Genomic DNA, 144,179 nt, shown 5'->3' with positions numbered 1-144,179 from the left:
ATGCTTTGGTTTTTGAGTTATAAGCCAAAAACTGCATTTTACCCCTATGTTCTATTTTTAGCTGTGGCGGCCATCTTGATTTGATAGTCGGGTCACCGGACACATTTTTAAAACAAGATACCCCAAAGATGATGATTGCCAAGTCTGGATTAATTTGGCCCAGTAGTTTCAGAGGAGAAGATTTTTGTAAAAGATAACTAAGATTTACGAAAAATGGTTAAAAATTGACTATAAAGGGCAATAACTCCTAAACGGGTCAACTGACCATTTCGGTCATGTTGACTTATTTGTAAATCCTACTTTACTAAACATTATTGCTGTTTACAGTTTATCTCTATCTATAATAATATTCAAGATAATAACCAAAAACTGCAAAATTTCCTTAAAATTACCAATTCAGGGGCAGCAACCCAACAATGGGTTGACCGATTCATCTGAAAATTTCAGGGCAGATAGATCTTGACCTGATAAACATTTTTACCCCATGTCAGATTTCCTCTAAATGCTTTGGTTTTTGAGTTATAAGCCAAAAACTGCATTTTACCCCTATGTTCTATTTTTTGCCGTGGCGGCCATCTTGGTTGGATGACCGGGTCACGCTACACATTTTTAAACTAGATACCCCAATGATGATTGTGGCCAAGTTTGGTTCAATTTGGCCCAGTAGTTTCAGAGGAGAAGATTTTTGTAAAAGATAACTAAGATTTACGAAAAATGGTTAAAAATTGACTATAAAGGGCAATAACTCCTAAACGGGTCAACTGACCATTTCGGTCATGTTGACTTATTTGTAAATCCTACTTTACTAAACATTATTGCTGTTTACAGTTTATCTCTATCTATAATAATATTCAAGATAATAACCAAAAACTGCAAAATTTCCACAAAATTACCAATTCAGGGGCAGCAACCCAACAACGGGTTGACCGATTCATCTGAAAATTTCAGGGCAGATAGATCTTGACCTGATAAACATTTTTACCCCCATGTCAGATTTCCTCTAAATGCTTTGGTTTTTGAGTTATAAGCCAAAAACTGCATTTTACCCCTATGTTCTATTTTTAGCCGTGGCGGCCATCTTGGTTGGTTGACCGGGTCACGCCACACATTTTTTAAACTAGATACCCCAATGATGATTGTGGCCAAGTTTGGTTCAATTTGGCCCAGTAGTTTCAGAGGAGAAGATTTTTGTAAAAGTTAACAACGACGACGGACGCCGGACGACGGACGACGACGGACGCCGGACGCAAAGTGATGGGAAAAGCTCACTTGGCCCTTCGGGCCAGGTGAGCTAAAAATGGATGATTTGGAATATCAGGCAGTGTATCAAAATGTCACCAAAAAAATGTCTTTGGTTAGTGTAGTAATTGTGGTCGTTTGTACATAAAAGTACCTTGCATCTCCTTTATTTTAAAACTTTATCGATGAATTAAACTTAGATTACATCAATCTTATTTACATATGTTTAGACATGATTTTTGTCTTCCGTTCCACGAAACCTTGTGCTCTTCACTCATACCACAACATAGTGACAATCATATATTGTGCTAGACATGTATTATGTCCAGTATGTCCAGTATCAAAGTACTACGCAACTGAACAACCTCGCATTTGACTCCCTTCATAGAGCTTGTTCGGCTCTTCGTCACACCTTCGAAATCGATAAAATGATTTCACAGTATAAATGTTTGTGTCATGTATGATCCAAAACACACCGACTCTAAAACGAGTGAGTTTACTTTTTAAATCGTTTTTTTCTCAATTTCGTTGTGTATTTTATATTTATGTTTGTCTTTGTCTTTGTATGTTTTTGTTTATGTTTTTGCCTTGGAATTGTCAGTTTATTTTCGACTTTATAAGTTTGAATGTACTTTTGGTATCTATTGCGTCTTTTATCTTTATTGTTATCATCATATTTTTCTGACGTTAAGCGTACACCGCCTGCAGACATTTAAGTTCAGGTGATTGCACTGTCTCCGTGCAAAGGTATTATCATATCAGACAGACAAAAATTACTGTTTAATTTGTCGTATATCACCTGGGTACACTTTAAGGCAAATGATATTTGAAAGCACACACAAAGTTTGTTGTTAACAATTGACTCATTTCTCCAGGTACCAACATTTCCGAACAAAATTATGTCATCTAGACGAAGAATGAACGATAAAATGCGACTTAAAATTTATCATGATCTTACCTTTAATGCTAACTGTATACAAATGAGTTTTGATAATGTATCATCAGCAATAAAATGAATGTGTTATCATTATCAAAAGATAAAGTGTACCGTTATTAGTACACCCGACATGTTACAGGGACGGTCACCATAGTATGTCAAAGTAATTAAATATATAGTTATGATGTCATTATTTGTTAATCTACGGTCAAATAATAAGTTCTACAATTTTATAAAATACTAAAATTGAGAATGGAAATGGGGAATGTGTCAAAGAGACAACAACCCGACCAAATAAAAAAAAAACAGCAGAAGGTCACCAACAGGTCTTCAATGTAGCGAGAAATTCCCGCAACTGGAGGCGTCCTTCACCTGGCCCCTAAACAAATATATAGAACACACCCGTGATTTCGCGGGTCCATGACTGATAAAGTCATACCAATTATAAGATGCACAGTTTTCTATGTCTCTTTCAAAATCTTTCTGTTTGAATCCGTCGACTTGAAACTTATTCCATTTTTTCCATTCTGTCCAAAAAAAATATTTCAATGGCAATGCTTATAAAGACGTTTCTTGGCATAATACATATCTAAAAATATGCTGTTAATGTGGAGATATCAGCTTGCAGTTACGATCATCGCGTTGACACGGGATATCTTAGAAATTCATAATGATTTAAAAAACTACAATAGGGATCAATGTGACAATGATTGAAATTTAGTAGTGTCAACCCTGTGGTTATGACCAGTATAAATAGAAAAAAACGAAATACACCGTAGTGGTGGTGCACCTGTCAAATGCGGAACGTACAGATAAGGTAATAGGTAACAGGTGAATATACTATTGGTATCGGTATCGAATTCGACCCGGAACTTGTTAATTATTTGCAATATTAATTATGTGGACAACAAAAGGGTCTGGAATGGTGTAATTTTTAATCAACATCATTGTTTTATATTAGCTATATATAAAGTTGAATTCGTTGATTTGTCGTTGTTACCCCATGCCGGATGACAAATTGGATCTCGTTATGTTAGTATTATAAACAATTTTTTTTTAAATTATTTGAAGCTTGTTATTGGTTTTTATTATTATTTTGATTTGTTTAATATTTTAGTGAGTGAGACGAGGTGATTAGCTTGATCGAATTCAACATGTAAATATGTAACTGACGTGTAAACTCATCTTTATATGTTTTTTGGTATGCTTTCACTCAGCATATGCAGTGAACTAAACATCTCGTGTTACACTGGTACTCTGATTTTACATTAGAAAATACATCACAAGATATGAGCAAGCATCCTGATTGCACAGCGGGATATCATAACATTGTGATTGGTTTAACGCCGTCATATGGTGAACCATATGGATCCAAAAGGTATGAAATTTCATGTGGGGTTCATGACATCACATCAACACCGTAGAAGCTAGCATAATGGTGACGTCATTTATTGCTGGTTTTGTATTTTATTGTTTATTTTTTTTAAATAACACGCAACAGTAAAGTCATACGTGCGATTAATTCGTTAAAAGGCCAAAGGATTCATAGGGTCAGTAGCAAACAATGTATCTTTTTGCTGACATATGTCACATCAAAGATTAAAGATTACTGACATGAACATTTATCTGACCAGTGATATCTCTGTAATGGATATAATCACTTGATGTTAAATTATATACAGGTTATTCACCGCATCTGTCGATTCGGAGGAAAACATTCGAATTCATTCACATCACGTAATACATTATTAGTCAAAATATTAACTCTATTATTCTGTGAGATATAAAACTCCTGAGAAAAAGTCAAAAAGGAAAGTCCCTAATCAAATGTCATTATCAAAAGCTCAAACACATCAAACGAATTGTTCACAACTGTCATATTTCTGACTTGGTATAATAATAATATATGTGTTATGTGGTATGTGTAAGCACTAGAATTTGCACATTACCGCAGAATAACCCAAGTCAGTTGTTATCCGCCCGATCCAAACACCCGGTTACATTTTCTGAGCATTTCCACTTCTAATGGCGGACGAGGAAGAAGCTAGCAAAATGAAATGGAAACAGCAAAAGAAAAAAAAACACACTTACACTCTGATATCGACATTGTGACATTCAAGGCCTGTTCTTTGAAACTGTTATGAGGCTTTGTTATGAAATTATTTCAGTGGGAAAACAATTCTTGCCAGAAATAGTTACAAGTTCTCCATTTTCTTGAGAATTCGCATAGGTTATAATGTGCCCATTTCCATAGCAATCCTGATATCAACTATCCACCCATTACAGTTCATGCTTGTGTCTCGTGCTCATAAGGGATTATCAGGTTGGTAACAATGCCAATACAGAAAAGGGTAACGTCAAATCGATTATAGTCTACTACCCATTACTTTATGTCGCTTCATGGTACTTTTAAACATAGAATACCATTATGTCATTCCTGAAATTTATCTCAACATTATTATATTCGTGTTCTATTGAATCTAGTTAAAGATGTACATTTGACAGATGATCACTGCTATCCAATATACTGATTTAGTATATGTTGTATTCACCTTTAAAAATTTTATCATTTGACCAATGGTCTATTGGTCAGCTAAATGAGCTACATTTTGGTTGAACGTTCCTTTACACTAATGGCTATGACCACTGCATTTGAATGGACTTTCCGTTTTGAATTTTCCTCGGAATTCAGTATTTTTGTGATTTAACTTTTTATACAATGAATACTGCATGAAAAAATGCAGATGTGCCCTTCTATGAACCCCCAATGTTACTCAATGTTCTGATTGAAGTTCGTACTACACCTAAATATGAAGTTTTGTATTCGCTGTTGGCATACTGATTTTGTTGGTGTATAGACTTGCCTAATTGCGCTTTCGTAATTTTTTTAACTGTTATATTCAAAATATAGATACGATATGATGTTCACAATATGAGAATAACAAGAAGTATATATATTACCCCTGCAGCCTAAAACAAAATTTATGATATATGAAAACATTGGTAAGAAAAGAAATATTTTTATAACAATTTGACTGTGATATTCCTTGTTTTAGTTCTTATATTCTGGTACTGCCTCTTTACTTGCAATTATGTAATGACATAATGTACTAGGTAATCAGTATTTAACATCATCATATATCTGTTCCATGGTTGTTTCGTTTGTTCCTTTGTTCATTGTATTGTATGCCTGTCCTTCGATATGGTTCCGTTTGACGTCTTCGTACGACCTACAAATATAAAAATAGTTAATTCTACGTAATAAATTGTTTTAAAATACATTCAACGATTTGTATAAGTCATGATATTTTCTTTATGCAATGTGTTCCCTGTGTGTGTAATTTGGAAATATTGAGCTCTGCTTGTTAAATCCCAAAACTATCTAACTGATACACGTAGAGTGTAAAGAGGTCTTTTTAGGTGCAACTGACTTTATTGTGACATAATAGGTAGAAAAACTACTTGATTTCAAGATTTGCATTACAATTATAAATTGAAATCTGAAATTGAAGATTGAATATGAATGCAAATGTAGAAAGAAAAGAAAAGTCATGTGCACTATTATTTGTCTGTCTTTTTATTTTTTAGCCATGGCGTTGTCAGTTTATTTTCGATTTATGAGTTTGACTGTCCCTCTGGTATCTTTCGTCCCTTTTTTTATTTTTTTATGACTTGTATAATACCCTGTCCTTAACGTAAATGCAAAGACCCTTAGGTTGCAGATGTAATTTATTTAACCTACAGTTCAGTGTGTTTTGATATTTATTCTATTTATTTTTTATATGTAACACTATTCTTTAAACGTTTTGTAATTACCGCTGCTTATAACATTTAAATAAATCATCTCAGTATACCCTTAACTAATGCTATGAAGCTACGTGCAATGATACTATCATTATCATTAATAATATTTCCTTTTAGATGTAAAGTGTCAAGAGACCAAGTAGGCGATAAATAATATGATGTAAAAGACGAACAAAGAGAGACAATATAAAAACATACAGACGAAAATAAAATCAGAACTTTATAAAACATCACACAAAAAACAATACCTAGCAAAACGAATAAACACACACTGTACTTGTAGATATATGTGCCTTATTTGCGAAGTTAGCCAGTTAATGCTTTTATCAACCATTTTCAGAAGATTCGAGTTAAATTTCAATTTTCAGTGAATACATTATTGTGTTAGTCCAAAAAAATTATGACGTCTTCATATCGTTTATTTAAAAAAGCCTTTGAAGACCGTCATGGTCATGATCATTGTTTGGATCTGTATTGTAAACATAATTGTAAATCTTTGAACTAGTTCCATATAATTGTATGAATTTCAAGATTATATATAAGTCACAAAAATTACGTCCCTATTTGTGGTGTACTGCTCTATTGGTAAAGTAAGATGTCCGTTGTTCTTTTACGGTTTACTTGTTTATCAAATACCTATAGTCCGTTTCTATTTATAATGGTATTTATTTATGATGCATTCTGTGTTTCTATTGTTCCGTTTTTTTTCTCTTAGAGTTTACATTTTAAGTTTGTAAATCAGATTTGTTTTTCCTCGTTCGATTTATGACTTTTGAACAGTGGTATACTACTGACTGTTTTCTTTTTCTTTTCTTTTATTGCTTTACGTACCTTTGTTTTGTAAACACAAGTCTACCTACAAACAATGAAGACAATTATTATCAATATACGACGCTACTGCTTACGGAGTTTTTGTTATCCGAGGGTATCACCAGCCCGATAGTTAGCACTTCTGTGTTGACATAAATTATCATTGATATGGTCAAAATTATAAATTAACTGTTTGCAAAACTTTACATGTTTGAAATACTACACCTTTTCTACCTCCGGAATAGATTACCTAAGCTGCATATAGCAAAACGTTTAGGAATTTTTGGTCCTCAATTTTCTTTAATTTCTTATCTTATTTTTATTTTTTTCTATTTGAGCGTCACTGCTGAGTCTTTTGTAGACAAAACACGTCTAATTCAAATACAAAACCAGACAATCTGGACAGAACGTTGTTTATTCTTATTTTTCTTACTTTGTACTTTTATTCGTATAATGACTGGTATTGTCTCGTCTGTTGTACTGTCCAATATTTCTATTCCTGGCATCTTGGTTTGTTTTTTTCTAATGGGCCAATACTGTCTAGTTGTATATTTTCAAGCTCAAAAGTTGATGTACATATATGATGATTATATCTTATAATCATATTGATTTATATTCAGACTGATTGTAAAATGTTTGTCCTTTACGTTTAAATTCACTATTTTAATGCTTCATTCCTTGAGGAGATATCTTTGGTCTTTTCGTTAATTATTCGAAGTGTAGTGTCGAAACCATTTGTTATAGACCTCTTTGTTTGTCATGGGTTATTTCGAGTAGTCTTCGGTCAGGTTTTTTTAACATACAACAATGATTGGTTTGTTTAAACAAATCAATTGAACAGATACTTTAATTTCGATTATATTCATAGCATCTTGTTGCGTCTGTTATTCTTGTGTCGCTTTATAAGGGGATCATTTTAAATCTTACCTTTTCGAAAAAGGACAAAACCTATTACACATTCCATAACTTGTGCCACTATTAGAACAACAAAAAATCCTATGAAAATATTTCTACCCGTTACTGAACACTCTGAAATGAAATAAAATCATATTACGAAAGATTTTTTTAGGAGACTGGACGCACTTGCGAGGATATGACGATCCTATCAGTAAAAAGTAAAATCACAAAAATACTGAAATCAATTCGGAAAGTCCATAATCAAATGGCAAAATCAAAAAACAAAACGCATAAAAAACGAATGGACAAGAACTGTCATATTCCTGACCTGGTACATGCATCTTCAAATGTTGAAAATGGTGGATTAAACCTGGTTTTATAGAGCTAAACCTCTCACTTTAATGACAGTGAAAATTTATTTATTTCTAGAAGTTTTGTAGTTAGATTTTACTAAATGCCAAAAATGGTGCAGTTTTGACACAGACAGTTCATAGTAAATAAATCAATGTATATCATCACTTCTTAATAATGCAGAATCATTTCAACGACAAGAATGAATCGAGTCCATACGTTTTATTTAATTTTTTGCATGTTAAAAATTGTTTCTGTTCTTCATAAACTTTACAAATATTAAAGTTTCAACAATATGCAATATGGACACGTATTAACCATTTTCTTCCAATGATACTTCTAAGCGGCGGCTTCCTTTATTTTCAATTTGACATACCCTGTAGCATGTCGCAATTTCTGGTTTCAAAATATATATAGATCCATATCGATAATATCAAGTGTCTTCCATATGAAACGACATATTATCCATCCGAGATCTTTTCCTTTTTGTTTGTGATTTAATGTAATGTGTTCACCGATTTTGGCAAGACTTTAGTGCTATCAACCTTTGAAGATGTTAGACTCGTACCAATTGCCATTAAAATTCTAAGATCGTACTGTTGATTTAGTTATGTAATAGCAAGTTTAATGTTAATTTCTATCTTAAGATATTATATGCGTCATTCAGAAATTTACAATTAGATTAACTTACCATCGTTAGAGAGTGGACCTTCAATGGGTGTTTCTTCTGTTTCCAAAAAAGAAAAGAAAAATCATATACACATAATTTAATGAATATGTATATAATGTCTTGCCTAAACATATAAAGAAATTAAGAATTGTATTGGTAAACAGAGTGTATGAGTTTGAATTGTGCAACGCATTTTGTTTTACTTTAATCGTCTTCATATATAGATTAACAATCAGCAACAATTTGGCAAAGGAAAACTTCACCTATTTACATCATAACATATGACGCGGCACTCTTTGTCCATTGAAATTTAAGGACAAAATGGAGGCATTTAATGAGATGAGAATCTTTTTTTCTGAAACAATTGGACATTTTTACATCTCTCATTTAGTTTTCAAAACATAATTAGCTTAGTAAAGAAATCAGATTTTAATGACCTAGCTCTGTTTGAACTTCTTATGTGCATGTAACAAAACACACACAAAGTAATTGATTTGGCATAACCTTTGATAGAAGCATCTGATGATAAAAATGTTATGGTTTCATGTTAAAGAGCTCGATTTTGTCTCTAAATCCTTCTTTTCCAGTATGGGTTTTTGTGCTTTAAAGAACCCTGTTTCATAAATTTATACACTATACACTCTCTTTTTTTAGTAGATGGGTTGATGGATTAGATTTAAACGTCCAGTTGAAAGTATTACGTATATACTAGAACGAAATTACATCCATGCAATTGAATGATGACCCTGTTTAGTACTCGACCGACACGCTGACCCGGAATCGAGCATACTAATTTCCAAATTAACACCCAAAAGGAAGATATGACACTCTTCTCGAAAATATTATTCTGAGTATCGATACAATGCGGAGAAACAAAGAAATAATACAAATTTTGAGACTTTGGTTAGATCCAATCGAGAATGGCAAGATGCTGTCGACACAGATATTGTTTGTTTTTTTAACTAGAAATAGCATCATCTAAAAAGGTTATCCATAATGCAGAGATATATAGAGAATAATACATGGCAAAATCCGTATCATATGTCGTATCATCCCGAGACATCAATATCAGCCCAAGGGCCTTTAGGCCCGAGGGATGATATTGGTCGAGGGTGATACGGCATGTGATACGGATTTTGCCATGTATTATACGCTTTATCATATGTTTCAACAGAAGAGTATTATATGAACTGTTTTCTGATTCATAACACTGGGTAACCTTCAGATCTACTTTTGTCTTGTTTCAATGGCCTTAAAAAAGAAGTGCTCAATTACTAATCCGAAGCACCTTTTACCTTACAATTTACGTGCTTTTGTTTTAAAAATATTTTGTTTATTTTTGTATTTTTTATAGTTGCATTTATTTTTTTTGACGTTCTTGACGTCACATACAATATGAAAACGACGTTCGTGACGTCACATACCAAACAATGACGTCATAAAAAAAATTTCATAAGCAAAAAAAAACCAAAACTGACTCTAAATTATGTAAAAAAAAAAAAAAAAAAAGGAGGGGTGTGATAAAGGGTAGGGGTGCGATAAAGGGTATGCGATAAAGGGTTCGCATCAAAGTTGCGCGATATGGATTAAACAGCAGGCTATTTATCACATATGCCAAACTACTGTATTTACTACTAAACATATGATAAATGTATAAATTTCACTATCGTATTATAAGTTATGTAAATTGATTGATGTAATCACTGATGTCCTAGGTTTTATATTAATTTTCCAATAAGTGATGTCTTTCAGTGACATATCTATGTGTAGAATCTTAAGTCGTTTGTCTAATATAAATTGAAATGAATGCTTGCTAGAAATGAATTATTCATTGGTTTACATCGGCTTTTAACTGTTTTTTTCTGTAACTGCAAGTGCTCTTAGGTCGGTAGTTTGTTTTTATTTTATACTCTAAACCAATCCGATGAGGCATGCACTTTCTCATTTATTTTCAAAATGTGTTCTTTTAATATAATGTGCTTTGTAAAGTTAAGCGTACATTAATATACTCAACAGATGACCCTTTAACCCGAACTCCTATGTCGTTCGGGTTAATTGGGGTCACCAGAGCCGTGCATATTAAATTGTATATACCGACTTGCTTGCACGGTCAATTACTATAACTTAATCCCGTAAAATTCTGCATGTGCCTGTCAGAATCATTTTATTCAAGTTTTTCGTTTTGCGTTTATGAGACCTGGCTTACATACATGAAGGATTTGCTTATTGTTGAATGCCGTACAGTGGCGTATACTGGTAATTGATACTTCCAAACAGCATTGTCTTTTGAATAAGTCGCCAATGGATGGTTGTCTGGACTGAAATAATACCTCATCTTCCCATTGTCATATAAATGATTGTAAAACTTTATGATCGAATTGTGACTGTAACTTTAAAAAAAATAAGAAATAAGAAGGAACTAAAAAGAATCTATATACGAATAGAAAATATTAGAAATTGTATTTATTGTAACAGACTTTGCTCATTGTTGAAGGCCGTACGTAGACCTATAGTTGTTAATGTATGTGCCATTTTGTTCTTTTGTGGATAGTTGTACCATTGGCAATCATACCACATCTTCTTTTTTATATATGTATAGTTGGAACGACCCGTTCTAATTTCGATCATTTAATTTGGTTACCGCTAGACTTCAAAATTAATGCAAATAGCATTTTAAGAGCAAGTTTCTCTCGGGTATTATCGGGTATTATCCATCGAACCATATATGGAAAAGGATATGTATAAATCTTACTATGAAATACGCCACTAGGCTCAAGGCCGATAATCCCATTTCAGCGCGACCAATAGGGCTGATATGGGTTATTCGCCTGAATGTGAATTTATGGCTAGTTTACTTCCACTTGTTACACATGCAACAGATAACATGCTAAGGATGTTTTGGATTATACCATGTTTTAACTATACCAGCTATGGTATTACTCAAATACATATGTCTTTACCGATTGAATGTCATTAGAATTTGAAATATTAAAAACGTAGACGAGATATACAATAGTTAATGTATACGACGAATAGTGATCTAAGCTGGAAGTGCGTCAATCAGTTCTCTGTGTAGGAAGCAAGGACCAAATTTAGAATAGAAAAGTCATTATTCATGCAGTTCCTACGTTCACGCGTGTATCTGATGTTGATTAACAGGTGTTATATAAAACCGATCTTTTGTTTGTTAAAGAAAGTAATAAAAATCTCTTCAATCTTCTTGGTTATTTTTAAAGTAGGAATGGCTGCATATAATAGATTTCTAAATCATCATTTTTTCTATTTATTTTGCTGACTTGCAAATAAGCGGCAATATTTTATGACTTGTTTTCAAGTAATGAACCTTACGAAATATCTGTGTTTCGTTTCTGTTTCAGAGTAGATTTTGTGATGTCTTTCTTTTCATATTAATTATCAATTTCGTGCAAGGAAAATACCATAAATAGACAAGTAATAATATTAGACATTGAAGCATGAAGATTGATCGTGCATGAGATATTATTGTACAATTAACCTTTAATACATAGACAATAGCATACGGACTTTCCAGTACTAGTTTTAACCCGAGAGTCCAATATCATACCGAGATTACCGCACGAGGGGATATTGGTTGAGGAGTGATACATGTACGCTGCACTAGTACTATTAAAAAGCCATCTCATTATTAACCCCAACTAAATGATTTTTCACTAAAATCGTGATATGACGAATATACAGATGATGGGTTGATAACAGTCATAACACCTATACAAAAGTCATTTCTGTCGATTACGTTACGTGACACCATACAGTATAGGGTTTGGTAAGGTACCAATTATTTAATTTCAAAAGGGGAGTTATTGTTGGGTTTCTTCTTAGTTAGAAACTTATATAGTTATTCGACGCTGTCAATCAAATTATTTTTTCACAATTAATGAGGTTTGTCGGAAAATTTTTTGTCCTGAGCCTGACCAGAATATTTTTTCGTCAAATTTGGGATAAAAATATTTTTTTATGAAAGAACCATACTCCCTTTCCCTTAAAGTTTAATGGTCGTTCCCTAATATATTTGCAATCGTGACTAATATCAATGTTGTCACGGACGGCTGATATGACACGATTCCCATTGAGTGTATTACTCATAAAATTTATTTGTATAAACTTTCAGGTACACATGTATATGATGGGTGATCATTAGTGTTTACGTGCTATAGTAAATCTTTAAGGTTTGTACTTACTTTTTGGCTTTACTTCTAATGTTATAGTCTGTAAAACACTTTGTGTTTCTCCTGTAGTTAAATCATACTGAGCTTCACATGTGATATTGTTTTGATTGAACGTCATGGGCACATTTCGAATTTCGAGATAAAATCTAGAATAATATTTGTCACATGTGGCGTTATATAAAGTTTTGTTGTAGAGTATCTGGTCACACCGTCCACCAATAGTTATCCAGTATACTATGGGTCCAGTATCCTGTGTTTTGATATACTGGACCACCTTCGGATAGCCTGTTAAAGAACATGTAAACTCTAACCTCTCTCCTTCATCTACTGGTAACGTCTTGTCAACTGTTAGTGTGACTATCTGTGCTTTATAACCTTTAAAAACAACGAAGGTAATGTTTCAAATTACATCAAAAAGTTAATTATTTTGTTTCCCTATTTTCTAAAAAAATAAAAAAATAAATTCTTTCTTCTCTTAATTATAATGATGGAACATGAACGTAATATTGCATGTGTCATTAATATTTGTATGCCTTATTTATTTCATGTCATCGTATAACCGGTCTGGGTTTGTAATTGCAGATTATCATTTTCAGCTTGTTTTCAAATAGTTTGGCCTTTAGCATCACTGCATCAATACAGATACATTAAATGTTGAAATAGGCATCTTGTGCAGTAACATTGATATTAGTTTGTGTGTTACCACTGTTCCTATACTCTGCGTAACAATATTGCACTCTACAAAATCAAGAACACATTTCACAAGGTAGGCTACATTATGAATTAAAAAGTTTGAGAAGACAAACAAACATGGATTGAGTGTTTAGTCTTAGAGGCATGATTTTTTTATAAGTTGTTTTAATGGCTTTGATCTAGCTGTCAGATAACTGCGAGTACTCTCAGTTCTGTTCATTGTGTCTTTTTGTATCGGGAGGTATAAGTACCCGGCCACGTCCACTTGTATTTTTTGTCTATCTGATGAGTTAAGCCTTTTTCAACTGATTTTTATAGTTCGTTCTTATGCTGTACTGTTATACCGCTGTTCCAGGTTAGGGGAGGGTTGGGATCCCGCTAACATGTTTAACCCCGCCACATTATTTCTGTATGTGCCTGTCCCAAGTCAGGAGCCTGTAATTCAGTGGTTGTCGTTTGTTTATGTGTTACATATCTGTTTTTCGTTCATTTTTTTACCTAAATAAGGCCGTTAGTTTTCTCGTTTGAACTGTTTTACATTGTACATGTTTTATCGGGGCCTTTTATAGCTGACTATGCGGTATGGGCTTTGGTCATTGTTGAAGGCCGTACGGTGACCTATAGTTGTTAATGTTTGTGTCATTTTGGTCTTTTGTGGATAGTTGTCTCATTTGCAATCATGCCACATCTTCTTTTTTATATAACACACACCATGAAACAATTTCAAATAAATGTAGATGTTATAAGTCTTATTTATGTCTTTGGATTGCTGTCTCAATTCACGTATACTGAACTTTAAGGGGAAACACGTCAGAAAGGCAATGCTTTAAAAATCAGCTGAACATTCAAATACAATTAGAAAAGAAGAATTAAGCATCTCAATGATCTAAATTATAACTATAATGACAAATGCTATATAGCCAACGAAATAATTCTTATAAATTGTGGATTCTTTTATATGTGTGTCAAAAGTTCAATGTAAATATTATGTCAAAATTTAATGCAAATAAAACGAGCAAAAAATTATTTCATGGTAAGTGCTGGGTACCCCCTAAGTTTCATTCGAATTCGATTAATTAATTGCATGCAAATAGCGCAGTCGTATTTATAATATTATCACTTTATATAATACACTTCTAAAAATCAAATACCATTGAATTATAAGGTCAAAATTAAAAGTAAATGCTTTCCCGATAGTAAAAGTTAAATATTGAATCCGTCAATGTACCGTTAACGTTACGTACAAAAGGATGAAGGAACCCATAAGGATTTTAAAATACTCCACTAGAACTAACTTATTTAATTAAGACTAATAGTTTCTGTGAAATTCGTTATTTAAAGGTACACATGATCGTATATACCGAAACCATGTGATTTCAGACTGAATTATCATGGAACAAAGAAATCGAGTTCGATCTTTTAGCAGTAAAAATCTTTATATATTTAAATCCTGGTTTTAGTCACAAAGTATGTTGTTAACAAACTCACCTGTTATAAAAAGGATCACAGCAATGCCGCTTAACACCGCATCAAATTCCATATTCGTCTTAACAAGTATTTGTTAAATTTTCAATAACCTAACTTTCATCGGTAAATAATTTTATCTTTGTCAATAACTTAAGTCATAAATTGTTATAAATTGTTGACATTGGGCAGTGTCCATTTAAATTATGGTCTTATTTGTTAAATTTAAATGAGACTGATTGGGGAAATAGTTTAAACAGGCATGATTCGTTGTCTTTTTCATCTTAACCCTTTTTAAACAAAACTTCATTGTTGAAGGCCGAATACTGACCTGTAATTATCAATTTCTGTGTCATTTGGTCTCTTGTGAAGAGTTGTCTCATTAGCAATCACATACTTCATCTTCTCTTTGTCCCGGGCCGGCGTGACGCATTCCGGGTGACATGGAAATACTGGGTGTCGGTCCGTTCGTCCGGTCTTGTTAGCGCTTTATTGAGTACAATTCTTGCCAGATTTTAAAAAAGGTATTACCCTTAGGAATTCTAATTTTATGGAAAATGACCTTGTAAGCGCTCTTACGGATACAATTCTTGTCAGGTTTTTTTGGTTAAAACCTATCCTATAGGCAATATCAACAATATCCCGGACAAGTTCTAAAATTGTGAACGATCGAATTTGTTTAAAAGGTTATGTTCCTGGGAAATTTAACTTATGGAAAATGGCCTCGTTAGCGCTCTCACGGATACATGTCAGATTTTTGTGAAAACGTATACTATTGTTATAGGTTAATATAAGCCATATCTCGGACAATTTCTAAAATTGTGGACGATCGACTTTTTTTAAATGAGTCATGCCCTTTGGAAATATTTATTAAGTGCAACGCGGGGGACATTGGAACTCTGTTCTTTTATTATATTCAGCTTTAATCCTTAAATACGACAAGTCTGATGATTGGATTAATCTGTTGGAGAGTATAGTTTAGTTTCTTTAACTTTATTTACATAACTAGATATTGGAACATGTGGTTTGAGTGCCAATGAGATAACTCACCACTCAATTAACAATTTAAAAAAAGTAAACTACTATAAGTCAAGGTACGGCCTTCAACACGGATCATTCAATCTGGCTCACACCGAACAACAAGCTATTATTGGCCCCAAAAATTATTAGTGTAAAACCATTCTAACGGGAAATCCAACAGTCTAATCTATATAAAAACGAGAAACGATTATCATTTATAAAAACAGACGACGACCACTGAACATCAGATTCCTGTACGTTTGGTGTATGTTTTATTAACACATATATTCTGTATTATCAATTGTATCAAATGAAAGAAATTGAATAAGAATGTCAATTTTCTTTGCAAAGCTATAGTAAGTAACGTCTAACAAATATGATATTTCTTAATTACATATTTTTATGAAAAATTTCGGAGATACAACTTTGTGTTGAAATGCACATTTGGTTTTTTTCAAATATTTTTTTGATTAAATGCTCTATTCTCATTATTACTTTTTTTAATTATTTAGTTTAATCATATTTTATTTGCAAATGTAACCAAAGGGATTGGACACAAGTTATAACAACATCAGAGACGTCCTCTCCCAATATAAATATAAACACAAAGTACATTAGATAATGACGAAAAAACATAGTAGGAATGCATGTAATACATACTACAAACGAAAATTAGAAATAAATAGAAAAAAAATACAATTTAATAAGGAAAAATAATAATAATAATAAAAACTGGCTGGAGTAAAGGGTTATAAAGTAGAAATTTAGAATGTTAATTGATTGTAAATCTTTATGTTATTCTGATATAAGATTGTACGGACTCAAAAATGTCTTTGTTTTGCTGAAAAGAAAGGTCATCGTCACCAACTTATAGACGCCCAATGGTTATCCCATATCTTTCTAATTTTGAAAACAGTATTTCTCTTGCTTCGTTGTGAAACGCGCACTCTAAAAAAAATAGTGTATATTATCCTCAACAGGGTTGCCACAGCTGCATGCGGGACTGGGTTTTAATAATATTAACACGATGTAAATCTGGATTTAAAGAACTGCACATATTTCTCAAACATGTATGAATGATATTAAGTTTTCTATCCCCATAACTAAAACAGGAAGGTGGCTGTATCAATTTGGACTTCATCTTTCGTTTAAAAATATTTATATTTTTGGACATACGTTTCGCGGGGTTAAGGCTATTCCATTCAATAGTAGTGGACGGGAAAAATTATTTTCTAGTTATGTCTAGTCTATAACCGGGTACTACATAATTATTACTGTTTCGCAAATCGTAGTTAGATACTTGATTATTAATTATTATAATACTAACGACAAATAAACAGCCATGAGCGCATGATACGCCCTTTGTCATGTGTGAGAAGTTTTATGCAATAACCATAAATAGTTTCTGAGATAAGGCGCGACATGTTAAAAAAATATTTTTTTGCGAAAAACTCAATAACTCATTACTAAAACTTTGAATCAACACCAAAAAATATACAGATCTTTAGATTAATATAACTAAGAAGTGTGTAAAGTTTTAAGAAATAGTCATTAATGGTTTTTAAGATACGACGCAACATGTGAAAAAAAAAACTTTTATTTTTTACAAAAAACTCAATAACTCAAAAAGTATACAGATCTTTAGTATATTATAAGTGTGTAAAGTTTTAAGCAATAATCATAATTCGTTGTGACTCGACATGTGAAACCCCTCCCCCTTTTTTTTTACAAAACTCAATTACTCTAAAATTTTGCATCCTCACCAAAAAGTATACAAATCTTTGGATTAATACAATTAAGAAATGTGTGAAGTTTAAAGCAAAATTCATATATCGTTTTTGAGATACAGCGAGATATGTGAAACATAGAAATAGCCAAGGAATTTGTTTTTGCCCCGGCCGATAAAGCTGCTAATAATATTATTATTATTTGACGTAAATGTTACATTGAGGTTCTGAAACAAAAACCATTTCTATTCTCAATTTTACATGTACCTGTTTTAGTTATATAAAGTCCCGTAACTCAAACGAGTTAAATCATATTTTCAAGTAAACAGATCGTTTGACCATCATAAGAAACACCTATGTTAAGTTTCATGAAATTTGGATAAGCGGTTCTCAGTTATGGTGCGGCATGTGGACACCGGATAGACGAACAAACCGACGGACGGACAGACGGACGGACAGACTGATGCCAGACATTTGTATACCATAATACGTCCCGTCAAAATTTTGACGAGCGTATAAAACTCTAAGATGAATGTTGGACATTATTTTATGTACATTGTGTGTTCAGTTGCCATGTTTAAACTTATTCGTGGATTGTCTATTGTACTGTATTGTTCTTGTGGGGATTACTGTTGATAATCTATTGTACTGTATTCTTGTTGTGGGTTTTACTGGTTGCTTATTGTACTGTTTTCTTGTTTTAAGGTTTACTGGTTGCTTATTGTACTGTATTCCTCTTCTGGTGCCTCCTGGTTGTTTATTGTATCGTATACTTCTTGTGGTGCTTCCTGGTTGTGAACAACTGTGTCTTCGTATATTCTAAATTCAAAATAAAAATGATTGAATACAAAAAATTCTTGTACTTAGTATTCGAAAACAATTTCCAAAATATCGAAATCTGAAATTGATACAATTCGTCTATTGCCCCATATTTAACTTCTTTTTACTGCACAATTCGAAGTCAACTTTTAAAAACACACATTTGAAGCTTTGATGGGTGTCAGATGAGGATGATCAGAATATGTTTATAGGATCCTTATTTCAGGTGGGGTTCATGTTGCTCGGTCTTTTTTTTTCTATCTTGTATTTTGTATACTGTCTTTAATAATTTTTTTACATGGCGTTGTCAGTTTATTTTCTTCTTTAATGTCCTTTTGGTATCGTTTGTCTCTCATTCAATGTACTTATTTGATTTTTAGGCAGATATGGATGTACTTTAATTATTTAGATTCAGTTTTAAGTGTGTATATTGCTGTGAGATTGTTTATAGGTCCGTTGTTGGGAACAGATGATCAAAACTTTAAATTAAACTACTGTCTATTATCTTTGCGCATGAACATTTGTATACGTTTCATTATGTTGTTAGTGAGCTTGATCAATGAATAACTCTTAATTTAAATTAAGAATAAAAATGCGTTTTATTCCATATTATGCGTTACAAATCGAATGTATAAGATACTAGTAGTCAGTACAAAGCTGCATCTGTACACAAAGCACTTCAATAAGTATTTAATTTATACCTAACATATTCATATAGTCGGTTCTTTATCTGATAAGGTTAGCGGCTTTTCAAATTTTCCGTTTGTGCTTTTGATGTTCTGTTTCACCGATATCATAGTTATAGGTCATAGGGGATTTTACTTTTTAAGGGCTCACACACGTCTGTTACTCCCACGCTATTCGTTATTTGAATTTCCCAAATTGTGAGCCTGTAATCCAGTTATTGTTGTTGCTGCTTGTTGTCTTGTATAAATGTGTTTACTATTGCTTTAGGCATAAATGAGAGTATTGGTTGTCTATTTTTGAAAAATGTCTTGAGCATTGTGTTGATACATGCAATTTTTAAAGCCTACTTTACGATATTGGTTGCGCAAATGTTTGCAAAACATCGTACAATTATTGCTTGATTGTTGGTTGCATATTGTCCAGTGGCAAATAGTCCATGCATGTTCAGGACGAGTTCAAACATCGTACAATGATTCACACGAGTTTAAAAATGATTCGCTTTTGTTTCAAACATTTATAAAATCGACAAAATATTTTGATACAATCTCGATGTTAACAGTCTTTTTAGTTAAACTAACGGCGTCTACTTGAATTTCACACGAAATATGGTTAACTTGACTTTGACACCTTATGCCCCTTAAATCAATGAACTATGTACTTACTTTTTTGACGTTGTAAAAGAAATTATTCCTACAATTGTTATAAATTCAAATATTAAAATAAGCTGTGTTGCAATAATTTTTTTGTGTCATTACTTGCAACATAAAATGAATTATCATCAAATGTTTTATAATTAAACGCACATGCACCTTGAGTTAACATCCCTTTTTAATAATTCCACTAGAAAAAGTTGTCTTTGTCAAGAATTTAGAAAACGTTTTTATGCTAAACCTTCAACGTATGTTATGTTCGATCATCAATTTACCACATTTCAAACTTTAACAGAACATTTTGCACATATTGTAAAGATATTCAAAGTTGTGTAAATACTTCAATATTCGAGAAGATAAATGACGAAAAATGACACGAGCAGCATACCCATCTTTAACGTCAACTTTGCATAACTTTTGGCTACTAGTATTTCAAAGCAAAGAGAAAGTCTGAAACGAATATTTTCCTTTGTTTCAAAGAATTAACTTATGGCAATATATAATAATTTGTTACGGTAATCATGCATAGACTATGTTCAATAATATATTGTTCTACACTGCTCATGGCGTATCGTATTGTCATCTATAATTGTAATTTAAAAAACTTGGTTCTACACTTATGACCGTGTTATGTTCTCTAAATGTGAATTAAAGAGGTTTTTTAATTTTAGCTTCTTGTGTACAAATTGGAAATTAGTATGGCGTTCATTATCACTGGACTAGTATATATTTGTTTAGGGGCCAGCTGAAGGACGTCTCCGGGTGCGGGAATTTCTCGCTACATTGAAGACCTGTTGGTGACCTTCTGCTGTTATTATTGTTTTTTATATGGTCGGGTTGTTGTCTCTTTGAAACATTCCCCATTTCCATTCTCAATTTTATACTTTCTTTTTTTTTTTGACAGTCCCATTAAAATTTATGCAACATACATTTGTATCAGTTAATTTAATTTTAATATCCGACAGCACGAAACACTAATTAAAATTTACCTTTTCTGTACATTATAGCAAATGCAACACATTGACAGACCTCTACTAGCAGTATTGACACCACTGCAATAATCAAAATCTGTTTAGATACATCATCTGAAAATTGTAAAAATTCTGAAACTTTTTTTTTGATTCACAACACTTGAACAAAAATTGAACACCGGAGTGAAAAGTAACTTTTGCTTTGTAAAACTGCCAACATAACTATACAACTACAAAGTTAACATGTTCCCGATTAGTGAATAGCAACTACCTTTAACCTCAATCATACCTGTATATGTGTTATAACTTACTAGACATGTTAACAACTGCAGATGTGGATACATCTGATTGGTCAGGAGTTGTTGTGGTGGTAGTTTGACCAGGATTAGTTGTCTGTAATGGAGTTGTTTGCGTTGTTAACCACGCAGCGCAATGTTTGTCTGAAATAACAAGCAAAGTGGAAGTTACATGCAATATTAAACATTTTGGCAGCTATCTCTTTATAATCACAAAATCCGTTATTTCACTTTAAGTCAACAATACGCGCCGATTCATAGGAAATAAGCGGATTCTTCTTTACACTATTAGGTGTTTATAGATATAAGAATTTGTGGTATGAGTCCCAATGAGACAACCCTCTATCACTGGAAACCATTTATCATTCATGTTTTACATCTAGTTTGTCAGATATAACTTCAACCGAATGAAAAATTCAGAAAGATTGTCTTTTAAATAGCAATAGATTTTATTAAAAGATAATCAGGATATAATTATATACCCTCCACACCCGACCCTTTGGTGAGTTACGTTAATGTTATTCAATAGAATATAAGATTATCTTATTAGTTGATCATTTGATAGAGTAAAAGGTATACATAAATTTTTTTAAAGTTATAAAGTCTTTTTAGAACTGACACGAAGACGAATATAAATACATGTAGGTCACAGAATGATTTCTTATTCAGTGTGTATCGTTCTGAACATGCATGGAATATTTGCCACTGGACGTTAAGCAAGCAGCCTTTTCAGTTTGACTCAATAATATTTTCAAAATCTTACACAGGAATATGTAAATCTTGATTTATTTTGGATTGTTCTAACCAATCAATGAACTTTCATGTCTCGTAATATCTTCCAATCAGGTAGCAAGAAAAATTCACGCACTTACTGTGCATCGTTCAATTCTTAATATCGACTCCTAGGAGTCGATAATTAGGCGAATAAAGTTTTGAAGTAAATCATAGATTGCCTGTTTATCAAGGAAAATAATGACCTCACCCATCGATCGTATGGCCAAATACCTTTCAAATGGAACCCAGTCTGACATCATACTCCAGGATTTTGAAAAGGCATTTGACAAGGTTTCTCATTCAAGACTGCTGTACAAACTCCAATTTTATGGAGTAAGGGGCCGGACAAACTCCTGGATCAGTTCATTCCTATCAAACAGGAAACAACAGGTAGTATTGGAAGGGGCTAGATCTCAACAAGACGATGTTCTGTCAGGAGTGCCACAGGGCACAGTACTAGGTTCTTTATTGTTCCTAACATACATCAATGACATGCCCGGATATACTCAATCAGATGTCCGCCTCTTTGCTGATGACAGTCTACTGTACATGGAAATTAGTAACGCCAAAGATACAGAACAACTTCAGAAAGACCTTGAAGCATTAGAAAATTGGGAAAAACATGGATGATGAGATTCAATTCAACAAAATGCAATATTATCCGCATACCACCAAAGAACAAAGAACCTATACAATACCCATACACTCTACATGGACACATACTCGAACCAGTAGATAGTGCCAAGTACTTGGGAGTTTCAATATCAAACAATCTCTCAAGGAACAAACATATCCAGAGTGTTACAGCAAAGGGTAACAGAACACTTGGGTTTGTCAAACGAAACCTTAAAGAATGTACAAGGAAAGTAAAGGCTGCTGGCTATACAACACTCGTGCGACCTGTCATATAGTATGCTTCTACTATATGGGACCCATCCAACCAAGCAAGCATCAAGAGCTGCTAGATTTGTCTATAATGATTACACATCACGCACACCAGGGTGCGTCACTACAATGCTAGAAGATCTTAAATGGGACACATTACAGACAAGACGCCGTGATAACAGGCTATGCATGCTCTATCGTATCCAGAATGAGCTGATAGACATCAACAAGAGTACTTACCTCAAAGATGGCGACAGTAGAACTCATGGAGGACACAAGTTTTACCAACAGAGGGTCACCAGTGATGTCTATACAGGAACTCCTTCTTTCCAAGAACAATCATGGAGTTAAATACATACATTACCTGCCAGGGTTGCTGAAGCGGGATCAGTTGAAGAAGAAGAAGAAGAAGAAGAAGAAGAAGAAGAAGAAGAAGAAGAAGAAGAAGAAGAAGAAGAAGAAGAAGAAGAAGAAGAATAGATTAGACCGTTGGTTTTCCCGTTTGAATGGTTTTACACTAGTAATTTTGGGGCCCTTTATAGCTTGTTGTTCGGTGTGAGCCTAGGCTCCGTGTTGAAGGCCGTACTTTAACCTATAATGGTTTAATTTTTAAATTGTTATTTGGATGGAGAGTTGTCTCATTGGCACTCACACCACATCTTCCTATATCTATATTGGATTTTTGTGATATATCGTGTCGAACATTATGTCCTTGATCAACAATGGGATCAAAAAAGGGAAAAGGAAAAGTACAGAAGAAAGTACCGAATGAGAAAAAAAGAAAACGAAGTTCAAGTAAGACACCGCCACAATCAAAAACAAAAAAGAAAGGACCGCGAAATGGTGATGGCGGCTGCAAGAGAAAAATTTTAAAAAAGGGACACTCAGTTCATGTCCATGAACAATTCCTAGAGGAAGTTATTCAGAGAAGACGTGAATTGGTGCCGATCATGAAGGATGCAAGACAAAAAGGACACGTTGCACATTTACGTGATGATAAACTGTTTATCGACAACAAGAGATTCTTCCCGCATCCACCACCAAAAATGCCACCTAGACCACTGTTCCAAAACCAGCGACCAATGGAGCAAAGACCACCTCCACCTTTTCATAGAGGTGTTGTGCAAGAGGAACAGCACAAGTGAAAATCGAACTAACAATGCGGATCCTATTTTTTCTGAATGTATGTAGTATAAAACAAAAACTGTTGTGTCCTGAATTTATAGAGATGATAAAAAATTATGAAATTTGTTTGTTTACAGAAACAAAACTGTCTGACATTGATATATTAAATATACCTGATGACTGTATGTATTATTCTAAAATTAGAAAAAAATGTAAAAGAAAGTCAGGGGGGATTGTAGTTATGTATAGAAATAAGTTAAAAGGTTATTTAAACTTTATAAATACAGATTGTGAATTTGTACAGTCATGACAGTGGGTAAAGATTTCAAAACTTATTATAAACCAGAAAACTGATTGTCTACTAGGTTGTGTTTATATTCCACCATCGAATTCGAAATATTCAACAAGTGAATCATTCGATGAGGTAAAAAATGAGATGCTCAATATAAAAAAAAACATATAGAGTCTAAATTGTATTATTTTTGGTGATTTTAATGCCAAAACTGGTAGTATACCAGACTATATTATACCGGACGAGAATCTGGTTGATATTTTTGAATTTAACTCAGAGGATATACTTTCGTATAATATTATGTTTGACTACGAAAATTTACCTAGAAACAGTATTCCATTACACAGAGTTACAAGTTACAAAATGTATGTAAAAGAAATAACATGTATATAGCAAACTCAAGAGTAGGTAATGATAAAGGTATTGGTAAAAAAACTTGTAATGATACAAGTGTTATTGACTATTTATTATTGTCATCTGATTTATTTCCAGTTGTTAAAGAGTTCGATATTATGGAATTTGATCCATTGGTCTCAGATGTTCATTGTCAATTACATGTAGTTATTCAAGCTCCAGTTGACGAACTCTCACAATTTTGTAGTGAAAAATATGTCAAGTGGAGAAAAGAATTTTTTTCAGAATTTTTCAGAATTTTTAGATAATGTTAAAAGTGATCATGATTGTCAGTTAGAACAACTACTGTTAGAATTAGATAATTTAGAGGTACAACAAGGGATTCATCAAAATGAGATGAACAAAGTTGTAGAGAGAGTTAATAACTTTTTTCAATCAGTTGCTACACAAACTTTTGGTAAATACAAGCCGTTTAAAAATCCCAAACCAAAAAGCGACAATAAACCTGGGTTTAACAAGCAATTTTTTGATAGTTGAAAAATTTCACAAAGCGCGGAAAAGGTACAGTTTTATAAAAAATGCTGATTATCGAAAACATATGAAATGTAAGCAAAAGCTATAAAATTGAAATTTCTAAAGCAAATGAACTGTACCAAAGAAATATTGGAAATACATCACGCCAGACCAAAAAATCAGATAGTATAAAGTTTTGGAATATTTTGAATAATATTGGGTCAAATAAAAAAAAAAAGGCGTAGACCCTGAAATTTCGATTGAGTCTCTCTATGACTATTTCAAATATATGAATAGATGTGACTCAAATACTGAGGAACCAGAAGTTAATTTTGATGTACATAATTTATCAGATGAATTGTATAACTTATTGAATGGTACTGTAACCGAAGATGAGATTTTAAAAAGTGTAAAAAACTTCAAAAATGATAAAGCTAGTGGATGTGACAAAATAATTAATGAATATATAAAATGTACTGTATATGATCTTATGCCAAGTTAAACTTTTTAATTTAGTATTAGATACAGGAATAGTTCCAGAGTTATGGTCTCTTGGTATTATGATTCCTATTTTTAAGAATAAAGGTTCAAAAGCAGACCCTGTAAATTATAGAGGTGTAACATTAAATTCTTGTTTAGGAAAGACTTTTTCATCAATAATAAATGAGAGATTATTAAAACATAGTTTCTCAGATGAAGTTGAACTTATATCAGAATCTCAGGCTGGATTTAGAAAAGGATTTTCAACTACCGATAATATTTTTGTGCTGCATTCAAAATTATTTTGCACATTTGTGGATTTTAAGAGAGCATTTGACACTATTTGGAGAACAGGGTTATGGCAAAAGTTACAAAAATCTCACATTACTGGGAATTTTTTTACAGTTATTTATAATATGTATCAAAATATAAAGACATGTGTTCGAAATGGTAACCAAAGTTCAACTTTCTTCAACTGTGGTGTTGGTGTTAGGCAGGGTGAAAATTTATCACCGTTCTTGTTTTCAGTGTTTTTGAATGATTTAGAAAACTTTTTTGTGGAAAATGATGTAAAAGATTTAGAATATATTTCTAAAAACTGCGAAGAGTTGTTACAAGTATTAGTTAAAATCTTTGTAATTTTGACACTGTTATTATGTCTGATAGTAAGGAAGAACTACAACATGCACTCGATGTTTTTGAACAATATTGTAACATATGGAAACTCCAAGTAAATATAGATAAAACAAAAATTATTGTGTTAGTAAAAATAAGGTACGAGACAACTTTGATTTTCATATATAGAAGCTGTAGATTCTTACAATTATTTAGGAATAACTTTCAATTATAACGGTAATTTTTGTACTGCTAGAAAAAGGATTTTTGATCAAGCACAAAAAGCAATGTTTGCTCTCTACAGGAAGATAAAACATATATCATTGCCTATTGCTATTCAGTTATAACTCTTTGATGCTGTAATCGCACTTATATTATTATATTCAGCAGAGGTTTGGGGGGTTTGAAAATAATCAGAATATTGAGAAAATGCATTTGTAATTTTGTAAAAATATTCTTGGTGTTCGGAAAAGTACACCAGATTTTATGGTTTACGGGAAATTAGGGCGGGTTCCGTTAGATATCACTATAAAACTTAGGATGGCATCATTTTGGTGCAGAACTATTAAAACAGAGAGCAAACTGTCAAATATCCTTCTAAGACTTATGATTAAGCTACATGAAAATAATCCTACCAAATTTGAATGGATCAAATATGTAGAATCTATATTTTATGATACAGGTCTTAGTTTTATATGGAACGATCAATTAGTTGTAAATATTGATTGGTTAAAAAGTATGGTTAAACAGCGATTAACAGATCAGTACTATCAGCATTGGTTCTCGCAGATACATAATGCATCTAGGGGTGAATTCTATTCTTTATTCAAAATCGAGTTTGGTTTGGAACCGTATCTATTGCGATTATTACCCAAAGACAGATATTACATATCTAAACTTCGATGCTCGAATTTGAAGTTAGTACCTCTTGAGACGGGTAGATGGGCGGGGATCGCGAGGGAAAATAGAATATGTACATTATGTAATGAGGGAATAGGGGATGAGTTTCATATATTGTTTACCTGTAAAAATGCTGATGTTTCTGCTCTTAGATCAAAGTTTATACCAAATTACTATGTAATGAATCCAAGCAAGAACAAGTTCACTGGCTTGTTGCCTATTTGTAACGTACAAGTTCAAAGGAATTTATCAATTTTTGTAAAGAAAATCATAAAATACTTTATCTAATTATACCAATTGTCTTTTAAAATATACTATGTATTTGTGTTTCGTTTGTCCTGTCTCGCTATGTATTATCTTTATATGTTTGTATATATTGTCCTCTTGTACACAAGTATGTGTCTGAGGTTAGGAATAAAATCTTGAATCTTGATAATTAATTTAGACGAATAAAGTTTTGAAGTAAATCAAAGATTGCCTGTTTATCAAGGAAAATAATGACCTCACACAGGTCATTATTTTATGCCTTGGAACATATATCATTGAAACATGGTATCGTCCGAGTTGATTCTAAAAAGGAATGACCTGCCGTTCTGAAAAAAAAAACTCCATATACAAGGCTTTATAACACAATAAAATAACCTACGAATTTTCTTACCAATTATTTCTAAAGTAATAACACTTTCCGCATAATCTGAACTATCTGAACTATACGTAGCTGTACATTTGACGGCATGTTGATGACATGAATACGAAGCACTTAAAATGCTCATAAAAAATGTTAGTGATGACACGTCACAAGATGCATCGAACAAGGTCCTGTTTGGGGATTGAAAAGGTATACATTCATTTTTATTTTGTATTATCCAGCTGGCGATATCTCCATCCAAGAATGATGGATAAAAATTAACGAATCTTGGTGTTCCCGTTACTACACATGTAAAATCTATTCTGTCTCCTTCTGTAATTGGAGGTGTATTATTGATCCACATGGAGACAGTCGTTACCACAGGTCCTGAAATATACAATATCTCCTGTTATGATATACAATATCTCCTGTTATGATATACAATATCTCCTGTTATGAAACATCGCAACATTTAAGTTAGTTTTATTTTTCTGCATCTATCGAAATGTTTTAATTTTTTTCTTACATATAATTGGTCATATTTATTTCCTGAGAAGTGTTAATAAAACTAATAAAAACTTATTTATTTTCTTCAATTTTGTGTGTTTGTCTTGTTTTTATTTCTTTACATTGAACACATGGCATCAAGACAAAACTCTGGCCTTTTATTATTGTTAGTTGCTCTGAACTATAATTTCAAGTAACTGCGAGTACTTAAAGTGGTTGGGTTTTTTTTGTGGTTGAGGTCAGTGGCGTTGCTAGATCATTTTCAAGTGTACGCCCGAACCTCGGTCAGGGACTAAAGGCCCTATTGGATCCAGGCCAATGAACCAGCTGGTAGTAGATGAGCGGGTGCTAAGCCTCCGGAAGTTTTTAAAGTACATACCATTCCTGTCATTGAAAACTCATATCAATAACAACATTCTTTAGATTCAAAATGGTTATTTTTTTTATGTTTAATCTATTCATTGTTTATTTAGAATCGTAAATGAACATGAAATGATAAATTTTCTGAGCTGTTTAGGTGCAGTATTAAAATGTGTAAATAAAACCCTGTTTTTTCGCCTGAAATTTCTCCCTGCGAAAAATTTATTCATTTATCAGTGCATTACAGGATTTAAACAAATCAATTTTTTTCATTTAATTTCTGCACAAGTTTCATGACAAAATATGGAGGTTTATAAATTTATCATGTAAATTAACTCGACATCATAGATACCAGGATGGAAATTTATTCTTGAGCTATACGCGTTTTCCTCCATGAAAGTTTCATTAACTTTGACCACGGTTTTACAAATAGTTTATATGTACCAAACTTTAACCTCAGAATGTAAATACTTCATATTTTTATAAAGATTAGACCGTTGGTTTTCCCGTTTGAATGGTTTTACTAACAAACAAACTAGCAAACTAACAAAACCTTTAAATAGACTTGTTAAAAGGGGATATAGTTACGATACTGTTGTCAGGTCATTAAAGATTGCATATTTTGGCTTTAACATTGATTCACTGATAGGGTCTTTGCATCGGAACTAAACACATTTATTTCTAAAAAAAAACAGTTGTTGGCATGACACGGGTTATGATCTTCTCATATATTTTATGATAGTATGATACTAAACCCCTAACGGGAGGGATTGTACCTGATATTCATATGATGAAGACATAATCTTTCAATCAGTTTAATTGAGGTCTGGAGCTGGCATGTCAGTTAACTGCTAGTAGTCTGTTGTTATTTATGTATTATTGTCATTTTATTTATTTTCTTTTGTTACATCTTTTGACATCGGACTCGGACTTCTCTTGAACTGAATTTTAATGTGCGTATTGTTATTCTTTTACTTTTCTACATTGGCTAGAGGTATAGGGGGAGGGTTGAGATTTCATAAACATGTTTAACCCCGCCGCAATTTTGCGCCTGTCCCAAGTCAGGAGCCTCTGGCCTTTGTTAGTCTTGTATGATTTTAAATTTTAGTTTCTTGTGTATAATTCGGAGTTTAGTATGACGTCCATTATCACTGTACTATTATGCATATTTTTAGGGGCCAGCTGAAGGACATCTACGGGTGCGGGAATTCTCGCTACATTGAAGACCCATTGGTTGCCTTCGGCTGTTGTCTGCTCTATGGTCGGGTGGTTGTCGCTTTGACATATTCACCATTTCCTTTCTCAATTTTATTACACTAGTAATTTTGGGGCCCTTTATAGCTTGTTGTTCGGTGTGAGCCAAGGCTCCGTGTTGAAGGCCGTACATTGACTTATAATGATTTTCTTTTTTAAATTGTTATTTGGATGGAGAGTTATCTCATTGGCACTCACACCACATCTTCCTATATCTACGGAATCCATAAATTACCGGAAAATTCATCATATATAATTTCGTCATGATGCGCTGGATACTGTTTTGACCATAACCAGTTTTTGTCCAATTATCGTAAAATGATACGATGGTTTGACAAAGTTATTGATATATTAAAACTTTAACCACAAACTGAACCTACATCTACACAGTTATAATTAATAAATAAAAAAAAGCAAACCACATTTCGAATCTAAGTCCATAAGGAATTGCTTTAAAAAATGGAAAGCGAGTATAGAAATCACGGTAGATTTAGACTTTGACAGAAAATGAACAAATGTATAAATATGGCACCAATTTTGTCATTTTTATTCGAAATTACAAGCAATTGAAGAAAGACTAAGAAGGTTGATGTACTGTTAACCAATTCTTCTAATAATATCTAAATGAAAATATTTTGTTTTACCTAATTCAAGTGTACGCCCGGGCGTTTTGACGTTAACGAAGCTATGCGCATGGAGTTATACAAGTATCCGGCAACGTTCCCTCTATACCTTTGAGGGAGAGATCCGTTTGCGCCAAAAATGCGTCCTTTTGCGCCACAACTTTTTTTCGCCAATGCTACGTTTGCGTCACCTGTTTTAAAATTACATGGTATCATTTGCGCCAAAAATAAAACATACGATTGCTCCAATTAGAAGAAAAATTACTTCTCTCCTCCTTTATATGGATTGGAACCGGTGTTATATAGCAATTCTTCCCCCATTCCAGTTTTCCCCCGGGGGAAAGACTGACATGAGCCAATGTTTCCCCCGGGGAAGTTTTGGATCATTGTCATTCTTCCCCTGCGGAAAGTTGACAATACGTATACATACAGTAACTTTTCCCCCATGATATAGATTTCAATATATTTATATGCATGTCTGGAAATTAAACCGAACAGTGTTAGAATTATATTTATTTGTATACACATGAGTTGTTCATTCAAATTTACACAAGTCTGTCTACAGGTTTATCAGTCTGGCTATGTGTCAACTAGTCTGTCTTTCTGTTCAACAGTTTATTTTAGTATACTTCATGTCAAAATGCCTGGAGCCAATTTCACAAAACATCGTAAGTTTAAGATTTTGATTGGCTAATACGAGGGTATCAATTTACTCCATTACCCTTCATGGAGACGGTTGATCAAGTGTGCGCTTTATTAAATACGACTCTATCCTATGACAAATACTCTACCACCCTTCACAGAGACGCTTGGTCAAGTGTGCGTTTTATTCAATACGACACTATCCTTTGACAAATACTCTATTACCCTTCACGGAGACGTTTGATCAAGTGTGCGCTTTATTGAATACGAATGTTTATGTACAAGATGTCAGTTTATTACTTTGAATTTTAAAAAAATCGACAGTAATAACAGAACATTCAGTATAATAAATTAAATAACACATAGCTGACAGGGTGATAGAGCAGATTGGAACCCCTCGAAAAGACATTGTCAACCTTGGCTTCGCCGCGGTTGACAATGTTTTCTCGGGGTACCAATCTGCTCTATCACCCTCTCAGCTATATGTTATTTATATTATGTGTCCCCTAGTCTTCTTACGTTTTCAACTGTCTGTCTATATGTCCACAAGTCTGTCTACATATTCGTCAGTCTGTTTACATGTTTACCATTCTGTCTATGTCCCTAGTCCGACTAGAGACCATTTTCACTGGCTTTGAAATAACTTTCAGTGTAAACATCGCATACATTTTACTATCATTTCGGTGCTTTGTGTCTATTGGTTTTTTTTTATGTAAGTGATTATTGTGCACCGTACTAACAATTTAGTGAAGTCAATTGCAGATGATATTTTACATTATGTTCTTGAGGTGTGCTGTCCCGTATTGAGTTGGAGGAGGGTTGGGTTTAATGCCGCCACGTTCTTTATGTGCCATTCCAAAGCCAGGAACATGTAGTACAGTGGTTGTTGACGTTTCATATCGGTCATATGTTTTTCGTAAATTATTTTGTTATAAATAAGTCCGTTAGTTTTGTTTGAATTTTTTTCACATTTTTATGGTAGGGGCATTTTAAAGCCGACGATATGAGAGTTTCTCGTTGTGAAATGCCGTACGGTCCCAGTGGCCTTTTATCACTTAATACCACATCGAATTTGTAGCATTCGTGCTGGAAAGTGTTCGACCCTATACTTAGTATATGCACCTGAAGGGCAGTTGGTTTTTTTTTTTGTAGATCTTGTACAGCTCAAACTATAATGTGGTTAGTTCCCGTGCTTCCACGTCTTCCATGCTGGCAAAAGCGGGTGTTCATATCTCCTCTCAGATTAATGAAGTGTCGTCCGTATCGGATTTCCTCTCCTGAATGAAAGCTTTAGGTCGACGAATATTCCTCTCTATCCGTGCCTTTTTTTAGTTCTTTTATTTATTAATACTTTATACTTTGCATGATATATCATGTGAAGTCATTTCACCATAATACTTGATATCATAGACGTCTGTCCTGGGAAAAATCTACTAATTGACCAGCAATCGGATTCATTTAGTCAATGATACCAAGGGTTCACGAAAGAGAATGGATGTGATCATCACATCAGGATGTGTTTCGTGTGTATAAATATAACATATATATCTCTATTAATACCTATCAAATGTATAAGCATACGATGAAGTTTAGGTATTAACTCTAAACTGAAGAAAAGTTACTATTCTTTTGCTTCATAATTTTTTTTTACCGTGACATCGCCGACGTTATATCACAAGGAGGAAAACTTAGCTTCTCACGCTTCTGCGGGGGGGGGGGGGAAATTGGCCTGATCCTGGTTTTCCCCACATAACGCTGAGGGGGGAAAGTGGGATCATGACATTTTTTCCGGGGGGAGATATTGGATCGATCCAGTCTTTCCCACCGGAAAATTTGGCTTGGGGGAAGAATGACTATAGGACACCGGCAGTTTACACTGCATGCAAAATTAAGGTTTTTTTTTTCTGAAACATACTTTCTTCTTACTGCTGCTGCTTGGGTACTACCCAATTTAATGTATGTAGTAGCTTGTTTATTCACTTTATTGTCCAAAAAGACAAAACACTGAAGGATGAAATGCATAAAACAGTTCATGAAAATTCCTGTGGAATGCTTCTGCTCCATGACTGGTACGTCTTGCGGTGGATAGAGTTTCAGTCCATACGGATGGTTGGAACAAAGCACTGTGTTATCAATATATGTAGCTAAAATATGATCAGCAAAAGCTTCTATTTTCTTCTCTTTTTGGCATATCTTGTATTAAATATTCAACAAAGCAATAAGTTTTCTTCTCTCTGAACATTGATTTCTGAATGCATTCAAATTCATTTCTCTCTAGATACTCATCTTCATGGTGAAATATTTACGAACATTGATACTTTTTGAAGCCCAAAAACAATAAATATAAATATTAATCATTATTATTAATGATAGATATGTGTACAGGTAAATTGGCGCAAATGAGTTCCGAACATTTGGAAAACAAAATTTGGCGCAAATGATACCCCTGAAAAATAGTAATTGGCGCAAAAGGACTGCTGCCGTTTTTGATAGATGTATTTCTATGTGTCTCTATCTGACGAGTTAAGCCTTTTTCAACTGATCGTTTATAGTTCGTTCTTATGTTGTACTGTTACATTGACTAATGTTAGGAGAGGAATCCCGCTAACATGTTTAACTCTCCCACTATCTGTATTTAAGTGCCTGTCACAGGTCAGAGGCCTGTAATTCAGTGGTTGTCGTTTGTTGATGTGTTACATATTTATTTTTCGTTCATTCTTTTGTACGTAAATTAGGCCGTTAGTTTTCTCGTTTGAACTGTTTTTCATTTATCATTTCGGGGCCTATTATAGCTGGGTATGTGGTATGGACTTTGTTGAAGGCGGTACAGTGACCTATATTTGTTATTTTTTGTGTAATTTGGTCTCTTGTGGAGGGCAATCATACAAAATCTTCTCTTTGTAGATCTTGTTACCAATGTGTATGCAAAGCAATTAAATATTTGGAACATTTCGTACAAACCTGTTATCCAAGAACAAATTAATATTACGAAAATCGATGTATAATCGTATTGCGCCATGTTGATAATAAATAATTTAACACGAGTGTATAAACACATAAATGCAGGTACATACAATATATGTATATCAAAATATAAAGTGATACACTATTCAATATTTGCATATGGATTATAAAGCAATAAATATATAAATCATCTTTTATAGTATAATATCAAATAAATGAAAACGGAAGAATATAAGCCAATAGGAAAACGTGTAAAAACTATGGAAACAATATATTTCAAATTTCATGCACGCTTTTCTGGATGTATCTTCATCGGAAACGCTGAAAGCCAATTGTTGGAAAAGCCAGGAATCATATAAGAAACGAAATAGTAGAATTTCGACATTGTAAACGCTATATATGTTATTTATATCTTTAATGTTATCGGCAAAACGTTTGCACATAGGTTACGATACACGTGGATTAACGTCGTAAAATTATATGTTGTTGTTGTTATAAATAGATTGTCTGTCACAATAAACACTCGGATTAAACCAAGGAGATAACTGTATTGTATTTTAAGCTTAGCCTGCGTAAAACGTAGATTTTTATCGTCGCAATTTGAGTTTACCTATCGACGTGAAGCGGGGCTAACCGGGTAAACGGATATTTGCGACATTAAAATCAAGCTTTACGAAGGCCAAGCTTTTTGACCAAAATAAAACAACATTTGGAGGCTCAAAATGTGACTTTCATGTTTATTTTTTGAGAAATTACATTTAAAAAAAATCGAAATTCAAAATGTTTTTTTTTTTTTAAGTTACGGAATGGTAGACCGTAAAATTTACTCCTTCAAAATATTTATCAACGTGCAATGAAAATCATCTCTGCAAACGAATTGGATTAATAGAATTATTGTTTAACCGGAAGCTCAACACATAACACATAACACAGTACAAAGGGAGATAAACAGTGTGTAGAAATTGTTCTAGCATATTACAGAATTATTGTTCTTTGTATATAATACTGATACCTAAATTATATTTAGCAAATAGAATTTAGAATGGAAACAACCGGACCAAATAGCAGAAACCAGCCCAAGGTCACCGATGGATCTTCAACACAGCATGAAAATCCGGCACATGGAGGCGAGCTTCAGCTGGCCCATAAACACAAATGTGTTCTAGTTTAGTAAAAATGGACGTCACAGTAAACTCCGAAACATATAAATGAACTAAAAAATAAAAAAACAAACGTGCAAGACTAATATAACAAAGGCCAGAGGCTCCTGACCTGGGACAGGCGCAAACATACGTTGGGGATAATTATATATAGGAATATGTAGTATGAGTGGGCGCGTAGCTAAAACGCCTGGACAAAAACTGTTTATGGTCAAAACAGTATCCAGCGCATCATGACGAAATTATATATGATGAATTTCCCCGTAATGTATGGATTCTTGTTATTATGTATATATATGCCGACTCTAAATAAAATTTACTTACTTACCTACTTACTTATTCCGTAGATATAGGAATATGTGGTGTGAGTGCCAAAGAGACAGCTCTCCATCCAAATAAAAATTTAAAAAAGAAAATCATTATAGGTCAATGTACGGCCTTCAACACGGAGCCTTTGTTCACACTTAACAACAAGCTATAAAGTGCCCCAAAATTACTGGTGTAAAACCATTCAAACGGGGAAACCAACAGGTCGAATCTATATAGAAAAACTGAGTATTTACATTCTGAGGTTAAAATTTGGTACATATAAATTATTTGTAAAACCGTGGTCAAAGTTAATGAAACTTTCATGGAGGAAATCGCGTATAGCGCAAGAATAAATTTCCACCCTGGTATCTATGATGTCGAGTTAATTTACATGATAAATTTATCAACCTCCATATTTTGTCATGAAACTTGTGCAGAAATTAAATGAAAAAAAAATGATTTGTTTAAATCCTGTTATGGACTGATAAATGAATAAATTTTTCGCGGGGAGAAATTTCAGAAGAGAACCAGGGTTCTTTTTACACATTTTAATACTGAACCTGAACAACTCAGAATATTAATCATTTCATGTTCATTTAAGATTCTAAATAAACAATGAATAGATTAAACATAAAAAATAACCATTTTGAATCTAAACAATGTTGTTATTGATATGAATTTTTAATGACAGGAAATGTATATATATTTTAAAAACTTCCGGAGGCTTAGCACCCGCTCATCTACTACCAGCTGGTTCATTGGCCTGGATCCAATAGGACCTTTAGTCCCTGACCGAGCTTCGGACTTGAAAATGACGTAGCTACGCCACTGAGTGCCAATGACCAGACTCAAGCTGGCAGCCACTTTTATCGGCCAATCAAGATAGCAGCCACTTTTTTCCAGCAGCCAATTTTGACAATATGTCTAAAAATTAAAAAACTGCATAAGACTCAAACGTTCCAAAAATTGCTAAATCTTAGTTAAATAGAATTTAACAGCGGAATTCGACAATTTCGCGGCTTGTACTTAATTCAAAAGCATTTCATTACATTTAAAATATTTATGTGAAGTTAGCTGCCGGTTTGGTATTCGATATTCGATATTCAACATCCGACGATTGCTAGCAGTCGGTTCAATATTAAAATTTAGTTGAAAATCATCAAAAAGAATAATTTTCATAGTTAACAGGAGTGAAAAATTACGCCGCAAATAGTTTTATGACCCCTTCAAGCTGTCGTAAATTCTCGTTGTCCTCGAATATAAACCCTTATATAAATTACATATCTGTCTTTATGCAATATCGATTTTTATCAATAAACTACATCAAAGATTTGATTTAACATATAATATATAAAACTAAAACTAAAGCCGGCCACTCTAAGCACATTCAGAAATATAAATAGAAATATCTATGGAAAGCCAAAAAAGAATAAATATATAGTGAAAACCTACGGGAGACCACTCAGATGACAGTGAGAACCCTGGTGTTTCAATATTCCAAAATGAAACTATATTATAGACTCTATAGAATATAAAATTTGGTGTACATATAAACGTGACTAAAAAGATCTTTGGTTATAGGTATTGAAAAAAACGTGAATGGGCAACTTTGAACCTCTGTGGTGGCCAGACGGGCCCGGATCCCAGAAAAATATTTAAGTGGGGAATAGCTTGGGTCAATACCTTTACAATGAGCTAGGTCCGGTTCGGAACTTTGCCGTAGGGATGTACCGAAGAGTACCGAATGTGTGATTGAAACGAAAAATACGTAAATGGGCAACTTTGAACCTCTGTGGTGGCCAGACGGGCCCGGATCCCAGAAAAATATTTAAATGGGGAATAGCTTGGGTCAATACCTTTACAAAGAGCTAGGTCCGGTTCGGAACTTTGCCGTAGAGATATACCGAAGAGTACCGAATGTGTGATTGAAACGAAAAATACGTAAATGGGCAACTTTGAACCTCTGTGGTGGCCAGACGGGCCCGGATCCCAGAAAAATATTTAAGTGGGGAATAGCTTGGGTCAATACCTTTACAATGAGTTAGGTCCGGTTCGGAACTTTGCCGTAGGGATATACCGAAGAGTACCGAATGTGTCATTGAAACGAAAAATACGTAAATGGGCAACTTTGAACCTCTGTGGTGGCCAGACGGGCCCGGATCCCAGAAAAATATTTAAGTGGGGAATAGCTTGGGTCAATACCTTTACATAGAGCTAGGTCCGGTTCGGAACTTTGCCGTAGGGATATACCGAAGAGTACCGAATGTGTGATTGAAACGAAAAATACATAAATGGGCAACTTTGAACCTCTGTGGTGGCCAGACGGGCCCGGATCCCAGAAAAATATTTAAGTGGGGAATAGCTTGGGTCAATACCTTTACAATGAGCTAGGTCCGGTTCGGAACTTTGCCGTAGGGATATACCGAAGAGTACCGAATGTGTGATTGAAACGAAAAATACATAAATGGGCAACTTTGAACCTCTGTGGTGGCCAGACGGGCCCGGATCCCAGAAAAATATTTAAGTGGGGAATAGCTTGGGTCAATACCTTTACAATGAGCTAGGTCCGGTTCGGAACTTTGCCGTAGGGATGTACCGAAGAGTACCGAATGTGTGATTGAAACGAAAAATACGTAAATGGGCAACTTTGAACCTCTGTGGTGGCCAGACGGGCCCGGATCCCAGAAAAATATTTAAATGGGGAATAGCTTGGGTCAATACCTTTACAATAAGCTAGGTCCGGTTCGGAACTTTGCCGTAGAGATGTACCGAAGAGTACCGAATGTGTGATTGAAACGAAAAATACGTAAATGGGCAACTTTGAACCTCTGTGGTGGCCAGACGGCCCCGGATCCCAGAAAAATATTTAAGTGGGGAATAGCTTGGGTCAATACCTTTACAATGAGCTAGGTCCGGTTCGGAACTTTGCCGTAGGGATATACCGAAGAGTACCGAATGTGTGATTGAAACGAAAAATACGTAAATGGGCAACTTTGAACCTCTGTGGTGGCCAGACGGGCCCGGATCCCAGAAAAATATTTAAGTGGGGAATAGCTTGGGTCAATACCTTTACAAAGAGCTAGGTCCGGTTCGGAACTTTGCCGTAGGGATATACCGAAGAGTACCGAATGTGTGATTGAAACGAAAAATACGTAAATGGGCAACTTTGAACCTCTGTGGTGGCCAGACGGGCCGGGATCCCAGAAAAATATTTAAGTGGGGAATAGGTGGGGTCAATACCTTTATAATGAGCTAGGTCCAGTTCGGAACTTTGCCGTAGGGATATACCGAAGAGTACCGAATGTGTGATTGAAACGAAAAATACGTAAATGGGCAACTTTGAACATCTGTGGTGGCCAGACGGGCCCGGATCCCAGAAAAATATTTAAGTGGGGAATAGCTTGGATCAATACCTTTACAATGAGCTAGGTCCGGTTCGGAACTTTGCCGTAGGGATATACCGAAGAGTACCGAATGTGTGATTGATACGAAAAATACGTAAATGGGCAACTTTGAACCTCTGTGGTGGCCAGACGGGCCCGGATCCCAGAAAAATATTTAAGTGGGGGAACGCTTGGGTCAACACCTTTGAAATGAGCTTGGTCCGGTTCGGAACTTTGCCTGAAAGATATTCTTTGGAGTTCCGAATTTATAATTGTTGAAGAATCTCAATAAATGCGTTGTGTTTTCTATTTACTTTGATATTCCTTAACTTAAAAAGACGGTTCAGGATTTGAACTGCATCGAAAAGGTTTTACGAAAATGAAGGTGTGGGGTGAAAGAGGTCTTTGTTCGATTGAAAGGGTAGCCTAAGTCCTTAAACTCTTGATTCAAACAATCAGATATGCAGTACCAACCTTTTACTTTTAGCAAGTATAATCTTTAACAATATTTGCCCACGATTATAAAGGATACTTTCGTTATACGAGTATTGTGGTGAAGGCTTAAATATCTGGGCTACTTCTTTACCAAATATTAAACCAATTACGGTTTTTAATCTCCCACCAGCATGTTTCAATAGATTACACATGCTCAGATCCTCTAGATCTTCCTTATTGTGCTCTTAAATTTCAATTGACAAGGAAAGTTTCAAGAGGTCATCGATGTTTTATGTGGCGAATTTTTAATCTGATTTACCCTGAGTTCATTTTGTAGAGTGGTCTTAAACTCTTCTACATTTTTCTCGAGTTCTTTAATGGTTGTATCTTATCCTTTCTCTATTCGTTCTATATGCGTCAAGCCTGGGGTCCTGGCTAATCTTGTCAGTACCTTACGACGCGCAGCTAGATTGGGCCGGATCCCAGGCTAATATCCGTCTTCATCTTACACGCGGATTGTAATTGTAATTCTAATTGTTTCGTATAGTATTTCAATTGACGCATGAATCATCGTTTTGTTTCAGCACCCGTATTATTATTCGGTGATTTAATGTTAGTGATACGATTATCGTACATGTTTAATTCTTCAAGCAATTGACTCGTATTTATTTCTCCATTTCCATAAAATCCAAATTTGTCTGCCATGGAAACGCAACTTCATCAAGGTTTACCAGTTACTTCAGACAACAATTTTGACACATACAAACAAAAGTGTCCACAGACCATTGGTGCTCTTATCTTAAGTTCATCGGTGATGTAGTAGATCTTAAAATTCAAGTAATTTCCATTACGTAAAGGGTGGTGGATATCCGTAAGAATCAAAATACACTTTGCTGGTTGTCGTATTTAACTAACACGTCCAATGGGTTCCAGATCCTATAATGGAAGGATTAAAAGGTTTTGAAAAAGGGTAACCACACCTCGAAAACAGAATAACTGTATAGTTTTAACTGTTTTTCTAACTTTCCGTTTGATAGGGGCTTGTTGGAAAGTATAATTTTGTGTACATGTATCATTTATTTTACTCACCGTTTGATAGGAGCTTGTTGGGAAGTAGAATGTTGTGTACACGTATCACGTATTTAAATATTTAAAGTTTTCGGGCCTCAAAACGGGCGCGAAGTTGAAATCGTCTTTTAATAATATCCATATTCTGTTTACATATGACAAATATTGTCGTTCTTCATATAATGATTTTAAGAGGTTTAATGAATCCAGGCATTGGTACTTTCATTTCCACACGTCCTAATAATGTTGTATGTTCAATTTTGTAATGTCTAAGTGCCAAGGCAATGATTCCATCTATTAAAATGTATCATATGTCATATTGTGGTTATTTTCTCCAGACACCTCGTTCTGAAGGTTATTGCGACTGACGTTTATTTTTCTATGATATCTTCACTGGGTCATCAAATACGTCTTGTAATCGTTAAATGTAATGTGCTGTCAATTGACTTGTTTCTTCGTCCCTTTAGCTTTCCTTGTGTGTTGACTATCACCCATTCGAAATTATTACATCTTTTAAAAAGCCCTACAAACTTAGTCATTATTTGACGACGACATGCATACCAATAATGTTTTTCTTGACGTTTGTCGGAATTCCAAAACGGGTTTTCCATACAATAGGTTGATGTGTCAAACTTGCTTTGAATGTGAGACATGTCTTTGTAAAAGTCGTCGGTTTGAGTTTAATAGGCTTAACTATCAGTGTCGGTAAACATACGCCGAATTTTGTTCCCTTTGGTTTTACGCACATAGTCCAAATGAATATCGATCATTTAAAATCTTGAAATTTTTACGATGCATGCTCCTAAGTACTCTGGCTTATCAAGCTTGAGTGTGGTTTTCTTTATGTTTACTACTACCATGGACTCGTTATACACCACGGATTGGTCACAGATGGTTTTCGCTATTAGTTTCAACAGTAGTCATTAATATCTTATTCACCCGTTAACGTATGTTTCCTTATATTTTCAAACATTGAGTTGTTCATCAGTACTTTTCATACCTTTTAAACACTTCGCTGGATGTGATTCTAAGATTAGTGTTCAGGTTAATGAAAATTTTAAGCCAGATAGATTGTTAAAATTTTGACACACGATGCTCTTCAGTTAATACCAACCCGTGTGAATAACACTGTTTCAAATTTCTATGATGAAGAACATACTTTACACATTTGTTTTAATCTAAATGCGGTACCAACTTATGAACCTTGTTCATTTCTATGTTTTCATGTAAAAATGATAAGTCGTTATGACAATTGTATTGGTTGCTGAGTAATCCAAATCACATTCAATTTTGTTCCAAACTTTATCCTCATAGTTCCACATGTCAATGTCTTCAAGGTGGTCCACACATTCAAAACCCCTGTTGGTTACGGACATGACTAACACATACAAATTTTTAGTACCTAAGTATTCCTAGAAAGTCGTTGGTTGTGAAGGGTGTATTCACTCATGTATTTGTCGTTGGCCACCCATGGCGATGGCTTATTTGAGCATCCCTTTTCGTGTTGCTTATTCAAACAGAATTAATATGACTGGGTCGTGTAACAATTCTAATCTAACTTTGCTTATTTTTAACGCCACATCGTAACCTAGCCCTGTTAATGTGTAATAATGAAATGCGTCAAGCCTGTAGTATTTTAAACAATAGGCACTAAAGTTTTTAAAGATATCTTCCAATTGCACAACGTGTCCTTTCAAGTACAAGTCGTGGTAGTCTTGACAATTTGTAATGTTTGACAGTTAAATTTAGTAAACACATGTTGTAAATCAGCATAGTCAACCACACTAATGTGTTTATTGTTAAGTCGGTCAGCAGATAGTAGTTTTCGTCATGTTGTAATGACCCTTCATGAAATCATAAGATAAACATTTTTTATCATTAATTCATAATGCTACCCAAATCACGACTTTCATACCTTAAATTGGTTCAACTTTAAATTCTTAGCTAAATATATAAGGTGTCGAACGATTTTAACATAGACCTACACAAATCAATGAAAAGCATTACTCACCCATCCACGTTCTTAGAAAAAAAATATGCTCTTTTCATCAGTGTTGGGAATGCAATTCACTTCACCATCGTTAAACCCCAACGCATTTACGAACAAGTGGGAGTCACACCCTGTGAAGGTTTGAAACACAATGGGAACAAACGTAGATAGTTGACAGTTTAAGTTGCATTGTTTTATGTGCTGCACCATGAAACCCACCTGTCAAATGGCCCTGTTCACGAACTTTTTCCCCCTAATTTATCATCGCACGTGTGAGAATGTTAACTCGCTGTAAAACATTGGGGATCTATTTCAGTCATCACCAGGTCTTTTTATCCATGTATATGTCTGTCATGTCTGTTATCTCCTACACTATCTCTTCCATTCAAGCCACAAATCTCTTAATAATGTCTTCCCCTGAGTACACGTTTGTGTCTTTGTATTCCCCATGAGTATACTTGAAACGGTAGTTAAACACGAAGGTGTATTTTTGTTGGGTTAACATCCATGTAAGCTTTTAATTTTCCAGGTTGGCAAGTGTCTATCTGTTCTAAGTTACATTGAATGTCACCATAAATAACATAAGGAAATCGCATTTTACTTAAGTTGTAAAATATTGTAAAGGTATCTTCTTCTGGAATCTCTATTTTTACTTCATTACTCTTGTTCGTCTCAAAAGTCCTCACTTCAACAGTGGTGCATACATCTTCGACAATAACACTTTATTTTGTTGGATGACACTTGGGGACTTAACAAATGTGATAATCGTTTTATTCAATAGTAATGATGTTTAGTAGCATTGATTAAATACAACATGTTTTTGTGAGTTCTATCCATTCTGATGTTCTTTAAATTCTTTACGGGTTTCACCTCAAATTTTCTAAAAAGTTGTTGTTTATTTCAACACCATACCCAAACACATAAAGTATACACGGTAGTATTTAGCCTTTCAAATTGGATCAATATGTTTCAACGACAATAACCAGCCCCTCCCACCCCCTTTTTGTTCAACTCGTTTTACTATGCTTTGTATTTACTCACACGGTGTTTACTTTTCTGATTCACCTCTTATGTGATTTTTGAGAACACAGCTCACGTAAAAAATAGTCTTCTTTTGTGCTAGTTTTTTCTGAAAGGCGTAAGTTAGACTTACTATTCAGGGATACAATTCATCCATATGAAGGTGGACTTCTACAATATAACTAACGTTTACTCACTTCCATCACGCATGTGAGTTGATATGCTTTCTTTTGCCATTTTTATCATTACTGTTAGTTCAGTGTCTTAGTTGGTTGATTCATGAGTAATACTCTGTAACTTGAGTTGACCTAAAAAGTGAAATCACTGTCACCTATTTCAGGATTTGTTTTTACCAACTGTACTAAAAGCACTTATTGTACCTTCGATGCCTTGTTTAATTGCTGTGCGTCTGAAATTTTACTAATCAATTGTAGGTTAAGCACTCCATCTTTTACCTTAATAACAGGTTTCTTAGCTATGTCTTGTCGTTTTTCTTTTACATATATTAGGTATACACCGTTTCTTTACTCTTAGTATTAACTCATTTTTAGTGAACACTTCTGTACGGGGTAACACTTGATGCGTTTTGTCTTCAATAAGCTTTACCAACACGTCTTTTGGATTTATACTATATCCTTTTAACACAAAATCCTTTGCCATTCGATTTAATTGGTTTACCGTCACATGTAAAGGTCCCGTTGGTATTGTCTTTATAAACCTAGCACCACCACTGTATTAAGTATAGTACGTATATTAAGCGACAATCTAGACGGACCCGGTATATGTTTTTGTTTGTAAATGCCATTGTTTATTTAATACTTTACACAAACATGTCTTTGATGATGATTTTTTTTAATTTTACACCCCTAACCACCACTTGTAGTTTTTTAATCTAATGATTACTAGATATGAAAAGGAAAACAAGGACACGTACTACCACGCGGTTTTCTGTCTAATTAGGGTGTAGGCAATCGTACTTCTGATGAACGGCCCTTCCAACGTTCTCGTTTCGTAATACAACCCACTACAAGCCAACACCTTTCTTGTTATCGACTTCCTTGACTTCAAGATTAGTAGGTAACTATCACAAAATATTCCATTCACACTTGTAGTCTATATAATTTGGTTCACTTCACTTGTTGGCAGGTTCCTCCATTTATTTTTGTTCTTTTGTATCAAAGGTATTCAGATCAATGAAATGATATTGATTATAAGATGCCATCGTAATCTCAATAAAAAATATTTCGATATTTTGGTGTTTTTTTTTCGATTTAAAAAACACCAACCCGTACTCCTATTCAAATTCTAACTCTAACACTCCTTACCCTTACACACCTTACCCTAAAACGTAAAACACCTTACCCCTATTCAACGGTTTTATATCAGACTACTTTAACTTTTACACCATGACACTACTTTACCTGTATAATGTTACGTCATTACTTTTACTTACTAATATCACGTCACTTTCTTTTTCACTGTCACCTTCCTTCTTTCACGTTCGCTGTTAGTTAACAAATTTGAAAGTGTGGCAACACTCTCTTTTCTACAACACTGTTTTTGACCTAAGCTATGCACTACTTTTTTTTATAATCCTGAGCCACCTGGCCATTACAGTGGTTCCGAAATTCATGTAACGTATTTTACTTACACACCACATATTCGGTACTTCTTATAATATCCTTAAGGCAAAGTTCCGAGCTGTAATATTTTTCTTGGATCATGGCAATTCTGACTACTATTGTGCCTTAACAGACTTTTCATAGTAATCATGTCAGAAAATACGCGAAATACAAACATTACGCTATGGTAACGTTGTAACCATAACGCTATAGTGAGAGGCACTATTCATTAGCTATCACGACGATTGAACGTATATAGAAAACACAACGCATTTATTGAGATTCTTTTACATTTATGGTGGCGTGACTGACGGGAAATTTGTTCAACGATGGAAACGAATTTAAGGCAATACGTGTTGGCAACAGAGCATCAGCGACAAAGCTTTGGACCAAACTTGAGGAGCTAAAGGAGAATCCTGAAAACGTCAAATGGAGGAATTCAAGACCATAGAGTATGCCGTAACCCAGAAAAAGAAGATTATTCAAGATTTAAACGAGAAGATGAAAGAAGTCCTACATTTTGTACACAAGGATCACATTGAACAAGAAATTACAGAATCGGATGAGTACTAGTATTTGTTTAATTTAGACAGTAAACAAAGGCAAATACGAAAACTTAAGCAAACAATCAAATCCTCCAACAATACTTCTAATTTAAAAGAAAATTCAACTATTAAAGCTAATGCTGAATGCTATATACCTACATCAAACGCTATTAATACAAACTTATTAGCTGTTTACACACTAAATACTAGAGAACGAATTCCATCAGAAGAAAATCCTACCGGAAATCAATCACGCAACTTTACTGGTCCGCCCCCGCCTAACCATAGCAAGATTTGCGCATACGCACGCAAATTATGAGACAGCCGCTTTGAGAAAGATTTTGAAATCCACACAGAACTTTTTATGCTTACATGAAATCACTCAGGAGCTTACCCGCACCGACAAATGATGCATTTAGCTTGAGGTCTTACGGAGATAAACTTGAAACATATGTGCGTGGATAAGAGTAACTTTGTCTGGGATGTATGGTTCGCTTTTGGTACCTGTAGTTTTGGACTAGTTACCAATGGACATAAGAAAATCTATTGCAAGAGAACACAGGAGGTATAATTTGAGATTGAAAAAAAAAACGAAAATCAATAACTAAAGAGATTGAAATACCTGCAGCTGAAGAAGGAGTAATGGATTCAGTCACTGCATTTATTGGTACGCAATCACATTCAAAACACCAACTACATCAGTTGTAAATAACGACCAAGAAGTAGAATGTACTTTAGTAACCTCATATTTGACCAGGGAGCACAGTTTTCTTTTATAACTCAGAAAATAACTGAAAAGTAAACATTCATCCGTCTGTGTAATGAGATTTATCCCAGAAGGTTTGCAACTAAGACACCGCAACAATACAGTTACAGACCGACCTAGGAGAAAAAGTCCAAATCGATACACTCAAAACAAGATTTCACAGACTACAAGGAATTTGCCAGCCACATTTGAGAGGACTTAAATTTAAGTACAGAATGTTTGAAATTGACTTACTCATAGGATCCGACTACTACTGGTCAATTATTGAGGACAGAGTTATAAGAGGAAAAGAATCGCCCGCTGTACAGTCAAAGATTGGATATTTGTTATCAGGACCAATCAATAGAAACACCAACCATCCGTCAACACCTACAGCTCTGGTAAACGTCATTGAAAACCAGACAAAGCTATTGACAAAAAAGAAAAGTCCACGGCAAAGTTGCTATGAAAACATGACCCTCCAGATGACATACCTTCAGGTACGACCGTTGCCAAAAGAAGACCAGAAGACACATCACAATGGCTCGTAAAAAGTAGATCGGACATGAACCATTTTTAGGAAAATGTCCAAGGAATAAACTTGCTACCTAGAACGTCCGAACCAACACACTTACAACTGGTAAAGTCAAGAAGCCAAGTAGATACAGGAAAGGAACTTGCAACGCAAAAACCAAATTTCTGCTTAGTGAAGCTAGTACCGTATGTGGCAGAAGAAATATCTATGAATGGACTATGAAATAAACTTTAGTTGTGATCATTTAAGGTCAAGGAACTAGATTGTTTAATTTCAGATGGACATTAATTTAATATTTCTTTTCTGTACATTGCGAACTAACATTTTCTTATAATTGTTCGTAACATATTTCAAATTTCTCGCGACAGTCAAACGTAATTATAATGCAATTATTTTGTAACAATTGTTCTGATTGGATAACAGCAAGCGTAAAATTCTCTATCTCCTTGTCTGTAACTAAGAAAGCCGACATTTTGAATTTCGGAATGTATTGACATGTTATTTCTGCAAAAATAAACAAAAAACTCACTTGTTGCGCCTAAAAATCTTCTTTTTTATCAAATTTTATTACATTTTCAATCGGCACAGAAGCCAGAAAACGCCGGCAGCATACATATGACGTCACCTAGTGTAAGGACCAGAGTACATAACATTTTTTCGCGGAATTTTTTTTAATTAACATTTTACACTGAAATAATGATTGAAATTTAATTATGAACTTGTTTTGCATTAGAATAGAGATAACTGTATTGTATTTGAAGCTTTATGGACGTCCATCGGTAGTTTTACTGTCGCAAATACCCGTTTACCTGTCTCCGCTCCGCGTCGCTAAGTAAACTAAATTTGCGACAGTAAATCTACCGATGGACGTCCTTAAAGCTTCAAATACAATACAGTTATCTCTTAAATAGAAAACACAACGCATTTATTGAGATTCTTCAACAATCATAATATATAAAATTCGGAACTCCTAAGAATATCTTTACGGCAAAGTTCAGAACCGGACCTAGGTATTAACCAAAGCTATTCCCCACTTAAATATTTTTTCTGGGATCCGGGCCCGTCTGGCCACCACAGAGGTTCAAAGTTGCCCATTTACGATTTTTCATATCAACTACACATTCGGTACTCTTCTGCATATCCCTACGGCAAAGTTCCGAACCGGACCTAGCTCATTTTAAAGGTATTAACCCAAGCTATTCCCCACTTTAATATTTTTTTCTGGGATCTGGGCCCGTCTGGCCACCACAGAGGTTCAAAGTGGCCCATTTACGTTTTTTTCATATCAACTACACATTTGGTACTCTTCGGCATATCCCTACGGCAAAGTTCCGAACCGGACCTAGCTCATTTTAAAGGTATTAACCTAAGCTATTCCTCACTTAAATATTTTTCTGGGATCCGGGCCCGTCTGGCCACCACAGAGGTTCAAAGTTGCCCATTTATGTATTTTTCGTTTCAATCACACATTCGGTACTCTTCGGTATATCCCTACGGCAAAGTTCCGAACCGGACCTAGCTCATTTTGAAGGTATAGACCCAAGCTATTCCCCACTTCAATATTTTTCTGGGATCCGGGCCCGTCTGGCCACCACAGAGGTTCAAAGTGGCCCATTTACGTATTTTTCATATCAACCACACATTCGGTACTCTTCGGTATATCCCTACGGCAAAGTTCCGAACCGGACCTAGCTCATTTTGAAGGTATGGACCCAAGCTATTCCCCACTTCAATATTTTTCTGGGATCCGGGCCCGTCTGGCCACCACAGAGGTTCAAAGTGGCCCATTTACGTATTTTTCATATCAACCACACATTCGGTACTCTTCGGTATATCCCTACGGCAAAGTTCCGAACCGGACCTAGCTCATTTTGAAGGTATGGACCCAAGCTATTCCCCACTTCAATATTTTTCTGGGATCCGGGCCCGTCTGGCCACCACAGAGGTTCAAAGTGGCCCATTTACGTATTTTTCATATCAACCACACATTCGGTACTCTTCGGTATATCCCTACGGCAAAGTTCCGAACCGGACCTAGCTCATTTTGAAGGTATGGACCCAAGCTATTCCCCACTTCAATATTTTTCTGGGATCCGGGCCCGTCTGGCCACCACAGAGGTTCAAAGTGGCCCATTTACGTATTTTTCATATCAACCACACATTCGATACTCTTCGGTATATCCCTACGGCAAAGTTCCGAACCGGACCTAGCTCATTTTGAAGGTATGGACCCAAGCTATTCCCCACTTCAATATTTTTCTGGGATCCGGGCCCGTCTGGCCACCACAGAGGTTCAAAGTGGCCCATTTACGTATTTTTCATATCAACCACACATTCGGTACTCTTCGGTATATCCCTACGGCAAAGTTCCGAACCGGACCTAGCTCATTTTGAAGGTATGGACCCAAGCTATTCCCCACTTCAATATTTTTCTGGGATCCGGGCCCGTCTGGCCACCACAGAGGTTCAAAGTGGCCCATTTACGTATTTTTCATATCAACCACACATTCGGTACTCTTCGGTATATCCCTACGGCAAAGTTCCGAACCGGACCTAGCTCATTTTGAAGGTATGGACCCAAGCTATTCCCCACTTCAATATTTTTCTGGGATCCGGGCCCGTCTGGCCACCACAGAGGTTCAAAGTGGCCCATTTACGTATTTTTCATATCAACCACACATTCGGTACTCTTCGGTATATCCCTACGGCAAAGTTCCGAACCGGACCTAGCTCATTTTGAAGGTATGGACCCAAGCTATTCCCCACTTCAATATTTTTCTGGGATCCGGGCCCGTCTGGCCACCACAGAGGTTCAAAGTGGCCCATTTACGTATTTTTCATATCAACCACACATTCGGTACTCTTCGGTATATCCCTACGGCAAAGTTCCGAACCGGACCTAGCTCATTTTGAAGGTATGGACCCAAGCTATTCCCCACTTCAATATTTTTCTGGGATCCGGGCCCGTCTGGCCACCACAGAGGTTCAAAGTGGCCCATTTACGTATTTTTCATATCAACCACACATTCGGTACTCTTCGGTATATCCCTACGGCAAAGTTCCGAACCGGACCTAGCTCATTTTGAAGGTATGGACCCAAGCTATTCCCCACTTCAATATTTTTCTGGGATCCGGGCCCGTCTGGCCACCACAGAGGTTCAAAGTGGCCCATTTACGTATTTTTCATATCAACCACACATTCGGTACTCTTCGGTATATCCCTACGGCAAAGTTCCGAACCGGACCTAGCTCATTTTGAAGGTATGGACCCAAGCTATTCCCCACTTCAATATTTTTCTGGGATCCGGGCCCGTCTGGCCACCACAGAGGTTCAAAGTGGCCCATTTACGTATTTTTCATATCAACCACACATTCGGTACTCTTCGGTATATCCCTACGGCAAAGTTCCGAACCGGACCTAGCTCATTTTGAAGGTATGGACCCAAGCTATTCCCCACTTCAATATTTTTCTGGGATCCGGGCCCGTCTGGCCACCACAGAGGTTCAAAGTGGCCCATTTACGTATTTTTCATATCAACCACACATTCGGTACTCTTCGGTATATCCCTACGGCAAAGTTCCGAACCGGACCTAGCTCATTTTGAAGGTATGGACCCAAGCTATTCCCCACTTCAATATTTTTCTGGGATCCGGGCCCGTCTGGCCACCACAGAGGTTCAAAGTGGCCCATTTACGTATTTTTCATATCAACCACACATTCGGTACTCTTCGGTATATCCCTACGGCAAAGTTCCGAACCGGACCTAGCTCATTTTGAAGGTATGGACCCAAGCTATTCCCCACTTCAATATTTTTCTGGGATCCGGGCCCGTCTGGCCACCACAGAGGTTCAAAGTGGCCCATTTACGTATTTTTCATATCAACCACACATTCGGTACTCTTCGGTATATCCCTACGGCAAAGTTCCGAACCGGACCTAGCTCATTTTGAAGGTATGGACCCAAGCTATTCCCCACTTCAATATTTTTCTGGGATCCGGGCCCGTCTGGCCACCACAGAGGTTCAAAGTGGCCCATTTACGTATTTTTCATATCAACCACACATTCGGTACTCTTCGGTATATCCCTACGGCAAAGTTCCGAACCGGACCTAGCTCATTTTGAAGGTATGGACCCAAGCTATTCCCCACTTCAATATTTTTCTGGGATCCGGGCCCGTCTGGCCACCACAGAGGTTCAAAGTGGCCCATTTACGTATTTTTCATATCAACCACACATTCGGTACTCTTCGGTATATCCCTACGGCAAAGTTCCGAACCGGACCTAGCTCATTTTGAAGGTATGGACCCAAGCTATTCCCCACTTCAATATTTTTCTGGGATCCGGGCCCGTCTGGCCACCACAGAGGTTCAAAGTGGCCCATTTACGTATTTTTCATATCAACCACACATTCGGTACTCTTCGGTATATCCCTACGGCAAAGTTCCGAACCGGACCTAGCTCATTTTGAAGGTATGGACCCAAGCTATTCCCCACTTCAATATTTTTCTGGGATCCGGGCCCGTCTGGCCACCACAGAGGTTCAAAGTGGCCCATTTACGTATTTTTCATATCAACCACACATTCGGTACTCTTCGGTATATCCCTACGGCAAAGTTCCGAACCGGACCTAGCTCATTTTGAAGGTATGGACCCAAGCTATTCCCCACTTCAATATTTTTCTGGGATCCGGGCCCGTCTGGCCACCACAGAGGTTCAAAGTGGCCCATTTACGTATTTTTCATATCAACCACACATTCGGTACTCTTCGGTATATCCCTACGGCAAAGTTCCGAACCGGACCTAGCTCATTTTGAAGGTATGGACCCAAGCTATTCCCCACTTCAATATTTTTCTGGGATCCGGGCCCGTCTGGCCACCACAGAGGTTCAAAGTGGCCCATTTACGTATTTTTCATATCAACCACACATTCGGTACTCTTCGGTATATCCCTACGGCAAAGTTCCGAACCGGACCTAGCTCATTTTGAAGGTATGGACCCAAGCTATTCCCCACTTCAATATTTTTCTGGGATCCGGGCCCGTCTGGCCACCACAGAGGTTCAAAGTGGCCCATTTACGTATTTTTCATATCAACCACACATTCGGTACTCTTCGGTATATCCCTACGGCAAAGTTCCGAACCGGACCTAGCTCATTTTGAAGGTATGGACCCAAGCTATTCCCCACTTCAATATTTTTCTGGGATCCGGGCCCGTCTGGCCACCACAGAGGTTCAAAGTGGCCCATTTACGTATTTTTCATATCAACCACACATTCGGTACTCTTCGGTATATCCCTACGGCAAAGTTCCGAACCGGACCTAGCTCATTTTGAAGGTATGGACCCAAGCTATTCCCCACTTCAATATTTTTCTGGGATCCGGGCCCGTCTGGCCACCACAGAGGTTCAAAGTGGCCCATTTACGTATTTTTCATATCAACCACACATTCGGTACTCTTCGGTATATCCCTACGGCAAAGTTCCGAACCGGACCTAGCTCATTTTGAAGGTATGGACCCAAGCTATTCCCCACTTCAATATTTTTCTGGGATCCGGGCCCGTCTGGCCACCACAGAGGTTCAAAGTGGCCCATTTACGTATTTTTCATATCAACCACACATTCGGTACTCTTCGGTATATCCCTACGGCAAAGTTCCGAACCGGACCTAGCTCATTTTGAAGGTATGGACCCAAGCTATTCCCCACTTCAATATTTTTCTGGGATCCGGGCCCGTCTGGCCACCACAGAGGTTCAAAGTGGCCCATTTACGTATTTTTCATATCAACCACACATTCGGTACTCTTCGGTATATCCCTACGGCAAAGTTCCGAACCGGACCTAGCTCATTTTGAAGGTATGGACCCAAGCTATTCCCCACTTCAATATTTTTCTGGGATCCGGGCCCGTCTGGCCACCACAGAGGTTCAAAGTGGCCCATTTACGTATTTTTCATATCAACCACACATTCGGTACTCTTCGGTATATCCCTACGGCAAAGTTCCGAACCGGACCTAGCTCATTTTGAAGGTATGGACCCAAGCTATTCCCCACTTCAATATTTTTCTGGGATCCGGGCCCGTCTGGCCACCACAGAGGTTCAAAGTGGCCCATTTACGTATTTTTCATATCAACCACACATTCGGTACTCTTCGGTATATCCCTACGGCAAAGTTCCGAACCGGACCTAGCTCATTTTGAAGGTATGGACCCAAGCTATTCCCCACTTCAATATTTTTCTGGGATCCGGGCCCGTCTGGCCACCACAGAGGTTCAAAGTGGCCCATTTACGTATTTTTCATATCAACCACACATTCGGTACTCTTCGGTATATCCCTACGGCAAAGTTCCGAACCGGACCTAGCTCATTTTGAAGGTATGGACCCAAGCTATTCCCCACTTCAATATTTTTCTGGGATCCGGGCCCGTCTGGCCACCACAGAGGTTCAAAGTGGCCCATTTACGTATTTTTCATATCAACCACACATTCGGTACTCTTCGGTATATCCCTACGGCAAAGTTCCGAACCGGACCTAGCTCATTTTGAAGGTATGGACCCAAGCTATTCCCCACTTCAATATTTTTCTGGGATCCGGGCCCGTCTGGCCACCACAGAGGTTCAAAGTGGCCCATTTACGTATTTTTCATATCAACCACACATTCGGTACTCTTCGGTATATCCCTACGGCAAAGTTCCGAACCGGACCTAGCTCATTTTGAAGGTATGGACCCAAGCTATTCCCCACTTCAATATTTTTCTGGGATCCGGGCCCGTCTGGCCACCACAGAGGTTCAAAGTGGCCCATTTACGTATTTTTCATATCAACCACACATTCGGTACTCTTCGGTATATCCCTACGGCAAAGTTCCGAACCGGACCTAGCTCATTTTGAAGGTATGGACCCAAGCTATTCCCCACTTCAATATTTTTCTGGGATCCGGGCCCGTCTGGCCACCACAGAGGTTCAAAGTGGCCCATTTACGTATTTTTCATATCAACCACACATTCGGTACTCTTCGGTATATCCCTACGGCAAAGTTCCGAACCGGACCTAGCTCATTTTGAAGGTATGGACCCAAGCTATTCCCCACTTCAATATTTTTCTGGGATCCGGGCCCGTCTGGCCACCACAGAGGTTCAAAGTGGCCCATTTACGTATTTTTCATATCAACCACACATTCGGTACTCTTCGGTATATCCCTACGGCAAAGTTCCGAACCGGACCTAGCTCATTTTGAAGGTATGGACCCAAGCTATTCCCCACTTCAATATTTTTCTGGGATCCGGGCCCGTCTGGCCACCACAGAGGTTCAAAGTGGCCCATTTACGTATTTTTCATATCAACCACACATTCGGTACTCTTCGGTATATCCCTACGGCAAAGTTCCGAACCGGACCTAGCTCATTTTGAAGGTATGGACCCAAGCTATTCCCCACTTCAATATTTTTCTGGGATCCGGGCCCGTCTGGCCACCACAGAGGTTCAAAGTGGCCCATTTACGTATTTTTCATATCAACCACACATTCGGTACTCTTCGGTATATCCCTACGGCAAAGTTCCGAACCGGACCTAGCTCATTTTGAAGGTATGGACCCAAGCTATTCCCCACTTCAATATTTTTCTGGGATCCGGGCCCGTCTGGCCACCACAGAGGTTCAAAGTGGCCCATTTACGTATTTTTCATATCAACCACACATTCGGTACTCTTCGGTATATCCCTACGGCAAAGTTCCGAACCGGACCTAGCTCATTTTGAAGGTATGGACCCAAGCTATTCCCCACTTCAATATTTTTCTGGGATCCGGGCCCGTCTGGCCACCACAGAGGTTCAAAGTGGCCCATTTACGTATTTTTCATATCAACCACACATTCGGTACTCTTCGGTATATCCCTACGGCAAAGTTCCGAACCGGACCTAGCTCATTTTGAAGGTATGGACCCAAGCTATTCCCCACTTCAATATTTTTCTGGGATCCGGGCCCGTCTGGCCACCACAGAGGTTCAAAGTGGCCCATTTACGTATTTTCAATACCTATAACCCAAGAACCTTTTAGTCACGATTATATCCACACCCATTTTTATATACAAAGAGTCTATAATATCGTTGCATTTTGGAATATGGAAACACCAGGAGTCTCACTGTCATCTGAGCGGTATCCCGTAGGTTTTCACTATATATTTATTCCTTTTTTGGCTTTCCATAGATATTTCTATTTATATTTCTGAATGTTTTTACAGTGGCCGGCTTTAGTTTTAGTTTTATATATTATATATTAAATTAAATCTTTGATGCATCTTTGATGTCGTTTTATTGATAAAAATCTATATTACATAAAGACAAATATGCAATTTATATAAGGGTTTATATTCGAGGACAACGAGAATTTACGACAGCTTGAAGGGGTCATAAAACTATTTGCGGCGTATTTTTTCACTCCTGTTAACTTATGAAAATCGTACTTTTTATTTATTTTCAACTAAATTTTAATATTGAACCCGTCGGATATTGAACATCGAATAACGAATAACAAACCTGCAGCTAACTTCACATACATATTTAAAAGGTAATGAAATGCTTTTAAAATCAGTACAAGCTGCCAAATTGTCGAATTCCGCTCTTAAGTTATATATATCTAAGATTTAGCAATTTTTGGAACGTTTCAGTCTTATGCAGTTTTTGGGTTTTTAGACATATCGTCAAAATTGGCTGCTGGAAAAAAAGTGGCTGCTATCTTGATTGGCCGGTAAAAGTGGCTGCCAGCTTGAGTCTGGTGTGCCAATGAGACAACTCTCCTTCCAAGTCACAATTTATAAAAGTAAATCTGTATAGGTCAAGGTACGGTCTTCAACACGGTGACTAGGCTCACACCAAATAGCAATCTATAAATGGTCCTAAACAATTGCAAGTGTAAAACCATTCAAATGGAAAAATCAAACATGTTAAGTGAGGTCTCAACCATTCCACTAAACCTCTAGTCATTGAAGAACAAACAAACACAAATCAATATGCACAGTGGAATTCAGTTTAAAAGCAGTCAGAGTCGGATGTCGGAAAACGCAACTGAAGGAACCAAGCAAAATGCCAATGATACATTGTAGAGTTGCTGCTTACATGGAACCTTAATCACTCCACTGTATGGCTTCAAATTTTAAAACATTTTTAAGAAATCACTTGGACAATTACGCACACCATTATGAATTTGTTGACCATTATAGATAGCAGTTGACAAGACAAGTCGTTGAATAGGGTCTTTAATAAATGAACAAATTTTAAATTTACAAAACTTATGGTTTCAATTTATATTTGTGATAAAATAAAAATAAGTAATGAACTAGAAATATATAGAAGTGCTTATCAGAGGTCTTTCGGTTTATTTCACATCATTTTACATGATAATTGTAAAAGTTTTTAATGAAAACATCTCTTTTAGGGAATGTGTCAAAGAGACAACAACCCGACCAAAGAGCAGTTAACAGCCAAGGACAACTAATGGGACTTCAATGTAGCGTGAAAATCTCGCACCCGGGGGCGTGCTCCAGCTGGATAATAATATGTTTTTGTAAAAAAAAACTTCGTCGACTTTTACATCGAAATTAAGCAAAACACGTTTGAAATTTAAATGAAAAAACAAACACTTTGAAATTCAATTAAAAATTAAATAAAAACACAAAGCCTTTCTGTCGTCTTTTAGGGTATGTTTCTAAGAGCATAGTATTATTTTTACAAGGAACGAGACCATATACGTGTATTAATAATTTGGTTATTTGTGTTGTTATATCTGCTTTTGGTTGCTGGGACCCAGTTAACCAAAACTGTAAAAAATATTTGAAATGATTTGGTCTTTAAAGACGCCTTAATTATCATGGATTTAATATGAAATATCAAATAAGACTACACACAAGTGCGGCTACTTCTATTTTAGACAAAAACCGTCTACAAATTGGCACAAGTTCGAAATTGTGAAGATTTCTGTACTTTTGCTTGAATTAATGATGTTATAATTACCTGATTGTGCAGTGTAATGTAAAAAAAAAAACATGTTTATGAAATAAAAGTTGTTTTTTTAAATCAGCTTAACGTTTAGATTTTGAACAAATTTTTATAATGCAATATGTTGGGGCCAAAAGGGTTCTTACCGGTCCTACACCCTTTGACTTTTTGATTTGAGCCACTTGAAATCGTCAAAGAATGAACTTATTAATAAGCCTTGGGACTTTGATATATGTATGGATTATTTATATAAAAAAAACCACATAAACTACATAAAAAAAAGAGGATTCGACGACCCATAAAATTTTAAAACCTTCAATAAAGTTCAACACCCTCTTAAACAGTCACGTATACCTGTAATGGCGATTTATCAACTGATGCATAACTGTGGAAAAGATAACCTACAATGTGGATGACATAATGGTGTAATTAATTGAGTACACACACCGGTAGTACACACTCATATATTGGTCATTGATATGTACAGGAGTCTAAGATTTTTCGGTAAAAGGAAAACACTGTAGGTATGTATTATTCATGATATATATTATATATCAATCATTTGTTTTTTCAATAGTAAAATTATAGGAACCAGGTGTTTTTCTACAACGAATGCGCATTTCGACGATAAATGTATCTTCAGTGATACTCAGGCCAAAAATGTTTGAAAATTCAAGTTAAAAAAAGAAGACCTTATCAACCAAAAAGTAAAAACGTATAGCTAAAGATGGGCTAGGAATTAGAGCTTTGCATGATAATTATGTTCCTATTTATTCTGCAAGACAGTATATAGTTATAATACGAAAAGAATGAAAACAACACTTTATTAAGCAGGTGTCCAAGGATTTTACCTGAATTTACCTTCATCAGGGACTCTCAAAGCCGAATTTTATATGTTATATTCAGGTCTCAGATAAGGTATATACCGTGATATTCCCGTCTTAAGGTTTATATTCCCTGAGGCGAAGGCGAAGGGGACTAGGGCCTAAGCCGGGAATATTACATGGTATATACTGTACCCTGAATTGCACATTTATTACGGATAACCCCAGTCTTCATGGGTTTTTTTCAGTGCATATATTTGTGAAACATTTACAATGCAGCATGTATATTGTGTACATGTTTAGTGTTTCTCAAAATTTGAGTTATCCATTTAAATGCACTTTTTTATCCCAACAATTTTTTTTCGGAAAAAAATGTTTTCAATAAAGTTTTTTGATTTCATGGTATGTGTGTGTAGCTTCGCTTATTACAATACATGCATTGAAAAACCAAATCTAATATGTTCCGCATACGTGAGGGATTTTGTTATCTGCGATGAAAATAATTTTATTGTGTATATGTAATAATTTATAGTAAAACTTTTAAACATTACATTTTAGTAATTGCACTGTAATTTGCGTGATTATGTATTAGAAATGTAATTTGAACGATTGCACGTCATTATATTCCCTCTGTGAGCCTCTGACATTAGAGGATTAAAAACATTTCTAGAGGTTATAAATGTGTTAACCAGGGCGAATAACTCACAAACTTAACATATAATAATTATAATAATATGCACACTATGATTGGAGAAAAAAAACACCAAACAAGAACCTTATATAATACTATCATGATATCGACAAGATGGGAGCCTTGCGCATCGTGTGACATATATAAATATCACAACATATGGCATATCTCATAATTACCGAAATTTATTTTTATTTATTTTGTTTCCACCTGGATCTTAATTCTAAACACTGAAAATATAATTTCGTAGGCGCATGAGAGTTGGTAAATGTTTATTTGTGAACAGCCAGAAATATTTGTTATCCTTGGGTGAACATAAAAATCATTATGTTCTAATTCATAACTTCAAGCGAACATAAATTATTTACAAAATAAACTCAACACCTTTGTATGGGATCAGCTCGCCTGACAGTGTGCAGCAAAGCTTTAATTTTATTAAAGACAAATGCAGCGTGAAAAATGTTCATCAGTGTTACTGTCTGCCTAGGCCGCTGCAGGTAACAAACACAAAAACCAATCTACAAAAATAAAAACAATTTTCATTATGTACGAAAATACATTATATGAATCAAATAAAGATTCTGTTCTTACACCCATTATTATTCACATTAATAAAAAATAACACAAATAAAATACACTAAGTCAGGTGGGAGGGTGGGAAAACTTTACTGCACCAAAAGCGAACCTCGAATGACAATATCTTTAATATACAAAACCGCCAAAAGTATAGCACGAAATATTTGAAATGACCTTATTCAAATATTATGGTCGGTTCTAACTCGACCAATGAAAAACATTTAACCTATTATATACTTTCAAACACGTGTAATTTTATAAACAAATACACGTGGTAATGTTTACATAACTTTAATAAATATATTTACAAAAGCTGTTGACTTTATCCAATGTCTATTAGCACTATAATGACATTTTGTGGCAGTCAGTTTTTATTGTTGGAGGAAGCTGGATTTACCGAAGAGAACCACGTGTACAGAACTTCGGTAGAAAACTGACGATCCTAGTCAATTAAGATAAGAGTCGGGCGCAATTGTCACGTGCGGCAGTCAAACTCACAACATTGGTGTTGCCAGGCTTGTGATACAGACAATTGTCTACTTTTGTTTTCCTTTATATACTTGTTCTTCTGCGTACATCACTCGGACACATTTGTCCCTTGAAAATCGATGTACAATAATCCATTAGATAACCGCTGTATATTGAACAGATGATCACAGATGCGTCCTGTATCTTTTCAAAATCAAGGAACAAAACATTGTCTGATCATACTTTATCATTTTTTTCTTTTTCATTTTAAATCATTTATATTTTAGGACAAGATCTGCAGAAAATCTTATGCTTTGTGATCCCATATAGAGACTGTACTCATCGTGGTTTTATTTTTTACTACTACTAACTTGAATTCCCGGGAGACACCGATAATTTTAGCTAAACTAAAAATTGTAGAGGGGGAATTCATTTTTATTTTCACATCCCATCAATGAATCAACGAATGACTTGCTAAAGTAATTATTTAAAGAAATGTATTGGTTTATGTAAGAAAAAGTTACGATGCATATTAAAAGCATATACGTTGCGCACGATATTGGTGTCATTTTGGAAATATGGGTAAGAAGGCGGGTTATTCAAAGCCAAGCTCTTATCCTATACAATTAATATGCATGTTATGCATATCATTTGAAAGGGAATAAACCAAAGAAATCAAGAACATAGATGATTTTGTGCTTTGTATATTTTTTAATGAAAAACTTTGCTCATTTCGATGCCTATAACGTCATTTCAAGGGTGTCCCGCTGTTACAATTTTGTTTTATGTGCGTCTTTGAAATTTGGATTCATTATTAAGTAGAATGGTATTAATTTTACAACTGTATTGTATACATTAAATGATAAATGAAGTAATAGACGTTTTTAACGTTAAGAGAAGGAGTATATTTCTTTTATAAAAGTCATGGGTAATAAAACTTGGTGTACAGTAGGTGGATCGGGTCGTGCACTATGTTTACTTTTATTTATAGTCAAATTCTTACAAAAAAAGATCATTAACTTTAATCTTTAAACGACGTTCTAAAGGGTGAAGTAGGAAAATTTATGTAAATTAAAACTGTATTGCACTAAAATTGACTCAAGTGACACGAAGCAGACGGATGTGAACTGGCCCGAATCTAATACAAACGCATGAGTAACTATATGATCATGTATTTTTTTGGTTATCTTCTTAAGAAAAAATTCAAAACATGTTATTTAAATGAATTTCCGCCAACGTTATATCGAAAAAACCCAGTTTATCAATGTGATATAAGGATGAAGTTAAAAGAGTATAAATAAACTTGATAAGTAATTAAAAGAAATCTGCAGGGATAAAAGAAGAAGCTGACATAATGACACCCTCAGGGGCGGATCCAGCCATTTTAAAAAGGGGGGGGGTCCTAACCCAGAACAAAGGTGGGGGCTCCAACTATATGTCCCCATTCAAATGCATTATTTGGCCAACAAAGGGGGGTTCCAACCCCCGGAACCTCCCCCCCCCCTGGATCCGCGCTTGCATCCTCCTGATTATTGTTACATATTTTAAACTGGTTAAACTTGGAAAAACGAACTCAATACCAAAAGGCAATACTTTTTTTAAATCATAACAAGTAAAATTGAGAATGGAGAATGTATCAAAGAGACAACAACCCGACCATAGAAAAAAAACAATAGCAGAAGGTCATCAACAGGATATGGTTCTACCTATTTACAAATAAAACTTTCATTTTACTGATAATCAAAATTATCATTTACGTTCGTTAATGAAAAATTATTAAATTTTCAAAATTATTAATTTTTTCATAAATTGTGCAAATTAATATTCTTTTTTAATTGATATCTCGACTATGTAAAATTGCATATTGTGTATACATCACTATTATATTGTACTTTATTCATATATTTTTGTTATATTGAGGTCTCTCAGGAAGCTTAATGTTAACCAATAGGATATTATACTTATTTATTTCAATCATTGTCCCAAAACCATACACTACAACCAGTTATAATGATGAATGGCTGTTTAATGTCCTGTAGTAAATAAATGAATATTTGGGACGAAATTATTTTAATGTAATATAAACAGTGAATTGCAGTAGACCGGCACGCTGAGCCGGATATCTAACGTACTTGTCTACAGGGCAGCAGTCCACAGGAAGTCATGTTACTCTATCCAGACATAATTAAAGTAGACCGACACGCTGAGTCGGATATTTAACGTACTTGTCTACAGGGCAGCAGTCCACAGGAAGTCATGTTACTCTATCCAGACATAATTAAAGTAGACCGACACGCTGAGTCGGATATTTAACGTACTTGTCTACAGGGCAGCAGTCCGCAGGAAGTCATGTTACTCAATTCAGACATAATTAAAGTAAACCGACACGCTGAGCCGGATATTTAACGTACTTGTCTTCAGGGCAGCAGTCCACAGGAAGTCATGTTACTCTATCCAGACATAATTAAAGTAGACCGACACGCTGAGCCGGATATCTAACGTACTTGTCTTCAGGGCAGCAGTCCGCAGGAAGTCATGTTACTCTATTCAGACATAATTAAAGTAAACCGACACGCTGAGTCGGATATCTAACGTACTTGTCTACAAGGCAGCAGTCCGCAGAAAGTCATGTTACTCTATCCAGACATAATTAAAGTAGACCGACACGCTGAGTCGGATATTTAACGTACTTGTCTACATGGCAGCAGTCCGCAGGAAGTCATGTTACTCTATTCAGACATAATTAAAGTAGACCGACACGCTGAGTCTGATATTTAACGTACTTGTCTACATGGCAGCAGTCCGCAGGAAGTCATGTTACTCTATTCAGACATAATTAAAGTAAACCGACACGCTGAGTCTGATATTTAACGTACTTGTCTACAGGGCAGCAGTCCGCAGGAAGTCATGTTACTCTATTCAGACATAATTAAAGTAAACCGACACGCTGAGTCGGATATTTAACGTACTTGTCTACAGGGCAGCAGTCCGCAGAAAGTCATGTTACTCTATCCAGACATAATTAAAGTAGACACGCTGAGCCGGATCTAACGTACTTGTCTACAGGGCACCAGTCCGCAGGAAGTCATTTTAATCTATCCAGACATATTATGCTGTCTCTGATCCGACCAGTGTTTGTTCGTACTCTTTAATGCCGCATAATAAGCGGAAAAGCATCAAATACCAATTTCAAAGTCTTTAGTCCGTTTTTAACCGGTGACATCCCGCATACTAGGCTAACACGATACTACGAGATTACTAACTAAGACGGATTCCAAAAACAAGCAACCAATAGCTAGATTTTGTCAATACACATATCCTCCATGTATAATATCTTCTTTCTCTCATTCATGACAAATTGTGGGTACACTAGAAACTCTACAAGATTGAACTGAAGGGAAGGGAAAGACATTCCTGCTTCTGGTTTTGACAGTTGAGAACTATTCTACTTAAAGGGTAAAACACAAAAAAGAAAGTGTAACAAACCACTTTATCTAATTGTTCAATACTGTTCGGTCATTCACCCTAAAGTGAATTTAAAAACTACGTTTTACCAAGAGTACACGGGTTTCTAATCCTTTCTAGGACTTAAGGGCAGAATGCCAACTGAGTTAGGAAATTAGAGAGCCTTAAGCTAAATTAATATTTATCTTAATAATTGTAGCTATGGGTTGTATGATTCTCAATACGTTGGAAGACTCTTGCGCTACGGTACGAAAGAAAATCTTTCCACATGGATACAGAACTGAGCTGATAGAACTTCTACGGATAGCCTGGCCGATTGTAAGTTAAAATATATACCCAATCTAATTCAATTACATCCCAGCTCCTTTGTTCTAACAGGGGTGGTCTGAGCAGTTTGAGTTTCTTTGTTATGCATGCTTTCCTTTGTTTTGTATCATTTTGACGGTAACGTCTTGTCCACTATAAAACTTTCAATTAATTTTACGGAAAAGATGATCTATCGAAATTCAAGTAGAAAAAATCCAGTGTATAAGCCGGGATTCGAACTCAAAACATTTAACATAGCAAGCCACGAAACATACCACTACACCATGACGACTGGATACGTACTAACTGTAATTTAGCATGCTTAAAGGAAGCAAGATCTTTTTATAAGTGGAGCGAGTTGGCAGACCCTTAATTAGTAAGGTTTTAAACGTTTTCGTTAATAAGTAAGTTGTCAGACTGATTGTTCAATTTGATTTTACACTTTTTCAAAAGTGGAGCGAGTCAGTTAACAAGATTTGGGCGATTTTCTTTCTCTATAAAGTGGCGATATAGTATGGGCCGATTGACAAGTGGGTCGAGTTAACATTGTTTGATATCTACTCATCGTGTTCGGGGGTCATAAAGGGTATACATAATATAGAAATATATAAAGTATATTAAAATGGTTGTGTGGCGTTCTAAACTAGATTTTATGAATTGTAAATGGTTTTTCGTCTAATTTAGAATAGCTGGGATGTAAAATAGTTATCCCATTCGGACTTGGTGTGTCTGTATTAGATCACTCTCTGGCCTCCGGCCATCAGTATGATCTTACACTGACACACCGCATCCTTGTTGGATAACCACAGATAGTAAGGTCGTAATATCGAGGAGCGTTAAGTACAGTGATTTTGTCATAGTTTGGTTAAGTTGGTCATGGATAAGTTATGTTACTTCCCAAAACGATTGCCTCAATTCTTTTCAAATGAGCAAATAAAAGGCAAATTAAATGTTTGAATCTATATTGTAAGTCAAATTATCTAAATTGAAATTGTTGTTTTTAAGAAAATAAGGCAGGATAACCAAAATATCCAAATTGGTATGGATTGGTTAAGCGATTGACATGGTTCAGTTAAGAGTCTAGAAATTTGTCAAGGATAAAGAAAGAAGAATCATATTCAAAACAGTGTGGTCCTGGCCATATCATTGATTGACGACCTAAATTATCCCATTGACTGGGACAGATTAGGTGAACGTTTGTCGGTAACAATCACTGCTCACTATGTACTTTTTAAAGACACTGAATCTGTGGGGTCACCAAAGGTTCTCAACACCTTAATAAAGCAATTCGAAAAACGAATCCGGAATAATACGATGTGTTGATTTGTATCAATAATATAAATCAAAACATAAAGGTTATTCCTGAATAATTTTTCGAATTATTTTATTATTAAAGGCGTTAAGAACCTTTGGTGACCCCACAGTTTAAATTCTATAATAAGTAAGAAGTGAGCAATGGTCGTTACAGACAAACGTTCACCTAATTTGTCACAATCAATGGGATAATTTAGGTCGTCAATCAATGGCCAGGACCACACTGTTTTGAATATGATTCTTCTTTCTTTATTTAATACGAAAATCTACAGTGCCGTTATACACATGCATGTTGTTTTGTTCTATGAATTATAACCCTGAGTTTTCTATCTTATATGCCAAAAAATCCTCGCTAAAAATTCCGGTCGACCTCCTACGGCACCCATTAGTAGTTAAAGATTTGATTTCATTTCAACAAATAAATTAATGACCTTCATATACGTGTCGCTTAGAACACAGCCATATACCAAATGGTCAATATTAATCATCCATGTAATTTGCTCTATGGGGTGTTTGCAGAATTTCAAGGAAGCAATTTATGGCATGTTAGTCAGAGGTCTCAGTTATTTAAATTAAATAAATCTTTACCGTTATAATAGGGGAAAATGTACCATGATTTGTCAAAAGCAGTTGATTTCAAAATCGTCATGGAAAAATTAACTCTTATGTTTCCTTGTAAAGTTTTTGTAGTCGTCTGTTTGCATTTTCGTCCCTTTTTAACACAGTGGAGTCAGACTTATGGATTTTAAACACCCCTTTGCATCGTTTCCTCGTTTTGAAAAATAAAAGTAACCTTAGTTGCATTCTACATTTACATGCCTTTCATCTTAAAATAAATTAAACAACTTTATTAAAATATCCTTAAAGCACTCAGGGTGTCTTTTTAAAAGTACATTTAGATGTTTGTGAACCTAATTTTAGATTCAATAAACGAGGATATTATTTTTTATATTTCTTTTAAAAGAAGTAAAGTTGTTATATGTTATCAAATAAAACTATATTACCACTTTTCAAATTAAAATGCACTTTGCTTGTATAGATACTTTTAAAATAAACACGAATATTATCAATAAGATCTTAATCAAACGCATATATAACACGTCATGTATATCGGAATATATGAACTGATAAAAAAATCACCACATGCGAAATTTACTACATGTTTCGTTAATAACGTCATAACCAGTAAAAAAAATACCGTATACAATCAAAGTCATCATTAACACGGGTGTCATTCGGTTTATCGAGAGAAATGGGCGTGAAAGAATATCTAACGGCGGTCAAGTATTGAGAGACGATCGTGAACGTTCTGGTAACGGATCGTGAAAGACATTTAATCGAGAGGACATATGAAAGGTCAGTAAATATTCTAATTTAATTTATTACACAGACACATTTACGACAAAATAAAACTGTCTGTCAAAATGGTTCAACATTATGATCAGTATGTCAGAATATCCAGTTTCAAAAGTACACAGTTATTACAAAACGACAAAAGGCAGATTGCATCTCGACATTTCAATGACATAAAAAATGTAAACAAACACGATTTTCTTCACAAATTCGACTAGATAATCTACCTTTATCAAAATAAGGACATTGTATTTCAATTAATTAAACGATTCTCATAGTTATTTAGTATAAATATAATCTGAAATTTGGTAAATAAAGAACTATTCACACAAGATTGATTTTTTGGATCGTGAAAGATCATGTACCGCATTTTTGAAGATCGTGAAAAGGATCGTGAAAGATCTGATGCTACGAAGACGTTCAAATTATTCTTCCTTTAAATGATAATTGATATTTGTCATTGGTATTGAGACAGGTTAGATAGGTCAATATCCTCCATAGGTTAAAGCATTTCAAAGAATTAATATTTTCAGAAAATGAAAAGAAAAAGAAATGACAACTACGGCAATAAGAAAAGACAGTGGGTGACAAAACGCCGAAAAAAAACCAATCCAGTGAAGGTGGGCCAATGGAAGAGGTTGAAGATACAGATATTATTACAGAAGCAGCTCAAGAATATTGTGAAGATGATGTGGAAATGAATGAGATAGTAAAGTTATTACCAATTGTTATCAAAGAAATAGCAAGGTTTGGATTCCTGCAGTATCCTTTAATGTTCTTCAATCTAATAGCAAATGAGAAATTCGACTTTTCAAATATTTGCTTTTTATTGTTTTGTGACATTTTAAGGTTTCGGAGTACACCTACAACAATATTAATGCGGTATCCGTTTAAAGAAACCCAGCAGTTCTGGTACATTGGTAAAATTCTATTTCATTGACGTTTTCAAAGGTTTATGACTGGATATAAGAACACTGGCCAATCATGTCATACAAGCAAAGGATTTTTTGATCCCGACAACGCTCTCATCAATTTTGCCGTTCCCAGCCATATTCATATTGAGACTTTTAACACAGATCTGAATCTACCCGATATTAAAGGACCCGGTAAATTTGATTTCATCGTTAAGAAAGTTGTTACAACGAATCCATCCAATTCTTTTGCACTAACATTTGATGGTAAGAAATTGGCACCCGGTTTGACAACTGATTCTGGTGACGTCGATTTACTTGGATACGAAGAAATACCACTGAAAATTAAACAGGACCAATTTCAAACCATGTATAAACAGATAATGGATTTATATGATCGTCTGAAACATTTCGAAGGCTCAGTTCTGATCCAACTAGACAAGAATGAATTTGTAACAAGCCTAAGATATGTATCTTTCAATCTCAGTCTTGCGACTAAAGACATGCGCCAACTAATTAGCAAACAAACTTACGCACTCTATAAATTTATACTGAAAGATGATTGGAAATTGGCAAAAACTACTCCTACGTTATTGATGTGATTAAAACAAATATATACAGGGCAAAGTCTGTATGATTTTTTGTTTGATGGATAACATTTTGGTTTAAACGTTGCATATCCATATTATTGGCTAACTAGTGTCGGTGTGCCTGAAGTGCACTAGACCGATTCACAGAGCTGAATCTTTTACACTTATTTAGACACGTTATTAGTTGGTTTTTGTTTTTAACTTTCGAGGTAAAGTGTTGAATAGAAAAAAAGATAATAGCTTTAATATTCTCCCTTATCAAAATAGTTACAACCAATTGCAGATTTATTAAATGGTAAAAGAAATACTGATTTCTGAGTGATTACTAGTATTAAGTCTGGTCACGCATTTTCTTTCACGATCGAAAAAATACGTTGCCTGATCTTTCACGATCAAGTTTGATGGAAATTCAACAAATTCAAGGTTTTCATAAACAAATTGACGCTTTTAATGGAAGAACATACTTTAATTTTACTGTACTGTCAAATGCACCAAAGATTAAATTTCAAATATATCATAATATTCTGAAATATGACCATTATAGGTACACAAAGCGTGTTATTTGTAATTAATTTCATAGACACGCATTGCGCCTTTTGTGTTTTTTCAAAAAGTACTTCATATTTTCTTTGTCTTTTTTCACAATTATGTTGAGGAAGTTAAACCATTTTGACAGACATATTTTTTTGTTCGGATTTTTTCCGCGTTTTGAAAATTTAGCGATTTTTTAAAAAGATTCTGAACTAGAATGTACATTAAATGCCTTTCACGATCCGTTACCAGAACTTTCACGATCGTCTCTCAATACTTGACCGCCGTTAGATATTCTTTCACGCCCATTTCTCTCGATAAACCGAATGACACCCGTGATTAAGCAAGATTTAAACGTTATTGGAATAAAATCATACCATATTTATGTTGGTTAAGGAGCAGTTGTGGATACAAATGTATAATCGAATAAAAAATATTCGACTCCTATAATATAAGAGAGGGACGAAAGATACTAGAGGGACAGTCAAACTCATAAATCGAAAATAAACTAACAACGCTATGGCTAAAAATGACAAACAGACAAACAATAGTTCACATGACACAACATAGAAAACTAAAGAATAAGCAAAACGAACCCCACCAAAAACTAGTGGTGGTCTCCGGAAGGGTAAGCAGACCCTGCTCCACATGTGGCAACCGTCGTGTTGCTTATGTTATTATAACAGATCCGGTAAATAGTCTAATTCGGTGGGTCACATTCATGAAAGAGAAGGGGGTTGTAGTTAGGAACATATCCGATATCATTTGTGAAACGGTTATTCCATAACGGTCAACCAACTCATGAAAGCGTCCATAAAATTAACAATGTTATGATTTCAATTTCACCATTTGGAACCCTTGGTTAAATAGATTCCTTGTGAGCAGCAACTCTCTATCAAGAAAATCATGATAGGAAAACTTTTGTAAAGTGAGTGGATCCATCAGTACGAAAAAATAAATGTTAAGTGTATTTTATGCATTTATTTCATTTCCCACCGTTATGGACGAAGAACACAGATTAACCATGGCACCATTACATGCCCTGATGCAAACTTCACCAGTTTTTTGGTACATATTTCGTTAGTTATCCGATATTAAGCCTGACAGTCCTAGCTTGACCACCGACGAACCAATCATTTATATAGACAATAACTGTTTAGTGTCTTTTAATATCAGCTGTATTTGTACGAGGCTAGAAAACAAGATGTAGCCGAGCTTTTAGCGAGCTATTACACCCGTTACGAGCCGAGTTATTGTCTTTATCCTGCAATTAATTCTGTATAATTTTTGTGTTTTTAAAGACATAAAACACATGTTTTACATTAATTTTCGATTTGAAATCCCTTACGCCCGTGTAGTAATACAATACAGTAATCACATATTCAGCTGAAGTTCGCAAAAAAAAGAATATCGAATGATCAACAATAATGCATCGCTCAAGGTGAATAATTATATATTTTAACATAATTTCAACATTAAAAATAAATAACAAAACATTGTCCAATTTGAAACAGGAGTGTACGAGTTGCTCTACGCTTCAGACTCGAAATTCACTAAACATAAAATTGAGAATGGAAATGGGGAATGTGTCAAAGAGACAACAACCCGATCATAGAAAAAAATGCATGCTGAAATTGACATGGTTGTTACACAATCATACAGATTCAATTTCTGAAATCGATAGTTGTCATCGTAGAAAAGACTGCTGTTCATGTGTCAGAAAATTGGTGTGATTCTTATTGCTCTAAAGAAATGTTTGAAAACAAACAGAACGTATAAAAGTAATCGTTAACTCGCAATTGATACGTCATTGGAATGTAACTGTAATACACATTCTGAGATCACGCAGGTTCATACAATACTCAGTCTGGCAGTGGGCGGAGCTTTTAAACGATATCTGTATAGTTTACAGATACAGCATAGCGATATCTGTGGGGCTGTATCTGTATATCAGGAAAATTTCCTAGTCATATTTCAACAACTAAAGATGAACATAAACATATTTACCTACTCCAAGAAATATATATCAATCTTATTAATTTGCCTCCTTTGAATGATTGGCAGACATGCCAAAATTCCCGTTTGCAGTACTGACATCTTACTTAAAACAAAACTATGCAGAGGAAGTGTAGAAATTCAAAAAGACATATTTTACTCTATTGAGTAGGGGTTGAACACTCCACCATAAAAAAAAAATCTGTACGTGGGTGCCGTGTGAGTTACTAATTACGAGATAAAAAAACTTTTAATTTTACTTAGTATCTCCAAAAAAAAATTTTTTGAGAAGACCACTTGTTTTTCATCAACTGTAATCGTCTAAGACTCAGTGTAATTTTAGATATAAACATAGTTTCTGGAAATGTTTACTAGTAGTCGTAAAGTCAGAATCACAATTATGACTTATCTTAAGATAAAATCTTTTTGATAACACGACTAAGAGCAAAAAATGTCCTCAGATGATCTATGAACATATCTTAGTCCTAAGACACCTTCGACGAAACAGCCTCTATCTATGAACATATCTTAGTCCTAACACACCTTCGATGAAACGGCCTCTATCTATGAACATATCTTAGTCCTAACACACCTTCGATGAAACGGCCTCTATCTATGAACATATCTTAGTCCTAAAACACCTTCGATGACACGGTCTCTATCTATGAACATATCTTAGTCCTAAAACACCTTCGATGACACGGTCTCTATCTATGAACATATCTTAGTCCTAAAACACCTTCGATGAAACGGTCTCTATCTATGAACATATCTTAGTCCTAAAACACCTTCGATGAAACAGCCTCTATCTATGAACATATCTTAGTCCTAACACACCTTCGACGAAACAGCCTCTATCTATGAACATATCTTAGTCCTAACACACCTTCGTTGAAACGGACTCTATCTATGAACATATCTTAGTCCTAAAACACCTTCGATGAAACGGTCTCTATCTATGAACATATCTTAGTCCTAAAACACCTTCGATGAAACGGCCTCTATCTACGAACATATCTTAGTCCTAACACACCTTCGATGAAACGGCCTCTATCTATGAACATATCTTAGTCCTAAAACACCTCCGATGACACGGTCTCTATCTATGAACATATCTTAGTCCTAAAACACCTTCGATGAAACAGCCTCTATCTATGAACATATCTTAGTCCTAACACACCTTCGATGAAACGGCCTCTATCTATGAACATATCTTAGTCCTAAGACACCTTCGATGAAACGGCCTCTATCTATGAACATATCTTAGTCCTAACACACCTTCAATGATACGGCATCTATCTATGAACATATCTTAGTCCTAACACACCTTCGATGACACGGTCTCTATCTATGAACATATCTTAGTCCTAACACACCTTCGATGAAACGGCCTCTATCTATGAACATATCTTAGTCCTAACACACCTTCAATGATACGGCATCTATCTTAGTCCTAAGACACCTCCGATGACAGGTCCTCTACCTTAGTCCTAAGACACCTTCGATGATACGGCAGCTACCTTAGTCCTTAGACACCTTCGATGACATGTCATTTAACTAATTGCAACCAACATATTAATATGCATTAGCAAGCTTCTTGTATAAGCTAGCAAATTTCAATAATATTTTCCAAAACATGTCTTTTATTTGATTTCATGATTTAGCTGGCCACTAAAGGTTTTTGTATTATCTATTGTGCTTGACCATGCCAAAATTTCCAACTGACCAAAAGAGGGACAAAAGATACCAGAGGGATAGTCAAACTCATAGATTGAAAATAAACTGACAACGCCATGGCTAAAATAAAAGGACAAATAGTCAAATAATAGTACAGAAGACACAACATAGGAAACTAAAGACTAAACAAAACGAACCCCATCTAACACTGGTGGTGATCTCATGTGCTCCGGAAGGGTAAGCAGATCCTGCTCCATATTTGGAGCAAGTCATGCGATCTGGACCTTTAGTTGTTTGGTAGTTGGTTGTCTTTGGTCATATGTTGATTTTTTATGACACTGGTGATTTTCGTCTGGTGTTGTTTGTAAATTATAATCTGTATTCACTCAGTGAATACGTAAAATGTAGTAAATGTGCTCAAATTTGAATAAACATAATAATTGATGATTAAATACAATATAGTGGTGTATCAGGTTTTTTTACTTGGTAATAATTTTGTTTTCATTATAGACAATAGAAGGCTTTTTACAGTATGCTATATTGTCCGTGAGTTTTTTATTTTGTGGACATCTTGGGAAAGAATCTTTAGATGGAGTTCAGTTAGCTAGCTCAGTAAGTCAAGACTTATACCAATCAAATAAATATCACACAAACAGTATTTAGGAGGGGGCGGGGTTAGGATAGCGCTTAGCGATTACATATTACATTATCGAATTAGATTTGAAAAATTCCTGAAAACAATCCATCTACCGTGCCATGAGCCACTTTCACTTTAATTTAAATGTGACGCGAATATGAAAATATAGCGGATCAAAGTGAGGAAGCTATAACTGTTAACATAAAAAACTTTTATGATTTTCTCATTCGTGCAATACCTTCTGCCTCAACATCAATCTAATACTACAATTATCAGACCGCTTGCAACTAGTTCAAATCTTTCATTTTTTTCGGAATATATTTTGAAATTAGATTTACTATTTCAATACCACAGATAATAAATTTGGTACGAGGATATTGAAATGTTAAATATTAACAGTCCTTTAATGAGTTAATAGATGTGGTATGAGTGCCAATGAGACTACTTTCCACCCAAGTCACAATTAATAAAAGTAACCAATTTTTGGTCAAGGTATGGTCTTCAACACGGAGTCGTGGATCACACCAAACAGCAAGATATAAATGGCCCCCAAAAACTACTAGTTGAAAAACATTCAAACTGGAAAACCAACGGTCCTATCTAAACGAGAATCAAGAAACACTTATAAACCACATCAACAAACGACAGCTACTAAACATCATAATATTATATTGACGAAAGCAAATTGTATATTTGCGATATCATTTTGTTTTTGTGCTTAGAGCCGATCTTTAAATTTGTGGATCAAAGATTCAAAGAAAACCCTTTTAGATGTACATTGTTTTTCTTTTTTCTGTAATACCACTATTCCATGTTCCGAAAATTGCAAATCATTCCTCACCTACATGTCTAATTCCCCGCATGAAAATGTCCGGTCAAGAGCATGTAATTTATTGTGGTTTTTTTTATAGTTGTTATCTGACATTTATACTTCGTTGATGGTTATTGTCATTTATATTTTAGACAATAAATGTTGTTGGTTTTTCTGTTATGATAGGCCTTACTACTGCATTCGATACTTTATTGTCGCAGGTAAGTTTAAATAAATTATTGATCTTTGATTGTTTTAGTAAGAAAATTATTTTAGTAGTAACAAATTGGTGATGTTTGAAAACTCGACTTAAGAGCAGATACAACCGACGTCCCCCACAGGGTTTTCAACACAGAGTAAAAATCTCGCACCCGGAGGCGGGCTTTAGCTGGCCCCTAAATAAAGTTCAGTAAAAAGGACGCCACAATGAACTCCAAAACATATAAATGAATCAAAATTCAAATTATACAAGATTAACGAAAATCATAGGCCCGGGCTAGGGACAGGCGCAACTTGTGGCATTGTTACACATGATTCGTAAGATCTCAACCCTCCACTTTACCTTAAGCCAATGTAGAATAAATAAACAGACTGCAATACGCTAAGTAGTGTCTAGAAAGTTTGATTTCTAATCTTTCAACAATAGATACTCACTAGAATATATTTATCGGATAACCCGTAAGGTTTAAGTTCAACTATATTAAGAAAGAGCAGATGGGGTAGAACTAAGAATTGTGTCGCCGTGATGGAAATTATTAAACGTTATAACTCAACATAATATTCTATAAGATGGGTTTTTTTTCTGAAACTGATCATCCCAGTTATTTTCTTTCACCTTAAAGTCGTGTACATGTACCAGGAAACAAATTAACAAATTCACAAATCAAGAATTCACTCAGACGTCTTTTTGAGAAGCCCATGTAAATTATCAATAGACCAAGTATGTATGAAAATAAGTTTAACTGATACAAACTTCAATAATACACACGAATTAAGTTATGCGATATGAACACAAAAGCAGAAAATAAGCTCATCATAGATACCAGGATTGAATATTTTTATTTACGCCAGTCGCGCGTTTTGTCTACAAAAGACTCATCAGTGACTCTCGAATAAAAAAAATGTTAAAAGGCCAAATAAAGTACGGGGGGACCAAACAATTTCCTAAAAGTTTCGCCAAATACAGCGAAAGTAATTTATTCCTGAGGTAGAAAAACCTTTGTATTTCAAAACTTCAAAATGTTGTTAACAGTTAATTTATAATTATGAACATATCCATGATAAATCAAGTCAACACAGAAGTGCTGACTACTGGAAAACATACTTAAAAGAATATGAACTAAAAGTGTCAGAAAAATACACAGAAAATATAGATATTGCTTAATCATGAACAAAAGGCATCTTTATTTGCTGTTATCTGTCTATTCCCATTACTTTTTTTATAAAAGTTAGCATTTTTTTTTATCTTCTAGACATTTGGGAGCCATAACAAGCAAGATCTTTGTTTAATTTTACAAAAAGGTAAGTTTACCGCTATCAATTTGACAAATTATTGTTAGTCTTATGTAATCACTAACAGGGTTTTTTCAATCATATTTTAAAAACTATATAGTCTAATTTTAACTTACTAGCCTAAGTATGATTTGGTCAGGATGCCAGGCTAAATTTTACTATTATTATATGTAAACATCTCCTTAAAACAAAAAGAGAAAATTATTACAATGGTTCAACAACTATCGTCAAATTATTCACGTGAAAAGTAAAAAAAGCAAAAATAATCTACTCGAAAGAGTTATGGTCAAACCAGAAAAACAATGCCAAATATGAGCAATGCTATTACCATGATTACGACTGCTGCAGTTGATATCTTTGTTTTATTTTCATATATTTCTAACTCATTATTGCAAACAATCAAGTTAATTTCTGCAAAACTACAGTCGAATTGATGACACTTTTTTTTTTTTAGGAATTTTGATAATGCTATTGGCTTGCATACCTATATTCGCCATCTTTGTTAACACGGAATATTTACTGATCCTCGTCGGCCAAAATCGTGAGGTAGCAAAGTAAGTATGAACCGCAGGTGGCAGTTAGGTCCGCTGCTGTATGCCCTGAGGTAATCGGTGCCCTCAGGTAATCGTGGTAATGCGTCATTGATTAAATACGCACGAAAATATAGTTCTTATTTAGATAGAACTTAATACCAAATTTTAATGTGACCAAATACCAAAGATGTCAACAAACTTCCCAAATGATTTTATAATTAGTATTCACCGATCATTCATTTCGTATGTACGTGTAGGGTGGGGATGACTGGTAAAATTATAAACCTTTTTTTTTTATAAAAGTTCAATTAATGATCTGAAGTATTCATTCATGACAGGGTTACCTGAGGTAACCCCAATTATAACAACAAATACAACCATTAAACTCAAGTCAACTGAGGTAACCTATATAAACATCACATAAACAATACAAATCTATGAAGTCCTACATTCTAAATTAAGAAATTGTGTAATTAAAATATAAATGTATACACTTGCAAAGTATGTAGTAATATTTATAAAAGTTCAATTAATGATCTGAAGTATTCATTCATGACAGGGTTACCTGAGGTAACCCCAATTATAACATCAAATACAACCATTAAACTCAAGTCAACTGAGGTAACTTTATATATACATCACATAAACAATACAAATCTATGAAGTCCTACATTCTAAATTAAGAAATTGTGTAATTAAGATATAAATGTATACACTTGCAAAGTATGTACTAAAAATTCTTTCATAACAGGGTAACCTGCGGTAACCCAAACAATAACAGCAAATACAACCTATTTAACTCAAGTTAATTCAGATCACCTTTACATATACATCCCATAAACAATATAATTTCAATGAATTCCTACATAACAAAAAAAGAAAGTGGTTTATTACAGCATTTTAATGCATTTACTAGCAAAGTATCTACTAAGTATTTTGTTATGACAGGGTTACCTCAGGTAACCCATAAAATAGCAACGAGTATTATCCATTGATATCAAGTTAACTAAAGTCGCTTTTCCGATATATCACATAAACAATACACATCTATGAGGCCTACATGTATAATAAAGAAATTTTCCGATTACAACATAAATGTTTTCACTAGCAAACCATCTAATAAGCATTCTTTATAACATGGGTACCTGAGGTAATCCCAGACATAATTACAAATATAACCCACTTAACTTAACTGAAGTAAACTGAGATCACCTTTACATGTACATCAAATAAACAATACAACTTTCATGAAGTTCTACATTTAAAATAAAGAAGTTTGTTTATTACAATAAATGTAAACACTACCAAAGTATCTACGGAGTATTCATTCATGACAGGGTTACATTAGGTAACCCCAATAATTACAATAAATACAACCCATTCAACTCAAGTTAACTCAGGTTACATTTATATATACCTCGCATACAAAATACAAATCTATGAAGTCCTACATTTTAGATTAAGAAATTGTGTCATTACAGCATAAATGCATATACCAACAAATTATCTACGAAGTATTCTTTCATAACAGAGTTACCTCATGTTATTTCAAAAATAACAACAAATATAATCCATTCAAATTAAGTTCACTAAAGTCGCCTTTCCTGAATATCATATAAACAATACTTATCTATGAAGTCCAAAATGAAAAAGTAAATGGTTTATTAGAAGTTAAATGTATACTCTGGAAAACTATCTACGACGTATTCTTACATGACAGGGTTACCTCAGATAACCAAAACAATCACAACAAAGATAACCCATCTAACTCAAGTTCACTCAGGCTACCTTTAAATATATATACATCACATAAACAATACAAATCTATGAAGTCCTACATTTCAAATTTAAAAAAATTGTGGAATTACAATATGAATGTATACACTAGCAAAGTATCAACTAAGAATTCTTTCATAGCAGGGTTACCTGAGGTAACCAAAACAATAACAGCAAATACAACCTATTTAACTCAAGTTAATTCAGATCACCTTTACATATTCATCGCATAAAAAATATAACTTCAAAGAATTCCTACATTAAAAATTAGGAGGTTGGTTTATTACACCATAAATGCATATACTAGCAAAGTATCTACTAAATATTCTGGCATGCACGGTTACCTCAGGTTACTCATAAAATAGAAACAAGTATTATCCACTCATATCAAGTTAACTTAAGTCGCCTTTCCAATATATCACATAAACAATACACATCTATGAAGTCCTACATTTAAAATAAAGAAATTGTTTGATTACAGCATAAATGTTAACACTAGCAATAAAATTAACGGTACCAATTTTCTTGCACCAGATGCGCATTTCGACAATACATGTCTCGTCAGTGATGCTCGTGACCAAAATATTGAAAACTATCTATAAAGCATTCTTCATAACTTGGGTATCTGAGGTAACCCCAGACATAATTACAAATATAACCCACATAACTGAAGTTAACTGAGGTCACCTTTACATATGCATCACATAAACGATACAACTTTCATGAAGTCCTACATTTAAAATAAAAAGTTTGTTTATTACAATTAATGTAAACACAAGCAAAGTGTCTACGAAGGATTCATTCATTACAGGGTTACCTCAGGTTACCATAACAATAATAACAAAGATAACCCATCTAACTCAAGTTAACTGAGGTCACCTTTATATATATATACATCTCATAAACAATACAACTTTCATGAAGTCCTACATTTGAAATAAAGAAGTTTGTGTATTACAATTAATGTAAACAATAGCAAAGTATCTACAAAGAATTCATTCATTACAGGGTTACCTCAGGTAACCATAACAATAACAACAAATACAACCCATATAACTCAAGTAAACTCAGGTATCACCTTTTAATATATATGCATCACATAAACCATACAAATCTATGAAGTCCAACATTTTTAAATTAAGAAATTGTGTATTAAAATATAAATGTATACACTTCTTAGTATATACTAAGAATTCTTTCATACCCGGGTTACCTGAGGTAACCAATAAAAAAACAACCTATTTAACTCAAGTTAATTCAGATCACCTTTACATATACATCACATAAACAATATAACTGTAATGACATTAAAAATGAAGAAGCTGATTTATTACACCATAAATGGATATACTAGCAACGTATCTACTAAATATTCTGTCATGACAGGTTACCTCAGGTAACCCATGAAATAGAAACAAGTATTATCCATTCGTATCAAGTAAACTTAAGTCGCCTTTCAGAAATATCACATAAACAATACACATCTATGAAGTCCTACATTTAAAATAAAGAAATTGTCCGATTACAACATAAATGTTTACACTAGCAAACTATCTCAAAAGCATTTTTCATAACATAGATACGTGAGGTAACCCCAGATATAATTACAAATATAACCCACCTAACTGAAGTTAACTGCGGTCACCTTACCATGTGCATCACATAACAATACAAGTTTCATGAAGTCCTGCATTTGAAAAAAAAAGTTTGTTTATTACAATTAATGTAAACAATAGCAAAGTATTTACAAAGAATTCATTCATTACAGGGTTACCTCAGGTAACCCAATAATAACAACAAATACAACCCATATAACTCAAGTTAACTCAGGTATCACCTTTAAACATATATGCATCACATAAACAATAAAAATCTATGAAGTCATACATTTTTAAATTAAGAAATTATGGAATGAGAATATAAATGTATTCACTTACAGAGTATATACTAAGAATTCTTTCATAGCAGGGTTACCTGAGGTAACCAATAAAAAACAACAAAAACAAACTATTTCACTCAAGTTAATTTAGATCACCTTTACAAATACATCACATAAACAATATAACTTTAATGAATTCCTAAATTCAAAATAAAGAAGATGATTTATACACCATAAATGGATAAACTAGCAAAGTATCTACTAAATATTCTGTCATGACAGGGTTACCTCAGGTAACCCCTGAAATAGAAACAAGTATTATTAATTCACATCAAGAAACTTAAGTCGCCTTTCAGAAATATCACATAAACAATACACATCTATGAAGTCCTACATTTAAAATAAAGAAATTGTCCGATTACAACATAAATGTTTACACTAGCAAACTATCTCAAAAGCATTCTTCATAAAATGGGTACCTGAGGTAACCCCAGACATAATTACAAATATAACCCACTTAACTGAAGTTAACTGAGTTCACCTTTACATGTGCATCACATAAACAATACAACTTTCATGAAGTCCTACATTTAAAATAAAGAAGTTTGTTTATTACAATTAATGTAAACACTAGCAAAGTGTCTACGAAGGATTCATTCATTACAGGGTTACCTTAGGTAACCATAACAATAACAACAAAGATAACCCATCTAATTCAAGTTAACTGGGGTCACCTTTAAATATATATGCATCACATAAACAATAAAAATCTATGAAGTCCTACATTTCAAATTAAAAAATTGTGGAATTACAATATAAATGTATATACTAGCAACGTATCTACTAAGAATTATTTCATAGCAGGGTTACCTGAGGTAACCAATACAATAACAACAAATACAACCTATTTAACTCAAGTAAAATCATATCACCCTTACATATACACCACATAAACAATATAACTTAAATCAATTCCTACATTTAAAATGAAGAAGTTGGTTTATAACACCATAAATGCATATACTAGCAAAGTATCTACTAAATATTCTGTCATGACAGGGTTACCTCAGGTAACCCATGAAATAGCAACAAGTATTATCCATTCTTATCAAGTTAACTTAAGTCGCCTTTCAGATATATCAAATAAACAATACACATCTATGAAGTCCTAGATTTAAGATAAAGAAATTGTCTGATTACAACATGTTTACACTAGCAAACTATCTAAAAAGCATTCTTCATAACGAGGGTACCTGAAGAAACCCCAGATATAATTACAAATATAACCCACTGAACTGATGTTAACTGAGGTCACCTTAACATCTGCATCACTTAAACAATACAACTTTCATGAAGTCCTACATTTGAAATAAAGAAGTTTGTTTATTACAATTAATGTAAACAATAGCAAAGTATCTACGAAGAATTCATTCATTACAGGGTTACCATAGGTAACCCAACAATAACAACAATTACAACCCATTTAACTCAAGTAAACTCAGGTATCACCTCTAAATATATATGCATCACATAAACAATACAAATATATGAAGTCCTACATGTTTAAATTAAGAAATTGTGTAATTAAAAAATAAATTTGTACACTTACAAAGTATATACTAATATTTTTTTCATAACAGGGTTACCTGAGGTAACCCAAGCAATAACAGCAAAAACAAACTATTTAACTCAAGGTAATTTAGATCACCTTTACATATACATCACATAAACAATATAACTTTAATGAATTCCTAAATTAAAAATAAAGAAGATAATTTATTTCACCATAAATGGATATACTAGCAAAGTATCTACTAAGTATACTGTCATGACAGGGTTACCTCAGGTAACCCATAAAATAGCAACAAGTATTATCCATCCATATCAAGTTAACTTAAGTCGCCTTTCCGGTATATCACATAAACAATACACATATATTAAGTCCTACATTTAAAACAAAGAAATATAAATGTTTACAATAGCAAACTTTCTAAAAAGCATTCTTCATGTCATGGGTACCTTGGGTAACCCCAGACATAATAACAAATATAACCCACTTAACTGAAGTTAACTGAGTTCACCTTTACATGTACATCGCATAAGCAATACAACTTTCATGAAGTCCTACATTTGAAATAAAGAAGTTTGTTCATTACAATTAATGTAAACACTACCAAAGTATCTACGGAGTATTCATTCATGACAGGGTTACATTAGGTAACCCCAATAATTACAATAAATACAACCCATTCAACTCAAGTTAACTCAGGTTACATTTATATATACCTCGCATACAAAATACAAATCTATGAAGTCCTACATTTTAGATTAAGAAATTGTGTCATTACAGCATAAATGCATATACCAACAAATTATCTAAGAAGTATTCTTTCATTACAAGGTTACCTGAGAGACAGGGTTACCTCAGGTAACCTAATAATAACAACAAATACAACCCTTTTAACTCAAGTTTACTCAGGTAACATATATCTATACATCGTATAAACAATACAAATCTATGAAGTCCTATATTTTAAATTAAGAAATTGTGTAATTACAACATCGATGCATATACCAGCAAAGTATCTACGAAGTATTCTTTCATAACAGGGTTACCTCAGGTAACCCCAAAAATAACAGTAAATATAATCAATTCAAATAAAGTTAACTTAAGTTGCCTTTCCTAAATATCATATAAACTATACACATCTATGAAGTTCAAATTTATAAAAAAATAAATCGTTTATTACAACTTAAATGTATATTCTGGAAAACTATCCACAAAATATTCTTACATGACAGGATAACCTCGGGTAACCATAACATTAACATCAAATAAAAAATACAAATCTATGAAGTCCTACATTTTTAAATTAAGAAATTGTGTGATTAAAATACAAATGTATACACTAGCAAAGTATCTACTAATATTTTTTTCATAACAGGGTTACCTGAGGTAACCCAAGCAATAACAGCAATTACAACCAATTTAACTCAAGTTAATTCAGATCACCTTTACATTTACATCACATAAGCAATATAACTTCAATGAATTCCTACATTGAAAATGAAGAAGTTGGTTTATTACACCATAAATACATATACTAACAAAGTATCTACTAAGTATTCTGTCATGACAGGGTTACCTCAGGTAACCCATAAAATAGCTACAAGTATAATCCATTTAAATCGAGTTAAGACAGATCGCATTTTCTAAATATCGCTTAAGCAATTTACATCTGTGAAGTCCTAATTGTAAAATAAAGAAATTGATTGATTACAACATAAATGTTTACACTAGCAAACTATCTAATAACATTCTTTCATAACAGGGGTACCTGAGGTAACCCCAAATATAATTGCTAATATAACTCACTTAACTGAAGTTATTTGAGATCACCTTTACATATATATCCCATAAACAATATAACTTCAATGAAGTCCTACATTCAAAATGAATAAGTTGGTTTATTACAATTAATGTAAAGACTAGCAAAGTATCTACGAAGTATTCATTCATGACAGGGTTACCTCAGGTAACCCCAATTATAAAACCAAATACAACCCATTTAACTCAAGTGAACTCATGTAACATTTACATATAATCGCTTAAACAATACAAATCTATGAAGTCCTACTTTTTATTAAATTAAGAAATTGTGTAATTACAGCATAAATGCATATATCAGGAAAGTATCTACGAAGTATTCTTTCATAACAGGATTACCTCAGGTAACCCAAAAAATAACAAAAAATATAATCGATTCAAATCAAATTAACATAAGGTTGCAGTCTTGTTATAGACTGCTCCATAGGCTTACATGCAAAACAGCTGATCTTAGAAAAAAAAATCATTTTCCTATCATGTATGTACCAAAGTGAAATTGTGATTCAATTGAAAAAAGGGGGTCTCGCCACAAAGAATAAAACGTTACGCAATCCTGAAGTCAACTCATTTTTTCTACTTTCTGTTTGCTATTTTTACTAGACCTCACCACTTCAAGTAAACATGATATCCTTCCATTTTCCTGGAATGATATCCCCAAAAGATGCAGGATTTTTTAAAAAGTCTATATTTATGTTTCCATTCACTATAGTCCTTTAAACTAACAGAAAAAAATGAGTTCAGAAAAAAATTATCTGTAATTCTCATTCTTGTCTGTCTTTATGAATAACCTGACCATGCACAGTTGTACAGTGGTTCACTGAGGTAACCTGACCATGCACAAGAGTACAATGGTTCCCTGAGGTAACCTGACCATGCACAGTTGTACAGTGGTTCCCTGAGGTAACCTAACCATGCACATTAGTGCAATGGTTCCCAGAGGAAACCTACCATGCACAGTAGTACAATGGTTACTGAAGTAATCTGACCAGGCACAGTAGTGCAATTGTTCCCTGAGGTAACCTGACCATGCACTGTAGTTCAATGGTTCCCTGAGAAAACTTGACCATGCACAGAAGTACAATGGTTCCCTGAAGTAATCTGACCATGTACAGTAGTACAATGGTTCCCTGGGGAAAACCTGACCATGCACAGTAGTACAATGGTTCCCTGAGGTAACATAACAATGCACAGTATATGAATGGTGTCCTGAGGTAACCTGGCCATGCACAGTAGCACAGTGGTTTCCTGAGGTAACATGACCATGCACAGAAGCACAATGGTTCCATGAGGTAACCTGACCATGCACAGAAGAACAATGGTTCCATCGGTAACCTGACCATGCACAGTAGTACAATGGTTCCCTGAGATGAACTGACCATGCACAGTAGTACACTGGTTCCCTGAGGTAACATGACCATGTACAGTAGTTCAATGGTTCCCTGAAGTAACCTGATCATGCACAGTAGGTCAATGGTTCTCTGAAGTAACCTGACCATGCACGGTAGTGCAATGATTCCCTAATTACTTACCATGCACAGTAGTACAATTGTTCCCTGAAGTAACCTGACCATGCAGAGTAGTTCAATGATTCCCTGAGGTTACCTACCATGCACAGTAGTACAATGGTTCCCTGAAGATATCTGACCATGCACAGTAGTGCAATGGTTCCCTGAGGTAACCTGACCATGCACAGTAGTACAACGATTCCTTGAGGTAAACTCACAATACACAACAGTACAATGGTTCCCTGAGGTACCATGACCATGCACAGTAGAACAACGTTTCCCTGAGGAGACTTGAACATGCACAATAGTACAATAGTTCCCTGAGGTTACCTGACAATGCCCAGCTGTATAGTGGTTACCTGATGTAACATGACCATGCACAGTAGTACAATGATTCCCTGAAGTTACCTTCTATGCACAGTAGTACAATGGTTCACTTAAGTTACCTGACCATACACAGTACAATGGTTCCCTGCAGATCAGTATAATGGTTCCCTGGGGTTACCTGACCATGCCCAGTTGTACAGTGGTTCCCTGAGGTAACCTGACCATGCACAGTAGTACAATGGTTCCATGAGGTAACCTGACCATGCCCAGTTGTACAGTGGTTCCCTGAGGTAACCTGACCATGCACAGTAGTACAATGGTTCCCTGAGGTAACCTGACCATACACTGTAGTTCAATGGTTCCCTGAGAAAACTTGACCATGCACAGAAGTACAATGGTTCCCTGAAGTAGTCTGACCATGTACAGTAGTACAATGGTTCCCTGGGGAAAACCTGACCATGCACAGTAGTACAATGGTTCCCTGAGGTAACATAACAATGCACAGTATATGAATGGTGTCCTGATGTAACCTGACCATGCACAGTAGTACAATGATTTCCTAAGGTAACATGGCCATACACAGAAGTAAAATGGTTCCCTGAGGTAACCTGACCATGCACAGTAGTAAAATGGTTCCATCGGTAACCTGACCATGCACAGTAGTACAATGGTTCCCTGAAGATACCTGACCATGCACAGTAGTGCAATGGTTCCCTGAGGTAACCTGACCATGCTCAGTAGTACAACGATTCCTTGAGGTAAACTCACAATACACAACAGTACAATGGTTCCCTGAGGTACCATGACCATGCACAGTAGAACAACGTTTCCCTGAGGAGACTTGAACATGCACAATAGTACAATAGTTCGTTCCCTGAGGTTACCTGACAATGCCCAGTTGAATAGTGGTTACCTGATGTAACATGACCATGCACAGTAGTACAATGATTCCCTGAAGTTACCTTCTATGCACAGTAGTACAATGATTCACTTAAGTTACCTGACCATACACAGTACAATGGTTCCCTGCAGATCAGTATAATGGTTCCCTGGGGTAACCTGACCATGCCCAGTTGTACAGTGCTTCCCTGAGGTAGCCTGACCATGCACAGTAGTACAATGGTTCCCTGAGGTAACCTGACCATGCCCAGTTGTACAGTGGTTCCCTGAGGTAACCTGACCATGGACAGTAGTACAATGGTTCCCTGAGGTAACCTGACCATACACAGTAGAACAATGGTTCCCTGAGGTAACCTGACCATGCACAGTACTTCAATGTTTCCCTGAGGTAACCTTAAAATACACAGCAGTACAATAATTCCCTGAGGGATCATGACCATGCTCAGTAGAACAATGATTCTCTGAGGAGACTTGACCATGCACAATAGTACAAAGGTTCCCTGTACAGTAGTACAATGCTTTCCTGAGGTTATCTGACCATGCCCAGTTGTACAGTTATTCCCTGAGGTAACATGACCATGCACAGTAGTAAAGTAATTCCTTGTAGTAACATGACCATGCACAGTAGTACAATGATTTCCTAAGGTAACATGGCCAAACACAGAAGTACAAAGGTTCCCTGAGGTAACCTGACCTGGCACAGTAGTAAAATGGTTCCCTGAGGTAACCTGACCATGCACAGTAGTACAATGGTTCCCTGAAGATACCTGACCATGCACAGTAGTGCAATGGTTCCCTGAGGTAACCTGACCATGCACAGTAGTACAACGATTCCTTGAGGTAAACTCACAATACACAACAGTACAATGGTTCCCTGAGGTACCATGACCATGCACAGTAGAACAACGTTTCCCTGAGGAGACTTGAACATGCACAATAGTACAATAGTTCGTTCCCTGAGGTTACCTGACAATGCCCAGTTGAATAGTGGTTACCTGATGTAACATGACCATGCACAGTAGTACAATGATTCCCTGAAGTTACCTTCTATGCACAGTAGTACAATGGTTCACTTAAGTTACCTGACCATACACAGTACAATGGTTCCCTGCAGATCAGTATAATGGTTCCCTGGGGTTACCTGACCATGCCCAGTTGTACAGTGCTTCCCTGAGGTAGCCTGACCATGCACAGTAGTACAATGGTTCCCTGAGGTAACCTGACCATGCCCAGTTGTACAGTGGTTCCCTGAGGTAACCTGACCATGGACAGTAGTACAATGGTTCCCTGAGGTAACCTGACCATACACAGTAGAACAATGGTTCCCTGAGGTAACCTGACCATGCACAGTACTTCAATGTTTCCCTGAGGTAACCTTAAAATACACAGCAGTACAATAATTCCCTGAGGGATCATGACCATGCTCAGTAGAACAATGATTCTCTGAGGAGACTTGACCATGCACAATAGTACAAAGGTTCCCTGTACAGTAGTACAATGCTTTCCTGAGGTTATCTGACCATGCCCAGTTGTACAGTTATTCCCTGAGGTAACATGACCATGCACAGTAGTAAAGTAATTCCTTGTAGTAACATGACCATGCACAGTAGTACAATGATTTCCTAAGGTAACATGGCCATACACAGAAGTACAATGGTTCCCTGAGGTAACCTGACCTGGCACAGTAGTAAAATGGTTCCCTGAGGTAACCTGACCATGCACAGTAGTACAATGGTTCCCTGAGATAAACCTACCATGCACAGTAGTACAATGGTTCCTTGAGGTAACCTGGCAATGCACAGTAGTACAATACTTTCCTGAGGTTACCTGGCCATGCATAGTTGAACAGTGGTTCCCTGAGTAACCTGACAATGCATAGTTGAACAGTGGTTCCCTGAGTAATCTGACAATGCATAGTATTACAATGGTTTCCTGAGGTAACCTAACCATGCACAGTAGTACAATGGTTCTCTGAGGTTACATGACAATGCACAGTGGTACAATAGTTCCATGAGGTTAAATAACCATGCACAGTAGAAAAATGGTTTCCTAAGGAAACCTGACAATGCAAAGTAGTATAATGATTCCCTGAGGTACCTGACCATGCAGAGTAGTAGAGTGGTTCCCTGAGGAGACATGACAATGCACAGAAGTACAATGGTTCCCTGAGGTAACCTGGCAATGCAATGTAGTACAATGGTTCCCTGAGGTAACCTGACCATACACAGTAGTACAGTGGTTCCCTGAGGTAACCTGACAATGCACAGTAGTGCAATGGATCCCTCGGTAACATGACCATGCACAGTAGTACAATGGATCCCTGAGGTAACCCGACCATGCACAGTAGAACAATGGTTCCTTGAAGGGACACGACCATGAACAGTAGTACCATGGTTCCCTGAGGTACCCTTACCATGCACAGTAGTACAGTAGTTCCCTGAGGTAACCTGGTCATGTATAGTAATTTACATATGACCTGAGGTAACCTTGTGATGTACAGTAATTTACAGATGACCTGAGGTAACCTGGTCGTGTACAGTAATTTACAGATGACCTGAGGTAGCCTGTCCGTAAAAAAAAGAACATAGATGTAATCTGGACTGACTAAGCTGACGAAGGGAGTTATGAACATTCAATTGTGGTAACCTGAGGTTTGTAGAAAGTTAGCGTTTTGCAAAGTTTATCTGTGGTAACATGCAGCTGGTACAATGACCATGAAGTTGTGACCTTAGGTAACCTCACCATATTCTAACATACAGAGGTATTCTGAGGTTACATATTTATATACAGTAGTTAAGAAATGACATTAGTTAGACTAAAAATATGCATAATTAGTTCAGTGATAATGGACGTCATACTAATCTCCGAATTATACACTAGAAACTAAAATTTAAAATCATACAAGCCTAACAAAGGCCAGAGGCTCCTGACTTGGGACATGCGCAAAATTGCGGCGGGGTTAAACATGTTTATGAGATCTCAACCCTCCCCCTATACATCTAGCCAGTGTAGAAAAGTAAAAGCATAACAATACGCACATTATAATTCAGTTCAAGAGAAGTCCGAGTCCGATGTCAAAAGATGTAACAAAAAAAAAAAAAAAAAATGACAATAGTACATAAATAACAACAGACTACTAGCAGTTAACTTACATGCCAGCTCCAGACCTAAAAAAAACTGATTGAAAGATTATGTGTTCATCAAATGAATATCAGGCACAATCGCTCCCGTTAGGGGTTTAGTATCATACTATCATAAAATATATAAAAAGAACATAGATGTGTTTAGTTCCGATTCAAAGACTCTATCAGTGAATCAATATTAAAGCCAAAATATGCCTTCTTTAATGACCTGACAACAATATCATAACTATATCCCTTTTCAATAAGTCTATTTAAAGGTTTTGTTAGTTTCTGAGGAGAATACTGACATTTTTGTTCTTTATATAGAATATTTCCATAAAAAATTGAATGTGAAATACCTGAACGTATAAGATGTCTGCAATTTGAGTTATATTTACGAATTATTTCCTTATACCGATGATAAAATCTAGTAAATGTTTTGACCAGTTTGTGATATCGAACACCCTGGTGTAATAATTTTTTTAGTAATACATAAATTTCTCTCGCTAAAATCGAATACGTTGTTACATACACGAGAGAATCGTACAAGTTGAGATATATAAACACCATAAGATGATGACAAGGGAACGTCACCATCTACAAATGGATAATTAACAATAGGAAATGAAAAAACATCTCTTTTAGCAACAATTTTTGTATTAATCTTCCCGTTTATGATATAGATATCAAGATCGAGGAAAGTGCAGTGGTCATTGTTATCATTAGCTTTAATTAAAGTAAATTCTACAGGATAAAATTCTTTAGTATACATACGGAAGTCGTTATTATTGAGAGCCAATAAATCATCCAAATATCTAAAAGTATTGTTAAATTTTCGTATCAAATATTGTTTTCATGGGTCTTTGCTAATTTGAGTCATAAATTGTAACTCATAACAATACAAAAACAGGTCTGCAATAATTGGTTCACAGTTAGTCCCCATTGGAATTCCAATAACTTGACGATATACGGAATCTCTAAAGCGAGCACAAATGTTATCAAATAAAAATTCAAGCGCATAAATAGTATCAAAGCATGTCCAATTGATATAGTTATTTTGTTTATTGCTACTGAAAAATGATCGCAAAGAAATTGAACATTATTATGTACTCGCATTCAGACTTTTTAAATGCCCAGTTAATTAGGGATGTGAATTTTTTCTTAATAAGAATATGAGGGCAGCAAAGTGGTATATAGGGTAGAAAAATCAAAAACTTTGAACAGATTTAAAATCACCAATATATGCATGCAATTTATCAAGTACTTCCAACGAGTTTTTGACACTCCAAAAGTAATTAATTCCACTATTTTCAAAGGCCTTATTTGAACAATTTATTATCAGGTTTTTTATTGTACCAAGTGTACTAGTAAGTAAAACAGACAATTTAGTAGTTGAACAATAGACAGTGGCGGGTCCAGGGGTGTTCTGGGTATAGGAAACTTTTTTTTTGGAGATCAATGCATTTGAATGGAAACATATAGTTGGAACCCCCTACTTGTGTCCTGGATTGGGAACCCTCTTTTTTTTAAATGGATGGATCCGCCACTGCCCCTCATGCAGTCGGACAAGATGGACTGATTTTCAATAACCTATCTATTAAATGTTATCATTTTCTACTTATGTTACTTTAAAAGAAGTAACCAAAATCAATATATGCGTAATCTGTCCATATGTGAGTGTCATATATTATTAACTATGTTAAAACCAATCGAGTAAAATACGGATCTATAAATGTATGCTTTGCTTAAATGATAAAGATTTATGATTATTTATACTTTGATATAATTGATGGAATACTTTTCACATATCGATTGTTTGTACAACTTTTATGAGAAAAAAAAACCGTATGTGCCTGCCCCAAGTCAGGAGCCTGTAATTCAGTGGTTGTCGTTTGTTTACTAGTATGTGCTACATATTTGTTTTTATTCATTTGTTTTATATAATTAAGGCCGTTAGTTTTCTCGTTTGAATTGGATTTCATTGTTATATCTGAACCTTTTATAGATGACAATGCGATATGGACTTTGCTCATTGTTGAAGGCCGTACGGTGACCTTCAGTTGTTAATTTCTGTGTGCTTTTGTGGACAGTTGTCTCATTGGAATTTATACCACAGCTTCTTTTTTATATGTATCATTATTGAACGCATACATATCGTTATCTAGGTTCTTCTATTTTAATTGTATATATATATATAATCTACTACCCCTTTCGAATAAACAAAGAATGGTACACAAAGAAGCTTTAAATAAAATACATTTCAAACAAAGATAAGAAAAAACCAACGAAAGTGGTAATTATTTAACAATTTTGCATTGGTTTTAATGCTAATCTTACAGTGCAAGATGCATGCAGTACACTTAAATTCAAATAATGCCGTGACAGTTTTGTAACAGCTCAGTGGCGGGTCCAGGGGTGTTCTGGGGATAGGAACCCTTTTTTTTGGAGATCAATGCATTTGAATGGGAACGTATATTTGGAACCCCCTCCTTGTGTCCTGGATTGGGGACTCCCCCTTTAAAAAAAAATGAACGGATCTGCCACTGCCCCTCATGCAGTCGAACAAGATGGACGGATTTTAATAACCTATCTATTAAATGTTATCATTTTCTACTTATGTTCCAAATAAAGAGGTAACCAAAATCAATATATGCGTAATCTGTCCATATGTAAGTGTCATATATTACCAAACACAATGATAGTCAAAGTTTCAACAGGACATTCACGAAACTTAGGCAGCAATCATTTCATTTTCAGGGGGGGGGGGGGGGGCTATGGTGGTTTTTTTTAAAGTTTGTTTCTAATTGTTGTGCCACTATATGTAATGCTAAAATTGAAATGAAAGAAAAAAATGTTTTCGACCTGTCTCCAAAAAATATTGTCTTTCGCCGAAGGAAAAAAAATCCATAGCCCCCCCCCCCCCCCCCCCCCCCCGAAAATCAAATTTTTGCAGTCTTAGGCATGTGTATATACATTTATTTACATAAATCTCTATGAAACCAGTTTTTGACAACTATTATTATAAAAGTTTAAATCGCCATTCAAAAAGTGTTTTCTTTTAATTATATTAAGTCATTTACGTTTCACTAAATAAATATCTGTTCACGTTGCAATGATCACAAATAAACCAAATATTTGGATTTTTTTCGTGAATTATTTGTCGTAACTTATTGTAAAAAAATGTATGTGTTCCTGTTTTCTCCTATTTTACGCACATATACTGTCAGTCGAAATAGAAAGTACAATGATGTATTTTTAGTTTATTCTATTTTTAGATCATGTTATTACTACGCATATGGGCACTATTGCCACGATTACCTGAGGGCACCGATTACCTCAGGGCATACAGCAGCGGACCTAACTGCCATCTGCGTATGAACCACCAATGTGATAGAGCGCTAATACAATAAATACGTAAACTAAAAAATGTAAAACAAGAAATGTGTCAAAACGAAAACAACCTGAGCAAACAGCCCACGATCACCAATGCGTCTACAACAGAGGCGCTCCTGTTGAAAATTTCTTTATTACGTTCTTCAAATGCATATATATTTATATTCACAACACAGTAATGTAACTAATCAGTTATGTTTCAATACTTTGATGCCAGTTTGTGTTTAACTTAGGTGTTTGAGTATCACTTAGGTATCTTTTGCCGTTCTTTGAGTTTGTTATAATTTTTAGATGAATAATTGTGTATACTGTTCGGCTTGTCTCCTGATCGATTAATTGTTTTTATCATTTAACATTGATAATTTTGTTCTGGTGAATTGGTAGTCCCCTGTGTGTCTTTTGTATTACCTTTGAAGAACAAATTTACAATTCATAGTACAAATATGGAAAAATATCAAAACATCAAAACATCAAAATGTCATGTGTTTTAAAGATGATTAACTTATACTGATTCTTTTCAGATCATTTCTTAACAATATACTAGGTACCTGATGTTATAAAAGATAAATGTAACCATGTTCACCACGAGAGCTACACAAAATAATCGTGACTAACATTAATTATATAAATCATCAAAATATTGACACTGTTTTTCAGACTGAGTGGTCAATACGTTACAATTGCTATTGCTGGATTTCCAGTAAGTAAAATATTTTTGAGATAAAAATATGACAAAATAGGTATATAAATGCATGGGATAGATAATAAAGTATGTTATTGTTGAGAAATTTAAAGATGATCATACTTATTAGTTTAAATAATCCTCTGGTATCGTTCGACTTTGGTTTGTCATATATTTTGAATTCATTTTTTGAATTCCATCAAAAGCTATGACAAGATGCAAGAGGTGAAGCAAACCTATTTTCGGTAGTATCTACTGTGTTATTTGAGGCCGTAATGTGATCTTTATTTATTAATTTTTGTGTCATTTTAGTCTCTTGTGGAGAGGTGTCTCATCATACCACATCTTCTTTTTTATATATAGATCGCATTTGTCCTGTAGATAAGCTATTAATGGTTTGGCGGTAAACACTTTTAAAATATTATCTTTGTAAGGATTATACACCTTATCACTATTTAGTCCAATCCGGGGAAAACTGTCATTCATTCAACTTCCTTTGTGGGTCAGGCCGACGAAAATAGAGGTCATCTGTAGTGAGCTGAGGAAGGAAACAATTTAGAAAGCGATCATTAAGAACCTTTGATAGAGTATGATCCACATTTTCGAAATTAAAACTTAAGTAAAAAATATTTTGTTTAAAATATTTACGATAGTTTGAACAGTTCTCATTAAGAAGTATCATGAATGATGCATTGTTTAAAACAGGTTCCAGATATCTTCAACTGGATGAAAAGTTGTGTAATTTTAGAACTTATCCGGAATGGAATAAATAACGATAAAGTGTATTGTGCTCTTTAACATTTAAAATTTAAAAAAAACTTGAAATTAAAAGGTGGTTCCCTAATTGTTTATAAAGTAACTCCACATAATAATATTTGAAAAAAATATTAGTTTCAATTACTCAGTGCCATCATATCTATATCAAAATTAACTCTCGTTGTCTCAAACTCGGTTGACTCGAAATTTCGGATGAGTCGAAGTTTTCACGTGGTCCCGAACTTTATTCCATACAAAAGTATGTAATTCGACTCCTGATGAGTCGAAATTGGATGAGTCGAAATTTCGGTTGAGTCGAACAAAATTTACGGTCCCAAGGTTAACAAAAGCATTCAAAATTAATTTTTTATCTCGAACTAATACACATATGTCAAAACATGACCTCCGGGATTTAAATGGATTGAAGAGTTAATCTGACAATACACGTGTAATTAAGTTTCCGGTCACTGACCACTGTATTGATTTATGACATGCTATTTCCATGAGTGTTTACCTAAGATTATCTTTTATAGAATTTTTATAGATAATTAGTGAGACATTGTTAAAGTTCATGAAAAAGTCTTTAAAATGTTTACAAAACAATTAATTTGTGATTTACGCAAATGAGCTTGGGTGTGTATAAAGTGAGGATTATGGCTTCCGTTGATGATCACCTAAAAACTACTCAAACGGCGTCTTTAATCTTGTTATATTTTCTTTAAAAAGAAAGAGTGAGATAAAACAAAATGAATTAGAAATCATAATTTTCTTAAATCTCTTCTATCCGAGAATGAACAATTTTGTCAGCTATAACCGACCTAAATAACAAAACTATCGATTGGAAGTTACTCTCTTGGAAAAGCCATAGGATTTTTTTTTAATTGATTCGAGACAATTGAATAAGTAAAAATAATGTCATTATAATAATAAAAGACTGTGACATACAAATACATCGATCTGATACTAGAATATCGATCCCCTTGTCATATTCACCCGGATTTATTTTAGCGTTACCAAGCTAAGCAAGAGTTGTGTCCCTTAGATTGTCGAACTTCCGGTGTTCGTTTGAGTCGAACTACGTGTATCTCGAAATATTTCTCTGGTCCGGCTGACTTCGACATAACGAGAGTCGACTGTATTTACTAAACATGACATTGATATGATTTGAATTGTTTTTCAGGGTTGTGTGATAACACTTGCTCTCATGAAATATTTGCAGTGTCAGGTAAGATGTTTTTAGAAGAATGTTAGTCTTAAGGTAGCACAATACAAAGGTTGTATGCCTCCAATTCCCCAGTTTTAAAATGGCGATTATGCAGTAACTTTCTTTATAATACTTGAAAATTTATAAAAGTAATATTTATGGATAGATGACAGACAACTCTTTCAAATAAATGCACAGTTAGCATTATACAACAATCGTGTAATCAATTATACTATCAAATAAAAGCAACAGTAGTATACCACTTTTCAAAATTCATTAATCGATAGAGAAGAAACAAAACCGGGTTACAAAATAAAATTTAGGGAAACGTATCAAACATAAGAGAATTACGACACAATAGAGACACAACACCGAAATGTAAAACACCACACAGAAACGAACTATTATGTAAAAATGGCCATTTTCCTGACTTGGTACAGGGCATTTTATGAATAAATAAATTATATCTATAAAATTTTACAAGAAATTTCCAATTTTTAATTGAACTAAGCTTTCTTATGGATACCCTGAGAGAGTTGATCCTATGTTGATCCTGAAGCCATTATCTACACAATGTGTCTCAGATTTCGGATAGAAGTTACTAGTATATATCAGATTTTACACTTAATCAAACATTCTTTACTTTTATGTGGTAAGGATGTTTACACTAATTCAAATGTATGAGAGAATAGAATGCATTAGCGATAATTTGAGACACCCTTTTGTAGCTTCTGCTGTTATATATATATGATTAAGATTTCGTTAAAATGATCTGTATAGTTATAGAAATGGTAGAGTTAAATTCATTCAAGTGAACTGACCAAGATTTTGCCATTAATTGCATAAGAATTATTACATGAGGATTGCATAAAAAATATTAAATTCATTTAAAAGAATAATATTTTTAAAATTTATATATGCAGTCTTAAGAAAGTAACATCATTATAAAGGTCGAGATTGGAAGTAAAAAATCTTTGTATTGTGCTACCTTAAAGGTGTAATAAATAGATGATACCATATAGTTCAACATCCTACACCAACCGCTATCACCTGATTCCTCATAAAAATGAAATGTATTGCATACTAAATGACAAACATTACTACACATCACAAGTTCAAGTTGATGGTGTATGTTGTATAGGCACATTTCATGGTGGGGTTAAAATATCTAATTAGTTATCAAAGGTATCATGATTATAATTTAATACGACAGGCGCGCGTTTATACTACATAAGACTCATCAGTGACGCTCAGATCAAAATAGGTATAAAGCCAAATAAGTACAAAGTTGAAAAGCATTGAGGACCCTAAATTCAAAAACATCTGTGTTTAATTCGGCTTAGGTATTAGTAATCTATTCTGGTATAAGAAAATCCTTAGTTTTACGAAAAATTCAAAATTTTGTCACAGGAAATTTATAAAAAGAAATGACCATATATTTGATATTCATGTCAACACCGCAGTGTTAAATACTGGGCTGGTGATACCCTCGGAGACGAAACGTCCACCAGCAGTGGCATCTACCAAGTGGAATAAAAAAAGGATTCACCAAAAGTGTCGTACAGAACATAAGACCACAACGATCACAACTAAGCAACGTTAAAAACGAGCTAGTTTATTTTTACATAGTATCTCTAAAATCATAGCATCTTGTTGATTCATATCTGAATATGTTATTGTAATGCAATTTTGCGACTTCATAAGCAGTCATTCCAAGAAAAAAACAAAGGTGGTTACATTTATTGCGCATGAGAGTTCGATAGAAAACCCTTTATTATGAACGTTCGAAGTTAAATGGAAGAGCAGGTAATTAATTAAAGGCAAATACGAAAGCCCAAAGAACACAAAAAAACAACTGAACTATCTTATTTCATATACATGTTTGAATCCTAATACATAAAAGCTATTCCAGCATTCTGAATCATTCACATAAAGATCCCAATATATGACACAAAGACTTGCTGTAATATTGTTCATCCTTTCGCTGTAATTTTCATGTTTAAAAGTTTCAAGTTCCATCAAGACCAAATAAACTGTAATTGTTATCCCATTTCATGATAAACAAATGTTGTTCTGGATTACATAGAATTTAACACTACTGATTGTGTGAAAGGGGAGGTCACAAAATAGATTACTTCGAAATATCCATTCGACTATTGAACTTCGCAAGTAAGGAAAATCAATAAACACGGAGGTGAACCTTACAGAAATTTAATTTCAGAAAAAGAAACATTGACTGCATTTGATATATCGCATTTGAGAACACCTCTTTCTTTGTCTTATGTCGGAAAATTACATTTAGAATACAACTGCTTACATCTAATTGTAAGATACATTTGGACTTCTCCTTTCAGTAGGAACATATGTTTGCATGCAGTATTCTTGATACATTACTGCTAAAATAAATAAGCAATATCTTAAAAAATTCAAGAAAAAAACAACGAAATACCTATTCGCTTGTACCGTTAGTTCAACAAGTGAGTTGCATTATGTTTGACAACATCATGTGATTGTAACATTAAAGGAATTCAAAATATATTATTTTATTATTAATTTTACTATTTTAGGATTTTTTTATACAAGATTAAGTGCTTGGCATATTAATAAAAGAACATTTCTTTTAACTTATTTGTCAACACGTACCAATGCATATATTTGAAATGGCGCATGCACAACATCCTGATTCTGAACTACTGCTCTTATTCAGAAAGAGCTATTTATATAATGACATGAACACTCGATGCCTAATTCCGCAACCTGTGACCATGGTAGAGTTTCATAGCACTTATATTTACATCTTATTAGATTGTTCTTGAACCAAGACTGTTTCTTTTGCAGAATATTGTTATACCTGGAGTTCTTTTACAGTTAGTCGCAAACATCCTCAATGTTGTGTATCATCTGATTTTGGTAACCGGATTCGGTTTTGGTGTCAGGTAATACATTGAAAAGTAATTGCTTATTTGAAATTCTCAAAATAACCAGAAAAAAGAGTCTTGTCTACGTTTTCATCCCGAAGGGCAATATATCTTTACGTGTGATAAGGAATAACAAATAATCTTCCTCGAGTTTAACCTAATCACATATAATATATTTATCCAACTTTTTATTGTCAAATAAAGACAGTGACTTTTGACTTTTGAAGTTATCGCATTCTAGGTTTACTGCAATCATAAAACAGCTCAACCATAATGAGTCAAGTAGATAGAAATGACCTTTAATTATCAAAAGATGATTAAGGTAAATAGCAATACATCAGGTTCCAAATTATGATTGCTACTATCAATGTCATTTATTTGATCACCACCTTCTTGATATCTGACTAAGATCAAATTAAAAAAGATTACTCTTTTGAAATGCATTTGAAATTTTGCAGACCATAAAAAATATTGTAAAAATGAAATTGGTTCAGTTAGGGATGACAAAACGTGTATCTCTATCGAATACCAAAATAGTAATTAGTAGTTTAATGTAAGAATGGTGTTTGTTTCCTGTATTTAGAATGAATTTTGTTTGAGAGCTTCTATAGGAGAAAGTAAATTATAATCATTGATCAATCAACATTAAAACCTTTTCGAATGTTTGTGCTGAATTGTTAAAACTAACTTTCGTAAAACATTGCTATTTAATGCATGTCAAGTTTGAATAATTCAAGAAAATGTGTAATAGTCATTTGTAAATTTTTTTAATTGAATTGTGCTTCTTTATTTCATATTTTGTTGATTGTATAGTGATACTTATATAGATTATAAAACAATGTGGACTGTTTTTAACATTTCTTCCTATCTTGTCTGTTTGTTATGTTCTCACATCATTGTCAATATATTGGAATTTGATGCGACTGTCATACAAAGGAGAGGTTAAGCTAGCTTGAAACCAAGTTTAATCCACTATCTTCTATAGTTTGTTGACTGATATGGAATAAGCGTTTCACAAATGTGACCTGCCGAATTAGACTATTTACAGATTTGTTACAACATGAGCAACATGACGGGTGCAACATGTAGAACAGGAGCTGCTAACGCTTCCGGAGCACCTGAGATCACCCCTAGTTTTTGGCGGGGTTCGTGTTGCTTATTCTTTAGTTCTCTATGTTGTGTCATGTGTACTATTAATTGTTTGTCTGTTTGTCTTTTTTAATTTTAGCCATGGCTTTGCCAGTTTATTTTCGATTAATGAGTTAGACTGTCCTTCTGGTATCTTTGGACTCTTCTACATAAAAAGATGCCTGTACAAAGTCAGGAATATGACAGCTGTTAGCCATTTGTTTGATATGTTTGAGCTTTCGATTTTTGCCATTTGATTATGGTCTTCCCTTTTGGAGTGTTCTTCGGATTTCAGTATTTTTTGTGATTTTACTTTTTATATTATTGCAGAGGTGCTGCAGTAGCTGTTGTATGTACATTCTGGACTCAACTGTTCTTATACTTGATTTTTATACGATGTAGTAAAATCTATAAAGAAGAATGGACAGGTAACCAATATGTATTGAAATACCATCTAAAGCTGATTTTTTTAAAAGTTAACTTTGTAGATAAAATAATTTAATGTTCACTCAAAATCTCAAGGTTTATAGGTTGCCAATTTAGAAATATATAATATTAAGAACCTTAGATTTAAACTACCTACAACAAAAAAGAGACATTTGTAAGACTGGGTAAATTAATGTAACTCTAAAAGTGTCAATCAATATATAAAAAAAAGATTTTATGTTATCTGTCAAAAAATAAATATCCGCTATAATGAAACCATTTTTTCATAAACATTAATATTAATTGCGATAAACCATATCTATGAATTGAAAATCTTGATAACACTGTGAGAAGTATATTTTACAGCTAATATTTACACTGATTAGAAATACATTGACATATTCTTTGACTCTCAATAATGTGGTATAATTGCCAAAGAGATAAATTTCAAATAAAGTGGATGTTATCTAACATAATACGACCATCAACAATGAAAATAATCCGAACCGTATTGTCGGCTTTTACAGGCCCTGACTTAAAAATTTTATATAATATGCAAAAAAAAAACTAACGGCCTTACTCATAAAAAACAATTTCAAAAAAAAAAATATGACAAACACAAACCAACAATAACCCGTAAACTACAAGCTCCAGACTTTGGACAATGACAAAAAGATCAGTTATTACGAAATCACAATAAAACATATTTGGGTAAAGAATCGGATTAAAAGGGACGAAAGATACCAAAGGGACAATCAAACTCATAAATCTACAATAAACTGACAACGCCATGGCTACAAATGAGAAAGACAAACAGACAAACAATATTACACATGAAACAACATAGAAAACTAAAAAATAAACAACACGAACCCCAACAAAAAATAGGGGAGATCGCAGGTGCTCCAGAAGGGTAGGTAGATCCTGCTCCACATGTGGCACCTGCCGTGTTGCTTATGTGATATCAAATCCGGTAAATAGTCTAATCAGGTAGGTCATATTCATGAAAGGGAAGGGGATTGTAGTTACGACGTAAGGAACATATCCGATATCATTTTTGAAACGGTTATTCCATAACGGTCAATCAACTCGTGATGGCGTCCGTAAAATTAACGAAGGGATGATTTCAACTTCACCATTTGGAACTCTTGGTTTAATAGCTTCCTAGTGAGCAGCAACCCTCTATCAAACATTCTGTGCATTAAATAAATAACTAATTTTTATAAACTTGGTAAATACCAATTACTAAAGGTTATGTAAAATAATATGAAAGAGGGGCGAAATTTACTGGTGGAGGGGGCATTCAAACTCATAGATCAAAAGAAAATGACAACGCCATGGCAAAAAGAAAAGAACACGACACACAAACAAATAATGGTACCCCATAGACACAACACAAACGAACTAAAGACTAAGCAAAACGGACCCCACCAAAAAATGGGGGTGATCTCAGGTAGCCTATTTATCTTAACAAATATTTGCCTTGTATCTCTTTTTTACTAATTGAACAGTTACTCGAAATTTATTTCTTGATTTCAGGGTGTAGAAAAGAAGCCTTCCTTGAATGGGGCACATTTTTAAATTTAGCGATCCCTGGAATATTTATGATATCAGTAGATTGGTGGAGTTTTGAAATATCAGTCATAATAGTAGGTAGGTAGTCTATATATTTTCTTGGCAACTAAACATTGCAATTTTTAATTTAATATTTTTGATCAAAGTGATATGTTTCTGATTTGGTCTTGGACTTGTATAATTTTTGTCATTCTGTAAACATTAAAGCAAATATAATCAATTTCAGCTTTTTCATACTATCAATCTAATTATTTTTTTGGTAAAAAGGAAACAAGATTTTCCTACAAGACCAAAGATATTTAATCGATTGTAATTGATACACTTCATTATCGCAAAAATATTGTTTTGCATTTAAAAGGGAAAAATACCCTTCTCTGTGTATAATTTTAATTGTATCTTAAAATCTTTAAAACAAATATCGGTAAATGTTTTTTTCGTTACATATTATTAATTCTGATAAAGATAATAGACAAAAAATGATTTCATTATGAAGCTTCTTTTGAGATTAAAATTAAAAATGATAAGATAGTTTTGAATATATAAAATATAAATAAGTCATTTTTTTTTTAATTTCATCTTACATATTTGTACTTTGTCTTCAAACTACTAACATTAATTGCAATTGAAAATAACACTCGGTGAATAGCTTGTGCTCGATGCACTTTTCTTTTCCTTAGCAAAACCAATAATATACCGCTTCTGAATATACAAACCATATATAATTGTATACAAGATCAATATAAAAAGAATTGATGTGTGTTAAAATTTACTAATAAAAAATACCCAACTCCGAGGTAAATTCAAAAGTAAGATCATATCAACCAACAGAACACAATAAAGATCAATTGATCTACATATGTATCTATAAGATCTTGGCTAATATTTGTTATTACAACATGTAACAAAGGCTACTTTGATGCATTAAGGTGGTACCTAACACTACAGGGAGATAACTCTGTAAAGTCAGCTAAACGTTTTAATTACGTTGTGTCGTAAAAGGAATATTAAGCTTCTCAATGATCAAAATTGGTGATTGTCAAACTGCTATATAATCAGTGTAATTTTTCTGACAAAACGGTTGGTTCAAAGTTTCTGAAATTTTTAAATTTTTGTTAAAGGGTCAAATTATTTACTTCCACAAAATTTTATTAAAATTTAACGAGCCAAATTAATTTTAGTTAAAGTGTTGGGTACCACCTTAAAGTGAAATTTTCTTTGGCAGTAAAGTTTCAAAATCGTATCAACCATCTCATTTTTAAATGTTATTGACAGCATTTTGTATGGTTTAGATAGTTAATAATTTAATAAATTTCTGGGGAACTAGCTTGACACAATAACATTTCTGTTTGAACTTTCTTGTTAACTCTGACATTGATGTGTATGAATTTAATTAAAACCATGAGTATAAGTGTGTTTTTTTGGTTTTATAGATATTTAGTAAATCTAGTTTCTGTTGGTTAAAATGACATAACACTCAAAATGGGCGCTAAATGACAAGACTCTATGTAAAGTATACTTTTGTCATGCAAAACGTATGTTTATATCTTGACAAAACGAAATCCGAAATTAAATTCTCAAATTATCAGTTTCGTGAGTTCAACAAATAAATCCAAGAAATTTATTATCTCTTTTGTGTACGATAGGACCATGTGAACTTCATACTGACTTGAATTTGTAGATGTTGGTTAAAACACAATTACACATGTAGAAGTACATAAAAAGTAATATTACACGTTCAACACTTCGCTTCAGATGCCTGAAAAAAAATAAAAATAAATACATATATTATTTATATTACAAGGTTACCTTGGGAAAGTTCAATTAGCAGCGCATAGTATAGTGTACCAGATACATAGTGAACTATATATGGTAATTATATTCTTGTTCCTTTTTGGTATGAAATAGTATTTCTGTGGTGCTGGATGAAAGAGTTCATACGGATTCAACATTTACCAGTTAGTACGACATCACGTACTTGTGTTTCGTTTTATGATTTTCAAAAAAGACGATTGCTAAATGAATGATAGCTAGTGAATAGTTAGATTGAAGTTGTATAGTTTCTATTTTTATTTGTTTATATGGCTGTTGCATTTTACAAATGGACACGTACGCGTATATACCTTGCATTTTTTCATAGCTGACATATAACAAAAAATTAAAAAAAATAAAAAAATTTATAACTTCGGAGAATATTCACAAGTTGAATTGTTATAGTTACAATGTTTCAAATTATTTAAACATATTTTAGATCTCATTAGGCATATCTTCAGCCGTATGTATAAAAGTTGGACAAAATGTTGGAGCTGGGGATCCAATAAAAGCGCAGACGTCAGCTAGAGTGGGAATCTTGGTTGGATGTAGGTTATTTTACTGTTATTTCCATTTATAAGGTGACCTATTGTTGTTAATTTCTGTGTCATTTCGTCTCTTGTGGAAATTGGTTTCAATGGCGATCATACCACATCTTCTTTTTAATATCACTGATAAATGTTGACTATTTTTTTTGCCTGTTCTTTTTCAATTTGTGATTATTCATGGCTATCTTTATACCTTACTTTTATGTTAAGTGTTTGTTAACCGATTTTCTGTTTTTAAGTTATTGTTGTCTGTAATTTTACATAAAGGTTCATATAAAAGTGTAAATCATATAACATTACAAAATGATATTCCGTTATAATAGTGCACGTTAATAACAAAGCAGAACATATGATGACCTATTTGCAACGAGAACTTAATGTATTGTTTTATTCTGTAAAATGTCTCCTTCTTTAGGATTCTTTAAAGCCTTTTTGCAATATCAGTTTGTCATGAGTTTAAATATCCTTTTTGGTACCTTTTATTTACATATATCAGTACCTCATATCATGACTTCCATTTAAAAATGGACAATGTGGTTCGATTTAGAACTATTCTTCAAAAGGGATAGCTTTATAGCAATTCAATCAGTGCTTTTACATAAATACGATTTTCCAACGATTTCATCATCTTGATTGAGGGTTGCTCTTTCAAGAAAAGCTATTTAACCATTGATACTAAATGATAACAGTCATTCCTTTGAAATTGTTGGTTGACAGTTAAAGAAAAACATGTTCACAGATGACCGTTGATATGTGCCAATTGTTACAACAATAAGTCCTCATTTTCCCGATTGAGACTTATCACCTAATTCCATTTTTTATTTAAAATGAAGCACATTTTAGGTGCCATTATGGTAGCAGTAACTGCTTACACTTCCGGAGCTCCAAATATTACTGCTTTGAATTCCCCCTGGTATATAATGCATCTCTTCCATTTGAGATACAAATAGCTGTATAAGTACTAACAACTGATGTTGTAATCAGCAGGAACACTCTCAAACCCCTGCAAATGTATTATTCCTTCTTATATGATAACATTATTTTTTGCAATCTAATTTAATCAATTGTTGTTTTAGGCCTGAGTTCTTTGTTTACAAGTACATTTTACCTTTCTATGAAAGACATTGCACCAAAAGCGTATACAAGCGATAGGTAAGATAATCTGTTATAAGTAAACTGCAATCGGCTATTCTCGGTTGTGTCCGCTACTCTCTTTCTGAGGTCCGGAATCGATCGAGTTGTGACGAATGAAGTAAACAGCAATCGGCAATTCTCGGATGACTCCGTTTCTCTCTTTCTGAGGTCCGGAATCGGTCGAGTTGTGACGAATGAAGTAAACTGCAATCGGCAATTCTCGGATGACTCCGTTTCTCTCTTTCTGAGGTCCGGAATCGGTCGAGTTGTGACGAATGAAGTAAACTTGTTAGCTTGAAACGAACAATTGACATCACAAAAGCATAAAAAAAACACAATCGACATAACGTTAGTAAATGACGTTTACGGTATATATATTATTTTTGAAATGAGCAGTTACTTTTGTATTAAAAAAGGGGCTTATGTGTTTATATAATTAACGTAAAGAGATATGTGCGCTGATTGAAATAAATTCATCCTCGATTCAAGGAATGAAATTTTGAATTAACGCCAGACTCGCGTTTCGTCTACTAAAGATTCATCAGTGACGTTCTGATATAAAGAGCTAAAAGGCCAAATGAAAACATGGAGCATAAAAAATTCTTACAACTTTTGCCAAAAACAGCTTAGTTAACATATACCTAAGGTAGAAAAGACTAAGTATTTCAAAAATTCAAAGTTTTGTAAACAGTAAATTTATAATTATGACCATATCAATGATAATCCAGGTCAACAAAGAAGTGCTGAAACTTGATTCTGGAAATTGTAATAAAATGCAATTCGACAACAAAACATGATTTATTTATTCTTTGTTAAAGCCTCCAGTAATTCCGATACTAAACGAAGGTTAACAATGTTTTTCCAGTGGATAGAATTGTTCTCTATCACCCTCTCAGATTTGTTTTCTTCAATGAATTATGGGTAAAAAGTTATAATTCACGTATTAACCGATTTAAATCTGTCATTTTGACATGAAGTTTGATAAAAAAAAAATGTTTTTATTGTAGCGAAATCTTACACTGGACTTCAAAAGTGATGCCGCTGATAGCTACATTTAATTTATTCGATAATTTAATGGTAAATATTTCATCGTAAACATCAATATTATAAAGATAGTACCGTCACAATAACACAAAACCGGTATTAAAGAAAAAACTCATTGTTGGAGGCCATACGATGACCTATAGTTATTAGATATTATGTCATTTGGTTTCTTGTGGAGAGTTGTCTCATAGGCAATCTTACATCATCTTCTTTAACACACACATACTATAAAAACAAATTTCGTAACGTAGTAAACGATATTCTTACGACACGACTTCATACTACCAATTACATGAGGGTACCTATATTGTATTCTTTATCGATAACTACGAGCATGATAAAGTCAAGAATTAAATTGTCTAAAAGAGCCTCGAACAATTAAAATGTAACTATCTCATATTAGCTATCTGAAACGAAATGTGAGAAAGTGAATCCTATCTAAACAAACTTTACATTGGTGTTGATGCCTCTCTATTTTATGCCCGGGGATGAGTAAATACATTATGAGCTTTATATCCGTAACAGATCTAAATAGACAAAAAATTCACCAAAAGTCCAATTATAAAAAATAACACATTTAAAAAAAACTATCACATTACTTAATTAGTTTTTTGGCTTTTGAATCAAGTGAAACATCATCTTTGCAGCTTGTTTTGAATGGTATTTTACGCGGAACAGGCCATCAGAAGTACGGAGGCATTGTTACGGTTATAGCACATTATATTATAGGAATACCGCTCCTGGTAGTGTTCGTACTGTATACCAATTTGAAGATAGCAGGTACAATTAGTAGTTAAGATACTAGTATATTATGTATATGCAAGCTACCCATTTTTAGTTTTCACACGTGCGAAAGGATATAGTTTAATCCCCGGAGTATGAGCAAAACTATTTCGGCGCAAATCGTAAACTATCGTTCCCTCACAGACTTTTAAATTGAAACTTGCTGGTGTCTTGCATAGCTAACGGGTTTAACAGGTAAAATGTAACACTCATAGTCGAAACAAATGGTGTTTCGGTCCAGGAAAGCCATTATTTCAAAACCTCAACAAGACGAATGCCAAATGTTGAGTAGTATATGCTTAGCCTTTGTGAGCTACTGAAATAACCTCCATTTTTCTGTAGTGTTCGTCGTTCGTCATTCAGTCATTAGGGTTTTTGTTTTGTTTTGTGTACTGTCGTTTGTGTGCTTGTCGTTTTCTATTTTTGCCACAGCGCGGTCATTTTATTTTAGACCTATGACGTTTAATGCCCATGTGTCTTTTGCATTTTATTTTTAAATATTTTACATATTATTTTATAGAAATATTTAAATTGAAATTAAACACCAGTGAAAAAAAAGATATACGGTATTAAGTTGTTGGCATGACACGGGTTATGTTCTTCTCATATATGTTATGATGGTATGATACTAAACCCCTAACGGGAAGGATTGTGCCTGATGTTCATATAATGAAATCATAATCTTTCAGTCAGTTTAATTGAAGTCTGGAGCTGGCATGTCAGTTAACTGCTAGTAGTCTGTTGTTATTTATGTATTATTGTCATTTTGTTTATTTTCTTTGGTTACATCTTCTGACATCAGACTCGGACTTCTTTTGAACTGAATTTTAATGTGCGTATTGTTATGCGTTTACTTTTCTACATTGGTTAGAGGTAAAGGGGGAGGGTTGAAATCTCACAAACATGTTTAACCCCGCCTCATTTTTGCGCCTGTCCCAAGTCAGGAGCCTCTGGCCTTTGTTAGTCTTGTATTATTTTAATTTTAGTTTCTTGTGTACAATTTGGAAATTAGTATGGCGTTCATTATCACTGAACTAGTATATATTTGTTAAGGGGCCAGCTGAAGGACGCCTCCGGGTGCGGGAATTTCTCGTTACATTGAAGACCTGTTGGTGACCTTCTGTTGTTGTTTTTTATTTGGTCGGGTTGTTGTCTCTTTGACACATTCCCCATTTCCATTCTCAATTTTATGCACAGAGACAGGAAATCACGGTGAAGGTTTTTTCTAGGAGTTATCCCATTTGAACTTTCGTACTGTATAAAAATAATCATTCTGATTGAAAATAAATAATCTCTGAAACTTACATTATCAGGATACCCTCCTATCTACGTTGGAATAAAAGATACAACAAATAAAAAGGTTTCGTATTTTGACTTATATATAAAAAAAAAAATGGACAATGAGAATCGGTTGAGCGCAAAAATGCAGGACAGAAGAGACGAATATATCCAAATTGAGATTTTTCAATTCTATGTAGCAACATTTAAGCAGAGTCCCAATTAATACGATACTTCAGGGCTTGTATTTCTCATCATACTTTGCTTGATAGATATTTTTTCTCACAAGCATGTTATCAGTGATTGGATAAGGAATTGTTTCACTTTACGGACACCACCCAAAATTGGTAATCCGATTTGGAATATTCGTCGTTTTACAGATAATGACTTTAATGTTTAATTGAAATTTTCGTAATCTCAATCCCTCTTGTATTTCCAAATTGTGACCTACCGAATTAGACTTCGGATTTGTACTTAGATGAGCAACACAATAGGTTTCACATCTAATGTCGACATGATAATTATAAAAACCTGCCAGGTACATGATCTCCTTTCTCTTCCGACGAACCTTACCTGAAAAATGCTTTAAGAAGCGCGTAAAAAAAATACTCCTTAAAAACTATTGTTTTGAGCGGAGAAAAATCAGTGCAATGTCAAATTTCTATTTAGGTGTATGGTGGGCTTTCTGTATAGTTATTGTAATCATGTTTATACTGTATGCTGCGAAGACATATTCACTTAACTGGGAATATGAATGTAAAAAGGTAGGAAATCTTAGTGCTTTAAAATAAAAATATAAAACGTCTTCATTCTGCATGATTTGAGCTACTAGTATAACTGTTTTCTGTATAAAAAATAATATTTTTTGGGTATAAATATTTCAAACTGAAAATTTCATTGCGTTCTTTCCAATATCATTTTTTATCAAAAAAGCTTACAATTCCAAATACAGTTTGTTTCTTTTAAAAATTAAAATGTTTTGACGAAAAAAGTATTAGTTAAAACTGCCTGGAAAAAACACAAAGAGTTAGAAATATTTAATATTTAAAGAATATTGATATTTGAATTCACGTTTGTGCATATTATATTTAATAGTAAATTGCCACATGTATCATGCTGCATGCTATTTAAGTATTTTCCACATGTGCTTAGTCCTTTTATCATCCAAACACGGGATATCTATTTCAATATATTCAATATTTTCAATAACATACATGTACTAGTATATAGTATTCAATGCTTAATCAGTGTCAGTGAACTAGATATACGATAACAAAAAAATATGTATTACAATGATGCTTGAAAAAAAGTGTAATATGTTGTTTTTTTTAAATATGTTTAAAATTCTTAACTGAAAACAATATTTTTGAAGGCTCAAGAAATGACAGCAGTTAACATAAAAGACCCTACTGATTATGGAGGTTAGTTTGTGAACATATCAAAGTGTTGTGATAGAGTTGAAAGGGTTATCCACCTGGAGTAGACATTGGTTTTCCTCTTATTCAATGTAACACATTTTTGAAATTCGATAGAACTTGAATATGTCAGGTTTTTTTCTGATTTATAACTAAATATGAATAACTCTTTGACATAGATAAAACAAATCCTAGTCTAATTGGTTCAATGTCTGTTGATTGTGGAAAACATTAAGGTTGAATTAAGTGGATTGATATTCATATAAACTATTGTAAAGCACAAAGTAAGAAAAGTTCATTATTATTAGTTTAATTATATTGAATATCAAAAAAAAGATGTGTATGATTTACAATGAGGCAATTGTCCACAAGATACTAAATTGACACAGAAATTAACAACTATAGGTCACTGTACGGCCTTCAATAATTAACAAAGCCCATACCGTATAGTCAGCTATAAAAGGCCCCGAAATGACAATGTAAAACAATTCAAACGAAAAACTAACGGCCTTATTCTTGTACAAAAAATGAACGAAAAACAAATATGTAACACATAAACAAACGACAACCACTGAATTACAGGCTCGTGACTGGGGTCAAGCACATAAATACATTATGTGGCGGGGTTAAACATGTGAGAGGGATCTAGATCCTCCCCTAACCTCGGACAGTGGTTAAACAGTACAACATAAGAACGAACTATAAAAATCAGTAGAAAAAGGCTACAATCATCAAATGGACAAAAATACAAGTGAACGTGGCCGAGTACTTGTACATAACAAGCCTGAAATATGACAGTTGTCATCCATTGTTTTGATGAGTGTGAACTTTTGATGTTTTTCATTTGCATAGGTATTTTCTGTTAATAATCTTTTCTTGAAGTTCGGAAGTTTTGTTAATTTGCTTTTTGGTTTCTTTCTTTTCACTTCAATAATTGTATCGAACGCTAACATTTCATATGCCTTTGCAACCCTAGAATTAAGTATATACCAAATGTCTTTGTCATTATCAGGACTTTTCTATTACAAAATAAAACTTGTTGGCTGAAATCATAAACCTTTAACAAAACTAAGGAGAAAATACTACGGAAACATCAAAACAAAAAAGTTGTTAGTTCAGTTTTGATATAATCAAATTGTTAGCAAATACAATTTGCATAAGTCTTTTGCGTATGAAGTTTACTTGCCGTACACTTATGAGTGTAATTATCTTTAAAAAAATATATATAGATATACGAAAAAACTAAGAAAGTTACCTAAAACAATATATGATAATCACAACGACTTGATAGATTCTTACAGAATCTCAAAAGAATATTTTTCTGTAACACGTGCATTATATCAGACACTTACTTAACCCATACAAAAAATGTATTTCAGGCAACCACAACACATCATGTAGTTATACAGAAGCCGAACCAAGTGATAACGATTATCGTCAGTTGTTTGAACAAAACAAAGGAGAGTCGTCCATATCATTGTATAAATTAATTATATGTCAACGGTGCTTAATATTTGTTTCATTACTACTGATTCTAGTAGCGAGTATTGTAATGAATATGTTCTGTAATCATATATATAGAAATAACTCACAATGTAACGGAAATAATACAATGTATAATATGACTCAATATGCTAATGTTTCTAGTAATGATATTGTTTGCCAACCTTAACCATTTTTACTGCATATTCGTATTCAGATTTGAGTAAGATTATGAATAATGTATTGTAACATCATATTTAGATTTGAGTAAGATTATGAATAATGCATTGGAACATCATATTTATATTTGAGTAAGATTGTGAATAATGCATTGGAACATCAGAAGTGACCATATTGTATGTAGTTGTATCTTGTTTTGTTTGGCAATATAAATGTGTTCATTAACTCCGCGTGACAATTCTTGCATTTAACGGCACAACATATTATCCTACAATCTCATTTACAACACAAAATATATGTACAACAAAAAGTATTTGTACAACACAAAGTATTTGTACAATACAAAGTGTATGTACATCACTAAGTATATGTACAACACAAGGATAAGTACGATTACTGATAGGGTTATTATCAATAAATGAAGTTTTATGGTTTTTTGGTATATCCAAAAAACGTCTCACTATTCATACATGTAAAAAATAAATAACATTTAACTGCATTTTACCTTTAAACGGTTCTTGTCAGAGAATATTTACTTTTGTCTAACGGAATATGCAAATATCTCATTTTCGATCGCTCTTTTGTATCGTTAGCTTGTCTAAAGCTCGGGCTTCTAATAACTTCTAACAACTGAATATTTGAACCTTTTCAATATTGATTCAGTCCCTTGTACAATATGTCAATCATTTTTATACCCCACCTACGATAGAAGAGGGGCATTATCTTTTCTGGTCTGTGCGTCCGTTCGTCCGTCCGTTCGTCCGTCTGTCCCGCTTCGGGTTACAGTTTTTGGTCAATGTAGTTTTTGATGAAGTTAAAGTCCAATCGACTTCAAACTTAGTACACATGTTCCCTATGATATGATCTTTCTAATTTCAATACCAAATTAGAGATTTTACTCCGATTTCACGGTCCAATGAACATAGAATATGATAGTGTGAGTGGGACATTCGTGTACTGAGGACACATTCTAGTTATTTTGACTATTTAATTTATTATGTCTGTTTTGATCACACATCGTTGTAAATATAACGGAATTTCACGAGACTGTCATACAAGTGGGAGGTTTAGCGCTATAAAACCAGGTGCAATCCACCATTTTCTACAATTGAAAATGCCTGTACCAAATCAGGAATATGACAGATGTTGTCCATTTGTTTGACATGTTTTGCCATTTGATTTTTGCAATGTGATATGGGACTTTCTAATTGAATTTTCCTCGTAGTTCAGTATTTTTGTGGTTTTACTTTTTTTTTTAAATACTGTATATTTGGCAGATATAAAAAATCATCAAAGATTCTAAGTTTTTAATTTTATAAGCGAGTTGTTTTGGATATATTTGAGCTTTTGATTTTGTCATTTGTTTAGGGACTCTCAGTTTTGAATTTTTCTTTGAGTTCGGTATATTAGTTGTTTTATTTTCTACATAAAATTTGCTAGTTGCACTCACCTAAAAAATAGAGTTGAAAACGAAACAAAAAAAAACATCTATGTAATGGTAGCTTAACGAGCTTTTCATAAACGTTCAGTGACCTTTTAATGACATTTCATTACAACAAATGCAATTGAGAAAGGAAATGGTGAATATGTCAAAGCGACAACCACCCGACCATAGAGCAGACAACAGCCGAAGGCAACCAATGGGTCTTCAATGTAGCGAGAATTCCCGCACCCGTATGTGTCCTTCAGCTGACCCCTAAAATATGCATAATAGTACAGTGATAATGGACGTCATACTAAACTCCGAATTATACACAAGAAACTAAAATTAAAAATCATACAAGACTAACAAAGGCCAGAGGCTCCTACAAAAACATGTGGTTTTAAAAAATAGCTATTGTCCTTAAATATTTGATTTTGATATATTTTATTCATTAGGATATGAACAGGATTAAGCAGCAGGAACCACCTTTAAAGGCTACGCCGTCAACATTAATTGTACAAGGTATAAATCATATATCTACAAGGAATATTACTCTGTGAAATCCAGCTGAACGTTCACAATCGTTTGTTGTAGAAATTCATATATCCATTAAGCAGATACAAACAATATTTAAAAACTATGGAAATGTATTATCTTTATAAGGAGCTAGACCGGCAGCGTTGCCACGGTAACTGTCTTCTTTAAGCGGGCAACCCGTTAGTGTTAGACTTAATTACGATGAATTTTATTCAATTAGCATTTGGTATTAAGTTAGATCTCTGATACGATCACTTCTTTGGTACACTTGATTATTGTACAGACCTCTGTTCAAACGGCAATTTGACATCTGGGTTTATCTCCCGATTGTGTATACCGTTGTGAATAAACTGATGAATTCATGCAATGGGCTAAACGCATGAAAGAAAACGTACATATTCCTTTCGAATGAATTATGACTATGGAGTCGCTTATACAAATCAGAATTAAGAAAATGAATGAGTCTATCAATACCCATGCTTCATTTATTTTAAAAGACCCAAATGTTGCAAAACACTTGTCCTACATCCATGGCAAATATGCTGGTGTCCACGCAGATAAAGCCCCAAAACATCTGTTTAGTGTGTGAACAAATTACACAAACTGTTTGATTAATGAATTAAGTACCAGTCTTCCTAAGAATCAGGCAGTGGTGAAAACATGACAAAAAAAACCCACCCAGTTTGACATTGATTTCCGTTCATAATATGTAGTTATGCACAAAAATAACATTCATTTCCATTTTCTGTTCTGGTAATAGAAGATACAATTTGGTTGAAATGCACTAGAAATTAACGAATAAGGGGAGATAACTCTGTAATTTGCTATCATTCTAGCCAATTTTCTACCCAAATCATTTGATATTACCAGACACACACAAACGAAAGACTAATACTTTTTAACTCAGGATGATAGTTAGTATTCAATAGCATGATCAGTTCGATGGGGTTTTTCTAATCATGTTTTAATTTTTACCTAAATGCCTGATTCTTACAAAGACTGGCACTTAAGTATATATAATTTTCTAAAAAAAATCAACATATACCAAATCGATACTTATTCAATATGGAATCCTGGATAATGTTTTATGTTTCTTTAGAATTTCGAGCAATGATAAAGAACTTTATCTTCTATCACTGTACTTGATACATAAACTACATACTTGTCCTTTTAAACAACGTTTAATTGCTGGGTCTTCCAAGTCCTTCAAGAAACTTCTTTCTAAATTATTAACATCAATGTTTTCATAAATCAAAGCCGGGCTTCAAGATAATTGTGGAACTACCTATTCTAGAGGTGGCGTGAATCAGACGTGCAAGTTGATATTAAAAAATATCAAAACATATTTTAGATGATAACTCACTATTGACTGCTGCATCCTTATTTTTGACATTTTGTCCTTTTATGTCTGTTTATTTTATTCAATATAATCGAATTTGATGCGACTGTCATAAAAATGAGAGGTGAAGCTAACTATATCGTTAACACAATTTTCTACATAAGAAAATGCTTGTTTTAAATCAGGAATATAACAATTGTTATCCATTCGTTTGATGTGTTAGAGCTTTTGAGTTTGCTTTTTGGTTAGAACTTTACGTTTTGAATAGTAAAGATCAATATGTTTAGGTTTTACTCTTTAGAGTACATACAATATCAGTCTATTTCATCTTGCAATAGTATTAAAACATTTGACTTTTCTACACATTACACAAGTATTCCTTATTGCAAACTAATGTGGATTTATATTCGTTAGATACCTATTTTCGTGGATTTCGTGGGTGCAGGTTAACCACGAATTTAAGTTGTCAATGAATAGGAAATATTCCATTGGCTTGTATGCAGACTTTGGCAAAACCACAAAATTAAATATCTACGAAAGTGTCAGTTTTCTCAATCCTCAAAATAAGTGTTCACGAAAATAAATGAATCCACAGCAATAGACAAATAGAAAGCGTTTGTCCTGCTTTGTTTGATAAAACAAAATGGCTTACTTGGATAAAGTATATTGTCTTAAGGTTTTTTGAAAATCAGTCTGACTCTTAACAACAAATTTTCTGAAACTGACATTATCAAGATGCTTGATTTCTTGATTGACAACATATTTGTCACATTGGGAGGACATGTTTTCAACAAACAGTCGTCATTCCTATGAGAACAAACTATGTCCCTCTTCTTGACGACTAGTTCCTTAAATCATATGAGGCTCACTTCCACCAGGACCTTGTAAGGAAGAAAAGAAAGTAAGCAGTATCCTTTAACTTTACTTTTCGCTATATAGACGATGTTCTCTCATTAAATAATTCAATATTTGAAGGTTATGTTCATCGAAACTGAGATAAAGGATAAAAAATATACAGTGTCTGCATCATATCTTGACTTGTTGAAAACAAAACTTTTTTTTAACAACATCAGTTAATATTTATTTCAAATATTAGCTTGTTACAATATCCTTCAGGAGTCTACGCTCCTCCTGATTCTCCGTGTTACAATTCCCTTATAAATCAGGGTAGTGTTTAGTTGAAAAATACATATTACATTTGTACATCCAATATATATTAAATAATATCATTTAGTATGACTTTTCATATTTTTTCTTATAGTTGCTTAAACATTACTTTTAATTTTCAAAAATACTCTTCTATTGAACTAATTTTAAGAAAAATTGAGAAAACTTTGACCTTTTTTGTCTTTTGATTAGATATGCAATAGGTGAAAACAAAACATCATTCCTGAATGCTCCTACATATAGAGTATAAACCTCCAAATTGAAACGACATTTCAGAACTTGTATTTCCTATCTTGATTTCCTTGATAGAGGGTTAATCCTCAATATGAAGCTATTAAACCAAGAGTTTCAAGTGGTAAAGTTGAAGTAATCCACTTGTAAGTTTTACGGACATCATCACCAGTTGGTTGGCCGTGTTGGAATATCAGTTTAACAGATGAAAATGAATATGTTCAAAATTCTGTTACTACAATCCCGTTCTTTTCCCCCAAATATCAACTACCGAATTATTCTTATAACAGGGTTGGTAAATAACACGAGTAACACGACGGGTGCCACTTGTGGAAATTTCCAGAGCACCTGAGATCATCCCAAGTTTGTTTAGGGTTTGGTTTTGTTTTGTTTGTTTTTTGTTTTTTGGGGGGAGGGGGGTCGTGTTGCCCATTCTATAGTTTTCAATGAAAAGTTAATTGTAGTATTGATTGTCGATTGATCTTTTTTCCTTTTTAGAAATTGCGTTGTCTTTTTATTTTCGACATATAAGTTCCAATGTCCTTTCTGTATCTTTCGCCTGTTTTCTTTTCAAAAGTATCAAAACGGATCTGAAACTGCTGTAACTGCTTAATCTTACTGACTAGCTTTGTAAATGACTGAAAGATGCCAACCAAAATTTATTCTAATTTTTTCAGACCATTAGTTGTAATATCTTCAATTTTTCACTTATTCTTACTACATTTGTATAAACTTCAAGATTATAATTAATTTTTTTAAACCCGGTTTTTTTCTAAAGTGACTATTGATCAATATTTTCAAAGGGTTATATATTTCTCAGTGGTGTCCTGCCATGGCTTTGTTTGAATTTGTTTGTTATTTTTTTGGTCATGAATGTTTGTCTCTAATATTTAATTAACTGTGCATTTGTATTCAGATATCGCAGATCAAATTTATTCGTTCATTGTGTAATCGATCATTTTGATTGAGTTAAGTCTGCCAATTGATATTTTATCGTGTGTTTTTCTATGTTGTTATGTTATGCTATTGTTTCAGAAAAAGGGAGAAGGTTTGGATCCATTAAAACGTTTAATCCTGCTGCAAATGTTTGCACCTGTCCTAAGTCAGGAATCTGATGTATAGTAGTTGTCGTTTGTTTATGTAATATATACGTGTTTCTCGTTTCTCGTTTTGTTTATATAGATTAGACCGTTGGTTTTCCCGTTTGAATGGTTTTACACTAGTAATTTTAGGGCCCTTTATAGCTTGTTGTTCGGTGTGAGCCAAGGTTCCGTGTTGAAGGCCGTACTTTAAACTATAATGGTGTACTTTTTAAATTGTTATTTGAATGGAGAGTTGTCTCATTGGCACTCACACCACATCTTCCTATATCTAACCAATAATAGAATTTAGACCTATTTTATTCTCCGGAGTACAACTGACAACTTGAATAAAAATATAAAGAATTAATATAGTGTGTCGGTAATTTAAGAAACGATTTAAATTAAAATTAGGTAAAAATAAAAATGGCGAAAAATTCTAAAAGAATATTCAAATTCATAAGTCGAAAACAACCGAGATTGTAAAGGCAAAAGACGACCACGGTCATAAGACAGTTATCAGGGCATAAAACCTAAAGATATACAATACAAAACAAACCGAAAAAACCAGGCCTGATTAATGTGCTCCGGAAGGTTTATCACATGTGACATTCATCGTGTTAATCATGCATTCAAACTCTATATAGGTCAATACAACCATTGCAAATGTAGTTGACATAGCTGCATAACTCAAGGGTGAAAAGGCAACAAGTACTCAAAGTAGTCAGAGCTCTGTCATCTGTCAAACTAGCAAATAAAATGAGTTCATGAAATTTGGCCAAAATTAAAGATAAAACACATCAGTTTAGGAGTATTCTTTAATAGTTATATGAGTCTAGATAATGCACTTAGTAAAGTACTTGTAATGATAATTGTGTATAGTTGTTTTTAAAAAGAAACTCAAATCAATTAACTAAAAAGTGCAACACAAAACTAATTTTTGGTTACAAGCTTAAACTTGTTTTAAAGATATTTGTTTTATTTCAATTAACTTGTCATGTTTTATTTCATAAAGTCTATAGACTCGGTCACACCTTACCGGATAAGACGAACGGACGACTAACGGAAGAAAATAAAAGTTGTCCGTTGACAAAATTGTTATCCGTTGGGAGTCCGTTGATGTACTGACCAACTAAAACAGACGCCTAACGTATGCATAACGGACATGCAACGGATGTGCAACGGACGAGAAACGGAGACGTACCGGACAGAACGGATGTCGAACGTACACCCAACGGACGAGTACCGCATAAAACGGACACCTAACGAAAGCGTACCGGATAAAACGGATAAACAAGATATACGAAAAAATTAAAGGCGACAATAATAATGCATGTAAATCGCATAAATATTGAAAATGTTTTGTGTAACTGGTTTAGGTTTGTTCTTCAAAATGCCGCTAAAGGGCAGTGTCTGACCTGAAAAACAGCTGCTAGATTGTGAAAATGTGCCCTTACTCTAAGATCGATTATGAATAATAAGAATTCACGAATCTTAAGAAATCTAATTGGCATTTCTGATGAGAAATTTTCAATTGGCATTTATCCGTTTCAGATCCATTCATCGTCCGTTTTATCCGTTTAACGTTCGGTAGAAGTCTGTTTCACATTCGTTCAACATCCGTTTTATCCGTTAGAAGTCCGTTAGAAGTCCGTTGGTGAATTTATCTGCCAGACCTCCAACAGATGTATAACGGACACGTAACGGATACAAAACGGAAACAAAACGGAAGAGTAGCGTACAAAACGGACGCATAACGGACATTTCATCCGTTGGACGTCCGTTCAAAGTTTTGAACATGCTCAAAATTTTCCAACGGACTGAACGGACGTCGACGGATAAAACGTACGGACATTTCATCCGTTGGACGTCCGTTAAAAGTTTTGAACATGCTCAAAATTTTCCACCGGACAGAACGGACGTCGACGGATAAAACGTACGCTTAACGGACATGCAACTGATATGGACGGACGCTTACGGATAAGAACGGACGTCTAACGGACATGAACGGATTGTAAAAAAGCTATCTGTTAGGCGTCCGTTCGAGCTATCCGGTAAGGTGTGACCGAGGCTTTAACGGTTAAGGCTTGCAAGAGATTGCCGTCGTTATATTCAAATGTTCGGTGACATTGTAAATTGTATCATTTACAAAACATTCTACATCACTTTTTAACTTACTATGGAAAAACAAATTTAATACAATACTAACAACTAAAATCAGCAGTAATACAACAAATATAAAGCATCGTTGACATAAAACAACTTTAAACAGAGATGGCGGGCTTTCTTCGACTATTTGTTCAAACAGCTGTCGGCAGTCCGCAGTACTTGGTTTGGTGTCTGAATAGCTGCATTCACTGGATGATAGTGGACCCCCTTAAATGTTTTCAAGGGTAGTACATTGTGCATACATCAGTAAGTAAAATCATTAGGTTAACGTTTAAGAATATCTATTGAGTATAACCATAACCGCAAATGAACAGTCTACCTTTACTGAAGTAGTATCACTAAACAGACATATGCAAATTGGCATACTAACGTTTCTATTGGGTTTTGGAATCAAACATTATAACATGGTTCTTCGTGAACTAGCTTCAGCTATTGAGTAAGGAATATCATCTGGTGAAAACTATTTGAAAAACTTAAATGCACTAAACATGTTGTTAGATTTCAATTTTTTTTTCTTGTTGATCATTTTCTCTATGTGTGCTGATAACTGTACTGTTGCCATTATTATAAGTTAAATTCAGCAATATAACAATCAATAACAATCAACAAGAACAATCAACGTTTATCCTATCCTAAGTATAACAAATGTAAGCTCAATATTGCGATTAAAGAAAAAAAATATTCCCGAATAATGTTATAGCTATATATTATCAAAAGAAAGTCAACGAGAGAAACAAAATGATTCAAAAACGTTTTGTTCACGCATCGTTCTCAATATAATGGAATTTGATGCGACTGTAATACAAGTGTGAGTTTAAGCTAGCTATAAAATTATCCACCATTGTCTTTATTAGAAAATGCCCGTATCAAGTCAGGAATGTGACAGTTGTTGTCCATTCGTTGGTCGTGTTTTATCTTTTGATTTTGACATTTGATTAGGGACTTATCGTTTTGAATTTTTCTCGGAGTTCGGTATTTTTGTGATTTTTTATTTTTCTCTACAACATTGTGGGTGCCAGGATTAAACGTTAGTCGATTTTTGGTTACCCATATGCGAGTGCGGCTTATACAATATATTTACAAAAACTGTAGTATTTATACACCCAGTGCACTTGTCAATTGTACCCTATATGTACTTTTAATTTTCATTATCATCGAAGCAAATGGTTACTTCTCAGTGAGTGCCAGTTAACTTCAAACATTCGACATGGTAAAATCTCTATGAGTTAAACAAACCTTTGATAATCACTCAATCGCAAATAAAAAGACTTATATAAATAAAGCAAAAATATACAAAACAGTCCAAATCACAATACAGAAAACTTTCCTTCGATTAAAATCATTGTAATCTTGACATTTTATTCTAATGTACAATAATTAAACATCCACAAGTGCGTATATTATCTCCGATTTTTCGAGTGCTAATTGTTTATATGATCAATCCTCCTAATTTAAAATTGAGAACGGAAATGGGGAATGTGTCAAAGAGACAACAACCCGACCATAGAAAAGAACAACATCAGAAGGTCACCAAAGGTCTTCAATGTTGCTAGAAATTCCTTATGGCGTAACTACCATCAGTTCCTTTTTTACGGGTTTGACCTATTAGACTATTTTTCGTGTTTGTAGTTACATACGGTACACGGTGGGTACAACATGTCAGGCAGGATCTGCTCACCCTTTCGGAACACCTGAGATCACCTCCTATGTTAATGGGATTCGTGTTGTTCATCATTGTTATAGGAAATATCTTGTTTTAGTATTATGAACAAATATAAGATATGTAGCAAGTCTCGTCCCCGAAGGTTTCACAAGCCTAGTAGTCAGCACTTCGGTGTTGACATGCATATCAAATAATATATGGTTATTTTTATTAGTTTACTGTTTGCAAGGGTATATATTATTCGAAATACTTAGGATTTTCTTATCTCAAACAAATATTACCGTATTTGGCACAACTTTTTGAAGTTTTTGTTCCTCAATAATCTTCAATTTGTACTTGTTTGGCTTTTGAACTATTCTAATTTGAGCGTCACTGGTTAGTTTTATGTAGACGAAACGGGCCTTTGGCGAATCAACTCATCAGCCTGATACATTTGATAACTAATAATAGTGGCTTGAACTTACCTTCAAAGACGGGAGGGTCTTTGTATGTCACATTTAATGCTGTCCTTTCTTGTGCCTTTAAAGATGTATAATATAATTAATTTACTAAAATTATCTCTGTTTGGATTATATTAAATGTAATGTTAGATTTATTGCTCATTAACATTTTCGGTCTTTACAGATATAGGAAGATGTGGTGTGAGTGCCAATGAGACAACTCTCCATCCAAATAACAATTTATAAAAGTAAACCATAATAGGTCAATGTACGGCCTTCAACATGGAGCCTTGGCTCACACCGAACAACAAGCTATAAAGCGCCCCAACATTAGTAGTGTAAAACCATTCAAACGGGAAAACCAACGGTATAATCTATATAAAAAAAGAGAAACGAGAAACACGTATAAACTACATTCTTGGCTTTCAAATCTTCGGTTCTTGGTGATTGTATACCGAGGAAAGGGGTTCGTTTGACGGATAAAACAGGTTTGAATGGAAAGGAATTAACATCCTGTCACATAGATTGTGTTCATGTATGTACTGTGTGTAACATTGTTGTGGATGTAGTTCAAATGTGATATACAAGTACCCGGCCACGTTCACTCTGTATTGTTTAAAACGCATTTATATATGTATCCATCTGATGAGTTAAGCCTTTTTAACTGATTTGTATAGTTCGGTCTTATGTTGGACTGTTACACCACTGTTCCGGGTTAAAGAGGAGTTCGGTACTCGCTATCATGTTTAACCTCGCCATATTCTGTATGTATGTGCCTTCTTATAGTCGGGAACCTGCAATTCAGTGCTTGGCGTTTGTTGATGTGTTACATAAGTGTTGTTCGTCAATTTTTGTACATAATTTTTTAAACGTAAGTATTCTCGTTTGAATTGTTTTTACATTTGTTATTTCGGAACCTTTTATAGATTTCTATGTGGTATTGGCTTTGCTCTTTGTAGAAGGCCGTACACTAACCAATAGGTGTAAATTTCTGTGTATTTAAGTCTCTTGTGAAGAGTTGTCTCTTTTGCAATCATAACACATCTTCTGTTTTTATATTTGGTGATAAAGATAAAGATATAACTATTTATCAAACTTCATTATAAGCATTACTAGCATTATTGTAGTAAATAGAATTTGATAAATACATCATATTACGAGTTTTCATTTTACATGTTTACTATCAACTTCAGTTAAAACAAACAAATACGTACATTCTGAAAACATGAACTCAAAAACAAATGCAATTAAAAAAAAAAGAAGTAAAAACCGCAAATTTTGTTCACAAAAAATAGATTTTCATACCTTTATACACTCATTTTCCCAGCTTATTGAAAATACTTTGGCAGCATATAGACCAAACATGAGCACAATAGCTGTACAGAAGGCCCACCATACACCTAAAATATTGTATTTAATATTTGTTATGTATTGTACAACAATTATTGTTTATTATAGTTCAACATTATTATTTGAAAACACCATAGGCAATTTATCAAACTCATTTACAGCATGATTAAAGTATTTTGGAGCTTTAAAAATCATCATACATAATTATTCTTTTTCGGCAAATGTTGTTTCACGTTCTTCTTTCTCATTGAAGGACCGCACTAGCTTGTTTACACTGAGGATTTTAATTCGAATCTCGCACATTGGAGATGTGCTAGCGCCAATCTTTGTTGACTATGATTGTCATTTTCTATCGAAAGTCGTAATTTCTCTCCCGGCATTCTGACTTCATTTGGCAATTAAAACTGATCGCAACAAAGACAGTATAATAGTGCTGAAAGTGCCGTTTAATACCTATCAATCAATCAATCAAAATTTGTCAATGACATTTACACACATTAAGTTTGTGATAAAACAATAAGAAAACTTTCAGCAGTAGAAACTGTATTTCTGCTTTATGTACAGTGATAGTGATGATGGTTATTGATTATATAATCAGACAATAAATGTTAAAATGTTACGCTCGCACTTGTTCAAAATACCTAATACTGTATTAACCGGGGTGTACTCTTGACGCAAAACCGGGTGTTACAGTGTTATGAGGGAAAGCAGTTTTAATTGACACTCCATAAGTGTAATGGTACCATCAAAATTGAGAGACTGACACGATGGCCTTTTTTCAACAATAGGGTAAATGATAGCATTAAACTGATGGTATCCCTATATGACCTTCTGATACGATGAATAAGATTGTTTATCGAAAGAAAATAAACTCATCATAGATATCAAGACTAAATTTTGTATAAACGCCTGAAATTTTATTTTACCTGCAATTTCTAAAGATGTGTACAGGACAAGTACTACCATAAGCGGTACTCCTATGATATAATGCGCTATAACCGTAACAATGCCTCCGTATTTCTGATGTCCTGTGCCACGTAAAATACCATTCAAAACCAGCTAGAACGATAATGTTATTATTATATACTAATCAGTCTTGGAAAACATGATGTATTTATTAGTTGTTATTAACTTTGATCTAGCTAGATTAAAACTGACGTGGAAAGGTAACATATGGCCACCGAAAGCTCTTTTTTTGAGAGCCCAGGTGGTCGTGTGGTCTAGCGGGACGGCTGCAGTGCAGGCGATTTGGTGTCACGATATCACAGTAGCATGGGTTCGAATCCCGGCGAGGGAAGAACCAAAAATTTGCGAAAGCAAATTTACAGATCTAACATTGTTGGGTTGATGTTTAGACGAGTTGTATATATATATATATATATATTGTTTAAATCACTAAAATATAGTCGAATAATTCTCCACCAGTAGAATAGTGTATTTACATCCACTAGTGCAAAGTTTAAAATTCTAATTCTATACACAATCAATAACTAATTGAAATGTTCTCTTAGTATAGTTAAAATCTAAATATCCATTGTACTCTACAACGAATCCAAACACATTCAGAACTAAACATACTTTATTAAAAAAAAAAAATTTAAAACTACAAAAATACGATGTGACAGTACAATTGCTTGTCAATTGTCATTGACTTAACATTATTTGCCTCTAAAAAAGTAACATAATCATAAATAAGTCAAATCAGTTGACCATAGGTTATTGGTACGACCACAAATAGACCATGATTTTAATGAAAATAATTCTCGTTCTGGTCAGAAGTCAGCAATTCTCTCACAAGAATTGTCTAATTGGCAAGCAAACCATATATTCTATTTTATATATACTGTTTATAAAATTGAGAATGGAAATGGGGAATGTGTCAAAAAGACAACAACCCAACCGTAGAAAAAAACAACAGCAAAAGTCACCAACAGATCTTCAATATAGCGAGAAATTCCTGCACCCGAAGGCTTCCTTCAGCTGGCCCCAAAACAGATGTATACTAGTTCAGTGATAATGAACACCATACTAAACTCCAAATTATACACAAACGCCAGAGGCTCCTGACTTGGGACAGGCGCAACAAATGCGGCGGGATTAAACCCCCTATACATCTAGCCAATGTAAAACATGAATTAGCATTAAAATGATAGTATTTCACATCTTTTGAATGTTTCGAAACACTAAGGATACTAGGATACTTTAACCTATCTTTATGTTACATTATATTATAGTTCGTTTCTATGTGTGTTACATTTTAACGTTGTGGTTCTTTTGTGTCGTTTGTTTCCTCTTATATTTGAGTGTGAATTCACATTACTTTAATACGTATCACGGTACTTTTCCATCCCAAATTCATGTATTTAGTTTTGATTTTATATTTTTTATTCTCATTGGATTTTGTCTAATGCTTAGTTAATTTCTGTGTGTGTTACATTTTAATCTTGTGTTGTCATTCTGTTATATTTAACGAGTTTCCCTCGGTTTTTGTTTGTGACCCGGATTTTTTTTTTCTATCTATTTTTTAGTTTTGAACATTGGTATACTACTGTTGCCTTTATTTTACATTATATTTTTTTTTATGATATAAAAAGAAGTGGGTCGTCACTTTCTTTTGGTCTTTTCCCTATTGTGTTTTTAATTCGAGCTTCATCCAGGAGGTTTTGTACACAAAACACACATCTGGCTGCAAAATTTTATTTTTTGTATTTATAACGGGTTTATATTCATCTGTTACCAAATCTCATTGACAAAAGTGTCATTTCCAATCACTACCTGAGACAAATGTGATCTTGTATCAGATTGGTCAATTTCGAAACACATATTCTAAATAAAAGATGTATTTATACATCCCTCGTTTTCAGAAATTCATTTTTTTCGGCGCTCCTATTGAAAGCCAAACAGTTCTTAATCCCTCGGCAAAGTATTTGCGAAGATGATTTTGTTTATTCTATAAATGTATCTTTTTTTCAATTTAGCCACTTAAGTTTTCACGTTGTTATTCAGATCTAGCTTTTCCAACGCCTTTTCGAGTTTGTTGACCATTATGAAATATCTGTGTCACCGATAAAGATATTTTACAATCTCGTCGATGATACGACATCACCTAACCTTTTGGAATTAATGATTGTGTTCAAACCACAAATAATATTCTTAGTACAGAAAACCCGGTGCAACTAGAAATGATTGGAGCCGTCGCATCACCATGATGTATAAATGTAAAATGCGTATACAACTTAAATAAAGGCAACAGTAGTATACCGCTGTTTAAAACTCATAAATCCATGGACAAAAAACAAAATCGGGGAAACAAACTAACACCGTCGGAAACGCATTAAATATAAGAGGAGAACAACGACATAAGACTAAAATGTAACACACACAGAAACGGACCCAGCATCAGACAAAATCCCACGAGAATTACAAATATAACATCAAAACCAAATACATCAATTTGGGATAGACAAGTACCGTGACACGTCTTATCGCAATGTGAATTTACACTAAAAAAATAAGAGAAAACAAACGACACAAAAATGTAACACACATAGAAACGAACTATGATATAACAATGGCCATATTTCTGACTTGGTACAGGACATTTTTAAAGGAAAAAATGGTGTGTTGAACCTGGTTTTGTGGCATGCCAAAGCTCCCACTTTTATGGTCATGTGAAACATAACATCAAAATGACAACACAACACCACAGGACTACAGTGTAAATAAATTGGAGAACACAATTGACAACGAATCACACGAATAACAGCCAACAAAAGGCAACAAGTTCAAAATTTTAATACGCCAGAAATGCATTATGTCCACACAAGACCTACTAGTGACGCCCAGATACAAAAATTTGAAAACCGAAACAAGTACTACACACTACATTTCAGTTGCTATCTATGCGTTTGATGTGTTTGAGCATTTAATGTTTCCGTTTGATGACGGACTTTTCCTTTAGAATTTTCGTGGAGTTCGGTATTCTTGTTAGTTTACTTTTTATCACGAAACTATGAACTGTTCTACAATGAAGTTAATTGGATTTGACATTAGATTAAGTTATTTTTAAGTAAATAGTATAATTGAGCAAATACATACTTCAATACTTACCATTGTTATATCGATAAAGTTGTATGTAGCTATCTGTGGCATCACTTTTGAAGTCAACTGTAAGATTTCTCTACAATGAATAGGTTTCTGCAATAAGCACTTTAGTATATCATACCTGACAAACGTTATTCCGCATTCAATACAAACAATATAGATAGGCACTATTTTATTCACAGTAGCTTTACCATCTATACGTTATACAGATTCGAATCAATGGTATAATATTTATACCAGTGCAAATCTTATCTTTAAAATTATGATATTTAAATTTTAAGTTCGATCGCACTATCTTTATGCAACATATGCATCAATCACGATGATTTATTTTTCCTTGTCCTTTGTTTAACAAAAATGTTGAATTAACAGTAGCTTGTGCCTTAAAATAAACAAAGGTTCCGTTGTTGTCAAATATATAGCTCTACTTTATATTCAAATAGACATGTGAAACGGCGGGGATTGTGCTTCCTTTTTTTTATGAATAAATAATCTTTCAATCAGTTCAATTGCGGTTTGGAGCTGGCATGTTAGTTACTGCTGGTACTCATTTATGAATTAATGTCATTTTGCTTAGTTTCTTCTGTTACCTATTCTGACTTCGGAACGGACTTCACTTTTAACTCAACTTTACTGTGCGTATTGCTATGTGATTCTCCATGTTATATTGGCTAAGGGTGTCTGGAAGGGATGAGATCTCACAAAACATGTTTAATCCCGCCGCAGTTTTGTGACTCTCCCAAGTCTGGAGCCACTGGCCTTTGTTAGCCTTGTACTTTTTTTTTTTTATAATAGATCATTTATATATTTTGGAGATAACGGTCAACCATCTCGTCAAGGCGTTAGTTAAATGTACGAAGGGAAAGGAGAAGGTCCAGAAAGACCCCTTTTTGGCCCCAAAATATAGCAGTTTAACAAAATTGTTAAAATGTAAACTTTTAGTCATTTATTGGACAGTAGAATGCTTCTGCTACATAAATATGGGCTGTTTTTTGACAATACAATGCACATATATCGGGTACTAGCACCATTAAGTCATGCTAAATTACTAAAATCTTCACAAGTCTAGCATTTTAGTCAAATTTTACACGGTGTCCGTGTAAAACTAAAGTGGCTGCATTCTTGTTCATCCTAAATATTAAAATGTATGCTGTATTTGATGATAATATATTACATATATAAAGGTTGAGGATGAACACGGATGCGGCCATTTTCCAAAAAACGAAAAGTGACATTTTTCGGCATATTTGGTAGATTTTTTTCATATTTGAGCTTGAATTGGATCGTTTTTTAATGGCTAATTAGTTAAAATCTTTCTCATAAACTAATTGAATCAAATGAAATAGACACTTAAGTGTTCAAAAAGTGGTCAAAATCTTTCGTCAGATGAACCTGAAATTTGAGGCCAAAATCGGTCCTTACCGGACCTACTCCTTTTCAACTTCACAATTTCGAACTCTTGGTTTAATAGCTTTCTTAATAGTAGAAACCCTCTATCAAATAAATCATAATAGGTAAAATGAAAACAAACAGGAATATTATTGTTTCTTGACTTACCTGTTGCTTGTGTATGCTTTTGGAACAATATCTTTCATTGAAATGTAAAATGTGCTGGTAAACAACGCAGCTATCCCTAAAAAACAAACCACTTTATAATTAAAAACCAATTGTTCAGAGAACAATTGAAGGTCTTTCCATCAAAACAATGTATTTTGATATGAAAAGTTGTGAAACTAAGTTTAAAATGTCATTTCAATCGTCAAATGATAGCTTCTAGTAAGCTGATTCCAAAAATATATTGTTTCCATACATTTTTTTTAAATAAGGGAGATAATTTGTTACTCCCGGTTTGAAAAATGTTACTTCCGATTATATTTGAATATTTACTTGACACTGATTCCAAAAATATCTGGTTCTATATACTTTTGTTTTAATAAAGTACAAAAAATAGCTACTTCCGGTTTACAAAAAGTCTCTTCCGGTTGTTTTTTTCAAGGTTAAATGGTTTGATACCTTTTTCTAAAAGTTGTATATCTTAATCATGTATACATATAGAATAAAAGCAAAGGTCAAAATCTAGAACGTCAAATTAAGCTATGACCTTGAGATCAATTTCAAGGTCAAAACCAAGGACCTCAAATCAAAAGACCATTAGTCTGAATTATATTTAGGTAATGAGTTATATCACCAAACGTGTATTTTTAGATACAAGAGGGGAGAAAACTCCCTTTTACATTCAACGTACTCTTGCAATCAAAATTTACATCTTACGACATGTCGCAACTAACAATTTAGTAAAAATAATTTGTTGATATCTTATACAGTCTTTGGATATAAGTGAAAATAAGCCAAATTCAAATATTAGAATATGACCTTGACCTTTGACCTTGACCTAATTTTCATTTTTTGGGACCAAGGACCTCAAATCAAAAGATCCTAGGTCTCTATCACTTATGGTTTATAAGATAGAAATTCATATCACTTATATCAGATGCATAAGGGGAAATAACTCTCATATGGAGCGGTCATATCGCTTCGGTCAAAATAGGACAAATCATGCGAAGGATATAACGAGCAATTTTGTAAAATAAATTTGTCATAATCTTTAACGGTTGCGAAGAAGATGCGATAACAAGGAAAACAGTGTTTGGGGAGATAACTCCTACAAAGAAAAGTATTCGTTTACGCAGGGTAAATTTCAAAAGCGCATAAACTGTTCGATATCATATACAAAATATCTAAGCGACATATTGCGAAACAAATGTTTATCGCAAGAACAAAATTAGGCGGAAGAAAAAAAAAATAATCAGAAGAAAAACAATAGGTCTTTCCACAGAAAAGTGGAAAGACCTAATAAATTAAATTTTGTTTAGGCTCAAACATATGCATTTGATCAGCCAGTTTTCGAATGTTTTCTCTACATAGATATAGTATGATGTGGTATGAGTGCCAATGAGACAACTCTCCATCCAAATAACAATTTATAAAAGTAAAACATACCTGTTGTAAATATTTGACACGACACTAAACATTGTCAACTCTTTTGATAAGAGGGAGAAATTATTGTCTTTGTCTATTCAACATTCAATTTATAATTTTGATCTCTGCAAAGATTCGAGTTTACGAGATAAAAGAGGGACAAATGATAACAGATGGACGTTAAAACTCATGGATAGAACATAAACTGACAACTTCATGGCTAAAAACGAAAAAGACAAACAGACAAATAATAGTACACGAGACGCAACATTGAAAACTAACAACTTAGCAAGACGTACTCCACCAAAACCTGAGGTGATCACAGGTGCTCTGGAAGGGTAGACAGACCTTGCTCCACATGTGGCATCCGTCGTGTTGCTCATGTAATTACAAATTCGGAAAATAGTTTAATTCGGTAGGTCACAATAGTGAACGGGGAAGGGGATTTTGGTTACGACATAAAAAACATATCCGATATCATCTGCGAAACGGATATTCCATAACGGTCAACCAACTCGTAATGGCGTCCGTTAAATGTACGAAGGGAAATTTTCAACTTCACCATTTCAAACTCTTGGTTTAACAGCTTTCTTAATAGCAAAAACCCTCTATCAAAGAAATCATAATTGGTCAAATAAAAAAAACATAACATGAATATCGTATCAATTGGTAGATGTATACTCCATATGCAGTAAACAATATACAAAGCTAAAGACTAAGCAACACGAAACATAAAATAACCTACATCCAACGAAGATTGCAACTCTTGATGTTGTTTGAGCTTTGATTGGATCCCCAGCACCAACATTTTGTCCAATTTTAATACAAACAGCTGAAGATAACCCTAATGGAATCTAAAATTATATCAATTAAAATAAATCTTTGTAAGTGTGATAAACAAGAAAACATATTAAGCTAAATCTTGAAATCAGTTAAATCCTAAAGAGCGTTTTAGACTCCATAAGGTTTTTCACAGTGTTTCCTATTTATTTACCCTCGTATTATATTATTTTGAATACTTCACCGAGAAGGTGTGTTATATATTTCATTATTCACTACATCACTGTTTTTGTGTTGCAATTTTGTTCAATCTATTCTATTGTTATAACCTTCACTTGATATTTCAAAACATTTTTATTTTAAAGTTGGACAATAAGGAAAACATTGCAAGGCTGGTACTGTTAAAGTCATTTGTAAATGTTATTGAAATTAAAAACAAACGATTATACTTACCATGAATATTAACTGATTGATCTGGAATACAATGCTGTGAGCTGCCAGTTGAACATTTCCGAGGATACCTAAAAATAAAAATAAATATTATATATTCACTTGGCTTATTCATGTTATTGTGAATGGAATGAATTCATTAACAGTTGGGATACCTATCTCATTGTTTGAGTAAGTCGAATGTATGTTTTACTTAGTCTTACGTCATGCCTAAGGCCACAGTATGCTATATAAATATATGTTGAAGCTTCTATTCAACTTCAACCCAGGGTTTCAAAATCATACGCTCGAACATCCATTCGGAGATGATGTGTTTCAAAACCTACCAAACTCTTGTTGCGGACGTCATCACAAATTGGTTTATAGACGATTTGCTTTCAAGAATTATCACAAAAATGTTTCGACTGTCGTTATTCTTTTTCGTCCTACTTTCCTGAATTATGGCATCTCCGAATGAAACTCCATACGCAACATCAGTATCGAAAAGATTGAAAAACAAGATCTATCTGTTCCTTCCAACAATCGCAAGGTGGTTGGTTATCTCCAGTGCCATATAAAGCATATATGAATATAACTGTAATGTTAAAACGTGGCACCACTAGTTGTGAAACATGATCTGCATACTTTTCTAATCAAGCTCGGTATTTGACGGGATTCGTCTAGTTCAATTTTATATAGGTTCTTATTTTTTTTTATCTTCGCCATCTTTCGTTGTAGCGCTTTCAGTAAACATGAGGTTTTTTTTTTTAAAATACATTGCATAGACCTCTAGTGACAACTTCTCATCACTACCTTAGTTGTTTTCAATCTATGGATTCACGGTGAATTACTTAACATTTCTATATTTGATTTGAAAGAGAAATTATTTTGGTACAAACCCACGACTAAAGTTGATATTTCAAAACTCCAAAAATCTACTGATATCATAAATATTCCAGGTATCGCAAGATTTAGAAATGTGCTCCAATCTAGAAAAGCTTCTTTACTGAACCCTGTAAACAACAGGTAACTTATTAGCAACTTGAATAATCCATTATTTTATCACGAAAGCTGGAATGCCCGAAGATATCAATCAACATTTGACAGGAAAACTGGTCATCCTAGTCAATAAAGGGTAAAGTCGATTGTTACAAGTGCGGAAAAACTCAATATTTTAAAGCTATGTGTTTTTGTGACTGAGTAAAAGTGACATTATTAAGAATAGTTTAGATAACATAGATTAAGTGACAAGAAAAATACAAATAATATACTCGATTTTTATAGTTCGTTCTAATGTTGTACTTTTACACAATTGTCTCAAGTTAGGGAAGAATTATGGTTCAACTAACATGTTAAACCCCATCACATTCTGTATGTATGTCTCTGTCCCAAGTCAGGAGCCTATTATTCATTGGTTGTGGTTTGTTGATTTGTTACATATTTGTTTTTCGTTAATTCTTTGTTCATAAATTAAGTAGTTAGCTTTCTCGTTTGCATTATTTTAAATTTGTCATTTCGAGGTCTTTTGAAGGTGACTATGCATTATTGGTTTTGCTAATTGTTGATGGCCATAATGTATTTTAAAATATACTATCTCCTCTCTAAGATTTGTCTCAATGTATGTATATCAAAAGAGATGCCATAACAGTTTAAAATAATAAGCACCTGAAGGGAGCCAAATTGATTATTATTTGAATGTTTCATTCTTACTTTAAGGCAAAATGATCATGAAGATACGTGGATAATTACAACTACGGTGAAATAACTTGGCTAGTCATCAGTGTTTCAGTGTTGCATGATTTGTAACGTTGTTTGAATTATTCCGTAATTATTACATACCTGTCCATGAATTCTCATAAATTTTACTGAATCTTATGAACATAAGGTATAATAGAACTTCCGTCCAGTATGTGCATACAACAGAGACTGCTGCACCTCTGTGAAAGATTATATTACAATAAAAATATATAATGTGTAAGTTGTGAGACTTTCAAAAATACACATCACAACCAGTCAATTCGCCCGTGTCAAAAAGATTGCAGTCAAATTTTAATTGTAATGAAAATAAAAAATCATGTGTGTGTATCCATTATTTTTGGTATATAATACAATTAACTGTATTATTTGATATTTTGCGGTTGGTTTGACATTATGTCTACACAACGGTGTCTACCAAATGCAAAACTTGTCTGTGTGTGTACCTTTTGGACCATTGTTTTTATTCAAAGATATGATTTCTTTTCAGGATTTTGCTACACCTTCATTCATTTCAAGTATATAAGCTCTTACTTGTTAATTAGTTTTGAATTTTTGAATATGTAGGCCTAAATCATCATTGAAATGACATTAAATGTCAAAATGCACATCTGGAACAGGCAAAATGGTACCGTAAATGTTATTTTACAGAAGAAAACAATTTTACTTTAATGTCAAATTGGTTAAGGCCTTCGGTTTCAAAAAAATTATAAAAATCATTTGCAGTTTACCTATCAACTTTTTACATCAAATTTACAACGACTCTATATCCTGCTACATCGTAGGCAATATCAAAAGCGTACATGTTATCTTTCCTGTAACTGAAAAATATATTTGCTTTTTTTTCAGGGCAAAATCTTTTAAATGAAATAATTATGATAATAGGGATCAAAATAGAGATATTGCCGTTGCTTACCTGACCCCTAGATCTAATCCAATAACCAAAATTAAATGATATACTATATTGAAACTATTTGCAACTAACTGTAAGATAACTCCAGGGATAACAATATTCTGCAAAAGAAGAAAATATGGCTAAATTCTGACAGAAACAATTGTATATGCCTACATTAGTGTTATAGAAAACAGGTACATTGTTGAGAGATTCTCAAATACCTTGTAGGAAGTCCCTTTCTAAATTAATATCTTACATTCTATGACTGGTTATCGGTACGGCAGATTTAATATGCAACACAGACAAAATCTGTTTTACACGATATAAAATTGCTTTGTACTGCAACAGCAATCAGGAATGCAGACAAAAATATGCTATCCACAATAGCAAAAGCAACTATTGCAAATAGAAATCAGACAAAATACTACTGTGTATCTATCGAACAGATAGCCAGTGATAGCCAGTAATGTAATATAGTGGAATGCTTCTACAAACAATAAACGGTAAGAGGTAAAGTAACAAACCAACCGATCTATCAGGAAAATTCAAAACGTAAAGTTCCTAATCAAATGGCTGAATCAAGAGCTCAAACGCATATAATGGAATAAAAGCTTTCATATATACATATACCATATATAATTTTTATGTTTGAATGAGTTCGGAAAAAAGTAAGCCTCTCTATACATTATCAAAATCAGAATTGTACACTTAGTTGGTTCATTTATGTAGACAGGGGAACAGGAAGACTAAATCAAACATAAAATAGTAAGAATCGATATATATTAAAAACTGATGTACAAAACAAGATGGCTCTATATTCTAATTTGTGATGATATAAGCAACATTAGACATTTCAATAATGTACAACAACTCACTTGACACTGTAAATATCTCATGAGAACAAATGTTATTACACATCCCTGAAAAAAAATAATATGTAGTAAAAATTCGATTTGTTAAAACTAATTTTCGTAAAACTGGAATTGTGCTCAGGTTTATTCCCTAGCGGATGTTAAAGAACAAATTAATCAGCAACTCACATATATATAAAGAGTTCTCATATTGAATTGGCTATAATAGTGAAAGTAAAAGTAAGACATACATTTATATAGACAATAAATGTTTAGTGTCTTTAAATACCAGCTGTATTTGTACGAGGCTAGGAAACAAGGTGCATGTGAGCTTTTAGCGAGCTACTACACCTATTTTGAGCCGAGTACAAATACAGCTGATATTTAAAGACACTAAACAGTTATTGTCTTTACCCTTCAATTAATTGTGTATATTATTTGTGTTTTGAAAGACACAAAACACATGTTTTGGATTTATTTTCTATTTGAAATTCCTTGAGGCCCGTGAAGTAATCACACATTCAGCTGAAGACGGGTTTGCAAAAAAAGAATCTCGAATGGTCAACAATAATACATCGCTCAAGGTGAATAATTATCTATTTCAACATAACAAATAATTTCAACAGTAAAAAACAAATAAAAAAAAATAGTTCAATTTTACGAGTTATCCTACGCTTCAGACTCAACATTTACTAAACATGAATACTTAAATTGAGATGGTTGTTTTTCATACACAATCATACACATTCAAGTTTTAAAATCGATAGTTGTCATCGTAGAACAGACTGCTGTTCATGTGTGTATGTTATCAGAAAATTGCTGTGATTCTTATGGCTCAAAAGAAATGTTAGAAAACAAACAGAACGTATAGAAGTAATCGTTAATTCGCAATTGATACGTCATTGGATGCGACTGCAATACACATTCTGAGGTCACGCAGGTTCATACAATATTCAGTCCGGCAGTGGGCGGAGCTTTTAAGCGATATCTGTATAGTATACAGATACAGCGTAGCGATATATGTAGGACTGTATCTGTATAGTAGAACACTCAATTGCAGGATAAATCAATTTATTTACTTACTTACTGGAAATCCGGCAATAACAATGAGTACGAACTGACCACTGAGTCTGAAAAAAAGTGTGGAAGGTGTAATCTTTTTTTCCTTTAAACAATAACCTTTGCAATACTTGCGATATGCAAATGTGTTGAGAATGAATGTGTTGCATCTAAATCTACTAAATGATTCGCTTCTCTCGTTAATAATCACACTATACAAACCTCATTAAAAAGGGTTGTGCTTTTAATATGAAAAAAATGCTCAGATATGAGAATGATACGACTGAAACCAACATAAGTGTTGTCTGCACTATGGTCGGGTTGTTGTCTCTTTGGCACATTCCCCATTTCCATTCTCAATTTTACATTATATGTTAACGGTCACCATTACGAATTAAATGATAGATACGATGTGTAAAAGTTTCGACTCATTGTGAAAGATGTTTCGTGATCTTTGTATTCTACCAATTGTATCTAATTTACGCTTTTGACAATGTTTGACGTAGTATTTATTTGAATGGCGCATGTTGACGCACCGGACGCTTATCATGTTGACGCATCCGGTGTTGCTTCTTCGTGAGTTCATTCAATTTCCACAGTTTGTTTACCTTGCTTTCCAACTTCATATGGATGTATTAAATTTTAACAATTATCGTCATCCTCCATACAATTCATGACACATTTTTGTTGTTTTTAAGATACTGACGAATCATTTATTTTCGTGGATTCAATTTTCGTGTATTAAGAAAACTTACGTTGTGGTGTATATTTAATTTCGTTGTTTTGCAGAAGTTTACATACAAGCTTTTAGAAAATTTGTCATTCTTTAAACATTAAATTCATTATATTCGTGGTTCACCTCTACCAACAACATCTACGAATATTGGTATACAACGAAATTAAATTGATCTACAGTATATTATAATAATTTCTTATAAAATAAATGATCATCTGAAGTGTTTGAAAAATGTTCATCGTCAAACCTCTTACATATATTCATAGGCAACGATCTATGCAATTCATAATTACCCATACATACCTCGCTACCTCACGATTTTGGCCTACCAGGATCAATAAATACTCTGTATTAACAAAGACTGCAAACATTGGTATGCAGGCCAATAACATGATAAGAATACCTGCAAAAATAATAATAGTTTCAAATTGCATGTGGTTTTGTATAAGTCTTTTGTAGACAAAAAGCTCGTCTGGTGACAAATTTTAATCCTTGTATCTTTGATAGTTTATTGACTACCACAGGGTCAATGCCACTGCTGGTGTAGTTATTCTTTCCTAGGGTATCACCAGCTCAGTAGTCAGAATATCTGTGATGACATGATCAATGCTCTTCAACATAATACTTGTTATGCTTTCTCAGGGGTCTAAATTAGCGCTAGTCCGGTAGTCCGGGACTAGTAGAATTTGCGTCGGACCAGTAGATTTTGTCAGCTGGTGGTCCGGCGGACCAGTAGAAATTTGTCGATAAAAATCACTGATTGCATCGCAATCTCCGTTTGTTTACTAAACAATTTACCTGTGAAATCAATTACACGGTACTGGGGGGTATTACAATTGATCAAGTTAATTAATATCTCGGGTGAGCGTCCTTCACAACAATATAAAATGTGGAAATTCTTGGAAGCAGTTAAACCGACGGACAAAAAAATTAAGATAACTGAAAATCAAAAGGAAGATCTAAATAAAGTATACGAAAGTGACAAAAGGAAACGCAAATACCAAAAATCATGGGAAAAAGATCGTGAATGGTTGCATAAGCCATTATATACATGTAGTAGATCGGAATTTAATAAACTGTACAATATGTGAAAAATTTAATCCTGTCCCTTCCTGCTCATTCTGCTGATGCAGAAAGGGGATTTTCTGAGATGAAACTTGTAAAGAATGATTGGCGATCAAAATTACGTCAAACTGTTTTAACAGATCTTTTATTCATTATGTTTCACACTGAAGATATAGCATAATTTGATCCGGTTCCGGCTATTGAAATGTGGAATATTTCTGGACAGCGCTCCAGACGACCTAGTCAGGCACCCTTGCTATGGTCGTCGTGAGGATTGCGATGACGTGGAAGACAATGTTGATATTTTTTCAGTCCTTGATCCTGATTTTGATAAAGAAAATCATTGAGATTACCGAAGCCTTTATCAAAATCAGAATACAGAATATTCCTTTGTTACTGTCTAGCTTATGTAAACGAAAGCATCAAGATTAAATTAAACATCTGTCGTTTATATTAGTGTTTGTCAAATTAACTTATTTTTGCAGGACAAGTGAATTTGGAGCCGGACCAGTAGAGTTTCAGTTCACTGGTCCGGCGGGCCATTAGTCAAAAAAGCTTAAATTCGACCCCTGGGCTTTCTATCTTTTTTTATCTGAGCGTCAATGATGATTATTATGTAAACGAAACGCCCGTCTTGCGAATCAAGTCATAAACTGGTTACCTTTGATAACTACAGTCATGAATTACCATTACAAATTAACGGTTTATAAACTTTATATTTTTCGCAATACTTAGAATACTACCACAGACACATATTACCTTAGCTGTTTTATGCAAAACGTTTAGCAACTTTAGGTTCTCAATGTTGTTCAACTTCGTGCTTATTTAATTCGATCGTCAGAATTGTGTCTTTTGTAGAGGATTTGATGTTTTGAAAATATAACCTCATGCTAGAAATGTATTGCGTAAATTATTTTAGCTTGTAAGTTCCTTCATAACATAACTATTCGTCATTATAAATTTTATTCTAAACAGTGCTTTTGAAATAAAGAAACAGCACTGTTGTTTTTATTAAGGACCCCATGAGAATTGGGCAAAGTGTAAACTCCTTTTTTTAGTCATTGTAATTACAATCAAATAAAACGAGGGGTAGTTTTACAGAGCGCTTGTCTTAGTACCCTGATGGACAAAACAAAATGTAAGAACGTCTATGATTTAGACGCATCAGCTGCATTTCATATTAGTTCTTTTTCTAAAGCACGATAAACTTGCCTCGTTGTAGAATGAGACCAATATTATTCTTGTTTTTGCTTCCAAATGTCTGCAAAAAAGTTGAGTTATGTTAATGTCATTATCGGAAACAGATAATCATTAATCGACAACCATACGATTTATTAAGTTTATGATTGGAAAGAAAATCATCATGTGTGATTTTTTATTTATTCCAATGGATGAGTTTTGTTGATTTTTTTTCCAGTGGGGGTTTTCCGGTTCCAAGTTTTAGATAATATTATCAAATATAACTACGTAAAAAAATCACAATGAATTTTCCCTTCGAAAGACAATGAACAAAGAATTTAGTTATTTATTATGTAACATACCTGTGAGAATAGAGTATCGAATGCCGTACATAAACCAATGATCACAGATGAACCAACTACATTTATAGTCTGCAATTTATAAAACGCATTATTATTTATGGGCAATTTATATAATTTATTTCACACATGATGTAGAAGTTAGATGTTTTAATTGTATTAGTATGCCTTCATTTTAAAAGGGATTGAAATATAAAAATAGGACTTACAACGGATAATTGTAATTAAGTTTATTTTAGAGAGATTGCATCGCATCTACAATGAAAGTAAAGTTCCAAAAAAGTTAAATGTGGGTATCAACACAGTTCAATTGAAATATTGATTCCCGATTTGGCTTACGTTATCAAATGACATATTTTGGTCCATAGTATGGTCCAACTTATTTTAGGTGCTCAATGCTCTTCAACTTTTTACTTGTTTGGATTTAGAACTATTTTGATCTGAGCGTCACTGAGGAGTATTATATAGACGAAACGCGTGTCCTGAGTACCTATTATAAGCCTGGTACCTTCTCTATAATTATGAGAGATCATTCCAATAATGTGTGTGATATCATTATCAATAGTTAAAAGTATATTCTTACTGTTGTAGCTAATTGAACTCCATCTAACGCTTCTTTTCCAAGATGACTACAAAACAGCAAACTTACTGACAATATTAAGTACTGTAAAAGGGTCTCTATGGTCTGAAATTTGAAAAAAAATTCCTTTATCAGTTGTTAGTCTATGCTAGCATAGTTGATTATTCAATGATTAAATTCGAAATCGTTTGATTGATTGGTTCGTGTTTTAATGCCACTATCAGTCAGTTTATATTGGCATAGGAAGCCAGAATGCCTGGAGAGAACAACGACTTTCTGCAGGAAAACATAGTCAATTAAATTTGTAGTCGAGTGCACCTGCAAAGTGCAGGATTCGAACTTAAAAACTCAGTGTTCACTGGCTGGTAAAAAATCATTTCGGGTACATAGACCATTTGGCCACGGATGTCCCCAATTCGAAATTTTAGCTTATGTATTACTCATTACATTGTTTTTCGCTTATTTAAACATAGTGTAGTAAAACTGCATCCATTTATCATTCGAATCAAGTGGTAGGAATATCATACTGATGAATATTTGTCATTGCATAACAAGCAGAATCAGCACTCAATCAATTCATCAATGAATCTTTCAATTCTATTTTTTAACACTCTATTAAATTGACTCAAGCAATAATGCCATTGTTTTTATGCAAAAGAAACAGATTTATCTGGTCTGCTCTGCAACATATTGATTTCTTATTGTTTTACTTACAATCGGCCAAGCTAACACTAGTAATTCCTTTAGCTCTATCCTGTATCCATTTGGAAATATTTTCATTTTTACTCCAGCAAATAAGTCGACCAACGTAGACTTATTAATACAACCCATAACTACAAGAGTAATTATATTTTTTAAACTACAAATTAACATAGTCATTATGATATTACTATTATTACCATTCAATCATTATGTGTGTGAAAAAGCACCATAAACGCATATAAAATAATCACAAAATATATTTCTCAAAAGCTTCTAAAAAGTAAAATATTCAGAAAATTAATTCATATATTGACAATTAAAAAAATGCATATTTAAAAGTGACTTATGTTTTATCAATTTATACTTTTTTATAAACTATAATCCTTGATTAATATTGTGATTATTGTCACCTTTGAATTGCCAGGTAGAAGTCCAATAAAGGTCTGTTTTATGTAGATTTAAGACAAATCATGATATATGAAGCTATACATTTCATTAACGTTTAAACCTAGTATCAGAAAGCGAAACATTTCTATTTCTTTTTAATAGTGACAATATTGCTGCTATAGTTCCAAAAAACTGCAACAATAGTTTTTAGATAAGAAATAGTAATTCATTTCACTTATTCTTAAAGAACAAATTTTTCACTTTCATTTAGTATAAATGTATTCCTTGAATTTTTAATGTAAATGTGTAAAAATATGTTTATACGTATATACTGTGTCTTAAAGGTTTCTCATAAATCATGATAATAAAGACAGGTTTTTCACTGCTAACTGAAATACATATTAAATCTGAAAGATGTCAGAAAGACAACAACCAAGCCTCTATACAAATCTTTATTCAATGGAAGTCGAAATATAACAGAGATTAATAATTATAAAATTTATTGGACCATAACTGATGACAAAATGTCCATTGATATATTTTGTGAATCTTAGTGGTACATTAAATTGATGTATAAAACACATCACACGACTATCATAATACATACAAACGCACCCAAGCCAAGGGTATACTATGAACCGGGAGGGGTCCAGAGATGTCAATAATTCTATACCCAAATCATTTGGTTTATAATAAAAGGAGATAACGGTATATATTAATGCGATGGCAACCCAACGACAAAAGCAAATCAAATCATTAAAAGTCAATATTCAGTCTTCTTTTATTGAACGATGCGTATACAGCATGATAAGCTCAAACCGCCTCAGAACTAAATATATGTAATATGAGGAACTTATCCAATAATATTTACCGTCAAATATTGTACATCCCAAAAGGCACACTGATTTAATATGATTTACCGTTGAATATATCCCAACAATCGCAAGTCTTTGGTTGAAAAATTTCACCTGCCCTATTGTAAACAGTGAAAATTTAGGACGGTGTCATATAAACCAGAAGAAGAAAAAACACTTCACTGTATAACTGTATAGTATTACGGTGAAATAAATGATGATAGTTAATGATATAAAGTGCAAATTCAATGAATATTCAGGACGATTACATGAAATGTAATATGACTTTAAACCTTGCTTTGTACTAGACTGACACACTGAGTCGGTTCTTTTTAAAGCTCAAGTTCACAAGATATCAGTTTGAAGGAAGAAAATTAACCCTACCCTATAATATTTAAAATTTATGTGTTTGGTTATGATCATGCATGAAATATTATCAACCCATTTCATACATTGCCAATGAACATGTGCCAGTCTAGTAAAAAGCAGTGTTAAAAGTCATATTATATATTGCCAATGTACTAAGCACACAAAAACTTTATCTTGTAAAATGCTATAATGATCTAAAATTTTTAAATCTTTTTGATTTTTTCCCTTTAATTTACTACATAACGGACTACTTATACAAACGCTTTAAAATATATTATTTCATAAGGTTCTAGTCTAATTTTTTAATAAGATTTATAACATATGATTTTTTTGTAAGGCAATGATCAACCTAAGAAAGATAAAAAAAAAATCATTTAGACGTGAAAAGAGAATAACGACCGACTGAAATAAAAGTGTTTGTTTTCATTATTACATTTACCTCGCAAAAATATCTCACATATTCACGTTTGATTGGGCTTGTGAAATCTAATGTCCGTTCGATTAGAAGTTCTGAAACAAGCTATATAAATAGCTAATTATTGGAAGAATTGACTTAATGATTGTTTTTAATGTCTGATCTTTACAAATCTATTTCTGATCTTTTACAAATCTATTTCTGATCTTTACAAATCTATTTCTGATCTTTACAAATCTATTTCTGATCTTTACAAATCTATATCATTTTTACAGACAGATTAAAAGCATCAAATACATTTATGACAAGATGTTTGTATGCAGAATATTCATTTGTCAGTTGTAGATGGGGTCTATATAGTGTTTTGATTGCCTCATTTATTAATTAAGAAATCGTTATTTTGAAAATCTTGATACAAAAATATAAATTCACCCCTATTTTGTAAAATTATCTGTTGGTGTTATTTTAATCGGTCCGTTCCCGTTGCAATTTGGTAGTTGTTACTTATATAAATCGGTCTGAGTACTGTTTAACTATCGTTTAAATTGAACAAACTTAGAATCGTCCAATTCAGGGGAAAGAGTTTCTGCAAGTGCTTTTTCTGTACTTTTGTTATGTTTTTGACGATTTATATTTCAGTTGAACTCAATCATAAAGTTGGTATTGACATTAAAAGACCTCCTGAAAAAAGGTCAGGTTAGATCATGACGACCTTCGGGCTCGGAGATCTAAACATCCCTTTTTATAAAGAGGTCCTTTGATCTCAGTTTTTAAAATTAATTTCCATCATGATTACTTTCCAATGTAATCTTGTTTTATTGTATCTGCTATTTTAAGATACGATGTTATCTAACAATTGAAAAAGTAATTTTATTTAACCCAACTATGTTGAAAGTATTACTCGATTTATTTCACATGACTGGGCGGAGTTTAACCGGTTCGCTCATAATAAACCAGTCAATATATAGATAGGTGTTTTAGAATGAACTCATCGATGAAGTGTCCAGTCATTCTTTTGTAAATTCATTTCATGACACGGATAGAATCAGTAATGATTATAACATAAAATTGAGAATGGAAATGGGGAATGTGTCAAAGAGACAACAACCCGATCAAATAAAAAAACAACAGCAGAAGGTCGCCAACAGGTCTTCAATGTAGCGAGAAATTCCCGCACCCGGAGGCGTCCTTCAGCTGGCCCCTAAACAAATATATACTAGTTCAGTGATAATGAACGCCATACTAATTTCCAAATTGTACACAAGAAACTAAAATTAAAAGAATACAAGACTAACAAAGGCCAGAGGCTCCTGACTTGGGACAGGCGCAAAAATGCGGCGGGGTTAAACATGTTTGTGAGATCTCAACCCTCCCCCTATACCTCTAACCAATATAGAAAAGTAAACGCATAACAATACGCACATTAAAATTCAGTTCAAGAGAAGTCCGAGTCTGATGTCAGAAGATGTAACCAAAGAAAAATAACAAAATGACAATAATACATAAATAACGACAGACTACTAGCAGTTAACTTACATGCCAGCTCCAGACTTCAATTAAACTGACTGAAAGATTATGATTTCATCATATGAACATCAGGCACAATCCTTCCCATTAGGGGTTAAGTATAATGCACAGCATGAATCCTTATCACACACATCTTCAAATAGACTGTCCTTATGCAAATAAAAACATAAGCACCGCCCGATCAGTTTAAATAACATTAGTAGTAATCGTACCCATCTCTGCTTCAGTTTACAACACATTATTTGTTATAATTGGCAATCATTGTAAATTTTATGAAAACAATATCGATTTGTCTGGTTAACACCAACATTTAACAGAGATTCAGAATGAAAATAAGATGGTAAAATTGCCAAAGATACAAAAATATACTACTAATATAATCAATCTTAAGGTATTATGTAATAACATTGGAATTTAAATCATAAATGCATTTGGAATTGCTGCAATTTAGTAATGTGGGGTAAGTGTAACTGAAAAACATATGTCCGGGGATAGTTTATACACATAACAAATAAGAGACAATTCAGTTCTCTAAAAATAAGGACGTGTTTCAAGTCAAGCATGATCATAAAGAATAATGGCATTACTTTATAATATTTAAACCTTTATTGACATATTTGAATTTTAAAAAAAACATGTTTGTGATCTTCAGGGCGATCATTTTTTTGAAATAGTTAAGAATAAAAGTATCAAAAGTCTATTGTTGTTTAAGACGAAGTAATTACGTCCGAAATATTTATACTGGTTGCAAATGTGTTATTGCGACTTATTCTAAATCCATAAAAACATTTTTTACGTTACGTTTTAGAAGCTATCTCTTAAGTGTTAACATATTCTGCTGTTGATATATTACCAATTTCCTAATATCACCGAACAGATAAACATCTGTTCAACCAGGTTCAACCCACCATTTTTTCTTAAAATGTCTTGTAACATGTCAGGAAAATATCAATTGTTATCATACAGTTCGTGTCTTTATGTCGTCAGTCTTTTTTTTACTTCAGTGTTTCTGTTGTTTCGTTGTTTTCCTCTTATGGTTTATGTGTTTCCCATGGTTTTAGTTTGTATCCCGGATTTGTTTCCCTTCAATTTTTTTTTTTTAATTTTCGAACAGTGGACTACTACTGTTGCCTTTATTTATAAATCCAAATTGTTTTAATTATTTAACGTGACCGCACAAGTTTTGAATGAGATTCCCCATGTTGCTATTTTATTACTTCTAAAGGTTGAACTGTTAAATATCTAATAATTGGATTGTGTTTCTTAAGGTGTTGATAAATTAAACTTTAAGATGTATGATGTAGTTTAAAACGAAAAAAAGTGTCCTTGTTTTGCGTTCAGATAGTTAGAAAGAAATAGAGGTAAAAGGTTTATACTATCGCACCTGGAAAGAGACTTAGATATCCCATACACTTACTGATCTGTGGTTAATCTAATATCCACACCTGATCAACGTTGCATGGACTTCTAAAAACCTTACTTTCATAACTTTCCTATAAAGTGTTCACCAGGAAAAATTGTACTTGATTTTAAGATTAGTAATGACATGGAACCTTGCCAAATGTTTTTAGTTGGAATCACTAGAAAAAGAGAAATGATGCACAACAACTTCAGGTTTAACAGACTCCGTTGTGATACAATTGGCACCAGTTTCTAAATAACTACAATTACTATCATAAAGGCAATAGTAGTATACCGCTGTTCAAAACTCATAAATTCACGCACAAAAAACAAAATCGGGGTAACATCATTTAAGATGATTCTGGGGACACCTGATAAAATCGGTGTTGTTAAAAAATATTTCATCGTATTCGCAGTTACACGACAACGTAAAGTCTATTAACAGGACAATGAAAAACAGTAACATATATTCAAGATTTAATCTTTCGCTGCATTTGTTTGTTAATTGTCGATTGATCTCAAACATATAATTTTGTCATGTGACCGTGA

General features: G+C 34.1%; 3 protein-coding genes and 1 long non-coding RNA gene across 4 annotated transcripts; 1 reads left to right on the top strand and 3 right to left on the bottom strand.

Annotated features, from left to right (window-relative positions):
- Window positions 1–4,813: 4,813 nt before the first annotated feature.
- Window positions 4,814–8,771, bottom strand: LOC134723283 (uncharacterized). The gene is made up of 4 exons (XR_010108037.1): window positions 8,730–8,771; window positions 7,718–7,819; window positions 6,812–6,836; window positions 4,814–5,406 (listed from the first exon to the last, which is right to left on the bottom strand). It is a non-coding gene; the product is annotated as an uncharacterized LOC134723283 (long non-coding RNA).
- A 4,137-nt stretch (window positions 8,772–12,908) lies between these two features.
- Window positions 12,909–15,194, bottom strand: LOC134722456 (uncharacterized). Its single transcript, XM_063586076.1, has 2 exons — window positions 15,095–15,194; window positions 12,909–13,288 (listed from the first exon to the last, which is right to left on the bottom strand). Exons 1-2 carry the CDS (start codon window positions 15,144–15,146, stop codon window positions 12,909–12,911), a joined length of 432 nt encoding a protein of 143 aa, XP_063442146.1. The 5' UTR covers window positions 15,147–15,194.
- Window positions 15,195–63,186: 47,992 nt separating this feature from the next.
- LOC134721004 (multidrug and toxin extrusion protein 1-like) lies at window positions 63,187–110,015 on the top strand. The gene is made up of 18 exons (XM_063583647.1): window positions 63,187–63,302; window positions 72,172–72,273; window positions 73,262–73,330; window positions 74,582–74,630; window positions 75,076–75,175; window positions 92,102–92,144; window positions 94,063–94,107; window positions 96,925–97,022; window positions 98,463–98,560; window positions 100,098–100,211; window positions 101,935–102,002; window positions 102,382–102,490; window positions 103,567–103,642; window positions 104,632–104,701; window positions 105,316–105,448; window positions 107,399–107,493; window positions 108,102–108,150; window positions 109,524–110,015. Exons 1-18 carry the CDS (start codon window positions 63,195–63,197, stop codon window positions 109,814–109,816), a joined length of 1,719 nt encoding a protein of 572 aa, XP_063439717.1. The 5' UTR covers window positions 63,187–63,194; the 3' UTR covers window positions 109,817–110,015.
- Window positions 110,016–117,295: 7,280 nt separating this feature from the next.
- Window positions 117,296–138,804, bottom strand: LOC134722454 (multidrug and toxin extrusion protein 1-like). Its single transcript, XM_063586075.1, has 18 exons — window positions 138,690–138,804; window positions 137,979–138,080; window positions 137,399–137,467; window positions 137,070–137,118; window positions 135,096–135,195; window positions 134,085–134,127; window positions 133,022–133,066; window positions 132,168–132,265; window positions 131,336–131,433; window positions 130,396–130,509; window positions 129,521–129,588; window positions 129,033–129,141; window positions 126,866–126,941; window positions 125,315–125,384; window positions 122,131–122,263; window positions 121,160–121,254; window positions 119,879–119,933; window positions 117,296–117,958 (listed from the first exon to the last, which is right to left on the bottom strand). Exons 1-18 carry the CDS (start codon window positions 138,753–138,755, stop codon window positions 117,663–117,665), a joined length of 1,686 nt encoding a protein of 561 aa, XP_063442145.1. The 5' UTR covers window positions 138,756–138,804; the 3' UTR covers window positions 117,296–117,662.
- Window positions 138,805–144,179: the final 5,375 nt, after the last annotated feature.

Source organism: Mytilus trossulus, chromosome 6 (assembly GCF_036588685.1).
Source record: "Mytilus trossulus isolate FHL-02 chromosome 6, PNRI_Mtr1.1.1.hap1, whole genome shotgun sequence".
NCBI lineage: Eukaryota > Metazoa > Mollusca > Bivalvia > Mytilida > Mytilidae > Mytilus > Mytilus trossulus.
Note: the sequence above shows the minus strand (reverse complement) of the source record. Positions and strands in the feature narration are given on the sequence as shown.

Excerpts from the sequence above, each read along its gene's own strand:
- LOC134722456 (XM_063586076.1), bottom strand. The coding sequence starts at position 15,146 with ATGGAATTTGATGCGGTGTTAAGCGGCATTGCTGTGATCCTTTTTATA. Across the intron at positions 13,289-15,094 it reads TGTGATCCTTTTTATAACAG|GTTATAAAGCACAGATAGTC; the intron begins GTGAGTTTGTTA and ends TTGTTTTTAAAG.
- LOC134721004 (XM_063583647.1), top strand. The coding sequence starts at position 63,195 with ATGATTCTCAATACGTTGGAAGACTCTTGCGCTACGGTACGAAAGAAA. Across the intron at positions 94,108-96,924 it reads TGAAATATTTGCAGTGTCAG|AATATTGTTATACCTGGAGT; the intron begins GTAAGATGTTTT and ends TTTCTTTTGCAG. Across the intron at positions 105,449-107,398 it reads TACCAATTTGAAGATAGCAG|GTGTATGGTGGGCTTTCTGT; the intron begins GTACAATTAGTA and ends ATTTCTATTTAG.
- LOC134722454 (XM_063586075.1), bottom strand. The coding sequence starts at position 138,755 with ATGAAAATATTTCCAAATGGATACAGGATAGAGCTAAAGGAATTACTA. Across the intron at positions 130,510-131,335 it reads TTATGAGAATTCATGGACAG|GGTTCAGTAAAGAAGCTTTT; the intron begins GTATGTAATAAT and ends TGTTGTTTACAG. Across the intron at positions 129,142-129,520 it reads TCAATCAGTTAATATTCATG|ATTCCATTAGGGTTATCTTC; the intron begins GTAAGTATAATC and ends ATATAATTTTAG.